Source organism: Adiantum capillus-veneris, chromosome 16, assembly GCF_014529385.1.
Source record: "Adiantum capillus-veneris isolate H3 chromosome 16, ASM1452938v2, whole genome shotgun sequence".
In the NCBI taxonomy this organism is placed as follows: domain Eukaryota; kingdom Viridiplantae; phylum Streptophyta; class Polypodiopsida; order Polypodiales; family Pteridaceae; genus Adiantum; species Adiantum capillus-veneris.
Genome location: NC_140946.1, coordinates 104,823,402 through 104,967,580, shown reverse-complemented (window position 1 = coordinate 104,967,580; position 144,179 = coordinate 104,823,402). Strand labels below are relative to the sequence as shown.

General features: G+C 44.2%; 1 protein-coding gene across 3 annotated transcripts; it reads right to left on the bottom strand.

Annotated features, from left to right (window-relative positions):
• Window positions 1–63,145: 63,145 nt before the first annotated feature.
• LOC147439572 (uncharacterized) lies at window positions 63,146–127,120 on the bottom strand. Of its 3 annotated transcripts, XM_086485382.1 has the most exons (16): window positions 126,709–127,120; window positions 126,388–126,484; window positions 126,254–126,310; window positions 93,700–93,804; window positions 93,214–93,297; window positions 93,019–93,134; window positions 64,825–64,926; window positions 64,618–64,731; window positions 64,477–64,533; window positions 64,338–64,404; window positions 64,198–64,251; window positions 64,035–64,109; window positions 63,908–63,943; window positions 63,744–63,754; window positions 63,644–63,682; window positions 63,146–63,519 (listed from the first exon to the last, which is right to left on the bottom strand). In XM_086485382.1, the coding sequence occupies exons 1-16, from the start codon at window positions 126,735–126,737 to the stop codon at window positions 63,360–63,362; spliced, it is 1,203 nt and encodes a 400-aa protein (XP_086341508.1). In that variant the 5' UTR covers window positions 126,738–127,120; the 3' UTR covers window positions 63,146–63,359. The 3 variants fall into 3 exon arrangements, with proteins under 3 accessions (XP_086341508.1, XP_086341506.1, XP_086341507.1); XM_086485380.1 differs by having other exon boundaries at window positions 63,377–63,558; window positions 63,644–63,754; window positions 126,709–127,112; XM_086485381.1 differs by having other exon boundaries at window positions 63,380–63,519; window positions 63,644–63,754; window positions 126,388–126,481; window positions 126,709–127,112.
• Between the last annotated feature and the right edge of the window lie 17,059 nt (window positions 127,121–144,179).

Genomic DNA, 144,179 nt, shown 5'->3' with positions numbered 1-144,179 from the left:
AAAATTCTAGGAATCTTAAAAAATCACCAATATTCACAACCGAACATTTTCGATACGCAAATGCACACCGAAAATAGCATATTTGATAGAAAACACGATTTACGACAAAAATATCAACCCGGTCCCTGAAAATAGCAAAACGCTCAAAACTCGACCACGGAGGGCATGAATGCGAACAAAATGATGCCGTAAATACGCATACACAAGATAGCTCGTAAAGATTGCAAATCCAAAATTTTATGGAATTATCCAAAAATTAGCAAAAACTTGCCAAAAATTTACAAAAATTATCTGAAAAATACCCAAAAAATTTCTACAAATTCTCCACATTGGAAAATGGTGCAGCCAAATAAAATTGCACAAATCACATCAATTCAATTGCCAATTAATTTCATCAATAAAATCAAGACTAGGCAATTAAACCGGCAAAATTACCGCGACAAAATTACCGCGACAAAATTACCGATAAAAATAGGTCAAAAATTGACGCAATTAGATTGTGTAAATACTTGTTTTGAGCACAAAAACATAGCATTTCATCATTACACATCATTTATGTAATCAAAACATTCAATTAACCATGCAAATTACACACTTTTTAGGTGCACACACACTAAAAAATTGGCAGTTTTTACCAATCTTTAGGTGCGCACACAAAAGGGTGAAATTTGTCGGATTTGCAATGCGACTTCACAAATCAATAGTTAGACATAAGCACAACACACATCAATCATCACAATTCACAAATCATAATGCACACATTGATTTCTAGGTGCTTAAACATGGGCAAAATAGTGCCACACACCTAAAATTAGCATGCACACACTCAATTAGAATGCATACACACTTGATTTTAGTACACACACACACACACACACACACTTAAAATTGACCATCAAAGCATGCAATCTACTCAATTAAGCACCCAATTAGTAACACACATTCATCAATTAGCAATTAAAACTTATCAAATTCATGCGCCGCCAATTCTTAAAAAATTTCGGCATTACAATGGCGTGAAAATAAAAAATCACAAAATTTTCAATCCACAACATCAACATTGCATTGCATCAACATAGCATAGCATTGCATTGCATCAACATAGCATAGCATTACATTGCATCACATTACATTGCATCATGGTGGGCTATCTACATAATTCTACACATCTCTAGATTCTAGGGAGGTCACGAGAATACCACCTTAATTACCTTTCCGTTGAAGCTTAATTGAATGGTCAATTGATCCAATCCTTCATAGCACATTAGTAAATTAGCAAAAATTAGTCAAATTAGCAAGGGGTTAGTGAGAAATTAGAGTGTGTAAACACACAATTGACAAGATATGGTCACACATTAGGGAATTATGAACACAATGCTTCATGCACACACATTCAAAATCCACAAAAACATAAACACACAAGTGAAATTAGTGAGGGAACACATTCGTTTATGCCACAATTATACTAGCGTAGGCCATCGTCCCCGGCAACGGCGCCAAATGTTGGGGGTCCCATCGTTGCAATAGCTCCAATGACCAACAAAATTATCAATCCGGAGGGATGAGCTACTTGGCTAGGGCATGGAAACACTCACATGGTTAGTGAGCTAATAGTGGCAACACAAATGGTTAACTCTATGAGGTGAGCTTCTCGGCCTATGGAGGAGTGAAGCCGCAATGAAGGGCAATCTCCATATCCACTTCTCTTCACCTCTAATCAAACCAATCACACACACTACGATTACAAGACGCACACAACACTAATCCTATCATGCAACACACTAATCGCAAGCACACACACATAGATCTATCGAGCACCACACTCCAATCAAACCTACATGCACACACAAGCAAAAGAGGGCAATCACACAAGATTAGAGAGGGATTAACCACTAATTAGTTAAGATCTAGTTAATCTAAACATCATAGGCAATCATAAGAGGTAACAGAGAGGCATAGTGAGAGAGAATGAATCATTGATTAGTCTTAATCAAGTCTCATGAGCAAGGAGAAGCTCAAGGACTCCATAGCCACCCACCTCAAGATCTCTCACCAAAGAGTGCTCTCAACAAATGACTTGAGAATCCTATTTTCTTTTACACACTGCCTTATATATGTTAGCAACGGCTAACAGCTACACCAATTATGCACCAAGCTGTGGATGTGCCATAGTGCACAATATTTAATTTTCATTGTATAGGGCTTGGGCTCATTTAGGAGTTCCAAAGTTGTATGAGTCTAAGCTAGAGAGCTCACTTTATCCCATAGTTGAAGGGTTTGAGGCCCAAAGCTATAAAAGAGCCCTATGCTTAATGAGAGGTCATTCTTGAGTGGTCCTTTTGAGAACTCTCCCCCTAGAGGAGGTCTTGATGGCCTAGCCTTTGAGCTTAATGCCCATGCTTAGAAGGCTAGTGCTAATCACATGTAATTAGTGTAATCCTCTCTTAATTAATCTAGTCTTCATTATGTTGTCAATCACGTTTCTCTACTTTCCTTCATTGTTTTGAAGTGTTGATCTTCTCTAATCTAACTCTTACTTATGCTAAGCTACTCCGATTAGTGGAGTCCTTATCTAACTCTCTTGACTAAGCGGAGTGGGCTTACTCGTGATTGAGGGATTAGAGTTGTCCTCTAATGGTATGCTTGTGTGTGTGTAGGTTTAAGAAGCCTTGAGCTTAATTTGATTATGTGTGACTTGATTTGGACACCATGATTGGCATGGTTGGGGTGGCCGACTTGAATGCGATCTTGTGTGCTTAATCGTCAATGCATGTAATTAGAGTTGTGCTTGAGAGACTCCAAGATTAGTGTGTTTCACTTAGTTGCTTGATGTGTGTAGATGATTGCTTGAATTGATGCTTGATGTGCGATTAGCATTAGTTGTTTGGGATGATTTCTATTTGCATTGGAGGATGCATGCTCTTGAATCCTCTCAATCTTTGCATCCGATGACGCTCTCGCACATTCTTTGTGTGATGCCTCAAAGAATGTGCGAGAGCGTCATCGGATGCAAAGATTGAGAGGATTCAAGAGCGGGCATCCTCCAATGCATATAGAAATCATTCCAAACAACTAATGCTAATCGCACATCAAGCATCAATTCAAGCAATCATCTACACACATCAAGCAACGGAGTGAAACACACTAATCTTGGAGTCTCTCGAGCACAACTCTAATTACATGCATTGACGATTAAGCACACAAGATCACATTCAAGTCGGCCACCCCAACCATGCCAATCATGGTGTCCAAATCAAGTCACACATAATCAAATTAAGCTCAAGGCTTCTTAAACCTACACACACACAAGCACACCATTAGAGGACAAATCTAATCCCTCAATCATGAGTAAGCCCACTCCGCTTAATCAAGAGAGTTAGATAAGGACTCCACTAATCGGAGTAGCTTAGCATAAGTAAGAGTTAGATTAGAGAAGATCAACACTTCAAAACAATGAAGGAAAGTAGAGAAACTTTATCACTATGGGATAAAGTGAGCTCTCTAGCCTAAACTCATACAACTTTGGAACTCCTAAATGAGCCCAAGCCCTATACAATGAAAAGCAAATATTGTGCACTATGGCACATCCACAGCTTGGTTCATAATTGGTGTAGCCGTTAGCCGCTGCTAACAATATACCTAGATTAAAAATATGCAATGTCCAGCTGCCCAAGGCCTTTAGGTCTCACCACTTATTGAATCTGCAACCTAGGCACAATAAGTGACCTATTCTTTACAACTTGGAACTCCCATTGAGCCCGTAACACATTAAAATATTACAATGGCTTGAAATAAAATGAGAATTTACAATACGTGACCATTTTGGGAAAATGTGGAAAATGTGTAATTCCAATCTTTACTGCTTCTTCATATTCATCCTCGATGTGCATCCGTACGTCTTTGGTCTTTAGTAGCTTCTGTTAACTGACGTTGACTCAGTTAACAATGAATTTTTACATGGTCACTCCCAAGACTCAAAGCACTATGTACACATAGATACATGAGGCTAGTTAGCGAGATTATTGGCATGGTCTACTAGCTTTATGTTCATCCAAAAAATTCTTGACATAGCTTGCCAACCCCCTAGCTTGCTTGATCATTCATGACAAGCTGAGGTTTCTACGGTGAACAACTGTTGTAGCCCATTCCCATAAACCTCATTCACATCTTCAGATATCTTTGCATTTTCTTCTTCCATTGATAGCATCTCATTCGTCACAATTGTCATCAAACATCCTAGATGTTTCTTCAATATATAACCATTAACATAATACTTATGCTTTGCACCACCCAAATCTGCCAACTAATATGTTCCATTGTCAAACTTGTTCACAACAGTAAAAGGACCTTCCCACTTAATTTGAAACAGTTTATAAAAAGTATTGTCCGACTTGCTATTGTATCGTAAAACAAGATCACCTTTTTCAATTTCCTTGTCCTTCACACACTCATTAGCCTTTATCTGAGCTTTCTTTGACACTTCTTCATAGTAGCTCAAAGCCAAAACTCTATCCAATTGCAAAAATTGTAAGTCCAACAACCTTTTCTGCCAAGGATCTCTTTGCTCTTCATCTCCCAATGACAACAATTTAAGTGCAGGAGTCTCCACTTGAATTGGTAATAAAGCTTCCTTGGCATAAACCAAGTGGTAAGGATCAAACCTTGTGCTCATTTTGATAGCAGTTCCATAGGCCCATAATGCACAAGGAAACTCTGAATCATAAGTTTTCCCATGTGTCTGGGTCATCTTTGTCAAGAAGGCTCACCAATTCTCCATTGAACCTTTCATTAAGACCATTGCATTGTGGATAATAAGGAGAACTGTATCTGCGTTGTATATTGAGCTTTTTGCACAGTAAATCAAACATCTCTCCTCTAAACCCCGGTCCCCTATCAGAAAGTAGTTCCAATGGCACACCAAATTTGCAGCATATATGTTCATGTACAAATTTTACCATTTCTTTATTGGTAATTTGTTTGACAGCTTTAGCTTCTGCCCAACGTGACAAATATGGGTTCTGCTACCGAGTGTGCAGGAGAGGGAAGGAGTGTGCAGGAGAGAGAAGCAGAAGGGGGAAGGGGATGAAGGAGAAGTTGCACAACACAATGGGTTAGTGGAGAGGAAAGTGAGAGAGTGAGTCATCTCTCTCACTTTCTCTCCCTATATTGATTAGGGAGAGAAATATGAGTAAGGGTGGTTTCCCACGACCACCTGTCCTACATCCCAACAACCTCCCACTTGAAGGTCATGGTGGCCAATTGTGGCATCAGTATAGTTAGCCTATACAAAATTGATGAAGCATCTCCTAGGATTCATCCTACACCCATAAGTTCTATACAATGAGAAAATTTCTCCGAGGCTAGGCTCTTTGTGAGAGCATATGTGGGGTTGTTGTCAGTGTGAACCTTGACAAGATCAATGTGCTTGCTAGCCAATGCATCTCGTATGACATGGTATCTGACCTCTATGTTGAAGCAGTACAAGCGGAAGTGCGACGCGAGAGAGAGTGCGAGAAGAAGAGCACGACGATATGGTGAACTCGCTCTACTGTAATGTGTAGAGCATAGTGAGTTCTTATTAGGTTTTTACAAAAGAACATGTGTACATACATGGCGGCCCGCCCACTTACCTGGGCGACCACATTGGGCTTTATACCCCAACAACCTCCCACTTAAAGTCCAATGTGGTACTTTAAGTGTGAGAGAAGCTACTATACAAGCTAATATACAAGAGATGTAGAGAAGTGATGTACTACCCTACACCTAACTGCTTGCGAAAATGCGCAAAGCTCTCTGAGGGAAGTCCTTTTGTAAGTAGATCAGCAAGATTTTCTGTGGTGTGAACTTTGACAAGCTGAAGTTGCTTATCCTCGAGCATTTCCCTGATGAAATGATACTTCACATCCACATGCTTTGTCTTTGAGTGATAAACTGGATTCCGAGCCAATTGTATAGCACTTTGACTATCACAATATAACACAGGCATCTCTTCTTTGATTCCCAAATCTGTTACTAGTCGATTAAGCCAAATTGATTCTTTGCATGCCTCTGATGCTGCAACATATTCAGCCTCTGTAGTAGACTGAGTAACACAATCTTGTAATCTAGAACGCCATGATACTGCTCCACCAGCCAATGTAAAGACATACCCTGACGTAGACCTTCAAGCTATCAACGACATATACATATATGTGTGTGTACATATTTATATTTGTATATATAGCCATAGGTACGTACACATCTAATATTCATGGTTTTTTTTGTAATTTATCTTGGTATATTTAAAAGCTATTGTGAATTCACTAAAACAATGGGCTTTCTAATTTCTCATTTTGAACCCTAGAATAATTTGCTCTCTCTCTCTCTCTCTCTCTCTCTCACACACACACACACACACACACACACACACACACACACTCACAAGACTCTTGTGATTGTTCCTACAATGCTAAATAACTCTCTTTGCTTCTCTCATGCAACTTTCATGGGCTAATTTTTGAAGGCTTTAGTGCTCTTGATCAGAGGCTAAACGAAGGGTTAACATTTTCTATGTATTAGGAAATTAAAGAGAGAGATAGAGAGCGGTGTGTGTGTGTGTGTGTAGGAAAGAGAGAGAGAGAAGTGTGTGTGTGTGTGTGTGTGTGTAGGAAAGAAAGAGAAAGAGAGAAGTGTGTGTGCATGTAGGAAATTAAAGAGAGAGAAAAATGTGCGTAGGAAATTAAAACTAGAGAGAGAGAGAGAGTTATGGTTTGGGTAAAAAATTAAAATTAAAGAAAGAAATGAAATGAAATGTTATGTTAACTCTTAAAAAGGCCAAAGTGACCTATGAGACTCAAGTATATGACTTGCCTCACCCATGTCTTTCATGTCAAACGATTTTGCCATCTTTGACTTCAAAGCTGAAATTTCTTCCAAGTGCTTGCCAGCAATCAACATGTCATCCACATACAAAATAAGGATCAACCAACTACCATCCTTAGCCTTCTTTGTATATACACAGTGATTGAACTCACTACGTTTGTAGCCTTGAGAAAGCATAAACTTGTGGAATTTATGGTACCATGCCCTCGGTGATTGTTTTAAGCCATAAAGACTCTTTAACAACTGGCATACCCAATCTTCCTTGCCTTTCTCAACAAACCCTTGTGGCTGCTGCATGTAAATTTCCACATCTAAATCACCATGCAAGAACGTTGTCTTGACATCCATTTGGTGCAACACCAAATCTAATATGGCAACCAATGCAAGAAAGCATCTCAATGTAGTCATCTTGACCACCGGAGAGAAGACTTCATCAAAGTCAATGCCTTGTTCTTGCTTAAAGCCCTTGGCAACAAGCCTTGCTTTCTACTTTGGCTGACTATCATGAGCGGTGATCTTATAACTGTAAACCCATTTACAAGGTAGAGTCTTTTTGCCCTGTGGTAATTTAACTAGCTTCCATGTCTTGTTTTTATGCAGAGCTGTCATCTCTGACTGCATGGCCAATTGCCAATTCCCGGAGTCCTTCATTTGCACCGCTTACTTGTAACATGAACGCTCATTGCAATCAGTCAACATGACATAGTTCATAGATGGAACAAACCTATCAGGAGGTCGCGTGACACGTCCAGATCTACGCACAATAGGTGGCTCAGGCTCAGCCACAACCTGTGGTTCCACTCTATCCTGTCCTTGCCCCTCTTGAGCCCTGACATTTTGTCTTGCACGTGCAGGTCCATCTTCTTGGAAGACAACTCTTCTCAGCTCCTCAACCCCTTTCTAAAAACCTTGCAAGGAGATCTATTTACAAGATGAACAGTGTTGATACAGCTTCAGCCAAAACCCTTTGGCAGCTGTGCATTAGACAACATACTTCTGACCTTCTCTTGTATGGTCCTATTCATCCTCTCAGCAAACACCATTTTGAGGAGGATTGTAAGGAGCAGTAAGTTCACGTTTTATACCTTTTTGACTCACAAAAGTCCTTGAAAGGCCTTTTAAACATACTCTCCACCATTGTCAGTGCGTAAGCATTTAGCTTCTTGCCACTCTGATTCTCCACAAGTGTCACAAACGTTTTGAAAACACTAAACGCTTCATCCTTGTGCTGAGAAAGTAAACCCATACTTTCCTCGAGTAATCATCTATAAATGTCATAAAGTAAGAAGCTCCCCCTAGAGTAGGTTAGGCATAGGTCACACAAATCACTATGAACAAGTGCCAACTGTGTATCTCTTCTACTGCTTCTATGCTTATGTGGCTGCTGTGTTTTGCTTACCATACAGACAATGTTCACAGAATTCAAAATCATTAAATGAAAAGCCAGCAAATAACCAGAACAAGACAAGATTTCCATTCCCTTCTTGACATATGTCCTAACCGGCTATGCCACAAAGAAACGTTCGGCTGCTCGGTTACATTGATTACATTTTTAGAGACATTTGATACATAAATCATGTAAAGTCCTCCAGAATTTACTCCATGTGCTACTGTCATAGAACCCTTGGATATCTTCCACATGTTCTGTCCAAAAGTGTGGTGACGTAGCCAGCATCATCAAGTTAAACCTGTGCTGATCAAGCTCTTTGTAATTGCGGGAACATGTCTCACATTCTTCAGCGTGTGAGCGGGATGAAAAACACACACAGATACATTGATTACATTTTTAGAGACATTTGATACATAAATCATGTAAAGTCCTCCAGAATTTACTCCATGTGCTACTGTCATAGAACCCTTGGATATCTTCCACATGTTCTGTCCAAAAGTGGTGACGTAGCCAGCATCATCAAGTAAACCTGTGCTGATCAAGCTCTTTGTAATTGCGGGAACATGTCTCACATTCTTCAGCGTTGTGAGCGGGATGAAAACACACACAGTGCCTCTATAACGACCCGACACACACTCTTGGAAGGATAGACACACACACTATGGGGCACCACTCGGCTTACACAACACACCTGGCCGAGACAGGGAATACACCTCTGGAGTGAGAGGAGAGAGACTATCCACTTGCCCACTCCACACACACACACACACACCCAAAAAACTCAGCTCAAAAGAGGAGAATTTCTGATGTTTAGATACAATTGAGCTTGGGCCAACACCAATGGGGCAAATAGCTCACACAATATGGGTAAAATAAGCCAGATACAATCAGAAACTGGAGCAAAAGCTTCGCTCATAGGAGAAACTTACACAGCAAAAACAGCAGAAAAAGACTGAGGAATTTGGCAAAATGGACAGCGCCATCGCGTCCGGAACGGACCAAAACCCCAGTCTACAATGTCAAAGTGCTCAAATCCGACCTCGGATGAGCATTTTACGGCCAAAACATGCTCCAAAAACCCCAAAAACACAGTTGCGGCTGTTCCTCCTCTCTTCTCCACGTTTTTTCTGGTCTTTTCTCTGTTTTTTTAGTTCCCACACTTAGCTTTATTAGTTGGGCACCCTTGGCCTTTTAGATGACCTCAAATTGACCCGAACAGGCCAAAAACTGACCTCGCAGTGCATAATTGTCACCCTGCTGCATCCATGCGCACACCTGGCACTCAAATTTTTCCCATAATGCATCCCGCCACAATGTGAAGTGGCCCTAAAAAGTGGTCCTAATGATGACCTTTCTGCATAACTCTCACAAGAAAACACCACTTTGTGTCCGTATTCTTCCACGTGCAAATATTGACCCCGTTCGGCCTCCTGACGCCACTTGATGCCATCTGACGCACCTGCTTACCTCATGTCGTCGGCCCGCGGATAGCTTCCTCGAGAAGTTTTACGCGCTACCAACTCCTCCTTATTGTAGGAAAAACGCACTAGTACTGATAATAGTGAAAATCGATGCACTATGTACACCCTGTCCTACCTGTACACATGTGGGCCCCACGTAACCACCTGGCTCTGAAAAATGGGCAATTCTTTATTTGATGCACCATGCATGTATATGTACATATGCGCAATCCCTTGCTCCAAAAAACTCCTGACATAATTTGCCCATCCCCTAGCTTGCTAGATCATTCATGATCAGCAACAACAAAGAGAGATATGAGACTCGCCGCATCACAGGTCTCCTCATCCCTCACCAACACTGCTTTATCCACAGACAGCTCATCTTGCTCCACCATCATCAATCTAGCATGATACAATTTAAGACGCAATCCATTTACCCTTGACTTATGTAGAACACCATCCAGGTTAGCCAGCTGATATGTGCCATTTGGAAAACACTCCACTACCTTGAAAGGGCCTTCCCACTTAATTTGAAACTTCTTTTGGAAGGTGTTGTCCAGCTTACTGTTGTAGCGCAAAACCAAGTCATTTATCTTTGCCAAAGCCTTATCCTGCATCTGCCCATAATGCTCCAATGCGCTCATCCTATCCAACTGGACCTCTTGTAACTGCAAGAGCCTCTCTTTGAATGCATCACTAGACGGCCCAAGCACCTTCTCTAACATCTTGACCGCAGGCAACTCTACCTCCACAGGCAATAGTGCTTCCTTCCCATACACCAAATGAAATGGAGTAAACCCTGTACCTGTTGATCCGAGCCTATCACAAATTTTTGTTTATCATATTTTGTTGGTTTTCCTTGCTTCTAGAGGTTTACAATAAAAGAAAGAGTGAGAACAACCTCTTGGAAAAATTTTAAAAAAAATGATTTTTTCTTGACTAGTTCACCGGAGGTGAAAGGTAGAGGGAGAACCTAGTGGTAAAGGGAAGGGAAAATATGTAAATGTGAAAAGAAAAGATATGATGTGGTTGTGGAGCCATGCACCCATGATTCAAGGGTCATGAGTGGCTCATATCATCATGGCTTTGGAGCCATATGATGATTCAAACAAATGGGACCCAAGTGGAAGACTTGGTAAAGGAAGAAACCAGGAACATGATTTTGTTGAATTTTTAAAAAATACTTCCACTCCGATCCAAGAAAAGTTGTCTTCATCAAAGTTGTAACTGACGAGCTGAAGATTCTGGCCATATTTTTTTTATAATTTTTGTATCTACGGTCTAGGAGATATGGCCAAAATGGTGGACGCCAGTTTTTTCAACTGTGGTGGAGACCACCCCCCTACCTTTACACACACACACCCTTCCTTTTCCACATTGAGACCTTCTTAAAAATCAGCTATTAGTCTTCTCACCCTCCTCTCCTTCCTCCTCTCTCTCAAGCTCAAAAACCCATCAAAGTTCCTCTTCTAATCACCTCTCAAGTCATGCTTAATCTTGTTGTAATTCATAAGTTCTCATTCAACCCCTTTCTATTATTACTAGATATGTATTGATTTTATGTAGATTCTTTACATTTTAAAATAAGGAAGCTCTTGGACTCAAGCTATGGAGGAAGGAGTGAAGACAACACAAGTGATGATGGAGCTAATTGGTCAACAAATCACTTGGAAGGAGCTTCTTCATTGGTCGAATGTCCCTAATCAAGCTTCATTTGTACAAATTACACTTGTATCTTAACCTCACTCCTAATCACTCTCTTTCCTATATAAAGAGGCCTTCCCCTTTGTAATTTCAAGCCTCCCTCAGCCCATTGAGCCTTTGTATCACTCACCATGAGCCCATAAGCTCATTCATTCACTCTATTCTTGCACATCCTAGAGTGCAAATTGTTTCATGCTAGTAACCTCTCCTCCTCTTACTTATGTTAATTAAGAGAAATGTTTTATATGCGTGTGAGAGTGCTTGATGTGATCTTGGCTAATCCTTGAGTGACTGTTTGGTAATCTATATGCTATTTGTGTTGGGAGTGTTTGAAGTCATCCATTCCTTGTACACACACCACGGTTAATGCTTCATTCATAGTGATCTCTCTCTCCTTCTCTCTCTCTCTCTCTCTCTCTCTCTCTCTCTCTCTCTCTCTCTTTGTGTAGCGGTCCTAGTCCACGCTTCCAAGACTAGGTGGTGCCCTCATCTCATTTCCCTTGTGGCGCAATGGAGTTTGTTTTGGTGTAGAGGCCGCCATTCCAAATTTCCTTCGTCACTGTCTTCACCGAAGTACGGTAAGCCCATAATGCACTAGGCAATTCCAAATCCCAATTCTTTCCTTGGTGCTCTGTCACTTTAGAAAGAATTTGTACCAACTCACCATTGAATCTTTCATTTAAGCCATTACACTGCGGGTGATAAGGAGTGGTATGTTGGTGCCTAATCTTCATCTTTGTGCATAAGAAGTCTAGCAGTTTAGCTCTAAATGCTGGCCCCTTATCTGAAAGTAGCTCTAATGGCACCCCAAACTTTCAACATATTTCATCATACACAAATTTTTTCACATCCTTTGCAGTGATCTGTTTTACTGCTATAGCCTCTGCCCATCTAGAGAGATAGTCCACTGCCGTCAAGATATAGCTTTTTCCCCTGCTTGTGATAGGTAACGGGCCTATTGCATCAATCCCCCACTTTTCAAACACATCAAACGCCATAATGGTTTCTCGTAGCTCTGGCTTCAACACTCTCTTCCCAAATGCTTGACACCTATTGCAAGACCTACACCAATGGTGAACATCCTTGTGCAAAGTAGGCCATACATACCCCTCTTGCAAAATCTTATGCAAGGTGATCTTTAGAGCAAAATGGCCACCACATGCGGCTTCATGATTCTCTTCCAACACTCTGTAAAGCTCCTCCCGCCAAGGTACACGTCTGAACACGAGATCAGCCCCTTTCATGTATAAGACATCACCAATCAATTTGTACCTGTATGCTCTACGCACAAAGCCATACTTCTTAGACTTCTGAATCTCCTTTGGAATGATTCCTGTTAGCAAAAACTCCTCTTCTTGAGCCAAACTTTCCTGGCCATGATAGAGAGGTAAAGTGGTCCTCAACACAAATAGCTCCCCAATCATGCCTTGAGCTGCTTCAATACCCCCTGAAGACGCATCATGGCTCTTTCTGTATGAACCATCAAAGAACAACACATGTGCATTGCTGATCTGTGGCACTTCTTCAACTACCTTTCTCACTACCTCTTCCTTAACAATAAGGAAATTCTCCTTGTAGGTCAACAAATCAGCTAGGGTAGCCCTTGTACTATCTTCCACTAGAAAAGAGAACTCAAATTCTTGCAGCTCAATTACCCATTTCTTGACTACATTTGGCATGTTAGTGCCATTAATTAACTGTGGCAAAAAGGCATAACTCGTCAAGAAAACAAAAGGTCGTGGTAGCAAGTAATGACGAAATCGTCGACAAGCAAATATTACACTGGTCATCACTAGCTCTACTTCCGAGAATTTTCTCTCTGCTACAAGCTTCACTCGGCTTGCACAATACACTGGCCTCATATAATGGCTGCCCTTCCCCTTTTGCAATAGCATGGATCCAATGGCATCATCCGCTACTGATGGATTTACATAAAACACTTTCTCCCAATCAGGAGCCTGCATGGCTGACAACCCCCCTAACACCTCTTTCACCTCTTGAAACACTTCTTCACACTTGTCATCCCATTGCAATGGATCATGCTTTGCCACTTGCTGTAATGGATAAAGAAGCTGCGAAGACAATGGAATAAACCGTGCCATGTACTTCACTTTGTGTATAAAAGTTGCCAATTGCGTCGTACTCGTAGGTGATGGAAGAAGAATAATAGACTTAACCTTTTCTGGATCAGCCTCAATGCCATTTTCTGACACCATATGGCCCAATAACTTCACCCTTGGCTGTGCTAGATGACATTTCTTTGGATTTAGTTGTCCTCCACATTCATCATATCGAGCCAATACCATTTGCAGCTTCTCATGGTGTTCAACCCTACTGCTGTAGACACAGAAGTCATCCATGAAAGCTTTAAGACAACTACCAATGAATGGTTCCAATACCCAATTTGCTCTCTCTTGATAGAAGGAAGGTCCATTTGACAACCCAAATGGCAATACTGTGTAGCAATAGCAGCCCCATAGCGTAATAAAAGTGGTCTTTGTGCGGTCTTTAAGAGAAATCTTCAATTGAAAATAGCCTGAAAAACCATCACACACACTGTACCTCTCATAACCTGCCATTGAATCCAAGATCTGATCGATGAATGGAAGAGGATATGGGTTCTTCTTAGTGGCTGCGTTTAAGGGTTTAAAATCTACACAAATTCTCCACTTCCCATCCTTCTTTGGACTGACTACAACTGGACTCACCCATTCTGTGGTCTCCACAGGGACTATGAACCCTGCCTTCAATAACTTGTCCACCTCTTCTCGCAAGGCTTCCATTTGCTCTTGACCCATCCTTCTTAGCCTTTGCTGCACGGGCTTAGAACCTTCTTTCAGCTATATATGCATCTCTTCACCCTTGAACCCTCTGATCTCTTCATATGAAGTAATGAACAAATCAGGAAAACTAACCAGCATGTATAAATATATATCCTTCTCCATAGCTGAGAGGTCTCCACTGATCATTTGTGTCATCAATTCCTGCTTCTTTGACAACTCAACCTTGGTTTTCATCAGCCCTTCAATCACTTCATAAGGCCCTTCACTTTCATCTTCAACCTCATTCGCAAATGCAACTAAACCAAACTCCTGGATTTCTTTGTCCATAAAAAGAAATGCAACATCAACATCCTCATCACTGCTGGTAGTGCTATCACTGTCCTCGTCTGTCACCGTGGAAGAGTCTTCATCACTAGACCCATCCTCATCTTCATAAAGCTCCTCTAATCGTTTCCTTGTGTCCATATTATAAAGCTTCTTGGTACCTGTCTTTCCATAGAGGCTAATCGTACCATGTCGCCAATCCTGAACAGCTCCCACTGCATGTAACCATGGTCTGCCCAGTATAATAGGATATGCTCCCAACCCTGCTGGCATCACATGAAAATCAACCACTGCCTTTGCATCATATGCCTCCACTTCTAAGCTCTTTACAACACCCAAGCATTTTACTTTTTGATGGTTTGCCAATCTGATCCGAAACCCTGACACCCTAGCCACTGTGAGACCCATCTTCTCAATGCATGAGTGTGTTATGACGCATATTTGGGCTCCTCCATCCACATAACCTTGTCCCAAATTTTTCCTTTTATGCCACACATCTACTATTGGAAAAATGTCTGGTAGCTCATCCATTGCCAACACCTTTACTGAACCTCTCTCTGGATCTTTCTCCATTGGGTTAACCATACTCTTCCACTGTCGCTTTAGCTGAGGCACCATCTCTATAAGCTGCCCAAAAGTAACATCTGCCTTCCTGCTCGTCAGATCATCCTTCAAGTCATAGCTTAATTGCCCATCCCCTAGTGGAAAATCTGAAACATGAAACTTTCGACGAGCTCTCCTTTTCCTCTTGGCCTTGACATCTTCGCCTTCATGGCTCTTTCCTTTCTTCTTACTAGGACCTGGGGCACTTCTTCCTTCCTTATCCTCTGTGGTGCTCTTCCCAATAGGCATCACTAATGTATCCTCTAGCTTTGATGCCTTCTCCAAAGTGACTACACTTAGCACTTTTGTCTTTCCCTTTTCCTCCTGGGTCAGTCCACTGGTTCCTTCCTCTCCCTTAATTTCGATGCCATAATCATTTGACCTAGTTAGCACCTGTCTTGGCAATGGATACATGTCTCCCCCCATCCTTGGTGGCTTATCACATTGCGGGCTAATGTGACCCAACTCTCCACAATTATAACATGTGGGCGTCTGCCTCCAAAACCTACCATTGCTTTGTCCAACACCATTCCTAGGCCTTTCTTCACCTCCTGGCTGATTTGCAAACCTCCCTCGACCTCGATTATTTCCCACTTGACCTAGCATGTTTAGGCTGAGATTCTTCATCAAATCTACCATTTGCCTCATGTCTTGCCTTATCCCATCATCTTACACTGCTGTAGTGACCACTGCTGGCATAACCTGAGTAGTAACAGGAACCACTGGTTCGTGATGAACCCCTGACATGCGACCTTGTAAAGACGCTATAGGCTGAAATTCAGACCTCATGGGCAAAGACTCCACCCCTAACTGGCTCATTTTCTTCAACTTCCACTCTTTGTTCCTTGCTACCTCTAGTGCATCTTCATATGTCCTAGGCTTCTTTAGCTCCACTCTCCAACATATATTCTCCCAAAGACCAGCCAAGAACCTGTCCTTCTTCATTATGTCAGGCGGGGGTACCTGTGGTGCTAAGGCCTTGCACATCCGCTCCCATGCCAATGAGAACTTACGTATGTACGCATCTACTGGCTCACCTTCATTTTGCACCAAACCTTGTACTTCTTGCCACACTTTGTCAGGATCTTCTATCTTCACAAACTCCACTTCCAACCCATGCCTTAGATTGTCCCAACTCAATCTTACAGGTGGATTCGATGCACGCAACTCCTCTTCAAATGTTTTGGACCAGACTCGTGCATCACTCTTCAAACAAATTTGGAGAAGACGTAACATCTGTGCAGGGTCATGAATCTGGTTGCTAATGCAGGCAACCTCCATCTTTTCCAAAAATTCTTCCACATCTTCATCACTTCTTCCATGAAACTCTGGATAAGAGAAAGCCATGGCTACCCAAGTTACAATGTTTTGAGAACCCCTTTGAACACACGTGCAAGAACCCAAAACTTTTGATTACCCAATCCCCAGAAACTTCAATGGAGCTCAACTTTAGATAAGAACAAACACATGCACATCAAATGAGTTTTCATAGTTGATCATCGGAATTACAACAGGCAAAGGACATTCCAAGATCTCTCGTAATCTTCTTGGCCCGAACATAAAGACTATGCGCTGCTGGAAAAAAATCTTCCTGGACACATGAACATTTATCTGGATTCTTTGAGTTAAATGAAATGGAGTGAATTGAGGGCCATTTTGATCATCCATTAAAGCCAACCATGAAGCTCCCAAGAAGGCACACTGACTTAACCTCTGATTTTGCCAAAATTTCAACAACATAACAGCATAAATGGCTCAAAAGACCAAAAAACCAGCTATCATAACTTGGAAAAATTTTGGCAGAGTTTCCCCAGAAATAGAGCAGTAGGAACCCAAAATATAGACTGTATATGTATGCATAAACTGTCAACAATAGAACCCGAGCATCAAGCAGGACTCACTAGTACATAGCCTATGGCGAGGTCACAAAAAGGGTGCTCCAGCTACCTGTATCACCGAAAGGATCTCTACATTTGAGAATCCCCCAGCTCAATAAAAACCTCACGCTATCGACCCTCACACGAAGGCTAATGAAAATCGCGTATAGTCAAGTCTCAGAAATGACTATCTTCCAGACCAAGTCTCAGAAATGGCTGGGACTGCCAAAGACAACCAAGTATGGCTCCACAAATGCGTACAATGGAATTTTCCACAAGTAACGTACAATCCAGCAGACAATGCGCTCAAATAGGCGCCAAGTGATGCATACCCACAACAACTGCAAGTGACATCACTGCTAGTATATCACTGTACTCCAGCTACCTGTACCTGTGTGAATCACTTGTACCTGTACCTGTCCCTGTAACCTGTAACCTGTAACCTGTAATCCCGAATCTCGAAGCTTGAAGCTCGAAGTAGAAGGTACTCGAAGAAGATCCTCAGTGGGGGCGCCAAAAGAATGTGAGCGGGATGAAAACACACACAGTGCCTCTATAACGACCCAACACACACTCTTGGAAGGATAGACACACACACTATGGGGCACCACTCGGCTTACACAACACACCTGGCCGAGACAGGGAACACACCTCTGGAGTGAGAGGAGAGAGACTATCCACTTGCCCACTCCACACAGACACACACACACACACACACACACACACACACACACACCCAAAAAACTCAGCTCAAAAGAGGAGAATTTCTGATGTTTAGATACAATTGAGCTTGGGCCAACACCAATGGGGCAAATAGCTCACACAATATGGGTAAAATAAGCCAGATACAATCACAAACTGGAGCAAAAGCTTCGCTCATAGGAGAAAATTACACAGCAAAAACAACAGAAAAAGAGTGAGGAATTTGGCAAAATGGACAACGCCATCGCGTTCGGAACGGACCAAAACCCTAGTCTACAATGTCAAAGTGCTCAAATCCGACCTCGGATAAGCAGTTTACGGCCAAAACAGGCTCCAAAAACCCCAAAAACACAGTTGCGGCTGTTCCTCCTCTCTTCTCCACATTTTTTCTGGTCTTTTCTCTGTTTTTTCAGTTCCCACACTTAGCTTTATTAGTTGGGCACCCTTGGCCTTTTAGATGACCTCAAACGGACCCCGAACAGGCCAAAAACTGACCTCGCAGTGCATAATTGTCACCCTGCTGCATCCATGCGCACACCTGGCACTCAAATTTTTCCAATAATGCATCCCTCCACAACGTGAAGTGGCCCCCAAAAGTGGTCCTAATGATGACCTTTCTGCATAACTCTCACAAGAAAACACCACTTTGTGTCCGTATTCTTCCATGTGCAAATATTGACCCCGTTCGGCCTCCTGACGCCACTTGATGCCATCTGACGCACCTGCTTACCTCATGTCGTCGGCCCGCGGCTAGCTTTCTCGAGAAGTTTTACGCGCTACCAAATCCTCCTTATTGTAGGAAAAACACACTAGTACTGATAATAGTGAAAATCGATGCACTATGTACACCCTGTCCTACCTGTACACATGTGGGCCCCACGTAACCACCTGGCTCTGAAAAATGGCCAATTCTTTATTTGATGCACCATGCATGTATATGTACATATGCGCAATCCCTTGCTCCAAAAAACTCCTGACAGCGTGAAAGAAGAGCCATTCTGAAACTTCAATTGAACATCTCCAACACCTAAGATCTCACATGTCTGCCCATTGCCTAGCCGAACATGATCTTTAGTGGTCACATAAGAGGTAAACCACTCCTTGTTTGGAGACACATGAAGTGATGCCCCTGAGTCTATAATCCAGTCACTCAATGCATTTCCATCAGATGATGTAAGAAGAGCTGAGTCCATTGTATTCTTCAAGAAGTAGATGTCTCCTGACACTAGACTGTCATCCTCTGCAACAGTGTTTGTCACATTTATTTCTTGAATCTTCACGGAGGACTTGTTCTTCTCACCATGGTCTTCAACTTTCTCTTTCCCTTTTTCTGCTTTCCATTCTCTGCAGTCTCTTTTCATGTGACCCTTCTTGCCACAATGGTAGCATTCTATGTCACTCTTGCCTTTAGCACTGCGGGACTTGCTACGAGACTGATTCCTCTTTCCACCTTTGTACTTTTCTTTGGTCCCTCCCCTGACAACTAAGGCTGTTCCTTTGCCTTTGTCCATTGTCTTTCTATTGGTTTCTTCAGTAAGCAGACTTCCTTCTACACCTGCTATGTTCAAACCATCTGGAGGTGCAGAATTACTCAAAGCTGTGCGAAAAGTGTCCCAACTTTCCGGCAATGTGATCAACAGGAACATAGCTCTAACAGGTTCATCAAACTTGACACCTTGAGCTGACAACTGACTATAGATTGTGTTGAATTCATTCAGATGATTGGACATAGGTGTCCCTTCTTTCATCTTCAAGTCAACAAGCTTCTTAAGCCAATATACCTGTGAAGCTGCACTCTGCTTCTCATAAAGATCACTCAGCTTTAACCATGCTTGATAAGCCGACATCTCGTGTGCTACATTGAAGTAAACGCTTTTTGCCAAAGTCAGCATAATGGTAGAAAGTGCCAATTCATCCATTTCGCTCCATTCATCTTCGTCCATATCTTCTGGTTTTATCCCCTTGAGCTTTATAGGTTTTATCTGCTTCTTTTGTACCAACACGTGCCAAATCTGCTGCTTCCACAATGGGAAATTGGTTCCATCCAGCTTCTTGATATTGTAAAGAGCAGTGTCCTGTGATCCAGCCATAGCTACGCTTCACAGTAGTTTACTTTCCTGGGAAAAATTTGGCATAGTTTCCCCTATAAACTGACCTCTAAACCAATATCAACCTGTCAAATGAACCAAGAAAGCTTCAGATTCTGCATAAATTTCGGCAGAGTCTCCTTTGTAAAATGGCTCTGGTGTACTCAAAAACAGACTAAAAAACAGCTCAAAAAACACTGTCTCTCTGACACTATAAGCTGTGGGTAAACTTGTCCTGCACATGTACTGTCTCTGACTGTCCTATCACTGTCCTGTAAGCATAGACTGCGACAATGCCTCAACAGCAGTAAAGCAAAGATGCAATCCCAACTGTCTAACTCACAGTCAATACATCCTAGCTGCCTATCTAAGGGTGCTCGAGGGATCGCTCCAAGACCTGTATCACCGAAAGGATCTCAACATTCAAGAATCCCCCAGCTTAATAAAACCTCACTCGACCCTCAACAAAGGCTGCAGTAAATCTGACAGTACATAGAGTTCCCACAAAGTCATACATCCACAAATTTCCCACTGTATGCTGTAACCGATGCGGCGGTTGTTTGTTGCGTGACTCACAGCCAGCAAACCCTCAACAAACATACATCATCTCTGACAATATATCCCATGTGGAAGTACCTGCAATGTTAGGATGAAATCTAGAATATCAAGCAGCAAACACAAGCTACCTGATGAACTAGTGGATGTCACCTACAGTCTGTGTGTAGATGCACCCGTATCGTATGTGACACGCCTCCAAGAACTGTGAGCCGTCCTTCGATGTGTAGACAGCCACAAATCAACACTCTGGGAGTGTCGATATCCTTAGCACCTGCAGTCGTAGGCCGAAAACCCCAAATTTGCAAAGTCGGATCTGCACCCGCTGAGACCACGTAGTCGAAAATGGCCTGCACAGAACTTTGTCGAAGCCGAACGGTAACCGAGATGACCTCAGAATGAAATTCTGAGCGCACCGAGCGCTACGGGATCACCCACAAGATTTGGGGTCGTGTCTTTGCCTGTCGAATTTCACTCCAATCTGAGCTGGTGACTCTAGCCTCCTGCAGTGCTGCCCCGAGCCTCGATCTGAGCTCTGATACCAGTTGAAGGAGTACGAGCGGAAGTGCGACGCGAGAGAGAGTGCGAGAAGAAGAGCACGACGATATGGTGAACTCGCTCTACTGTAATGTGTAGAGCATAGTGAGTTCTTATTAGGTTTTTACAAAAGAATATGTGTCCATACCTGGCGGCCCGCCCACTTACCTGGGCGACCACATTGGGCTTTATAACCCAACATATGTGTTTTGACTTTGAGTGAAACACCAGATTCTTTTCCAAAACAATGGCACTCTGACAATCACAATGCAGTACTGGAACCTCGTGAATGCCCAAATCTCCCACTAGATGAGCTAACCATATGGCTTCCTTGCTTGCGTCAAACACAGCAACATATTCTACCTCAATGGTAGATGAAGATGTGTAGTCTTGGAGACACAATCTCCAAAAACTAGATGCTCCAACAAACATGAACATATAGCCAGGTGTGGATCTTCTACGATCCACACAACCCGCATAATCCGCATCTGTGTAACCTACAATAGATGCATCACTATTTTCAAAGCGTAAACACATGCTAGCTGTACCCTTTAAGTATCTGAGGATTTTCTTCATTGCTTCCCAATGCTTCTTGCGAGGGTTTTCCATGTACCTACTAACCACTCCCATCGCAAGTGCAATGTCTGGTATTGTGGCTACCACAGCGTACATCAAACTGGCAACTGTTGAAGAATATGGCACTTTTTCCATTTCCTCTTTCTTAGCAATTGTCTTGTGAGAATCTTCCTTGCTAAGTTTGGAGTATGCTTGCATTGGGGTACTCGGTGACTTCCCCCCCTGCATACTAAAACGTTGCAAAATTTTGTGGATGTACTTTTCTTGAGATAATTCAAGAATTTCATGTTGCCTGTCCCTCTTGATATACATACCAAGAAAGTGATTGGCATTTCCCAAATCTTTCATGGAAAATTGAGTGCTTGGCATCTTTTTAAATTGATTGATCTCATCAATTAATTTGCTTGTGATAAGCATGTCATCGACATACAAGATTAGGATGATTAAAGAACCATCGAAAAACCTTTTTTTGTATAAGCAGTGATCCTCTTGACTTCTTATGTAACCCTAAGACTGCATGAATTTGTCAAATTTTTTGATACCACTATCTTGAACCTTGCTTGAGGCCATAGAGTGTCTTTTTAAGTCTACAAACCAATTCTACCCTTGTTGGCTTTTGAGTGTCACATATAAAACCCTCTAGTTGTTTCATGTAGACATATTCATCTAGATCCCCGTGAAGAATTGTTGTGTTCACGTCCATTTGGACAAGTTCCATGTCCTAGATAGAAACCAAGCCAAGCACAATGCGAAGTATAATCATCTTGACTTTTCGAGAGAAAATCTCATCAAAATCCACACCTTTTTGCTCCTTGAAACCCTTCGCAACTAGACGAGCCTTGTACTAGGCTTGGGATCTTTTGTTGTATACTTCTTCTTGTATACCCACTTGTAAGGTAAAGCATTTTTGCCTTTTGCTAATTCAACCAAATCCCATGTCTCATTAGCCACAATCGACTTGTATTTTGATTGCATAGCTTGCTCTCACTTAACGCTATCGTCTATTTGTATAGATTCTTTGTAGCATGTTTGCTCTCCATTATCAGTGATTAAAATGTGGTGTATACTCGGCTCAAATTGCTTGGGCACATATGATACTCTTACAGAGCGTCTCAATGCCTGACTGTTGGACTCTATCCTCTCCGGAACAATAGTTGTATCTTGCACTTGAGGATTAGGTGCAACACTATTGAACTGAGTTGGTTTGGAGGCTACATCCTCAAAAGGAATGTGTCTGTACTCAACTTCTTTAATGGGCTTCTTGTGACTTTTTGATTCATTAAAATCACATGTGAGCTATTAATGACTTTGCAAGATTCTAGGTGCCAGAGACGATAGCCCATCCCTCTTTTTGCACCATAGCCGATAAAAATTCATTTGTGTGATGTGGGATCTAACTTGCGACGAAGTTCTCTCGGCACATGTGCATATGCCTCACATCCAAATTCACGTAAATGCTCATAGCTTGGCATTTTCCGAGTCCATAATTCCTGTAGAATTTTGAAACTCAAAGGAGAACTTGGTGACCTGTCGCTGATGTGCATTGCTGTCAGAATAGCTTCCCCCCAAAATTCTGGAGTAAGCCTTGCCATAGACATCATAGAAATAACTCACTCTTGAATCATGCGATTCAGTCTTTCAGCTATCCCATTTTGTGCAGGTGTGTATGGAGCAGTAAACTGCCGACAAATGCCTCTTTGATTGCAAAAATCCTTGAACTCCGTGGAGACATATTCTCCACCATTGTCCACGCAAAAAGCTTTGAACTTTTTCTGGCAAGAAATTTTTGGAACGTAGAAAAGACCTCCTCCTTATGCTTAATGAGATACATCCACATCTTTTTGGTAGAATCATCTATGAAGGTGAGAAAGTAGTTTGCCCCCCCTAGAGTTTCATGTGGCATTGAACCATACAAATCACTGTGCACTAAGTCTAGGGGTTCACCTAGTTTCTTTTTCAATGGCGAAGATGTCAACTTAGTCTATTTGCCATATAGACAATGTTCACACAATGGAAAGTTCGTGTAATCTAATACAGGTAAGTAGCCAAAACACTGAAGTGTTTTCATTCCCTTTTGGCTAATATGTCCTAGCCGGCTATGCCACAACTCAGTAGACGACAACTCGGCAACATAGATAGAGTGTCCGTCGACACTTGAAACAAACATAGAGTAGAAGGATCTATTTTTGTGACCTTTCAAATATGACAAGGTTGTTCTTGCAGATCAACCAAGAACAATTACAAAAAATTGTAGTGTAGCCAAGATCATCCAATTTCCCTATAGAAAGCAAGCTCTTTGTAAGCTTGGGCACATGTGTGACATTTTGAAACACAAAAGTAGTGCCATTATGCATCTGAAGTATCACATCACCAGTTCCAATTATGTCAAGCTCATAGGAATCACCAAGCTTGAATATGCCATGCATGGATGCATAAGAGGAAAACCACTCTCTATGCGGTGGGACATGAAAACTTGCACCAGAATCAAGAATGAAATATTGTGCATAACCCTCATCCTGTGCAACCAAAGCATCTGGAGTGAGATCTAAAGTGAAAATGAGAACATATGAGGGATCTTCTCTCACCTCTGCATGAATCTCTAATGGCATAATATTCATCATTGGAGGAAGAGCATCCTCTACTGCACTGGTACTTATGGGAGACTCAACCACATCGAGCTCCTCAATCTTTACTGTACTTTTGCCTTTGCTAGAATTATCCTTTTGCATGTTTTTTTAATCTCTTAGGAAACTGTGACAATCCTTTTTGTAATGGCCCTTCTTGTGGAAATAGTAACACTCGACATTTCTGGCACTATGGTCTCTACTTGAGTTCCTGTGTCTGCTAGGACTACAAGGATTTTTCTCTTTACGTTTGCTTTTGTATTTGTTCCTATCGCGGGCTCTTGCCTTTGTTGAACTGCCAGCCATATATGCATCTCCATGACTAGCACTGTTGAAAGATTTACATTGAATTTATTCAATGACAACTGCATCTGTGACAGCATTGAACACTAACTTGCCATTCGTAGCCGAATTGCTAATTGGCTATGCAAAAAATTTCCAATGAACTAGGTAGAGAGCATAAAAAGAATATATACTTGAGTTTGTCATCAAACTCCTTAAAGCCCTGAGATGTCAACTAACTAAACAAGGAGTTGAACTCATTTAAGTGACCTAAAACTATTCTACCTTCTTTCATGTTGAGCTTCATAAGCTTTTTCATGAGAAAAACTTTGTTGGATGCACTTTTGCTCTCCCATGCTGACCATAAGCTATCCCAAAGTTCCTTGGTTGTTGTCTTCCCTGTGATAGTGAAGAACACTGAGTCGGCTAGATGTAGACGTATCGTAGCCATGGCTCTCACATCCAAAAGCTCCCACTGAGCTTGCGTATAATCATCATTCTCTGCACGCTCTTTCAACGGTTTTGATAGGTCTTTGTTTGTCAAAACATCTTTCATGTGCTCTTTCCACATGGTAAGTTGTTTCCATTGAACTTGCAAATGAAATACTCCTTCTTTTTTGAAGAAGAAGCCATTGCTGACGAGAGGGTTTGAGAAGTGCCAAACTATGGCAAGAAGCTACAAAATTTTGGTAGAGTAACCTTTGTATCAGGAGTAAAATCTCAACCAAAATAGGGTCAAAAGGTGCCAACAATAAAAGTCACGACTCACGGGAAGGAAATCCGGCAGAGTCTCCTTTGTATGAGGAATCAAAACTCAACTTAAAATATGCATAAATGTGCAAACTGCACTAACTGGGCATTTACTGCACAAAATCACAATTGTGTGTCCACCAACTTGGCATCAAAAGCATATGAAACCGTTTCCTATGACGAGGGTACAAAAAATGGGGAACTGTAGCTATCTGTATCACCGAAGGTGTCTCAACATTCAAGCACAACCCATCTCAAAGAAAACCTCATTCTATCGACCCTACAAAGGCTAATGTAGACACAAATGGACTAGCCACAATATCAAAAAGGGCTTGAGTCTCAAAATGGATGGGAAAAATTACCAAAATAGCCAAAAATGACTCCACACGTAGTACAGTGGGCAGTGTCCGTAACTCAACGTACATGAGTGAACCACGCACAAACATGCACCAAGAACTATTGCATGCAATAAAAATGATCCTTGTGGGGATATCTGCTCTCAAGGGAGCTCACTAGCACTAGATGTGCTCACACAAAAAATGCATCTGTCAACACATCTGTCCATAGAGAAATTGTTATAAAAAAGACGGCTAAATTTCCTGTGAAAGAGTTGTGTCTAGAAACCTAGAGAATGTGTGTGTAAATCGGCTAAAAAGCCCCTTGTAATGTGTATCATGCGTGTCGGTGTCGCTATGTGCCAATTTTTGCCGCCGGGTAGAAATATGCTAGTCGAATAGCCGCCAAAGGTGGCATAGCCAAAAATCATGCCGTACAACGCGATCGGTGCCAATGTTGGGTGTCACTCCTCTATGGTAGAGGCACGTTCCTTGTGTGTGTGGCAAGTACAACTGTCAATCATGGAAAAATGTCATCCGCATGAAATGGTCTCGGATCAGATGTTCAAAAATTTGCCTGTAATGGTAGTAATGAGAGACGATGCCAAAACGTGAGAGTCAATGTTGAAATGGCTCTAATCATTAATGTTGATGCCGTCTCTTGCCACCAGACGGGAGTGGCTAGCTGAATAGCCGTAGATTGGTGTCAAAAACCAATGCACCTGTGCTCAAAGCCGGTGCAGGACTTTCTCCTTGCTTAATTCATTCACAAGGGGTTCCATGCAATGGTAGTACAAGGTGACTATCCCCTCCCCGTGCTTGTAAATCCCAATATTTTTATGAATTGTCGCCACTCTCACTACTCTCTTTTCATGAATGTAGAATGCTCCAGGAAGAGTGAGTTTAGAAGGCAATTTTCGGTCTCCATAATCATCTTCCCTTTTGCTACGTTGTCTCCATACCGATTGTAATTTTTTGGGTCTTTGACAATGAGGAAGTGGTTTCCCTTTTCACGGAACCTATCACCATCTTCATTTACTATGATTATTGCCAATCCTCTTGCTAGCCGTTCTTCAATGTAGATGCATTGGCGTCCTTGAACATCCACATACACAGGGGACCATGGACGTTTGTTCCCTTTAGGAAGATTGCCGTATATTTTGGTATGTTTAAGGGTTTTTGGGAGGTGCTACCCCACATAGTCCCTTGCTATTGGAAACCTCAGTTGTTGGTTAGCCATCCATTGATATGATTCATCGAAAGAGGTGTCAGTATCATTGCCCTCTTCTATGATTGGTGCTAGTGGATCTATCCTTGCTTGGTTTACACGCTCTTCTGTTGACATTAAGCTAACTTGATCTCCTCCCACTCTTCGGTCTCTCTGAAGACACCTACCGGATCTCAAATTCATCAAATCTTTCACACACACAACTATCAACCCAAACCTCTTACCTTACAAGTCTGCTTAAAGCTGCTCTTTAATCGGATCTACTTTCAAACCCGCTTTCCCAATTTGTAAAGTAATTTGCACTCCAAAATGATCACCAACTTGCAGAATCCTTGGTTTTGGCTATCTATACAAAACTTTTAACTCTATAATTCGTTGTCAAAATAGTGATTCTCAATTAAGTACTTTACGATGTTAATTGGTATAACTAGAGGATTATTCCCAATCAAAAAATTGTATATAAGGACTTGATTCCCTATGCGAGTCCCATGCATTGATCTAAGGAGACAGATCGGATCCTAGGGTCACAAGGAAGGCTCTTGGACAGTCAAAATCACTTCTTGAGCCCTAAACTGAGCCTCGAGACTTCATACGCGTATGGTCTAAGTGCTCAAAATTAGCCCAAATTTGAAATTTATACTCTCCTTGATGTGTTATGTCCAAATCCAGTCCTACTTTGTGATTCTAACACTTGTAGGCATGTCAATCTCCCCCTAATTCTGTCTTAGTTGTTGTCATTTCTTTGGGAGGTCTTCTAAGTCAAAGATGATATAAATTGGATGAAACTCGATCTCTAAGCTTGTTTTGTGGGGCTAAACACTCTGATCAGCTCATGTCAGCTTTGGTCTCTAAAACTTTCCTTCAGACTTTCATACGTGTATGGTGTTCAGCTGGTCAAAATGAGGTGAGACTCACTCCAGAGGTCTCCCTCCACACAACCAACTCACAACAGCTTTCAAAGCTCAATTTCAATACTTTTTGTGCTAGATATGATCAATTCAAGCATTCACTTTACCTAGATCCGTCTCTTGGCCTTTACAAGACAAAAAATGCTTCAAATTCAATAGAATTTCTTCCTAACTGATCTAGATCACAAGGGTGTAGTCAAAGGTGTCTGATGCATGGTTTTTAGGACCCCTTCTGAAGATGCAATAAAGGCACAGTCAGTTGTTGGGGAGATGAGGATACTCTAGTCCAAGGGATCTCGAAAAAGAAGAAAAATCTCCTTCACAAGCACCAAAGAGTAAAAAGTGCCATGGACAGAAGATACGTGGGAACGAGCTCTTATGCATGCCTACAACCTATATCTTACAGAATAGCCCATTCTAGGTGTGAATTTCTAGTGAAATTTACACGAGGATGTTCGTGTGGACTCACAGCACAGCATACTCCGTTTTTACTTTTTTACCGACAGTAAATATTTTTTACCTACAGTAAATATTTTTCACCTACATGGTAAATACAAATCACTTTTTACCTACAGTAACTTTTTTTACCCATGGTAAATATTTTTTACTGCACCATAAGTATTTGATAGGTAACAGTTCACTGTTACTAGAAGCAGTGATTGGGCATCAACAATGCAGTTACAGGAGGAGAAAAGGGGAAAATCTTATGGTAAAGGTGAGTCAACAGGGATAAAGACTTTTGAGTTGAAAAGAGACATGCTGATTTTTTCAAATAACACATGTCAAAAGAAGCCATGGTTGAGGATTTTTTGAGAATTTGATATTCAGGAGGACCCAGCAGGTCCCCCCCCTGACATGTGCAGAACCTCCAGTTTCAACAGCCACCTACCTGCTCTTAAATGCTGGTCAAGGCCTTATCCCCATGTGTCACAATCAGAAAAATCAGCATTTACCCTCCCCTCTCACATCACTCTAGAGAATATCTTGATGGTGACATATCAGGTGACCTCAATCTGTTGACCACCCTAAGCAAAAAGTAACCCCAATCAGCGGATTTAAGCATGTTTATCCCTAATCCTAAACCCTCTCAGAAACCTATATAAGGAGGCCTTCTCTCACTCAAAACCACAACACTTCACCCCCTTCACCAAGCAATGAAGCTATGACGACATTGCTCACAACGAGGAGCTATGGAGGGATCTCTACTCTCTCTCCCTCTCGCTCTCTCCCTCTAGTATGCTACATTACTAGCCCTAAAACCTAAATAAGGAGTCTTCTCTCATGCTCCATGGCCACCATCCTCGCCATCATTCTCTAAGGTATTGATGTGTTTCTAGTAGGATCACACCTACTTGCTGGGTTGATTGTTTTTGACAAGGGGTTATGCCATCCTTGGCTTGCTTCTCTATATCCTTGTTATGTATGATCAGATGCCGTTGTATTGTTAAGCTGATGTCTTGTGTATATATATGCTACATAAGTCCCTAAGCTTCGTTTCTATGTGTTTTGCCATATGTTTTGATGCCATCATAATGCCAGAAGTCTCACTTGCCTATGTGCACTATGTGTGAGGTCCCTAAACCTCTTAATTTAGGGTGGTGCCCCCTTTGTTTTGTTCTTTGCTTGTTTGCATGAGGCGTGGTTTGTGGAGTGTGCACGAGTACAGAGGCCACCCGATTGCACTGCTCTTTTTCCCGCTATCATTTTGGTGCACCCACGGAGAAGGGCTACACAGACCTTCAGTCCACAAGCAATGAAGATGTGCAATCTACAACATGGACGAATGGCGTGAGGAGTTTGCAAATTGGAGAACAGAAGAGGAGGAGGCTTTAGAGGCCTTAAAAGATTTCATCAAGGTCTTGTTACCAGGTTGCAGTGTCATTGAAATTCAAGAAGTAAGTTCTTCTACATGCCTTGTTCGTGATCGTCGCCAACGAAGGAGAGTAAGAAGAAGAGATTGATATACCTCTCCTCTCAACCTATGAGTGCTCCAGAAACCTCCAACGCACACGAGCTTGAAATATTCTACATCAACATACACGAAGGTACTGTGACACACATTAAGGGAAGAGAAAGCATCACCAGACCTCTCTTTCCTGAGGAGCCGACTAAGAGGAGGAAGATCACCTCTACACCTAAGTGGCCCAAGGCCGCAGCGCGTGCTCAAGCGTAAGGTAACATTTGGCTTAATTTCATTAATAAGGGATTACATCACCACTACAGGCAAGAAAAAGGCTAGTGAGCAACCAACTTCAACCTCCAACTTGCAACCACGACTCTCACCCCTAAATCCTCCTGAAGCAAAGAGGCGAAGGCTTGCCTACAAGATTGCCGCCCGTCTGCGAGTGCTCCCAGTGCACTTTGTGAATCCAGACACCACCAATCCCAAGCCAACCTCCTGTCCGCGTGAAGATCACTTTGGATATTGTCCAAAGTGCTTTGGAGACCGGGTGAAAAGCCTCCCTGCCCTACCTTTGCTGCTAATTTTCAAGAAGTTATCTCAATCTAAGGAAACTATCTTAGTTGATGATGTGCTGCACATTAATGGTGTCACTTTCATTCGTCATGCTGATTATGGTAATAGCATCCAATTGTTGCTTGCTAAAAGGCTCAGCATTGTACAAAGTGTTGCCATCACGCCTTACGTCTTCACAGATGCATCAGGAAGAGTCGAAGTGATCCGAGGTGCTGACCTTCTGTGGCTGATCAGGCTCATTGGTCCCAAGGTGGTGCAACTAAGCTAGGCTCTTGTGTGTAAGTATGGATGCCAATAATGAGAATGATGATCCCCGCATGTTTCCTTTCCATTTTGTGCGTCATATCCGTGTGAATATTTGTATTGATAGAAAAATCTTTTATCAGCAAAGAATAGCCCTGTTGTTTGGAGCCGAGAGACTTGGGGAAATCTTGCGCTCTCCTCATCCTGTCATTCTACCCTTACTAGACTATTACCATTCCTTTGATGTGTCGATCTTCATCCTATTTTGAGCTAAGTTGTGCTAAAGCTCCAAATTGTAATTACCATACTCTATTTTAAAATAAATTGGAGCTGTTTGTGTAATTGTTTACCCTCTCACTTATGGCCTTCCCTAATTTTTATGGTAAGCCTGAGGAGGTTGCTCCAGACTTTTTGGATAATTTGGAAATGGCCTTTCTGGTATCGGGAAGGGATGACGAAGCTACTAAGTTAAGGGCCTTTCCTTTGGTCTTGAGGGAAGGTGCAAAATTATGGTATCAAACTTTGGCACCTGAAGAATGAAGAGACTGGGAGTCCTTAAAGATGGCCTTCATCGAAGAATTTCGCCGCCATGAGCCTCCAGAGGAGATATGGAGACAGCTCTTAGAGCTACGCCAAACATCACCCAATGACTATAGAAGCTATGAAGGAAAGTTTTTCAACCTGTGGGAGAAATGGTGTGCATCACTAGGTGAAGTAGAAAGGGCGCCAGAATGCTTAAAGAAGGACTGTTTCCTGGCAGGGCTTTACCCCATCCTTCGAGAAAAGGTAAAAGGTAAATTCCCAGATACCTTTGATAAAGCTATGACTTATGCAAGGGAGAAGGATAGGAAGTTAAAATTCCAAGCTCAACTACAAGGGGGAATGGATCCTCCACCGCTAGCTCAACCTACGGCAAGGGTAGTAGCAGGGACAGGAGCAACAGACCAAGAGTCCTCTCAACAAGAATTACTTCAACAAATCACCAATCAACTAGAGAGCCTGTCCATCAATCTGGTTCAAGGTGTAAGGGCTCCCCAGCTAGGAAATGAACGAAATAGACAAGAAGGACAAAGGCAAGCACGTGAGTACATTTGCTACAACTGTGGAGAGGTAGGTCACGGCATGTATTATTGCCCCCATCCACGACGCTATCAAGGAAATGGTAATCAGAGACGGCCTCCTCGCCAGCAAGTCACTCCTCCTCGAGCTAGGCCACTAAATGGACAAAATGCACACGTGGCTCCACCAATCCAAATATTGAGACCCCCTCCTCCACCACCACAAGCACCAGCAGAGATCCCTCCACTACCATCAGGAGGGGAGGACAGGGCTGTCTCAATCATAAGTCTTGACAATGGTAAGGATAAAGGGAAAGAAAAAATGGAGGAAGCTGTTGCCATGCCAATATAGAGAGTTAGGAGACAAAGAACTGATGAAATGGAAGCTTCAGAGCCGGATAAATGGAATGAGGGTTCCTCCCAAGTGATAGGAGACAAGAAAAGGAAGAGTAGGTCAAGGAGGCACATAGGAGTAGAAGACTTTCCACTTGGGGTAGGATCCATACCTTACGACCTGGTAGCAGATGTGAGTAAGCAAGGACCAAAGATTTCATGGCAGCAACTCCTCCACCTTTCCCCAACGATGCGTAGACCTGGTCTAAGATGGTCAGCACCAGAAGGGCTAAGGCAAAGTTAGTTGGGTCTATTAGTGCAAGAGGCATGAAGGATATCGTGCCAGTCATTGATGCACAGATTAAGAGTCAGCGAGTCTCCAATGTGTACGTAGATGGTGGAGCCGAGATTTGTGTTATGACAGAGAAATTAATGCACAGGTTGGGTTTGGAAGTAAACGAGCAAACTTCCTTACAAGCTAAGATGGCAAATAATGTAAGGGTGGCTTGTGTGGGAAAGGTTAATGGAGTGAAGGTTTCAGCTTTTGGTGTGTCAATCTCAATTGATGCTTATGTGATCCCAACTAAGGGGGAGGGCTATCCGCTAATCCTTGGAAGACCTTGGCTTATGGCTATGAAAGCTAGGCAAGATTGGGAGACAGGTTCCCTTGAGTTGCGACCAAATCATAAGGTAGGTGGCAAGCAACAAAAAATTGTGTATGACATGAAGCAGGGTAGACAACAAGACCTAGAGATGGAGACTTCTATGGATGAATGGAGCACAAGCAGCTGCTCTTCATCTGAGGATGAGTCATCTGAGGAGGATGCTAGCTCTTTGGAAGTCATGGGTATAATGCTGCGAAACCCAGAAGGAGAAGGTGGTCAGGACTCTCTAAACAAGGAAGAAGCCACAGGCTTAGAGGAGATGCTAGCTAAGGACCTACTAGAAGAAGAGAGAGAACCCTATTTGCAGGTACTAAAGAAGCATGCTGGCCTCTTTATAACTAATTACGAGCACATTAAAGGAGTGACGGTAACCCAACACCATATCCAATTAAAGGAAGGTGCCAAACCAGTGGTGCAAAGGCTAAGGAGATTAGGGCTAGTGCAACAAGATGCACTCTTAAAAGAAGTAAAAAGATTACTCAAGGCAGGATTTATCTACCCAGTGGAAGATTCTGAGTGGGTGTCTCCAGTTGTGGTAGCACCAAAGAAAAATGGGAAGTGGAGGGTATGTGTGGATTACAAGCCTCTAAACGCAGCCACAAAAAGGGACCATTTTCCTTTGCCTTTTCAAGATGAAATACTAAATGAAGTGGCTGGTCATGAAAGGTACACAGTGTGTGATGGGTACTCAGGCTACTTCCAAATCAGAATTGCAGATGAAGACCAAAGAAAGACTACCTTCATAACACCTTGGGGGTGTTTTGCTTATAGAGTTATGCCTTTTGGTTTAACTAATGCCCCAGCTACTTTCCAGAGGTTTATGAACTTGGTGTTTCAACCTTACTTTGGTAAGTCCATACGAGTCTTCATTGATGATTTTTGCATTTACAGCTCTAGGGAAGTACATCTATCCAAGGTTGATGAAGGTTTCACCCGTCTGGCCCAATTGGGTGGGCAATTGAATAAAGACAAGTGCCACATAGGTGAGAGCAAGGTCACTCTACTAGGCCATGTTGTGTCTCAAGATGGTATTGAGGCTGACCCTGAAAAGGTAAAGACATTGTTAGCTTTACCTACTCCTTCAAACGTGAAGCAACTAGTCTCCTTCATTCAAAAGGTTCGCTACATGGGACGATTCATACATCTCCTTTCTCAGGCAATCTATCCTTTGCAGCAGCTCACTAAACACACTACATTGACATGGAGTGAGGAGGGCGAAAGGTGCTTTCAAGAAGTTAAAACCATTTTGAGCTCATTGCCTGTCGTCCTACAACCCACATGGGGTGAATTATTCTATGTAAATCCTAGTGTAGGTCCAGAAGCTCTAGGAGCTGTCTTGATGCAAAAAGACCCAAAGACATCTCTCATGAGACCAGTCTACTTCTCTAGTAGAGTGATGACAGCTGCTGAAAAGGGTTTCAGTGCAACTGAGCAATTGGTGCTAGCTCTTAAGTTTGCAGTGGAGAAGTTTCGGGCTTACTTACTTCCGAGACAATTTGTGGTGATCACAACTGAGGAGGTTTTTCCATATGCCCTACAACACATGGAATTGTCTCAAAGAATAGCAAAGTGGGTGGTGCAGCTTCAAGAGTTTGACTACACACTACAAGTAGAGGATTCCACCCGTGCTTGTTTGGCAGATGTCCTCACACAAAGGTGTTATGAGAAGGCCAAGAAAGAGGCCCCTAGTAAGGTACCGCCCATCCCGGAGCCTCAAGTTCTACTGGGAGCACACAGTCTGTATTTTGATGGGGCTTACAAGAGGACCAAAGACAAGGCATCAGCAGGCATAGTAATATTAGGTCCAGAGAAGGAGAAGATCTTTGCAAAAGGGTTTCATCTAAAAGAGGTTCATTCCAACAATGAGGCTGAGTACCATGCCCTTGTTTTAGGGTTGCAATGTTGTCTTTCTCAGGGCATCACAAAGCTAAATGTTTTTGGTGACTCCATGTTGATTGTAAAGCAAATGGTTGGTGTATGGGCCTGTAAAAATGACAAATTGTCTGTTAAGATGAGGGAAGCAAAGGCCTTGTTGAAGGGTTTTAAAGAAGTTCGAGTGCACTTTGTACCTAGAGATCAAAATCGAGAAGCAGATGCCTTAGCAGGTGAAGAACTACAAACTCTCATAGTAGGTGCTATCCTTGTGAAAAGTCATTTATACCAGGGAAAGGAGGAGCTGCATGATTTACTTTACTTTCTTGAGCATTGTGAAGCACCCTTTGGTATGAGTAAAAGTGAACGTAGGTGGTTGGCAAAAAAGGCTACCAGCTATAGCTTAGTGAATGAGGACTTGTATTGTAGAGGGAAAGATGCTGTCTTAAGGAGAGTTTCTGCATCCCAAGAGATAAAGGATATTTTGTTTAGTTGTCATGAAGGTGTGTGTGGTGGCCACTTTGCACAAGAGATTACTAGCAGAAAGATTTTACAAGCAGGGTTCACGTGGCCAAGCCTCCATCGAGATGTACAACATTGGTGCCGCACATGTGAGGTTTGCCAAAAAGCTGGACCAAGGCGTCTTACCCATGAAAATCAGCATCCAATCAAAACCTATGGGCCATTTGAAAAATGGGGGATAGATGCAATAGGGCCACTACCTTGCACTCAATCAGGGAAGGAATACATCATTATGGGGGTGGAGTACATGACCAGATGGGCAGAAGCTCGTCCCACAAAGCGCATCATAGCCAAGGACGTGAGTGATTTCATTTTTGAATGCATTTGTTGCCATTTTGGCACACCTTTGGAGATTCTCTCGGATAGGGGATCGGGATTTCGAGCTGATTTAGTCGGGCAATTGATGAGCAAGTTAAAAATCAAGCGCAGGCACTCTACACCATACTACCCTCAGTGCAATGGTCTTGTGGAAAAGGTAAATGGTCTTATATGTAAAATCATCACTAAGCAAGTGCATTTACATCCTAAGGCATGGGACAAACACCTAGATGCAGCACTTTGGGCCTACAGAACATCCTTTAAAACATCCTTGGGGTATACACCTTTTCACTTGGTTTACGGGCAAGAGGCACTATTGCCTATAGAAGTGGAGCTAGCGAGCCTCCGAGTTCTAAAAGCACATCAAGAGGATAGTCAAGAGAAGCAGGTGGAAGGAAGAATCATCGATTTGGAGAGGTTAGGGCTAGATCGAGAGTCAGCAGTGAAGTACTATGCAGCCCAGGCAGAGAAGAAACGAAAGAAGTTCAATCGCAACCTTGTCAAGAAAGGTATCAAGGAAGGTTCTTTAGTGCTCAGATACGACAATCGCTTTGATCGCAGGAAGGATGGTAAGTTCTTGCTTAAGTGGGAAGGCCCTTTTGTAGTGATACAGAGGTTCTCAAATGGTAGTTACCAACTAGGTGACCTAGATGGTAAGGTACATCAGACCCCGGTAAATGGTTGGCGATTGAAGGCCTACCAATTTCGTCTTTCACAGCCATATGCTGGTGAAATCAATGCTAAGGATGGTTCAGAGGAGAGCTCATCATATTCGAGCTCCAACTAAGGTAACAATCATGTACATAGTCGTTTCAAAAAAAAAAAAAAAAGGAAAAAAAGAGAAGAAAAAAAGAAAAAAAGAGAATGCTACCAGTGAAAGCGGATATTGACAATGGATGGGGTATGGCTTTCAAGGGTCTAGGAGACCAGTTGTTAGTCATGGATGGATACCATTATTCATCAGAAAGGACTAAACAGGGTGCATCAGCCAAGAAAGCAGTAACATGGCAAATTCAATTGGTACCAGGTGGGTAAGTATTCAAGAGAACCCTATTGTAGCACAACCTACAGCTAGAGGCATCAAATACCTCTAGCTTAAGGGGGAGGGCTATATGATGCATGGTTTTTAGGACCCCTTCTGAAGATGCAATAAAGGCACAGTCAGTTGTTGGGGAGATGAGGATACTCTAGTCCAAGGGATCTCGAAAAAGAAGAAAAATCTCCTTCACAAGCACCAAAGAGTAAAAAGTGCCATGGACAGAAGATACGTGGGAACGAGCTCTTATGCATGCCTACAACCTATATCTTACAGAATAGCCCATTCTAGGTGTGAATTTCTAGTGAAATTTACACGAGGATGTTCGTGTGGACTCACAGCACAGCATACTCCGTTTTTACTTTTTTACCGACAGTAAATATTTTTTACCTACAGTAAATATTTTTCACCTACATGGTAAATACAAATCACTTTTTACCTACAGTAACTTTTTTTACCCATGGTAAATATTTTTTACTGCACCATAAGTATTTGATAGGTAACAGTTCACTGTTACTAGAAGCAGTGATTGGGCATCAACAATGCAGTTACAGGAGGAGAAAAGGGGAAAATCTTATGGTAAAGGTGAGTCAACAGGGATAAAGACTTTTGAGTTGAAAAGAGACATGCTGATTTTTTCAAAGAACACATGTCAAAAGAAGCCATGGTTGAGGATTGTTTGAGAATTTGATATTCAGGAGGACCCAGCAGGTCCCCCCCCTGACATGTGCAGAACCTCCAGTTTCAACAACCACCTACCTGCTCTTAAATGCTGGTCAAGGCCATATCCCCATGTGTCACAATCAGAAAAATCAGCATTTACCCTCCCCTCTCACATCACTCTAGAGAATATCTTGATGGTGACATATCAGGTGACCTCAATCTGTTGACCACCCTAAGCAAAAAGTAACCCCAATCAGCGGATTTAAGCATGTTTATCCCTAATCCTAAACCCTCTCAAAAACCTATATAAGGAGGCCTCTCACTCAAAACCACAACACTTCACCCCCTTCACCAAGCAATGAAGCTATGACGACATTTCTTACAACGAGGAGCTATGGAGGGAGCTCTACTCTCTCTCCCTCTCGCTCTCTCCCTCTAGTATGCTACATTACTAGCCCTAAAACCTAAATAAGGAGTCTTCTCTCATGCTCCATGGCCACCATCCTCGCCATCATTCTCTAAGGTATTGATGTGTTGCTAGTAGGATCACACCTACTTGCTGGGTTGATTGTTTTTGACAAGGGGTTATGCCATCCTTGGCTTGCTTCTCTATATCCTTGTTATGTATGATCAGATGCCGTTGTATTGTTAAGCTGATGTCTTGTGTATATATATGCTACATAAGTCCCTAAGCTTCGTTTCTATGTGTTTTGCCATATGTTTTGATGCCATCATAATGCCAGAAGTCTCACTTGCCTATGTGCACTATGTGTGAGGTCCCTAAACCTCTTAATTTAGGGTGGTGCCCCCTTTGTTTTGTTCTTTGCTTGTTTGCATGAGGCGTGGTTTGTGGAGTGTGCACGAGTACAGAGGCCACCCGATTGCACTGCTCTTTTTCCCGCTATCAGTGTCCTTTGACCCCAAATCTAGCCTCCAAACTTCATACGCGTATGAAGTCGATCTAGTCAGAATGAAGTTCTATTGCTACCCTAGGTGCTCCTTGATGTGTATAACATGCACATGTGCTCACAACAAATTTTGAAAGTCAAACTTGCACAAAATCACCACTTTTTGACAAGGAATTTCCCGAAGGAGTGAAATCCTCTCAATAGTCAATCTATATGTCCAAATGAAATGAAACTTAGTGTATGTGCTCAACAAAACATGGAAAATATGGGTGTAAAGTCAAAAAGTCAAATTGGATGCCATAATCACCCTTCAGAGATTATACACATATGATGTCTACTAATGGATTTTTGTCTAGAACTTATCGACAGGTCTATACCTGCCACCATCCAACAAAAAAACATCCAATTAGAACTTGGACAACCTTGATGGGAAGAGGTATCCAAACAATCCATTCTGCTTGTTATCGCTGTCCCACTGCCCTAGACCCACCCTCACTCTCCTTGTATATGTTAGGAGGTAGGTTCTTTGCTTTTTTCTTTGGCATAATCCTTTTCATAATGGTTTTCTTTCCTGCAATGGTATGGTCTAGTGTTTTGGAAACTTCAGATTTGCTAACAAACCTAGTCTACATCCTTTTGGGAAATCCCTTATGGCAGACGGTCGAAGTTTTCCATTGGTAAGTACTTAAACTTATGCATGTTCGGATTAGCATCCTCCAAGGAAAGCCTATGCTCTAGGAGCGGAATACATGTATCACCCTTCATATAATAAGTACAATCAGTTTCATGATAAAAGGAAGGGGGTTTTCTGTGTAAAAAGATCATTAAGGAGGAGGGTGAGGTAGCTGAAGATCATATCAACTTCCCAACTAGGACAACATACGTGAAAAGCACATTGCATATGTTTTTTTATTTTTATGTGAAGTAGCAACTTAAGAACAAACTTTTATGTATGTAAGAACTTTAAAAATTACAAGGTTTCCTAGATTTTTGAAAATTTTGGCAGAGTTTCCTTTGTTTTTTGATGGTTTTGTAAAAAATAAATCCATTTGTCGAATCATACCTGGTTACCTCACCTCCAGGATTTTTCATATCTTCATGCTTTTATTTATGTATGAATTTTATCCCTATTGTCATTCTCTTGATAATGCCATACTGTGTCAACATTGTGATATTTTTAACATAATTGAGACTGTCCACCAATCCTGACCAAACCTTTATATCTATATTTATTTATTTTTACATATAATTTTGTGATTATTCCAAACTTGGCACTTGAATGTGCTCAAGCTATGTACAAAAGTCTCATTTTTCATCCGAAATTTTTGATATAAAACACCATGTATTTTGATACAAGGCAACTAGCAGTAAAAGCAAGAAATACACTACAACATAACCCAAAGTTATCTACGCCCTATATATCGACGCCCGTACCTTTCCACGCGGATATCGACGTTCTTACACTTCGTCGATATGTGCATCGATATGGGCATGGAAATACGAGTGGAAAGGCAAAATTTTCCATGTGTATATCGATGCACTTATCAACGCGCATATCGACGCTAAAAAATTGGGGGAAAAAAAGGGGAACCGGTGCGCAGGGGCCATTTTCGCCCTCAACGCGCGCGCTCAGATCTTGGCCGAAACCTGCGCAGCAGGTATTATGGCACTCTTCCCCCCCCCCCCCCCCCCCCCCCCCCCCCCCCCAACCTCTCTCTCTCTCTCTCTCTCTCTCTCTCCTCATCGTGTGTGTGTGTGTGTGTGTGTAGGAAAGAGATAGAGAGAGAGAGAGAGAGAGAGAGAGAGAGAGAGAGAGAGAGAGAGAGAGAGAGAGAGAGCGGCGTGTGTGTGTGTGTGTAGGAAAGAGAGAGAGAGAGAGAGAGAGAGAGAGAGAGAGAGAGAACTATGGTTTGCGTAAAAAATTAAAATTAAAGAAAGAAATGAAATGAAATGTTATATTAACTCTTCAAAAGGCCAAAGTGACCTATGAGACTAGAAAGTTACAATGTGGTGGATCTGATACAAAGTCAGAATAACAAGATGACAAAATGACAAAATAAAATATTATGGAATCCTCAACTGCTGGGTGTGGACTAAGCAGCTAAAACAACTAGCTGGGATAGGTAGATAATAGGAGATCCAACATCTGTCGTCGCTGGCGGACCTCATCAATCTCCTCCATGGTCAGTAGTCTGACCGGGCATTGTGCATGTCGAGCCAAAGTGACCTGGATCGTCTGATGCAGCCTCTGTCGATGTTGTGTAGTGGAGACCATCCTGAGAGAGTACCAGCTTGCTCTAGGTTCAAAGGTTGTTCCGAGGAGGTGGATCAAGGGTGTTGCACGGGACACCGTGAAACATTGACGAGATGCAGCTCGGAAGACTTTCAGGACCGGCTCGCCGAAGTCTTCGGGCATCCCACACGAGACGTGGCTGCAGATCAGGGAGGATGAGCGGACAACGGACACGCGGTTCAGACAGCAGCATCAGGCCGCGCAGATACGACAGATGACCAAGGGGACATCTCATCTTGGCAGCGGAGGCTTCGACACCTTTCGCTATGAGTTTGTGAGTTTCTAATCCAATCTTAACTATGGCGTTTTTTAAAACGCGATGAATCATGTATTCTTATTACTTTGATTTTCGTATAAACGCAGAATCTTGCGATGCATCGAGCCCCGACACGCCAGGAGGAGTCAGATGGATATCGCAGAGGTATCTATGAAGTATTGAATGATCTTGATGCTTCAGGAGAGCCTATAGACTGGGAGGCCATAGAGTCTCGCTGATCGCTTGAGGTGAGACGTTAATATGTGTGAGTTGGTTTAATTAAGCAAGTATATGTGAAGTAATATCAATACTAATTTTGTGAGTTGTCCTATGTGCAGGTTGTGACGCCTAGTCATCAATGGACCGGATTTCATATATATGCTTTGTGAGACACAGACACGCTTCTGTGTCTCTTTTTTGTATAGACATATATGGTTATGGTTATTGTTCAGACAGTTATTGTTTTCCTTATGGTTATGGTTATTGTCATTGTCATTGTATAGACATGGTTATTTCTCCTATTTTTGTATAGACATGGTTATGGTTCAAGTTTTGTTTATGATTATGTTTAACTTTCTGGTTATGCTTATGGTTATTGTTAATTTTGTTTATGGTTATGGTTATCTGCATTATGGTTTTGATCAAAGTGGTTATGGCCGGTTATGGTTTTAATTTGGTTATGGTTTTGCACAAATTAAGTTCGTTATGGTTATGCTTTTAAGTTGGTACGGTTATGGTTTTGCAAAAAGTTCATTTCATTTCTTTCATTGGCCTTATATCTCATGTGAGATCCTACATGGATAGCATATAGGAGGCGTATACATGATATGGTTTTTTTTGAAAATTTTATGTAAAAACGAAGGGAACTCTGCCGAAATTTCTGCGGGAGCACGGTTGATTTTGGTGCTGCTCGCTTTCTTGGGCAAAGGACAGGTAGTCTGGCTGTGGCTGTGTCCATCTTTTCATTAGGCACAGGCCAAGCTGCCTGTCCTCTGCCCAAGATTTTTTTTTTTGTTATGGTCGTCGCTATGCGTGTCGCTAAGCTCGTCAAAATACGCATCGATTAAATTACCTTTCGACGCGCATATCGACGCATATAGCGACGATTTCGTAGGGACGCGTATATCGACATGCATAGCGACGGAATGTATCAAAATCTGCATCGAAGGTCCCCTTTTTGTTGTAGTGATACGAACATAGTATTCTTTTTTTATTAAAAAAATGATGAAGCAACCCCTTATAACGGTATGTTAAAACCAGTTCCAATTTTCCTTGTACGATATCGATACTTTAAAAGATCACAGTCTAGCCTTTATTTTGTACAAAAGATTATGTTCGTCATGCTTTTAATTAAAAACCTTATTTAAAACGTAAGAAAAACCATCTCAGTAGACTAGAAGTCTACTTGGTTTGAAGTTCTCGCCATGACTCAGGTGTCGAGGGTTGTTTTTGGAGGAGAGTATTGTTTTGTCGGTTGTCGTCGCGATTGTTGTGTGGTTAGAGAGATACCTTCAAGCCATTTATTGCAGGTTCACGTAGTGTTAACTGCTATTGGAGTAATAATGTGTGCGTGTACGAGTGTCACTACTCGTAGTATGCAGCTTTAGGTTACATTTTCTGAGAACAGCTCAGAAAATAAGGATTGTCTGTGTGTGTGTGTGTGTGTGTGTGTGTGTGTGTGTGTGTGTGTGTGTGTGTGTGTGTGTGTGTGTGTGTGTGTGTGTGTGTAATTTGGTGTGTGTGCTCACAAAGGTGTATGTGGTAGGTTACATTCTCTGAGAATCAACTCGAACCGTAGGGATTGTGTGTGTGTGTGTGTGTGTAAGCTTGCTGTGTGTGTTTACAGAGGCATATGTAGGAGGTTACATATCCTGCGAATACCTCAAACAATAGAGAAAGCTGGTGTATGTGTTGTAGTAGGTATATTATGCCTGAAGGTGTATCAACATACCAGTTATCGCAGGCTAGAAGGAAGCACAGAGCAAAAACGTTGTAACACTATACCTTTGGGTATGTTTATAGAGAACGCAGAGGTTTTTTTATAGTTTTAGGCAATTTCTATTAACGGATATGGTTAGTGAATGTGTTAGCTGCCTAAGGTTAGAAGCAATTAATTGATATCGTGTTTTTTGGTGGGAGGATAAGAGAGCGAGATAGGGAGAGAAAACGTAGCCTTTGAAAATTCCAAGTCACTACTTGATATATATATATATATATATATATATATATATATATATATATATATATATATATATATATATATATAGAGAGAGAGAGAGAGAGAGAGAGAGAGAGAGAGAGAGAGGGAGGCCATGCCTCATGTTGAGATCGAGAGAGTCCTTTCCCCCTTCCATGGCTGCTCTCCCCTAGGCTTTGCTACTAATGAGAGATCGAGGGGACTGGATCATGCTCATCACCACCCAGCTGTTGGAATTAGGGTTGCAAAGAGACACACACAGCTTGGAGAAGACGAAGGAAGCTCAAGGCACAAAACTAAGAGTGTATTACTTAGTGTGCAATGGAAAGATTGATAGCCCTAGAGTGATGGGCGTATATACAATGCACGGGGGAAAAAACCTCCTAAAGAGGGAAAAAATGCCCCGACGGTCCTAGTGTGTTCACACACATCACTACCACATGTATATGGTAACAAATCCCCCCTGGAGTGATGCGGTGAACGAGAGCTGGCACATGAGTAAAGGGAAGTGCCATGCCCTAAGGACATGATCAGTCCACAAAGGGGAGTAAGCCCAAAGATTTGCGGAAATCTTCAAGCTTCTCACGAGACTATGCCTTTGTGAAAAGATCTGCAAGGTTGTCATGTGTTGGCACATAAGCAAAGCTGATCTCTCCTACTGAGAGACTCTCCCCGACATAGTGGTAATGCACCTCAATCTGCTTTGTGCGAGCATGAAAACTGGGTTCCTCGCAACTACCAATGCGCTCTGACTGTCAGTGTAGATAGTGTTGGCAGTGTCCTGTCCAACACCCAAATCAGCCATAAGGCGTATGAGCCATACACACTCAACTGTAGCTGTGAAGACTGCCGTGTACTCAGCCTCACAACTCGAAGTGGCCACAGTAGGTTGCTTCTTGATCAGCCATGATATACATGAACTGCCAAGCATGAAACAAAAACCACTTGTGGACACTCGCGTGTCAAAACAACCAGCCCAATCTGAGTCCGAAAAAGCATGTAAGTCTGGTGGCAATGATCCCCCCTTGGGATAAAACAAGCCAAGATGTAAAGTGCCACTAAGGTAGCAAAAAATCCTCTTGACAGCCTGCCAATGCTTAGACCCTGGGCTATGCATAAATCTGCTGACCTGTGAGACTGCAAACTGAATATCTGGCCTCGTGTTGCATACATAAATGAGGCAGCCAACAGCAGTTTGGTAAAGAGTGACATCAGCAGGATCGCCAGAATCACGTAGACTCAACTTCAAACCTGTTTCCATGGGAGTGGCAATAGGTTTGCAATCCTCAAGTCCAAACTTACATAGCAATGTCTCTATGTAACTTTTCTGACACAAGGCAATACCACCATCACACTGCTTAAACTGTATACCCAAGTAATGATGCAATAGCCCCAAATCTTTCGTCTTGAAAGTAACATTCCAATCAGCCTTAAATTCAGCAATATGTCTCTCATTTGGTCCAGTGATCAGCAAATCATCAACATAAAGAACCACAATGAGAAGTACATCACCCTCACACTTTACATACAATGTGCTTTCTGTTGGACTGTTACGAAAGCCTTGTTTAACCAAATGAGTGTCAGCTTTCTCATACCAAGCACGAGGAGATTGCTTCAACCCATACAAAGCCTTCTTACATCTGCACACTTTGTCCTCTTGTCCTTTTATGACAAAACCGCGAGACTGCGTTACATAAACTTCCTCAAATATGTCACCATTCAAGAAAGCAGTAACAATGTTTGATTGATGTACATCCCAACCAAAATAAGCTGCCAATGCACATAGAAAATGCACAGTAGTCATACGACAAGTGGGAGCAAAAGTCTCTTCATAATCAATGCCTTTTTGCTGTGCATAACCCTTTGCAACAAGTCGAGCCTTATGGCGATCGATCTCACCATCCGGCTTGCATTTCAACTTGTAAACCCACTTCGTACCAATGGCCTTTTTGCCAGGAGGCAAATCACATAAAGTCCATGTGTCATTTTCTATAAGTGCTTCATATTCTGATTGCATGGCAGCCATCCAATTTTTTGAATTCTGTGCTTCATCAAAAGACAGAGGCTCCTCAATATCATGTAAGCTAGACACAACCAAAGCATAACAATCTGATGCATAAGAGGCATGGCGAGAGCCTGAACGAGTACGACTAGACAAAGGTGCATCCAATTTACTGTCACACAAAGTGTGCACCAGCCCTTTTGGCATACCTCTAGCTTGCTCATTTTCAGCCCTTTCCTCATCAAGTACATCATGTACATCTACATCAGTAATAGGCTGATCTAAAACATTTTCAGAAACCCCCATAGGCTGTACATTTGCCTCATTGGAACTTACATTCGTATTTCCACCACTGAAAAGAGGCAACAAAGTGTGATAAATATCATGTGAGCTTACATTACTGTCTCTAGTACATGACAGCAAGGGCTGAACAGAATCTTCCACAAACACTACATCCCGAGAAACCAGAATACGTTTTGTTTGCGGATGATATAACCTGTAACCTTTGCTTTCAGCACTATAACCAACAAAAATACATTTGACAGCCTTATCATCCAATTTTCTGCGTTGCACTTGTGGCACCAAAGCATATGCCAAACAGCCAAAAACACGCATGTGCTCAATAGAAGGCTTTATAACATGCCATGCTTCATATGGAGTAATAGACTGCAAAGCTTTCGTAGGACACCTGTTAAGTACATAAGTGGCACACATGATGGCCTCAAGCCAAAAAGAATGCGGCAAAGCTTGACTTTTGACCATACATCGTGCCATTTCCGTCAATGACCTGTTTTTCCTCTCAGCAACACCATTTTGCTGAGGTGTATAAGGCACTGTACATTGGTGTTTTATCCCACGACTAGCCAGAAATGCATTAAATTCATGAGACATATACTCCCTCCCTCGATCAGAACAAAGGGTGCCCATAGTACATTTCGAGACATTTTTAGCCGTAGCCAGAAATTGTTTGAAGCACATAAAAACTTCGGACTTCGCTTTAAGCGGAAATACCCATGCATGCCTGGAGTAATCATCAATGAAAGTCACGAAGTACAGGTAATTGCCTAAGGACGGAGTTTGCATGGGCCCACAAACATCACTATGCACAAGTTGCAACCTGCATGTGGCCCGAACTGAACCATCCTTTGGAAACTTAGAACACTGCATCTTACCCAAAATACAGCCTTCACAAACATGTTTGACAAGTGCTTCAAGAGGCGGCAAAGAAGCAACCATATCAGATTTCTGCAAACGCAGCAAACTGGCAAAATTCAGATGACCAAAATGTGCATGCCAAAGTTTTGCATCTGAAATACCCCTTGAATCTGCAACAGCATTTGCAAAATTTTGTCCACACTTGTCATACAAAATGAGATTATACAGCCCGCGACACAAAAGGCCAGATGCAACAATTTCATCACCAAAACTGAGATCATGAATTGTACATCTGTCATCCACAAATTTGGCCTTCAGCTTAGGACACGACTTGATCAAGTGATCATTAGCTTTACAATAATGGCAACGCATCTTCTTTTTGCCCTTTATCACCAGAATTTCCAGACGAAGTGCTACGAGTAGAAGCATTAGGAACAGAAGTTTTGCCACTCGCAGCAGAACCATAAGAAGTGGCTACATTGCTATTACCACCCTTTCTTTGAGAAGCAATAAAAGAATGTTCAATTGCATGCTGCCTAGTCCTGTTTTTTCTGGAAAGTGACTCTTGCAACAGCAATGTGCATAATGCATCAAACTTGACAACTTCTGGATTTCCTTGGGTCATAAGTCTCCAAGTACTAGCAAAAGTCTGGTAAGAATCTGGTAAGGCATCAAGAACAGTCTGCACAAGGGAACTGTCTGAAATGACTTCACCTGCAGAAATAAGCTGCTCATTGATATCCTTGACACTAGCAAGGAAAGTGTCCATATCATCTTCCTCATGCATAATCTTTGACTCCAACTCTTTACGTAGCAAAGCAATTTTAGCCTCATTGCGACTTGCATAAAGACCTGCTAGAATATCCCAAGCCTGTTTTGCAGTTTTCGTTGAACAGATGTGAGGAACAATGGTGCGCTTCACAGACAACGCAATCAATGCATGAGCCTGCGCATCCTTAACATCCCAACGAGCTTGTTCTGTCGTAGGCAAAAGAACTCTAACAGCAGCAATCCTTGCAGCAAGACCTGCAACATCGTCAACATCACCTACATCCTCAGAACCAGGACGTACATCAATGCCCTGCACAATGTTCCAAATGTCCTTTGACACAAGAACATGTTGCATCATATAAGCCCACATAGGGTAATTTTTCCCATCCAACCTATCCTCAGTAGCAAACATCTTGAACACATTTGTGTTGTTGTTGTCAGCCATGGTAAATGCTGCACCTGATGTGAAAACTGCCCGAAAATAGGAAAAACGGAACGGGAACAACACGTGCTATATAGCACAAACAGTAGAAGACTGTAAAGCACCTGTTGTGCAGAAAACGGCACTAACAAAAATTCTGCACAAAATGACGAAATTGCCTGTGCGGACCTGCCTATAGTGGAAACAGAGGCCGAAATGAGCCCAAATCGAAAATCTGAGCAAACCAAACTCTACGAGCTCACCCAAAGTATTTTTCGACCTACGATCGCTTGCCAAAGCTCATTGAAATCGGAGAAAGTGAGCAGGCGTGTGTTGGAGCAGCTGGCGACTAAGCCCGGGAGGACGTGACCTGCTCTGATACCAATTGTTGGAATTAGGGTTGCAAAGAGACACACACAGCTTGGAGAAGATGAAGGAAGTTCAAGGCACACAACTGAGAGTGTATTACTTCGTGTGCAATGGAAAGATTGATAGCCCTAGAGTGATGGGCGTATATACAATGCACGGGGGGGAAAAACTCCTAAAGAGGGAAAAAATGCCCCGGCGATCCTAGTGTGTTCACACACATCACTACCACATGTATATGGTAACACCAGCCATGCCCTATATAGGCCCTTGGCCTGCTTAACATAGGGACCCCCTTGACTACATGTCCGTCCTGACCCTTGGCCCTGCCCGATCCTACCTTTGGCATGACATTATTGTCTCTAGTTGGCACTACCTACCCAGTTTGCTTTGCCAAGAATGGCCATAGAGGATGCCTTGCTAGCCTAATTACTATTGATAATTCCACCACTTGCCAAGTTGTTGCTAGATTGCAAGCTTTGATATGATGAACGGATTGAGTTGCCAACTTCTTTATGCCACCTTCAAAGTTAAGATGCGCTTATATACACTCTTGAATGTACTATAGATTGTGTTTATATAAGATGTGTACGTTATTAAGCAGTTTGGAAAAACTAGGATTTGAAACTTGTTGAAATTTATCTTTGCCCAAGCTGAGAATAGGCCCAATAGAAAGGTCAATCTCACTCAAAACATTAAAGCCAAAAAAATTAAATTAAATCAAGCTTTAAGAGCCATCTTTAGTGACCCAATAGGTGTAAATTGGCAAAATGTGAATGCCTTCAAAAGATCCTGGGCTCATTTGGAAAATAATTGATGCGATAAGAAATAAATTGAATAAATGAAAAATGTAAGATTAGATGCTAATATGCATGCTCCATTATAAGCTTATTAGGATATGTGTACACACTAATTAAAAGATTGATAAGTGAGCTTATTAGAGAGTTCTTAATGCAATTGCCCGATACTAGTTGAGCCCAGGAGGGTGGCTTAAGAGATAAACTCAAGAACATGGCCACACGGTGTCGTGCAGCTCCGCTGCCATGAAGAGAAAAAGAGCAGAGAAATGCAAGATAAGCTTCTTTAAAGCCTACACCTTTATTGAGCAGTGATCAGGGTTTGTTAACAGATCAAGTTTAATGATTAATGTATGCCAGATGCGGCTTAAAAGGGCTAACAGATACCTCAATGATGCCAAAACTAGGTATGCTTGCAGTGACCATAGATGAGAGATTATGATCTAGAACTGTAGTGCTTGAAGTGCTCTACCCGTCTGTCTTTACGGATCGTCGATTGGAGCTACGGTGAAGAAGTTATGGCAGTTTGAAGTTTGAGTTAATGCAGATCCGTACCGGGGACAAAAATGAAAAAAATGCATGGGCCTAAAGTATCCGCTTTGTGGAGCGCGTCGGTCTTTTCAGATCGGTGATCGTATTTAAGGTTGCCAAGTTATTGGCCGTTAAAGATTTATCGGGGGCCGATTTTGTACCAATCCAGTCCGCTCGACCGGAATGCCATTTGGGAGTTTTTGGCTCTCGACCGGGTTTTGGAATGCAATGATTGTGGGGAAATGCCAACACAGTTGCAGCTTGCTGGAGAAAAATGATCTGCTAGGCAGTGCTTGGACGATGTGTATACTAAATGTGGTGCCGTTATGAAAGCACGAAAGGTTCCTGATGAGCTCTTTGTCCGAATGTCGTCACCTAAAGCGTGTTGATTGCGGAATTTGTTCAAATACTACTGAGAAAATCTTGTGCTTGGAAATGCTTTGCCGACATGCATACCAAATGTGGCCACCCAAGGGCTAAGGCCGCCCAAAGGCAACCAAAGGGAGGCCGGCCGCCCAACCTTCACCCTAAAGGATGGCCGTCCCATAAAATTAAACCATTTAATGGCCACCCTAAGTAAAAGAGGGTGTGAACAAAAGAAAAAAGGAAGGCAAGGCGAGCAGATGACGGGCAGGGGCACAGCCTGAGAGGGAGGACTCACGCCGAGTGCCATGAGCATCAGTTGAGCATGGCAAAGAAGGGAAGAAGGCCCAGCATCTCAGGGCGCCGCCATTCAGCCCCAGTCTCGCCAAAGTTCATGATGATCAGTTCCGAACTTGCCACATCATCACGGCCGCTCCCACGCCACGTCAGTCACGGTGCCGTGTGACTGCGTGGTGGGGCAATTTGTTTTAGAGACTTTTTTTAGGGCTATCAACGAAGGGCATAAAGGGAGGAGATAACGGGGAGAAGAAAAGCGAAGGAAGGAAGGGAGCTTGGAGGAAGACGAAAGGAAAAGCTCTCTATCCTCTCTCTCGTCCTCGGCTAATGGAGGCAAATCTCTCTCTCCTCTCTCTCGTCCTCAGCTAACATAAGGCGGGGATTACGAACTTCTTTCGCTTGTGGAGGCAAGGAAGCTAGATTGAGAAGGATTTTGGTCAAGGTGAGAGGAAGCTTGAGAATTTACAAGCAAGGAGGGAAAGCTTGGTCAAGGCGAGAGGAAGCTTGGGACGAAGTAAGAAGAGAAGCTCGATTCGTTGCTAAGGGAGGCAAGGAAGCTAGCTTGAGAAGGAGGGTGTCAAGGCAGTCAAGCAAGGTCGAGAAGAAGGATCTTGAAGCTTGGGAACCAAGGAGCCGAAACAAACAAGAAGGCTCAGGGGAGACCAGTAAGAAGGGTTGTGAGGATTACGGGAAGCAAGAACGAAGTCTCTCGTCCTCGACCTCGACTTAGCTTAATAACGGAAAGGAAATTCAACATGAGCAGATGTCGGAGCTCAGCAAGCATTCAGGGAGTCTAGGGTTAAGTAGCAAGATAAGGGAGCAGTAAGGCAAGAAGGAGAGAGGGTAACCTCTCTCTATCATAATTGGGAATTGTAAGGGCATCAAGCAGGAAATTTCACCATATATGTACGTCCTGATCAGCTTCAAATGGCTCTAATGGCAGGCATAAGTGAGAAATTTACAGTCGTGATCTAATTTGAGAGCATTAAACTCTCCTAACACCATCAGTGTCGTTAACGGCAAACATTTGTAATCGAATTTCACTTCGGCTAATCATTAGCAGCTTAGAACATTTCGGTTGTCAATTTTTAAGCATTTAAGGTGTTTTCAGAGTCTTTTGCTTTGTGTCTTGGACCTCCTCTCTCGCACCTCCCACAACCAGAGGCCTGGTGCCTGCCTGGCTCACATTTCGAACACATATCCTTGGTGAACCCGAAGTGAAACGAGCCGGGGTGGGAGGTAAAGATGGAGATACCAGACCAATTGAAGCAATTTATTGACGATTTCAGTTTGAATGGATTTGATAAAAATCTGGCAGTTGCAGATTTGCCAAAAATGATGGAATTAGTTCAGGGATGTCTACAGGAAGCGAAAGCCGTATAGTTAAAAAAGCAGATTGATGATGCTATAGATCTAGCACTTGATGCTGTTCGGGAGCAATATTATATTTTTCAGGGATATGATCCAGAAGGTTTTATTGCATGTTACGAAGCTGAGATGAAGAGCCGAAATGTTCCAAAAGATCGGATGATTGCAGCTTTTGAGGAGGTTGTAAACTCGAATTTTAAAAAGGAGGTTCGAGAACTGGCAGAAGTATATCCCACACGGTGGGAGTATTTTGCAGAGGAATTTATTTACGAAAGCTCAAGGATGCTAGATCGGGAAATAAAGGAGATTACTGAACGAAGTAAGGTTGTCTTCAGTAAAGGTGAAGGGGATCAGATGCAGATCCTCAACTATGATGAATTCTGGGAGCATATTTCTGCAAGAATTAAAGCCAAAGAAAATATTGAGCTAGAATTAGCAGATTCAGTTCGAGAGGAGCATATTTTGAGCAACAAAGAAAAGGTAAACGATGAATTTAATGCTGAAACAGGCTTATATGAATTCTTTTCAAAGATTGCTTGCATGGACGCTACCTCCAATAATGGTTCCAGTGAAGACATGGATTGTACAACAAGTGGTTCACAAGTTGTTGACCTTGACATGGGTTATTCTGAAGGATTTCATCAAGCAGATGAGCCTCTACAGGACATTACTAAAACTATCAGCACTATAGCCGAGCAGGATAACATGTTTGTTGTAGATGAGTGCATAAACAAAGCTATTATATACACAACAGCTGATGAAGTGCCAAGAGTGTGGACCCAGTACAGGATGAACCTGAGGATGTCAATGAACCTATGATTGCTACTAACAATATGCTTGCAGATGTTGCTATCATAGAAGAGGATGCTATAATCGGTGAATTTTTTTCTAGATCTGAAGGACATGTTTATGGCAGTATAGAAGAGCTTTCTGATGTGTATACCTCTTCAGAGGGGATGCCAGATGAGCCTTTACTGTTCTATAATGTATTGCTAAGTGCAGATGAGGAAGCAGAGGATGATATGGATGAGTATGAAGATTGCTCGGATCATGCTGATTGTGAACAGATTGTAGACATGGATTTTACATCTATGCTTGTACATGGGCTGCATGAGGAGATAACTCCTACAATTTTGATTAATGTTGAGACTTCCAAGGGTGATTTTCCCGAGGATGCTATGGATAAAGATCTACATGATAAAGCTGTTTTTCATGATCAAGCTGAAATCCCAATAGATGAAAATTCATCTAATGATACAGTTCGAGAGACTCCCAAGGTTTTTCGTGATGGCTATGAAGCTAGAGGGGGTGATGATGCTAAATCATCCTTGATACTGCATAAAATGTGCAGGGTTTTTCATTTGCTTGGACAATGTGCCAGATTTGGCTGGATTTGGATGCTATTCCTATTGATGCTTATGTCAGTGATGTCTTGGCTGCCAGTAAAAGGGAGTTAGATTTCTTTAATGCTTTCTGGTACCGAGCTTAAGTTGCCAACAGTTTACGGGATGTGGGTGATGCACTATGCTTCAGGTGAAGCTCTAGTATATTCAGGAGCCCATCAATGCTATGTGATCTCGATGGTGTTTGATCCAGGAGATTCTAAGGATATTCATAAGCAGATTCAATATGGATGGATATTGATCAGTATGCATAGTAATTGCGTGCTATTTGAACCAGGGGTAGCATATCTGCACCAGAAATGCTTGATGTTGATTGATACAGGAAATGTATGCTCATGTGGATATTATGATGCCCCAATGTGTGGGCAATTCCTTATTACCCCATTTGATCCTGGGGTTACTAAAGTGCAAGTTGCATATGCAGAGGATACCAAATGCCTGATGTAGCAGGCTGCATGATGCAAGGTTTTGTTTTCTAGATTATGTTAAGTCAGAAGAGTGTTTGGTTATGCGTTCAATAAGATTACATGGTTGGCTTCCAACTGACTTCTTTGGACAATTGATGAAGTATCTTCACATCTTTTGAGTTGGTTCTGCTACCAGAACTTGAGGTAAAGGACTTGACGGCCATTCCTTGTGCAGACAGAGTAAGGCATACTTGAGCTTGACAGGGTTCCTTAAAGAGAGCTTAATGGTCAAGCCGTGTGCATCATTAACTAGAGCACTTGAGTCTAGCGGGGTTCACTAAACAGGTTTTTCATAATTGAATGCTTTGAAGATACAACAGATACAGTTCAGAGATTTTTGATGGCCAGCTACCTAATGATTAAGCTAGAAAATTGATGATAGGGTATAAGCCTTATTTCGCTTTTCATAATGTGAGTCTGATGATGGAAAGAGCTTAAGGTACCTAAAGCAGATGTAGATTAAAGTGCAGTTGGCACAGATCGGAGGCTGTGCAGGTTCAGAGGGGGTGGATGTCGTGCAGCTCCGCTGCCATGAAGGAAAAAAGAGCAGAGAAATGAAAGATAAGCTTCTTTAAAGCCTACACCTTTAGTGAGCAATGATCAAGGCTTGTTAACAGACCAAGTTTAATGATTAATGTATGCCAGATGCAGCTTAAAAGGGCCAACAGATACCTCAATGATGCCAAAAATGAGTATGCTTGCAGTGACCATAGATGAGAGATTATGATCTAGAACTGTAGCGCTTGAAGTGCTCTACCGGCCTGTCTTTACGGCTCGTTGATTGGAGCTACGGTGAAGAAGTGATGGCAGTTTGAAGTTTGAGTTAATACAGATCCGTACCCGATTGGGCAACTGCAGTTGAGGGGACAGAAATGAAATAAATACATGGGCCTAAAGTGCTCGCTTTGTGGAGCACATTGGTCTTTTCAGATCGGTGATCGGATTTATGGTTGCCAAGTTATTGGCCGTTAAAGATTTATCGGGGGCCGATTTTGTACCAATCTAGTCCGCTCGACCGGAATGCCATCTAGGAGTTTTTGGCTCTCGACCGGGTTTTGGAATGCAATGATTGCGGGGAAATACCAACATGGTTGCAGCTTGCTGGAGAAAAATGAGCTGCTAGGCAGTGCTTGGCCGATGTGTATACTAAATGTGGTGCCGTTATGAAAGCACAAAAGGTTCCTGATGAGCTCTTTGTCTGAATGTCGTCACCTAGAGCGTGTTGATTGCGGAATTTGTTCAAGTACTGCTGAGAAAATCTTGTGCTTGGAAATGCTTTGCCGACATGCACACCAAGTGTGGCCACCCAAGGGCTAAGGGCTAAGGCCGCCCAAAGGCCACCAAAGGGAGGCCGACCGCCCAACCTTCACCCTAAAGGATGGCTACCCCATAAAATTAAACCTTTTAATGGCCACCCTAAGTAAAAGAGGGTGTGAACAAAAGAAAAGAGGAAGTCATGGCGAGCAGATGACGGGCAGGGGCGCAGCCTGAGAGGGAGGACTCGCACCGAGTGCCATGAGCATCGGTTGAGCGTGGCAAAGAAGGGAAGAAGGCCCAACATCTCAGGGCGCCGCCATTCGGCCCCAGTCTTGCCAAAGTTCATGCTGGTCAGTTTCGGACCTGCCACATCATCAAGACTGCTCCCACGCCACGTCAGTCACGGTGCCGTGACTACGTAGTGGGGCAATTTTTTTTAGAGACTTTTTTTAGGGCTATCAACGAAGGGCATAAGGGGAGGAGATAACGGGGAGAAGAAAAGCGAAGGAAGGAAGGGAGCTTGGAGGAAGACGAAAGGAAAAGCTCGCTTTCCTCTCTCTCGTCCTCGGCTAATGGAGGCAAATCTCTCTCTCCTCTCTCTCGTCCTCGGCTAACGGAAGGTGGGGATTACGAGCTTCTTTCGCTTGTGGAGGCAAGGAAGCTAGATTGAGAAGGAGTTTGGTCAAGGCGAGAGGAAGCTTGAGAGTTTACAAACAAGGAGGGAAAGCTTGGTAGAGAGAGGTTACCCTCTCTCCTTCTTGCCTTACTGCTCCCTTATCTTGCTACTTAACCCTAGACTCCCTGAATGCTTGCCGAGCTCCGACATCTGCTCTTGTCGAATTTCCTTTCCGTTATTAAGCTAAGTTGAGGTCGAGGACGAGAGACTTCGTTCTTGCTTCCCGTAATCCTCACAACCCTTCTTACTGGTCTCCCCTGAGCCTTCTTGTTTGTTCCGGCTCCTTGGTTCCCATGCTTCAAGATCCTTCTTCTCGACCTTGCTTGACTACCTTGACACCCTCCTTCTCAAGCTAGCTTCCTCGCCTCCCTTAGCAACGACTCGAGCTTCTCTTCTTACTTCGTCCCTCTCACCATCGCCCTTGCCGTAACTCCTTGCTCTACGTTGGGTAGGTGCATTATAGGAAATTGAGAGTAGTGAGCTTAATGGTGGTAAGTCTGATTTACTGGGTGACACTAATGTTTTTTTTAATTTGTTCATTTTTTGCTTTTCTTAGAGAGAGCACACATACGTGATCGAGTTCTCATTGCTCTGTGTCAATGGCCTCATTGAAGAATAGTGTGAGAGGCGCGGCCAATAGCGCGAGTGAAGAAGTCCCCTCCGTTAAGAAGAGGGGGCGTCCCCGAATGACCGCAGAGGAGAGGTCCGCAAAGGAGTCGAAGACGCCAAAAAAGCTAACGGAGGCGAGTGTCACAATCTCCATGCGAGGGGAGGACATAGATACACGGCTCCTTCCACTCGTGGACGAATTCCTACAGAAGGAAACATTAGCGAGGATGTGCGTCATGGAAAGAGGAGGCAATGTGTTCCATCTACATTTTCAGATGGTGGTTCGTATGTTGTCATCGTCTCTTATTGCCATCAACAAGAAGTTGAAGTCATACTTGGGTTGGGACAAGGAAGGGCCACTAGGTGCAAACATCCTGTGCAAAGCTCTTAAGCAGAAGAATATGCATACCTTCCAGGGGATGGTAGGGTATTGCATGAAGGACGAAGGGGAGGCACACTTTCAAAAGCTAACTCACAATGTCATTGTTGACGACATCAACAAGGGTGTAGAGTTGTACACCCTCTACGGTGTAGACGACCTCAAGACAGTGTATGTCACCGAACAATATTTTTGACCATGCCGCAATGTACTGGAAGTTCAAAATGCGGCACCCTCTAGGGAACAATTTCATGTCCACCTTGCACATCATGGTGCGGACCTGAAAATACTACCCTTCATTGTCATGGATCATTCCTTACCAAGGTCGAGGAATGTACCTGAAGAAGATCAGAGCAATGTGGCACTGCATGGCTTTTCCTTTTGACCGTGACTTACTAGGACATAGTGAGCATTTTTGTGATCGATGACTTGTATGCCAATGCACAACCAAGAATCGATTGGTTTAGGTCCCGATGGGATGCTATAGAAAGATTAGCATCAAATTATTTTATTACGTTTCCCATGCATTCATTGCTTTAGGTACTTGTCACTGTGTGTGAATAGCAAGGAGCTTACCGATATGACCGTGTTTCAAGCGACCAACATAGATGCTCCAAAAGCCAATGCTATCATCATTGATGACAGTGACGATGATGACGAGGGCCCACAGATAGGCGATGACTTCATGGCTCTCGTGCATCGTACACAGGCAATGCTTGTTGCATCTTGAAGGTTTTCAATTCATGACTATTGCTTTTTCTTGAAGCTTAGATTTTTGGCATTGAAATCTAACTTGTTGGGTTCTTTCTTGTTTATGTAGATCATAATGGAGGAGCCCCCGTTTGAATGATGTGGAGGCCACTGACATGCAGGACACATTGGAGGGAGTGGAGGAAGGCCTGGTTGAAAGATTACAGGGAATCCTGCTGCAGATTTGGACTGAGGTCCATGGCCATGATAATGGCACCCTTAAGTCCTTCATGAAAGAGTCTGTAGAGTCAATAAAAAATGTAGTTCAAAACTGTCAAATAAATGTAGCGGATATCTAGGTAGCTCAACTAGAGGAGAAAATTTTGTCATCACGCAAAGAGGTTTCATCTTTAAAAGTGCAACTGTATAAACTAAATGCACTTGTGATAAGACTCAGCAATGTAATCTGATGTTTTTGTTCTTGAATTTATAAGGTGAGCTTGGGTGGCAGCGCCATTGACTGAAGCTCGTAGAGAGAGATATTGTGGGTGAGGGTGGGTAGCTGACATGCACAGAGCGAGGGCTGCAAGTCACTGCCAGAAAGAAGGAGAGTAGCATGAGGCATATCCAGATTTTGTTGGAAATACGATGGGGTCGCCTGCAATATGGGAATGGACAGGCTTCTTCTGTGAACATTAGATGAGATGGCCCATGTTGTGCAAGGGAGCAAGGCACCCTTGGGAGCGGTGCAAAAGTAGTAATAAAAAATAATGAAATAAATGAATCAAAAAAATATACCTTTGGTTTATCTTCACTTGGAATTGGTTTCCTACATAGACTCATCTCCACACAGTCAGAGACCTCTTGAGCTTGCTGCTAAAAACTATTCTTTCTCCTTCTATCTCACAGGCAACAAGGGATAAATAGCTCTAGTCATTTTCATCCTTCTTCTTCTCATATCCATGACGATCTCTGTAGTTGTAGCGATTCCAAGAGCAATCACCAAGCTCTGATACCGCTACAACGCAAGCAAAAGTTATAGCAGCCTTCATGATACTTAATAATAATATACTCTATGAATTAATAACAGATGATAAGTGTGACTAACTCTAAACTCAATGAGATGCAAACACGACACAATGATACACACACAAAGAGATAGAGAGAGAGAGAGAGAGAGAGAAGAGAGGGAGAGGGATACGGAGAATCAACACGATCATTGGGTGCAATCTCCTTCCATGCAAGAGAGCATTTTCCTTTTGCACATATTCTATTTGTAGGTAGAGTCAATGCTCAAAATTAATTACATCAATTCACACTTGAGCATAAAGTTAATCATTGCTCATAAAAGTTCACTCTAATAATGAGCTATCTACATATCAACTTATGAATTTAATAAACCATAAAACACTAGGGGTTGCTACAAAGTCCAGCAGTGGTAGCTTTATTCATACACATACCAATTACGGGATTTTTTAACACAACACATGACAAGCGATTATATTTCCACAATTCAACTTAACATTACATTGCTCATAAAATATACCAAGATCCATAAACTTTTTAAATTGATTACAATAACGCCCTTTTTGGTCTTGCTCCCCTGCTTGTAGTGCTCACAGCCCTTGGCATTCATTCCTCCTCCCGTCACCCATCCCACCAATTTTTTTATGTAGGCTTCTTGCAAGCGGCCCATACGACCGATCCTTCTTTTTTTGTGCGCCCCCAATCCTCTTCCCAACCCCTTTTCCACCACGACTTGGCAAAAACTCAATGTAATGACTTGGGTCTTGTGGCATGCTCATATCCATCTAACCATCCTCTATATAGGCCATAGCCCTAGAGATTGCTAGATTGCATGCATGCCTGACACATGGCAAAACCCTTATCTTGGGGACACTTCCACTTTGATTGTTACCATATACATGTGGTAGTGATGTGTGTGAACACACTTAGGACCACCGAGGCACTTTTTCCCTCACTAAGAGGTTTTTCCCCCCGTGCATTGTATATACATCCATCACTCTGGGGCTATCTTATCTTTTCCATTGCACACTAAGTAACATACTCTCTGTTGTGTGCCTTAAGCTTCCTTCATCTTTTCCAAGATATGTGTGTTTTCCTGCAACCCTAATTTCAACAATTAGTATCAGCGCAGGTTGCATCCTCCCAGGCTTAGTCGCTAGCAGCTCCAGCATACGCCTGCCCACTTTCTTCAATTTATGTGAGCTTTGGTGAGAGTCAAGCAGGTAAAAAAATACTTTGGGGAGAGCTCGTAGAGACTGGTCAGCTCAAAATTTTCATTTCGATTCATTTCGGCCTCCGTTTCCACTACAAGCAGTACTACACATGCTATTTTGTTATTTTGTGTAGAATTTCTGGCAATGTTGTTTTATGCATAGCAGGTCCTTTTACAGTCTTCTAAGGTTTGTGACGTGTTGTTCTTGCTTTGTTTCTCCTCTTTTCAGGCAGCTTTCACATTAGGTGCAGGCATTCACCATGGCTAACAACAACACAAATGTGTTCAAGATATTTGTTGATGAGGACAGAGTCAATGGAGACAATTACCCTATGTGGGCTTACATGATGCAACATGTCCTTGTGTCAAAGGGCATTTGGAACATTGTGCACGGCATTGATGTACGTCCTGGTTCTATGGATATAGGCGATGTTGAGGATGTTGCAAGTTTTGCTGCAAAGATTGTTGCTATTAGAATTGTTTTGCCTACGGCTGAGTAAGCTCATTGGGATGTAAGAGATGCATAGGCTCATGCATTGATCACATTGTCTGTGAAGAACACTATTACTCCTCACATTCATTCCACAAAATCTGCAAAATAGACTTGTGATATTCTAGTTGGTCTTTATGCAAGTCGCAATGAGGCAAAATTTGCATTGCTGCGTAAAGAGCTAGAGTCGAAGATTATGCATGAGGAAGATGAAATGGACACTTTCCTTGCTGGTGTCAAGGATATAAATGAGCAACTTATTTTTGCAGGCAAAATCATTTTTGATAGTTCCCTTGTCAAAATTGTTCTTGATGCTTTTCCAAATTCTTACGAGACTTTTGCTAGTACTTGGAGACTTATGACTCAAGGAAATCCTGAAGTTGTCAAGTTTGATGCATTATGCACATTGCTATTGCAAGAGTCACCTTCCAGAAAAAACAGGGCTAAACAGTGTGCAGCAGAACATGCCTTTATTGTTGCTCAAAGAAAAAGTGGTAATAGTAATGCAGCCACTTCTCATGGTTCTCTACAAGTGGAAAATCTTCTGCTCCTAATGCTTCTGTTGGTAGAACTTTGTCTACGAATTCACGTGATAAGGGCAAAAAGAAGATGCGTTGCCATCATTGTAAAGCTAATGATCACTTGATCAAGCAGTGCCCAAAATTGAAGGCAAAAGAGGCTAAGAAGAACAAGGTTGGATCAACTACATGGTCCAATACAAGTGCAGCTATTGTAGAGTCTTCTGTGAAAGGAGATTTTGATGCTAATGTAGATGCAAACTAGGATTTTAGTGCAAAGTCTACTTATGAGATTCACATGCGTGGTTATTTGACAGTGGTGCTACAAAGCACATTACCTCACATCATGATTTGTTTACCTCTCTTAAGTCTATCCCTCATGGGAATAATGTCACTTGTGCTTACTACTGCAAATGGCAGTTCTTTCACACTTCTTGATGCATTGTATGTACCTGGGATCAAGAAGGATCTTTTGTCTGTATCTGCACTTGCTAGACTTGGACATGTAGTCAAATTTGTGGATGATAGATGTACAGTACACAATCTTAGTTTCGATGATGAAATTGTTGCATCTGACATTTTATGTCATGGGCTGTATAAGCTCACTTTGTATGAGAAGTGTGGGCAAAAATTTGCAAATGCAACTGTGACTCTAGGGCTATTTCAGATGCAAAACTTTGGCATGCATGTTTTGGACATCTGAATTTTGCCTGTTTGATGCATTTGCAAAAATCTGATATGGTTGCTTCTTTGCCACCTCTTGAAGCACCTATCGAACGTGTTTGTGAAGGTTGTATTTTGGGTAAGATGCAACGTTCAAAGTTTCCGAAGATGGTTCAGTTAGGGCTACACGCAGGTTGTAGCTTGTGCATAGCGATATTTATGGACCCATGCAAACTCCATCCTTGGGCAATTACCTTTACTTCGTGACTTTCAATGATGATTTCTCTAGTCATGCATGCGTATATCCGCTCAAAGCTAAGTCCGAAGTGTTTATGTGCTTCAAACAATTTACGGCTATGGCTGAAAATGTCTCGAAATGTATTATGGGCACCCTCCGTTCAGTTTGGCTACCCTCACAACCCTTGTCTCAACCATCGCCCACAGTGCCTAGGCCCGCATTCGCATGCTCAAGTCTCCCTGCCCGCCCGTAGCTTTACCTTGGTCCTATGTACTAGCCATCATCCCCTCCTCAGAAGCCATAGCCATAGCTCTCTCTCTCTCTCTCTCTCTCTCTCTCCACCCAATAGATTCTACCCTAGTTTGCTTGCTCACTCTGTGAAAGAAAATTGTAATGTCCACCTGAGTTATCTTGCGTAATTCCACCGACTATCAATTCAAGGGCCCTAGAGGGAAAAGGAGGGGTGGTAGAGGGCTGGCTGGGCAGAGAGAGAGAGAGAGAGAGAGAGAGAGAGAGAGAGAGAGAGAGAGACGCCATGCGGTTAATTGAGGGAAAGAAAGAGAGAGACAGAGAGACGCCATGCTCCTTTTCTGTTTTCCAAAAGGTGAAATAGAGATAGAGAGAGAATCTTGATAGATTCTTCTCTCAATTTCTTTTTCAAGATGGGTATCACCTACCTGGCCCGAATCCACCTAAGAAAAGGTTGCTTGCCCCCTCCCGACTCCTCACTGCTCGCGGCCACCCCGCCATTCATCACCTGCTCCCACACTGCATCCATCGCTCTCTCCCACATTGCCCATCAATACCTGCTCATGCGCTTTGGGGGACGGAGAAATGAAATGAAATGATATATTAGCGTCTTCAAAAGGCCAAAATGACCTATGAGACCATCAGATACAAAGTGGTGAATCTAAGACATTGGATACAAAGTGGTGAATCTAATACAATGTCTGAACTACAAGTACAAAAAGTACTGAAAGTAAAAATGGAAACTGAAAATGAAGTGTGAAATGTGAAATCTGAAAATGTAGAATAGGCCCTCAATGACAATTTGGGTGTCGTGCTAGAATGCCTCTGATCCTGTGCTGGAGAGAGAGAGAGAGAGAGAGAGAGAAGCATCTCCACAGGCATCTGCGCTTTTCTCTCTTTTTTTTGCCGTACCCCTTAAGGATTCCTTAACGCCCATGAATGAATAAAGAGAGAAGGGTGCAGGAGAGGCAACGAGAGAATGACTTTATGCTGATTGGAGTAAGGCATCTAGAAACTTTGGCTCATAAACTATGACATTAAAGCATTATTTATTCACATGCCACGACTATCACTGGCATGATGAGAAGAAACCTGCTGGTGAAGAGTAGACATTAAGCGTAAACCGTACCCAATATTATGAAATCCTACTAGATCCAAGGAGAAGCCTTGACACTAAGTTACAGCGTACATTTATTAAGGGGAGGGGGGGGGGGGGGGGGATCGACGGCGAGATGTGAAGGGCGGAATCTCGAGGCGAACTAAACCTGGCCAACACAAAAATCGAGACAGCATGGAAACTCCACCACCCCCCTCGTGACCCGGATTTGAACCTTCGTGCATCGGCTTTTATGCCACACAGGTTGACCACCTCACCTACTGCACGTTGTGTAACCCCCCACAGTTTTATGAGGCTATATTGTGAGTTAACATAGGCTGTCCAAGTTTTTGAGGTTAAATTCATGTCCGGGTTTAGTTTTTGAATAGCTTGTGCGGTTGCAATCACCTTGACTTTCGTGCGTGGACTTCCCCATCATGGATCCCTTTACCCCCCTTTAATAAATGCGGGTGTTACTTACTGTTGTGCGTGTGTGTGTGTGTGTGTGTGTGTGTGTGTGTGTGTGTGAGAGAGAGAGAGAGAGAGAGGGTGTTACTTAGTGATGTGTGTGTGTGTGTGTGTGTGTGTGTGTGTGTGACAGAGAGAGAGAACGATAACATATTGACCATCTCTAAGCTAAAAATTGGAGTCCTTGAACTGCGGCAACCAAGATGTGAGTAGAAGGACTATGTTTCAGCACTAGAGAAGATAAGCAAGTAGTGCTTCAAGAGACGAGAGCTCTCTTATGGCATCAACAAGACATTGCTAAGTATCCACATTAGTCTTTAATTAACTTTATGTATAGATTTGTATCCATGGCCTATACATGCTTAATACTAGAGGAATAACCTCATGTACTTGTGGTTCCATTCATCCCCTTTACAAAAGTCCGTCTCAAATGATTAATTTCATTGGCCATTAAGGTGATTTTCCCCAAGAAAAAAAGACCTTTCTGCACTTTGGTGTAAAACAATATCAATATTACTTAGAACTCTACCCTAACCTAGGTTACAAAAGAATTGTTATATCTCAATGCAATCTTAGATGAATGATGACAAATGATCAACATTGTTTACTTCAGCTAGATCTCATGCATATTGTGCATGGATAAAACACTCATGTAGAGGGCTAAATGTATCATTTGGCATCAATCCGAAATGATTTTGAGATATGAATCAGATATGTCTATATGCTAATCAAAAATCCCCTTCAACAAGTACATATCTCAATACGATGATCGCGCGACGTTGTTAAGCCTTTTCCTTTTGCTAATGGGTTTAAGAATAGCATTTTCAACTCTTGCAGTTTTTGAGAAGTGATTAGCGTTTGTGAAAGCATTGTTCGTAGAAAATGATGACCCCAAATGTTCTATAGCTTGAAGTACTGAGCCTACAACTTTTCTATGATCTGGTCTATATTATGTATTACTGAGTTTTGAGCTTCACTGAAATCCAGTCCCGAGATCCACCATCATTGAGTACCAATCGAGCAACTCCATAAGAATCCTGCCCTAGGCTCATCATACCGGAAGTCCTTGTGCTGAAGCACATTGAATAACCGAGGAGGGATGTGGCTCTACGCAAGATGCTGATATGGGCACAATTATATTGTTAGTGAGAGATTGTTGAAAACAGATGTGCTTGTCATTCAAAGTTGCGATTGTGCAAACAAGGATGAACATAGTTGTAACTTCTTTTCATGTAAGTTCATAAATGTCATCAATGTCTATAAATACACGTGCATCTGGCACTGTGAAGCAGCATTTTTGTAAGCTGCATTAGTAATACTCACTGTCCAATCGAATGAATAAATGAATGAAAAATGCGACATATGTAGCAGTGAATATCACCACAAAAATTGGCCCACCACCCCCCCAAAGGCACCCTTTCTACATAGCAGTCTTGCAGTCTTGAGATAGCTCGATTCGATCTGTTCTAGCTAGACTTGAGTGTGGGTGTGAATCTAAAGGGGGACTGATCTGGTCATCTTTGATCTCTTCTTCAGCACTCAAATGTGAAGAACTTGAGATCATTTCATCATCTTTTGCACTGCGACACATGACAGAGATAAGAAAACAGCTCATGCTCCTGGCAAGTGACAAGTATTTGAGATCAGCTTAAAGTAAAATGCACGACTTTTCCAAAACAGGCCAGTAGTTTGATATTCGCATACCATCCTAGGCGTTGTTCAATTGTCTGGTTTCTTGCTTGACTGCCTTTCTTTTTCAGCTTTCTTCATACGCTCTCGAAACACTTGCCATTCATAGTTGCACCGCTGCCTCACCTATAACAAAGAAAATTTTCAGAAAGAAACTCGAGCTTCAAGCAAAGAGCTTTCATGATAAAAGCGATATGAGGTGCCACATTGGCAAAAGCATGAGATGAAAGTTCTTTGCACGTCCTTCTAGTATCAAATGTCATGGAGTCATAATCTTACCCCTTCCCATGGAGCCCTGCCATTTAATGACTCTCCCTATGCCAAAAGCAAGACAGAAATGAAGAACAATAAGAAATGCATTCACTATGTATAGAGATTCAAAGTGAAACCAGTTCGGTAGAATTACCTGGTTGCCAAGGGAGGGAACAACTTTATGCACAATCCACTGTGCATCAACAACTCCTATTTTTTCATGAGGTGGCTGTAGGAACACAGGAGAAATTCTAATTTCAAAGGAGTAATAATTTCAAAAAGAAAATCTGTTATTTTGGTTATACAACAACACTGACCTGAACGCATCTGCCTAGTGCCAAGTCCAGACCCCAGCCGTGCACAAGGTCATTCTGTGCAACAATCCGCCATATTTTAATATCAAGATGCTTAATTAAAGCACAAAAAATCATTATGCAAAGGGCACCGTTTGACATGCCTGGATCATGTGCCAAACACACCTCCAAGCTGATTTTGAAAACACTGGTGCCATTATCTCCACAAATCTGCCATAAAGAAAGATAACTTACAACCAACCACAAACCTCCAGATTGTGACAGAAGAATAACAATGCTAACCCAGCACAAGGTGGTTCAAGTGGATCATGACACCATCCTGGTCTCTCCTCTGTAAACCTGAACAAATGTTTGATTACATGGTTTTTCCTGTTTTCCAATCGTGATCATGAGCATATGACTGGGAATGTATCAAATGCATACTTATGGATTTCTGAGTTCCCCCTTCGCTTTGTCATTTCCCAAGTAAGACCATTATTGGGCTCTAGGCCTGGCTGAGATATCTCGAGCCCATGCTTCTTTACTAAGCGTATATACCTGGACACAAGGTCATAACAGCAAGTAAATTCGTATTCAAGATATGTGACGTTATAAAGTTTAAAGAAAAGATACTGTCAAGCGAAAACTTACTCCTCAGCATTAAAATGTTCGACACCCAAGTCTTCATCCCAGATAAAAATGTACTCAAAAGGTGCAACGATGTCTGGGTGCAAAAATCTCTTTGCAAACCACCTTTCAGAAAATATAGCAGAGTGTCATTTTTGGCATCACAAAAGAAGGAAACAACAGTCTCCTCATTATCAGGAAATGTTACTCGACTTTAGACAGGAGGGTGAATAAAAATTCATATTCAGTACGCCCTGGTTATACAAGACATGTATACTACTAATGGCCAAGCAACATTCATTGTCAAGATTCATGTGTGTAATTGTGAAGCATGTCTGTCTAGGGTCAATGAAGGAAAAGAGTATCATTTTCAGCATCACAAAAAAAGGAATATTCAAGAAAGCCTCCTTAATTTCAGAAAAATGCTACCACAACTAACCAGCAAATGTTGTATGTGGCTACATTGAGTTACTCGACTATAAAAGCCAATACCCCCAAGGACTAGTAGTTTCAATAGTATCTAGTTTCATCAAGTATTCCCACTACAACTATGTAAAAAGAGATTCCTAAAACACTTTTGTTAAAATTAGGTGAAAGTTACACATGACAAGGACATGTACCCCTTTTAGACAAAAGGGACGCTTGAAACTCAAATTGTCATTATGCTCAAGAAGCTCTTAATACTGAGAGAAAAGAAGGATAATAGCGAGTTTACAAAGTTTAAGAGTCTTGTCTCCTACAAACCATTAAATCAACAAGAATGATATCACCGTCCTGACAATGACGTGATATTTTCTTAATGTCACTAATATTGTTAGAGCATAGGGAGACCCAGCTCAAAGGCAAACGAGAAATATTTGTAGTATGAATTGCATGAACACAACTACTAGTCATAGTAGCATAAGAGAATAGAGGCTTGCTTGCAGCCTTGCTCACAGGCAGGTATTGGTTGTAGAGGGAAGAGGGCCGAGATATGCATTGACGCGACTTGTTAGACAGGGCTGCCCACTTGCCCCTTGTTCTTGCGGAGGCTTTGAGCAGTTATCTCATGGCTCAGGACATTGGGCTCAAAGGGTTATACATGCCTCTGCACGAGGAGTTCTTGAATGCAAAGTTTGTTGATGACAGTGCATTGTATTTGGATGGCCAAGAGGCTAATCTGCAGAGAGGCCAGCAGGAGCCTTTTGTATGGCTTCAGGTGCACTAATCAATTGGAGCAAGACAATTGCATTCTGAATTGGCAAAACACACACCCCCTCTGTCACAAACTACTGACATGTCAACCACTGAAGACCAAGAGAGTTACGCCTCCCTCAGCCTAACCTTGGCCAGCCTCCAGATTCTGGCCAAGGGGCCTAAACCCTAGCAGAAGCAGAAGAAGAAGAAGAAGAAGGATTTACAGAAACCTCTCTTGAAACCTGCCTGTCCTGCTGCACGTACGCCCTTTCTCTCTGCCCATCTACTCAACTGCCGATCGACGATGGATGCGTACAACCGTGCCAATGTGTGTCCAATCATGATAGTGCGGTAGTTCCCAGGTTCCATAGGGTCCCCTGACTTGAAGATAGGTACGATAGTGAACAAACTCCAACTATCCGGTAGGCCCTCGCACATGGCACAGTTCAACATCACTGCTAGAAGATCTGCAAGTAGATCTCTGGCATGTATAAAATGCTCCGCTACGGGCCATCGTGATCATATGCTCTCTTGGTCATCATGATGTCAATGGAATTTTTTACCATCTCAGCAGTAAAGAAAGCACGTGTGTGGGCATGACTTTGGTGGATCTGGAAGAGGTGGCTGCCCCAAGACTATGTAGAGGGATGACGCATACTGACCCCATACCTCCGTAGAAGTGATGACTGGTGGGGGAGAGTGCTCATGGAGGAGTCGCCATGCCTCGCCTAAATCTTGTCTCAAAAACAACCGATATAAATCCTGCTCTATTCGAGCTAGAAACACCCTCTTCTTCCGTCGTAACAAATGCCGAGAAGCAATCTTTGATTGCCTGTGAGTGATGACTCCTAGAAGTACCTCCCTCTGAAGTCGAGTTCTGGTTTCTCTACACTCATCATCATACCAGCTATTCTGGGGTATGCTCCCAGAACGTTGTCGTGGCCTAGATTCACAGTGTGGGTATGCCTCTGCTGCGGGAGTTGGTTTTCTCCCTCCTTTGCTGCCATTCTACCACCACTACTCTCCCTCCCCTCTAGAAGCAATTTTCCCTCTTCTCCCTCACTGCCTTGATCTCTGGCATCAGCTCTTGTATGTGTGCTACTTGTGTTAGAGTGAGGTCATCACCCAAAAATATCTTAGTTTGCTGGAGTGTTGGTCTCTTCTTCAGAAATTCCTTTCTAGTTTCCAGCGTAGGGGAAATGAGTGTTCTTTCCTTGGGTCTTGCTTTCTCATTACTTCCGTTCTTGCCAACTCTCCAAGCCCCTGTGTGTGTGGGTTCAGAAATACCCATGCGCTTGAAGAGCTCTTGCACCTCTTCTACTTTTCTAGTGAGATCTTTGAGACTTGTAGCACGCACATAAAGGGCTCTAGTCTTTCTCTTTTACTCCTCCTCAATTGTCATATTGATGGTAGTGGACGTCGGTGTGGCTTCAGGCATCATATCTTTTGCTTTCTTTGCATCCTCGATCCACTTTTCAGCTTTATCAACCTTCTCTTGTGTTTTGAATAGGTGCTCTGTCCATGAAGAGTTTGTTCGTGCCTTCTCCTCTTCTTCTTCTAGTAGAGTTTTCACCTGCTCCTTAATGCTTTCTAGCTCCTTTATCATTGAGGGTTGGTTTTCTCCCTCCTTAGCGAGGGTATTTTTGCAAGCTGTGAGGTCTCCCTTAAGTGCTTCGATTAGTGCATCCTTCATGCATTCTTCCATTTTTTATTTCCACGATTCAAACGCAGCACGTGCATCTGTAACAAACTTGGACACTCCAAGTCAAGAATCTACCGCGACACGACAGGAATTCACTTCAAAACACTTCACAATTTGATTCGACACCGACCCGGCGGAGTTCCATGCCAAGAGGTATTGGCCCCAAAGACTGGCGCCCCTTTCGGTATGTCTTTTTGTATTAAAATCTGTGCTCAAAGTACAAGGGAGTGACTGGGTCTCACTCTCAGACTCTGCGTCCAGATGCTCTGAGAAGTGGGAGCCCAAACCACTCTTTTAAAGGTTTACAAGGGATGCCAAAAACAAAGACCCAAAAGCTGTCCCAAAAGCATTAAAAAATAAAGCCCCTTTGACTCTCAAGTCTTGCTTGATAAAAATAAAGCAAGCCAATTAAAGCTCTCTCTCTTGCTAAATTGCATAGATAAAAAGTAGGCCCAAAAATTTGCCGTACACAGCTGCCTCCGTGAAACGGGCCGTAAAATGTGGAATTCTGTACAACGTGTTCGTACACTACTGCCACGTTAGCACTACGAGCACGTTCTGCGGCGGAATTTCCAGAGCCACGTCAGCACTGCAGCCAACATTTCCGAGAGGGAGTGTGTGTGTGTGTGTGTGTATTGGCTGCCATGTCACAGGTTTGTGACATACCCTCCTCTTGAAAGCATTTAATCGCCCTCGATTACGACTGCAAAACAGGCAGAGGCCATAAACTGTCTTGGCATACACTGACTGTTAGTACCGACGCACTAGGAGCACACATCTAGCACGTGTACCAATCAACAGTCACATCACACGACATGATAGGACATCACATGACAAATCACATTCAAAATTCATTCGGATCTCAGACCATGATTTATCGGCAACATATTTAGCAATCGCATCTAGATCCACTCAGGACCTCATAGATGCCCAATCGACTAATCCTTATTGCAATCACGTCTATCGAGATCTTTCAGACCGAAATACTGCAGTCATTTCGTCTATTAGTTCCTGCACTTAAACAAGTCAAGAACAAATTAGTATCATATTATCAGGAATTCCAGTTCATAAAGTCATACAGCAGAATACTGTCAGCTCACAGTATCCCTGAAACTCAAAGAGACATCAGTGACTTTAGTATCAAAAATCGAGGCAATCTGTTGACAAAGGAGTAGAGTGATTCCCCTCTTGTGCATACCCGTTGCACCAGATTCCGCCCAAGCTGAGTTCGAGGTTCCATTTAGATTAAACTAATCCAAATGCTTCAAGGTAAAGATTCACAATCTGAGGAGTATCTGCTAGGTTCTCCTCCTCCATCCACTTCACATCCAATGTAGGGTAGTTCTTGGATTTAACCAAGAACCGCCTTATCGTTTTACTCTTAATCTTTCTATCTTTATGTGCCAATATCTGTTCTGGAACAAGGATCTCCTCGTTTTCTTCCACTTCGGGTTGCTCATCAGGCTCTCCATCTTCGGGCACATCACCTTTAAAAGGTTTCAAGAGACTCACATGAAAAGCATTGTGAATTCTCCAAGTATGGGAAAGCTTCAGTCTCAAAGAGATCATTTATCTTTTCAGAAATCGGGAAAGGTATGTAGTATCGCATACTAAGCCTTGGAAAAAGCCTCTCCTTTCCCTTTTTCCTTCTCAGGCGTGCCTTCTCAAAACGTAAGAGCACACCCAATCGTTCTCCTTCAATTTCAAATCGGGATGATAGCGATCTGCTGCCTTTTTCTGTCTTTCTTGAGATTTCTGCAAAGCCTCGCGGACCTTGGCAAAAGGCGTGTCCAAGTCACGCGTGTACTCATCGGCTTCAATAATGTTATCTTTCGTGCTTAGGAAGGGTGGAACCTTCGTAGCACCTTCAATAATCTCAAATGCCGCCTTCCCCGTCGAAGAGTGTATCGTGTTATTGTAGACAAATTCCACCAAAGGTAAATACTTTTCCCATTGAGTCTTCTGATCCATGATGTAAGACTTCAATAAATCTAGTACCACTGAATTAGCAATCTCAGATTGCCCGTCAGTCTGCGGGTGGAACGATGACGAGAACTGCAACCGTGTGCCAATGTTCTCCCAAATAGACTTCCAAAACAAGCTCGTGAATCTGGGGTCTCTGTCGGAGACAATCATCTCAGGCATGCCATGTAACCTGAAGATCTGGGCCACAAACAGTCTCACTAAGTGATCTGGCTTGACTGTTTTCTTCACTGGAATGAAATGAGCTTGCTTGCTAAATCTGTCAATAACAATCCAGATACCATCGTGACCACTCTGTGTTCTCGAGAGATCAAAAATGAAATCCATTGCAATACTTTCCCAGGGGTGCGTGGGTATGGGTAAAGGCTGTAACAAACCCTGTGCTTTATGCCTGTCAAACTTGACCTTCTAACATACCAAGAAACTACATACAAAATCGTCCACGTCCTTCTTGAGTATCGGCCAAAAGAAGTATCTCTCCACACCTTTCAAGGTGGTAGCAATGCCGCGGTGACCCGTTAAAGGTGGACAGTGGCATTCGGTCATAACCTTTTCCCTCAACGGCTGTGTAACACACAACACGGTTTTCCTCATCAAGTAGTCATCCCGAATGGAATATCCCGCTACTATCTCCCCATTCCGTATACGAGTGAAATTATCTGCAAAATTTGTATCTGTGACATACTGATCGATCATATCCTCGAAGCTCCTATTATGTATCACGAAAATAGCCAGAAGCAACGACTTCCGGGACAAAGCATCGGCCACCAAATTCTCCTGTCCCTGCACATGGACAATCTTGAAGTGAAACTGTGACAAGATGTTCGCCCACCGCATCTACTTTTCCGATAGCTGCTTCTGTGACAAGAAGTAGCGTAAACTCTGATGGTCTGTGAAGACAATAAAATCCGCTTCGAGTAGGTAATGTCGCAACTGAGTAAGAGCATGGATATCCGCCAAAAGCTCTTTCTCATAAATTTGTGCTGTCAATTCCGGCCTTGAAAACAATCGGCTTTCGTAGGCAATGACATGGCCTTCTTGCATTAAGACCGCACCCAGACTACGACCACAAGCATCACAATATACTTCGAATGACTTCTGCAAATCCGATAAAGATTGGTCCTGTAGTCAATTTCTCTTTCAATGTTTGAAAGGCAATCACCTCTATTGGTCCCCACGAGAAAAGGACTCCTTTCTGTGTCAAGATATGCAAAGGGAAAGCAACCTCTCCAAACTTTCTAATGAACCGCCTGTAGTACGAACACAAGCTTCATGAACATTCTTCAAATCGGGCCAATCACGGATAGTCTCTATCTTGGCCGGGTCCATCTGCACTCCTGCTACTGAGACAATGTGTCCCAAAAAGTGTATCTCGGGTAGGAAAAAATTCACTTTCTTTGCATTAATCACCAACTTGTGATCTCGTAATGCCTGAAAGACGTGCAGCAAATGTTCTCTATGTTTTGCCTCATCCTTGGAGAAAACAATGATGTTGTCAAAGAAAGTGCTGCTCTTCAAATCGATCCTGCTAAAACACGAGGATCCCTGAAGTCGGTCAAGAATATCATCGATCCTAGGAATCGGAAACCTGTTCTTGATGGTGATTTTGTTGAGAGCTCTATACTAGATGCACACACATTCTCCAAGACGTCTTTCTTCAAAACCAACAACAGTGGAGAGCAGTTGTAGCAGGCTACAGTGTCACTTTCACAGAACACACAATTAGTACAGTTGGTCTGGTCTGGTTCACACTGGACGAACACTCTGGGCTGGTGGGCAGTGGCCGAGGCAAGGATACGGATGGTGGTCTAGTGGACATCATGGCCAAGTCACCACCACCACTCAATTTGGGGATAGACTTAGATGGCGGTGGCTCTTTATGGTGGTACACATGAGTAGTAGTTGTTGGGTCATCGGGATCATCTTCTTCAGATATAGTCGAGGTCGTCTAGAGGAGCGAGTCTATACACACAGCACGTCTTCACCATCCTTGCACATCTAATCCTCGACACCCGCATTGTACCTGTGAGTCCTGGGCTGGAGCTGAGTGTGCTACCACGCCAGAGTCTGTATCGGTTCTTTGAGATAGTCGAGTCATATGTTCTGGTCTACTGTTGTGTTTCTCTGAGCTCAGTTGTTATCTATTGTTCCTTTGTTTTCAGTCTGTTTCGAGTGAGATTGTCACGCACATTACACTGAGGAGCACCCACTATAGAGATCACGACACACTATCCGCGCTACAGGTGCTCATTTTGGCGATCACGATGGGACCTCAGCTGAAGTCTCACTCTCTGTTGAGGTACAAATCATGAAGCTAGTTGGATTCGCCTACTTTGCCTTGCACTGTATAGTATGCTGGTCTAGTCCTCTCTCACCCTGGTCCAACTGGTCTGGTCCTCTCTCGCCCTAGTCCAACTCGTCTAATCCTTCCTCGTCCCCGGTCCAATCCTCCTCATCCCTGGTCCAGCCTGGGTCTAGTCACTTGCTTGGTCTAGTAGAGTCTAGACTTGTCTTCAGCTAGTTAAAGCAGTGAAAGGTCTTCTTGCCCAAAGCTTGGTTGGATTTGCGGTAGCTGCATGACACATACAAGGCAGTCATTAGAGAGTCAAAGCGCACTACTGAGTCCTCTGAAGTACTACAACAGAAGACGACCCTTGGTACCTAGTAGAAGTCCATTAACCTCATTACCCATACCTCCACATACGACATCACCCATTCCTCCATCCGGTTCCACATCTTCCAGGTCACCTTCCCCAGTAAAGCTCTCTCCTATTTTGTTACAGCAGGCTATTGAGCAACGGGCTCCTGAGCAAGAGGCCATGGAGGCGTTGGCCAGTGTTTTGGCCAAGGTAAACATAAAGTTTCCTACGTTCAAGGGACTCTTCAGAAGATACAAACAACCATGCAAGGAGGTTCGTATCTCTCTGTAGGGGTCGTGGTCTTAATAGAGAAGATGCTTATTTGGTACTCTTTCCATCTACCTTGGATGGCTTAGCAGACAAATGGTACAGTCAGTTTGCAAAGAACCATTTTGCAACTTGGGCAGCTTTAAGGCAACAGTTCTGTGCAGCATTCAGGCCAGGTGACTACCAGGAAAAGGTTTTGGATGAGTTGGCCAACATGGTGCTCCAACCAGAGGAGACTTTTGCAGAACTTATGACTAAAACCAAGTCTCTGGTTGCCAAGCTTCCTCAGCAACCCGATGAATTTATGGTTAAGAAGTGGGTGGAGAAGGCTCTTCCCAAAACTTCTCAGCAAAAACTCCGAGAGAGTCTCTGACCCAACGCCACTCTGGAGGAGTTCGTCGCAGCTGCTACTAGGATAGAGGGGGCTAGGAAGTTGTTCACCAACTCCCCTCACATAGAGACCCCCTCTGTGTTTTCGAAAAGTCCTGCTGATCCATTGACTTCTTTACGTAGGGAACTTGAAGCCCTAAAACTACAACGCGCTCTTCAAGAGGAGAAATCAATCTCTCTTAGACAGGAGAAACCACCACATCTTGAGGCTTTGGATCAAATCAAGAGAGAGCTAGAAGAGCTTCGGTCTCAACAGAAGACTAAAGCTATGGTATGGTGCAGCTCGTGTCGCTCTCCAAGACATCCTCCATAGGACTGTCCCCTTCGGGCTTATTGCCACTTCTGCGAAAAGTCTGGGTATGAAGACAAGGATTGCTACTATATCAAGGGATTGCAACAAATACAACAAAGTCTAGGTCCTTCTCTCCAACAAGGGATAGCACCTGCATCCAACATGGTTTCATCCTATGGCCATCAAAACCCGATGCCACCTCTGCTGACAACACCTCCTATGCAAGGTATGCACAACAACTTTGCATCCCCCAGCTTTTATCATGCTAGTACTCCTTCAGCTCCCCAAAGCTTCTACACGTCAGCATCCGGCCCCATGAAGCAAGGGTCGAGACCACCTCGCCCCTCCAATAGACCAATTTTGTGCTACAGGTGCGAGGAATATGGACGTTATCAGAGCAAGTGTCCGTTGCCAGAAGGGTCCCCTCCTTGCCGATACAGCCCTGAAGCTAAGGATCACTATAGTAAGGACTGCCCAAAACAACGTGCATCCACATCTACAAGCACAAGCAAGAACCAGCAAGAGTTTACATTCCCCAAGGTTAACCTCATCACAGTAAGCCCCATTCCACAGGCCCTGCCTTCCACTCTTGTAGTTGCCTCTCAAGATGGGTTGAAGCAGGTGGAAGAGCCGGCTGGTGTGCTCACACGGGCACAGAGAGTTGCTCTTAGTCTTAGCCTCCCTGGCAATCTAATTTTTTCGCTCAAGTCAAACAAATGAATCAAACTCCCTTAGTAGTTGACAAACCAGCAGGTAGTGCCAAGAGACAACCTACCTCTCTTCTATCAGATGTTGATGGCAGAGTTACCCGGAACGCGGAACGAGAACGGCGACGGGGACCCTCGCGGAACGGGGGAACGGCCAGGGGTCTGGAACAGGAACGGCGCAGAACGGGAGGCATAAAAAACACCCAAATAATACTTGAGAAGGGAATGGGTGTGAGGGGGTGCATTTTAATTTTTGAGTCCTTGCACACTAAAAAAACACCTAATGTTCACTGCAAATTTGCAAAAAACTGCCTATTTCTTCCCATTTTTGAGAGTTGGCCGTTCCGGACCGTTCCGGGCCGTTCCGAAGCCGTTCTGGCCGGCCGTTCCGGTATCACGTGGTCACCCGGAACGGCAAAACGTTTCGGGGCGTTCCAGCTTGGCAGAGGGGGAGGGAACGGCGTTCCGGCCTTCTAGGGCCTACAGAACGCGTTCCCCGGTAACTATGGTTGATGGTGATTTCATGGAAGCGGTAGAGGACTTGCAGAAGCTTAAGATACCAAAGCAAGATCACATCAAAAGAGAGAAGCCTACAACACAGTCTATCTTGAAAAACACCTTTCAGCAAGTGTCACTGTACGACATGCTTCGACTTGATGCAATTTTTCAAAGTGACACCCTTTTCATCATCCAGTCTCTGTATCCTGGTGCAGGGCCTAGTGGCGGGCACCTACCTGTGCAGCCCTTGGAGTCCTACATGATTTCTTATCCAGCTGCTCCCCTCACCGACTACAAAAGTCCTCGTCTCACTGTCTATTCTTGGGCATCATTTCTCAGGCGTCATAGTGGATGGTGGATCTGGAATCAATCTGATGCCAGTATTTACTACGTTGGCTTTAGGTTTGCAACCTACCCGCCCTGCTCCATTCACTGTTACATTGGCGGACCAGAGGACAGTCTATCCAGTGGGCATAGTAGATAAGGTGCCTCTGAAGGTACAAGACTTCACATTTAGCTTGGATTTTGTGGTGGTCAGTCTTCCCCAGGTGGAGGGAGGATTTCCTTTGCTTATTGGTAAACCTTGGTTGCGACATACTAAGGCACTTTATGATTGGGGAAACGATGCCATGTGGATACATACTTCTGGCTCCCGAATACAACCCATTCTCTTAGAAGGAGGTATGGATCCCATGGTGCAGCAAGTTTCTTTGTCAATGGAAACCAACCCTGAACAAGAACAACCTACTACATCAGAAGGGTCAAACGAAGGTCTGCTAGAGTGGTTGGAAGCTACCAACTCTACGCCTTGTTATGGACTATCTATTCAACCTTGCCTGAGGTCACACCCTTTTGTTGTGTTCCTACCGTAGTGAGCCCAATGAACCACTTAAACCAACAACTAGCGTAGAAGTCACAGAAGTTGATTTGCTCAGTTGACCCTTTACTAAAAGCATTCACACTGGGTAAGCTCGCAACGGAGCATAGTAGGAGAACCGCTTGTATAACTCAGGTGGTATCTGCTAGGTTAGCATTGTGTCTGTATCTGCTTTTGATCTGTTGTTTCCTACCCATCCCTTATCCACCTCCCCACACCCCCACCCTATAAAATTCTCTCTTGCCCTCGCCCTACCCACTCCCTCGGCCCTACCCACCATTTTTCCCTTTCTCCCCCTCGTCCCCTTACTCATCCTTGCCCTCCCCCCTCTCCCCAAACTCGCCCCCCCCCCTCCCTTCCAACTAGTCCTTTTCCCCAACTCGTCCCCACTCCCAACTAGTCCTCTTCCCCAACTCTTCCCCCCTCCCAACTAGTCCCCCATCCCAACTAGTCCCCTTCCCCAACTGGTCCCCATCCCAACTGAAACCGGCCTGTTCAATCCAAAAAGGGCGGTAGACTTTACTTCAAACCTTGATTTAGCTTTCACCCATTATTAGTCGTCTATTTTACCTGTACTTTCAAGACACAACAAAGGGGAGAGGGATACAGGCTGCTAGATTGCACCTGTATGAGTAGACCGACACCAGATTGGCCCCTAACTTAGGCGCCCCTTTCGGTATTTCTTTATTGTTCAAAAGAGGGAATAAATGCTGTGGATCCCTACAAGCTGCCCCGCACAAACTTGGCTGAATTTCAACTGTTCCGGCCTGATTTCGGCAACATAACTGTACCAGAACCCTTCACGGTCAGTATTCCCACGCATTAAATGACTTTCCCGACGCATACAGGCACTTTGCAAAGCCTGGCGAGAATCTGCAGCACGCTGAATTCTCTGTTTTCAGCCCTGAAAATGCGCCAGATCACCTGTACAGCGGTCCCCTTGCGTCCCCAAACTTCCTGGGGGTATTAGGGTCCGTTTAGGGCCAAAACCCTAAACCTGCAAAAATACACAGCAGGCTGTAATTCACTGTTTCGGGCTCCGTTTCGCGTACCGGTCGCATCCGTAGCAAGTCCTCGAGCTCCCGCACCTATAGGGCTACTTGCCCTTTGAATCGGACGAGATTTCTGGCGTGAAACCTCTCCGAATTCACCTGTACCTACGGGGGGGATTAGCCGCTAGCTAATCCAGTACCTGTGCAAGAGGCTCTTGCCTCGGCAATCGCGCATGAACCCACACAACTGTACATTGGTCAAATGAAGAGCCCACTAGAGGGGCATAACATACTGCCAAAGGGGAGAGAGAGGGCAGTGCGTAGCGTGCAGGGCATCACTCCTGGCACCGCACTGTGCATAAGAGGGAAAGCAAGCACTCCATAGCTCTTAACCTCTGACAAAAGCTGCAAATGAGCCTCTCCCAGCTTAAAATTCAGCGCCAACTCTCTCTTGCATTAGAAACTGCACCAGAATGTGCCACTTGGCACATTTACAAGCATTTTCCCGTTTCGGGGTTGCCGTCTAAAAATATCCCAACCGGTTGCCCAGTTGACTTCACGGCAGAGTAAGAAAATGTTCCCTTTGTCATTCCGGAGGTAATGACGTCAACACATTTTCAGGTCCCAAAATAGCAGTTTCCTAAATTTTAGGAGATGCTACCATTGTATCTGTCTAGGTCATCCGACCCTCTTTGTACACTGCGGCCACATCCAGAACTGAAATGTAGCCTCTGTAGCAAAGGATTCCACTTTGGCTAGTCAATGACCCCACTTGGCTAACCATAGTCCTTGTCCAATCTTAGTGCTCTCTTGCCCTCAGGCCTGGACTCCCTCTGGACAGTTCCACACTAGCCATGCAATGCAGGGCAGTTAGATTTCCCGAGGGGTGTTTCCAAAAAGTGAAAGTAAATAGATAATAAGAAAGAAATCAACAAAAAGGATAGATAGTAGTCACACGCTGGTGACATTACCCCCCTCTTGAAATCTCAAACGTCCTCGTTTGCATCTATGTCGTACATGCTTACTGTCAACACTGATGTATTCAACACCTGTCGACACATATACGACACATACATGCTCATTGTCAACCCTGGTGTATTCAACACCTTGTTGACTCATGTATTGCCTACGTGTGAACCCTGTCCCAATGACATAGTTATAGCTTCGCACTCAGCCATTGCTTTGAGTCACTAACTTTCCAATGACAAAATGGTAGCTGCACATTTTGCCACTGTCTTATAGTACACGTTGGATCCCGTAACACTTTCGAGCATACCCAAACCGACAGCTTAAGAATCCAGTTACACATGTTCTCTTGAATAGAAGCAATCACTGTATCCTTGACAAACTGACAAGAAATACTCACTTCTATAGCACTAACCAAACTTTTGGACATTCCATAAGAGCAATTGCCAAACTGACAATCTGTACAGCTCTAACATTCATGTAACAGGTATTTCATTTGAGCTCACTTTAAATACCATGTACATCATTTGTTTCAGAAGCCATTGTCACACTGACAATCCATGTAGCTTTGAAACTCAAGGGGTCAAGGTAGGTTGCAAATCGAAGGCTTCAAGGTAAAGTGATAACACAGTTGGTGACTCTGCAAGTTCACCTTCTTCCACCCACTTAGCATCCATTGGTGGATAGTTTCTGAACTTTACTAAGTAACGCCTAGCAACCTTGCCTTTCACTTTCCTTTCTTTGTGTGCCAAAATCTATTCAGGGACCAAGATCTCGTCAAGTTCCTCGACTTCCGGCTGATCTTCAGCTGGCATATCTTCTAGCACATCACCCACATAGGGTCTAAGAAGACTCACATGAAACGCATTGTGAATCTTCCAACTGTCAGGCAATTTCAGCCTATATGCAACATCACTGATTATGCCGCACACTTGAAAAGGCCCATAGTAACGCATGCTGAGCTTTGGAAACAGTCTTTCCTTGCCCTTCATCTTCTTTAACCTTGCCTTTTCAAAGCATAAAAGCACCCAATCACCAAGTGAATATACCACTTCACGACGGTGACGATCAGCTGCTTTCTTTTGCTTTGCCTTAGTCTTTTCTAAGGCCACTTTGACCTTCTTGTACATTTCATCCATGTCCTGAACATACTTATCTGCTTCAAATATCTTGTCCTTTGTATGCAGTATGGGAGGAACTTTCTTGCCACCTTCAACTATCTCAAAGGGTGCCTTGCCAGTCGATGAATGCACTGTATTATTGTATGCATACTCCACCAATGGCAAATACTGCTCCCACTTTCCTTTATGCTCTGACACATAGCACTTCAGCAGATCTAGGACAGTAGAATTTGCCTCTTCTGACTGCCCATCTGTTTGAGGATGAAATGACGAAGAGAATTTGAGCGTGGTGCCCATATTCTCAAACGAGCCTCTCCAGAACAAACTTGTCATGCGTGGATCACGGTCACTAACAATCGACTGTGGCATGCCATGATACTTGAAAATATTGCTCATAAACAAGCGTGCCATCTGATCTAGCTTTATCATCTTCCTGACAGAAATAAAATGAGCCTGTTTGCTGAATCTACAAATAATGGTCCAAATACCATCGATTCCTGTCTGCGTTCTCGGAAGATCAAAGATAAAATCCATAGCAATACTTTCCCATGGTTTATCTGGAATAGGTAGTGGTTGCAATAACCCTGGTGCCTTTTGCCTGTCAAACTTGACCTTTTGGCATATTAGGCATTCTCGCACAAAGGCATCCACATCTCTTCTTAATGTAGGCCAGTAGAAGAATGTCTCAACCGCTTTAACTGTAGCATCGATACCACGATGCCCTGCATACGGTGGGACATGACTCTCTTCCATAACTTTGCGTTGCAATGGCTTTGTGACACACAATCTGCCATGCATCATCATGAACCCGTCTTTAAGAAGATAGTGTTCATGACGTTGTCCATCCATTAGTTGCTCGAAGACCCTTGCAAAATCTTCATCATTTTCATACTGTTCTCTCATATCATCAAGTTCATGATGATAAGGAATTGACACAGCTGAAATTTGTGGCTTCCTTGACAAGGCATCAGCCACAACATTCTTCTTGCCTTCCACATGCACAATCTGAAAATGAAACATGGACAAGATATTTGCCCATCGCATATGCTTCTCAGATAACTTTGTCTGTGTCAAGAAGTACCGCAAGGTCTGATGGTCCGTTTGGACAACAAAGTCTGCACCTAGCAAGTAGTGTTTCCAACTTAAGAGCGCATGAATCACAGCCAGTAACTCTTTCTCATAGACCTGCATGGTCATCTCTGGCCCTTGCAAAATTCTGCTCTCATAGGCTACTACCCTGCCATCTTGCATTAGCACTGCACCAATGCTACCACCACAGGCGTCACACTGGACCACAAATGACTTCCTAAGATCTGGCAACACAATGACTGGATCCGAAGTCATCTTTTCCTTTAAGAGATTAAAAGCTGAAATCTCTTTCTGTGTCCATCTAAAGGTGATTGCCTTCTTTTGAAGAGCATGTAAAGGTGAAGCAATCTCAGCGAAATTTCGGATAAACCTTCTGTAATAGGAGCATAGTCCCAAAAAGCTTCGGACATCATGCAGCGTCTTCAAATTTGGCCATGACTTGATCGCTTCAACTTTTGCAAGATCCATTCTGACACCATCCTTTGAGACAATGTGTCCCAGAAAGTGAATCTCTTCCAGAAAAAACTCACTTTTCTTTGCATTGATGAGCAACCTATGACTGCGTAGCTCTTTGAACACAATGGCCAAGTGATGCCTATGCTCCTCTTCATTCTTTGAGTAGACTATCATGTCATCAAAGAATGTACCAACAAACTGCTGGTGTGGACGGAAAATTCTGTCCATCATCCTATTGAACGTAGCAGGAGCATTTGTGAGACCAAAGGGCATCACTAAAAATTCGTAAAGGCCAAACGTCGTTCTAAAAGCAGTCTTGTGCACATCCTCTGATCTAATGCGGATCTGATGGTACCCACTCTTTAGATCTATCCTGCTAAACATAGCTGCTCCTTCTAATTTGTCCATAATATCATCAATTCTAGGTATAGGGAACCTATTCTTGATGGTATTCTTGTTCAGTGCACGGTACTCGATGCACATACGCCATGAGCCATCCTTTTTCTGCACCAACAACACTGGAGAGCAGAATGGAGATGAACTGGGCTGAATCAGCCCTTTTTCTAACAACTCCTGTACTTGGCCCATTATCTCTTTCTGCTGAGCCGCACTAACCCTGTACGGAGGCTTATTTGGTGGGCTACTGCCTGGCACCAAATCTATCGCATGGTCCTCGGGTCTCTCTGGCGGTAATTGAGACGGTAATGAATCGGAAAAGCAGTCACTATACTGTTGTAAAAACATTGACCTTTCTTTATCTAGCACAGATAAATTTGATTCATCACAATCTGACACTTCACGTGCAAAAACCAAGTACGCAGAAAGATGCTTTTTCATTACAGAAGTAATAGCAGAAGCTGATACAGTAGGAATAGACTCCCCTTTAAGCTTTACATCCAGAATGTGAGTCTTTCCCCTGCTCTGTACAGTGATCTTTTTGTTGTAGGCATCCATGATTCCCTGTACACGAAACAACCAAGGAATACCTAACAACACATCACATCCGTCCAGTGGCATGATGTAAAATTCTTCAACATCTACATAGGACTGGATATGTAGACGCAACTTTCCAATGATGGGTGTCACAGCCTCTGTATGGCCAGGACATGCAAAACCTGCCTCCATAGTTGACATGTACGGTCACGTACGACGGGTACACGTACGAAGACGTGCGGTACTAATCGAACTAAAAAAAATTAGACGTACGGTGACGTAACGTACGATGCAAAAAAAAATCATGCGTCTTACACATGATAGATCATATGAGTCATGACATCGACCTTAGTACTTAGTACCAGGGCTAGAAACAAACATTTTTCCTAACCGATCAAAATAAGGAAAAACTTGAGTTTTCAGGTCAAAATTTGAAGCTTTTGCCGGTAATTACACTAAAACTTGTGTAAATTTGCCGGTTTTCTTAGAGGCAAGCTCAAAATCTAACTGGGATTTTATAATTTCAACCAGTTAAAATACACTAGACCCCGGCTTTTTCCTAACACTGCTTAGTACTAAATACTTGTAACTTAAGTTTTACAAGTTAGAACATGAAAGATCTGTCCATGGACATTGGAAACGGAAATGTCCGAAGAAAGAAGAATCATGATCTCCAAAGTGGTGGCGGCCATAGTAGATCCGCTACCCAAGCCTCGTCGCACATAGGTCATGGTGGTTTGAGCCAATGCAGCCATTGGGCTCTTGTTCAAATGCAGTCGAGATGCAAAACATTCCCACACCAAAAATCGCCCCGCAAAAAAAAAAAAAAAGACGACTCATGTACGGAACGTACGAGTCGTACAGTACGGAACGTCCCGTACGTCGAACGTGGACAACCCTGCTGTATACCCCATCTCATAAGGTCTGATTCCCAACTTTGAAGCCAATTCTGGGGAAATAAAGTTGGCTTTGGCACCTGGATCAAAGAAGATAAGCATTGTTTGATCCCTGACCTTTCCCCATGCTCTGCAAAGCTCACTTGCATATGAATTTGGCTTGTCGCCCACCATATCTGGCACTAGACCAGCCATGGGCTTCTTTCCTTTCCTGTCCTCCTTGTCTTCAGAATCAACTGGCCTTTTCTTTGTAGGACAGTTGTAAGCAATGTGGCCAGGCTGCTCACATATAAAGCATTTGTTTTCTGTCCTCGGGACCTTCTTTTGCTCTTCTGACTTGCGAGGAAAACGTCTTTTCCATTTCTTTGCTGGTCCTTTTTCTGATTCAGCCGTAGCTTTATCTTTCCCTGCGTTGGCCGACTCCTGAGTCCCTTTAGGAGCCTCATTGGGAACATGCTTTTTGGCTGAATTTTTCTTGCCTGATCCTGCCTTGAGGCCAGTGTTAAATTCACAATCTTCTCCCTTGAGCAAACCATTCCCAGTGTTTGCTACCTCGATGAGCTGCGTCAAAGTAGTGACTTTTGTCTTCGTGCAATATTTTCTCAATCCTTTGGGTAGGCCACAACAGTATTTTTCAATCTGTTCTGTCAATGGCACAAACCTATAGGAAGTTAGTGGAAGTAGAGCTTTCCAAAACTTCCGATTGTAATCATCCAGATTTCTGCAAGTGGCAGCATTTAGCTGGTGCCATTCTGTCATGGCATCTGCTTCAAAGTCATCAGATAACCATGCTGCTGCAAAAATCTGCTTGAAGTAAATCCATGTGGACGGAGCTTGCCCTTGAAGCAATAAAGTTGTCCACCATTGTCCCGCATTCCCTGTCAAGAAAGTGGCTGCCTTGAGGACCTTTGAAGCCTCTGTAAAGTTTCCCCCTGCATAGGCCTTGTCAAACTGCTGGAGGAATGAGAGCGCCTTCTTCCTGTCATCAAACCCTGTAAAGGTCGTGAATGACACACCTTTGCCACCTTCTTTGTACGGAGTTGGCCTCTCCAGCGGCGTTAAATTGTCATATGGAAGTGACTGAAACATGGGAACACTATTAGGGTTCATCTGTGTTCCTTGGCCGCTATTAACTTGACTTGGAAATGCCATATTTGGCTGCTGATTTGTAATTCCAGCCATACCAAAATTTGCCTGTGGCATCCCAAATTGACCTTGAGTGCTCTGAAACCCTGGTTGCATACCCATGACACTACATGGGGTTAGGCATCATCGTTTGAGCACCCCCGAACACTGTTCCTGGTGTGTAAAACTGATTTCCAGGTGCATGACCAGCCATGCTCTGGAATACCGATCCACCTCCAAAATAGCCAAGGTGTACTGAAGGTGGTGGGAAGACTTGTTGCATAGCCTGTAGGTTGCTTCCCTGCCCATTAGAACCAGCTATAGGCTGCTGAAAGGTGGCAGGCTGAACTGGTACAGCTTGAAAGACTGGCATCTCAGCCACCTGTTCTTGCACCTTAGGCATAGGTTGTGGAGACAGCATGTTCTCCGTCAAGTGTACAGGTGTTTGCATTGACTGTGCGGTATGAATCACCTGTGCTCGAGCCTTAACAGGCTTTTGAATATGATCCAGTGACCCAACTTGCTGAGACGGAACAGGAGGTTGCAGAAAGGCTCAAAACCTCGGGTTCTACATTACTTGTGTGAACATAGCCACAGCAGTAGCCAACTGGGTCCTGAATATATCATCATCTGTCTGTGGTGGTCTTGAGGACTCACCCACTTCATGTGTCTGTTGACCCTGTGAAGAGGAAACCTCTTCAATCACATCATATGGTCTGTCAGCCATAATTACAATTCCCTGTGTCTGGTCTATGATCCCCTGTGTCTTCAAGCCCAAAACTTACCAAGGCTCACTTCTATGGGAAAAAGTGATTTAATCCCGTCGATGGAACCATGAAACCGGCCTGTTCAATCCAAAAAGGGCGGTAGACTTTACTTCAAACCTTGATTTAGCTTTCACCCATTATTAGTCGTCTATTTTACCTGTACTTTCAAGACACAACAAAGGGGAGAGGGATACAGGCTGCTAGATTGCACCTGTATGAGTAGACCGACACCAGATTGGCCCCTAACTTAGGCGCCCCTTTCGGTATTTCTTTATTGTTCAAAAGAGGGAATAAATGCTGTGGATCCCTACAAGCTGCCCCGCACAAACTTGGCTGAATTTCAACTGTTCCGGCCTGATTTCGGCAGCATAACTGTACTAGAACCCTTCACGGTCAGTATTCCCACACATTAAATGACTTTCCCGACGCATACGGGCACTTTGCAAAACCTGGCGAGAATCTGCAGCACGCTGAATTCTCTGTTTTCAGCCCTGAAAATGCGCCAGATCACCTGTACAGCGGTCCCCTTGCGTCCCCGAACTTCCTAGGGGTATTAGGGTTCGTTTAGGGCCAAAACCCTAAACCTGCAAAAATACACAGCAGGCTGTAATTCACTGTTTCGGGCTCCGTTTCGTGTACCGGTCGCATCCGTAGCAAGTCCTCAAGCTCCCGCACCTGTAGGGCTACTTGCCCTTTGAATCGGACGAGATTTCTGGCGTGAAACCTCTCCGAATTCACCTGTACCTACGGGGGGGATTAGCCGCTAGCTAATCCAGTACCTGTGCAAGAGGCTCTTGCCTCGGCAATCGCGCATGAACCCACACAACTGTACATTGGTCAAATGAAGAGCCCACTAGAGGGGCATAACATACTGCCAAAGGGGAGAGAGAGGGCACTGCGTAGCGTGCAGGGCATCACTCCTAGCACCGCACTGTGCATAAGAGGGAAAGCAAGCACTCCATAGCTCTTAACCTCTGACAAAAGCTGCAAATGAGCCTCTCCCAGCTTAAAATTCAGCGCCAACTCTCTCTTGCATCAGAAACTGCACCAGAATGTGCCACTTGGCACATTTACAAGCATTTTCCCGTTTCGGGGTTGCCATCTAAAAATATCCCAACCGGTTGCCCAGTTGACTTCACGGCAGAGTAAGAAAATGTTCCCTTTGTCATTCCGGAGGTAATGACGTCAACACATTTTCAAGTCCCAAAATAGCAGTTCCCTAAATTTTAGGAGATGCTACCATTGTATCTGTCTAGGTCATCCGACCCTCTTTGTACACTGCGGCCACATCCAAAACTGAAATGTAGCCTCTGTAGCAAAGGATTCCACTTTGGCTAGTCAATGACCCCACTTGGCTAACCATAGTCCTTGTCCAACCTTAGTGCTCTCTTGCCCTCAGGCCTGGACTCCCTCTGGACAGTTCCACACTAGCCATGCAATGCAGGGCAGTTAGATTTCCCGAGGGGTGTTTCCAAAAAGTGAAAGTAAATAGATAATAAGAAAGAAATCAACAAAAAGGATAGATAGTAGTCACACAATGGTGACACCAACTAGTCCCCTTTCCCAACTAGTCCTCTTCCTCAACTCGTCCCCCCTCCCAACTAGTCCTCTTCCCCAACTAGGCCCCCTCACCAACTCGTCCCCACCTCCTCCCCCCTCACCCCTCCCCTACCTACTCCTTCCCCTCTAGCCAACTGCAACTAGCTACAGATTCCTCACTTCGGGTGCCTTGTTAATCTTGGCAGTCTTCTGGTCATTTTACCTCATTGCGCCGAGGCCATTACTCCTTCAGCATATTTTGCCAATATCAACATTGTTTCATTGGTACTTCTTTTTGGGAACTCAAGATCTTCTCCAAACATCACCCTCTTCAGTCAGAGTGTACTGCATTTTTTCTAGTGTTTCACTGCTCTTTCTAGTTTCATTGATCCTCCCACCGAGACGGTGAGCGGTCTTGTGGCGGGCAACCTGTAGAAGGCTACAGTGTCACTTTCACAAGAGGACACACAATTAGTACAGTTGGTCTGGTTTGGTTCACACTAGACGGACACTCTGGGCTGGCAGTGATACGTGGCAGGGATACGGACGGTGGTCTAGTGGACATTGTGGCCAAGTCACCACCACCACTCAGTTTGGGGATAGACTTAGATGGCGGTGGCTCTTTATGGTGGTACACATGAGTAGAAGTTGTTGGGTCATCAGGATCATCTTCTTCATATATGGTCGAGGTCGTCGTCTAGAGGAGCGAGTCTATACACACAGCACGTCTTCACCCCTTCCTCGACCTCCACGGCTTGTTCTTATGGTACCAGGAAATTCCCAGGAGGACATCACAACTTTCCAAGGGCATTATGTAGAAGTCCTTGTGCCCCAAATACCCCTGACAATGCAACCGAAGTTTGACAATGACAAGTGTAATGGCTACGTCCTTGTCGGGTGCCGCTAGAACTGCCTCTGCTAGTGGTCCCATTTGATCGGGTGTGATCTCGAGCCGCGGCGCCAATTCAGGTGAAATGAAGTTGGCCTTGGCTCCTCCAGTATAAAAAATCAGGGCTTCTTGGTCTTTCACTTTGCCCCAAGCTCGGCAAAGTTCTGTACTCTCGTCAATCGTGCTTGGGTCAATACCCATGCAATCTGGAGCCAGTCATGCTTTCATCTTGCCTTTTTGTCCACATTCCTCAGCTGCTTTTGAACCCTCACGCCTGTCTTCAACTTTGTCGTTTTGTTCTTTCAGTGAATTTTTAGGGCACTTCACGAAGATGTGCCCCGTTTCCCCGCATCCAAAACACTTCCCCTCTTTGATGTAGAGGGCTCTCTCTCGAAGAGTGAGCTTGGGTCGTGCATCCTTTTCTTTCTTTACTGGGTTGCTCTTCTTCTTTCTACTTTCTTTGTTTGAAGTCTGTCGGTCCTTTGTGTCATGATTTCATTTGTGGGGTAGGTCAAACTACCTGAATGAATGTCAAATCCCCGTTTCGCATGACTAATCAAATTCTGCATGGAATCTAACTTTTGCTCTAAGCAGTGATCTCGGATCTCTGTAGAAAGTCCCAAGATAAACCGCTCAATCTGTTCTTTGAACGAGATCTTCTTAAATGAAGAGGCTGGTAGAAAAGAGCTCCAAAATCTCTCGCAATATGCATCCAATGAATCTTTCTTGGTCATCCGAAGATGGTTCCAAGCAGTTCGTATGTCACGTTCGTACTCTAGAGTCAACCAAGAAGAAATAAAAAGCCTCTTAAATTTCAGCCATTTAATGGTTCCAAGCAGTTCGTATGTCACATTCGTACTCTAGAGTCAACCAAGAAGAAATAAAAAGCCTCTTAAATTTCAGCCATTTAACTCGCCCTTCTTGTTCAATAGAAGCGTGGACCACTAAGTTCGAGCATTTCCCTTGAAGTAAGAGGTAGCCCTCCGAATCTTGGAGTGCTCTGAGTAATATCCTCCAAAGAAAGCTATATCAAACTGCTGTATGAAGGCCAAAGCCTTCGAAGCATCTTGAAATCTAGAAAACGTGTCAAATTTAATTGACTGTCCACCTTCCTTTAAACTCTCGGACTTTCTTGCTTTTATCTTCTAGAAAGTCATACTGGTTGGCTTTATAAAAAATCTTCTTCCTTGCATAAAATTTGTTGTCATCGAAGTCCAAACTATCCGAAGACGAGTCCTCTGTAGAACTATCCGAAACTGGGCAAGATTTAGACTTCTTTGCCTTTTTCTTGCCCTTTCCGAAGCTTTTCTTTTTGCTTCGTTTTTTCCCTTTTCTGTCTTCTTTGCTCGAGTCAAAGGAGCTAGAAGAAGTATCTGAAGAAGAAGAAAAAGAAGAACTGGGTACTCCTTCAAATCGCACATGCTTCTTCTGCTTTCTTGCCGAGGCAAATGTAGATTGATGACCCAAATAACCCGGGAAGTCAGTGCCTTTCATCTGCTTTTTGTCGTGCTTTTCGGCTTTGTTCTGTGCATCAAAAAGCTGGCTAATCCGTGCATCAACCACCTCTTTTAATTCTTGCTCTGTAGACATCCTTGGAATAGGAGGTTTCTTGAGTGCCGGTTTAAGGGGTGGCTCCGTGGTTTGCCGCCACTTTGAGTGCACCTCGTCGAAGGAGGTCAGGGTAAAAAGTTTTGCAAGTTTAAGGTCCTTCCAAAATTCATCATCAGCTTTGTCACATCATCGACCAATCTCCGATGTTCCATCTCTTCAAGCTCCGCCTAAGTAGGCCGAAGCAGGCCGTACTCCTTGCGCGAATCTTCTTCGTGATCTCTTCCCACATCTCCAAATGCAGAGGAAGTCGACTGTCCTTTGCTTGAATCCATAAGTGCCGCGCAAAAAGGATCAATTTCTTGGTAGAAGAGAAATCAGCCGTGCTCTGATACCACTGTAACAGAGTTGGACACTCCAAGTCAAGAATCTATCGCGACACGACAGGAATTCACTTCAAAACAGTTCACAATTTGATTCGACACTGGCCCGCCAGCGGAGTTCTGTGCCAAGAGGTATTGACCCCAAAGACTGGCGCCCCTTTCGGTATTTCTTTTTGTATTAAAATCTATGCTCAAAGTACAAGGGAGTGATTGGGTCTCACTCTCACACTTTGCGTCCAGATGCTCTGAGAAGTGGGAGCCCAAACCACTCTTTTAAAGGTTTACAAGGAATGCCAAAAGCAGAGCGCCAAAAGCTGTCCCAAAAGCATTCAAAAATAAAGCCCCTTTGACTCTCAAGTCTTATTTGATAAAAATAAAGCAAGCCAATTAAAGCTCTCTCTCTTGCTAAATTGTGTAGATAAAAAGCAGGCCCAAAAACTGCCGTACGTTGTTGCCTCCGTGAAAGGCGCCGTAAAATGCGGAATTCCGTACAGCGTGTTCGTACATTGCTGCCACGTCAGCACTGCCAGCGCGTTTTGCAACAGAATCTCCGGAGCCACGTCAACACTGCAGCCAGCATTTCCGAGACTGTCCTTGCCAAGGGAGGGTGTGTGTGTGTGTGTGTGTGTGTGTGTGTGTGTGTGTGTGTACTGGCTGCCACGTCACAGGTTTGTGACAGCATCCTGTAATCTTTTTTGCATCATACATTCCATTATATTCACTTCTACCCTCACAATCGTTTGCATCTCAGCCTTCAATGATGTGTACATCTCGTCATGCTTACTAAGGATCTCTTTGTCCAATTCTTTCCTCATATCTGCATACATAGCGTTTTTGTTGGATGTCTCCCTAGAATAGTCTCGATCCTCTCACGAAGCCTTTGTCGATGCCGTGGTCGTCCTTGTAAACGTGGACGTCTAGCTCTCCCAAGCTCAATGGTTCTGTCAACTAATATACCTTTGGCATAGTGGGCTCTGAAGTCTGTTGTGAAGCTTGCTCATGTGCCTCCCGAGTCTCTACTCTAAAGAAGTCAGTGATCTCCCTCTATGAATGTCTAAAGCTATCCTCAAAAACGCCTAAATCTAGCTTCATTGATCCACTACAATTCCATGATGCCATTTTAAGGTTGGTCCCATAGGTCTCCCATTGTCATGCTGTGCGTTTTTCCAACACCACTACTCTCCCTCCCCTATAGAAAGCAATTTTTCCTTTTTCCCTCGTCGCCTTGATCTCGGGCATCAGCTCTTGCATGTGTGCTACCTGTGTTTAAGAGTGAGGTCATCACCCAAAAATATCCTAGTTTGCTTGAGTGTTAGTCTCTTCTTCACGAATTCCTTTCTAGTTGCTAGTGTAGGGAAACGTATAATGAGTGCTCTTTCCTTGGGTCTTGCTTTCTCATTATTTCCCTTCTTGCCAACTCTCCAAGCCCTGTGTGTGTGGATTCAAAAATACCCATGCGCTTGAAGAGCTCTTGCACCTCTTCTACTTTTCCAATGTCTTTGAGACCTGTAACACGCACATGAAGGGCTCTAGTCTTTCTCTTTTGCTCCTCCTCAATTGTCATATTGATAATAGTGGATGTCGGTGTGGCTTCGGGCATCTTATCTTTTTCTTTCTTTGCATCCTCGATCCACTTTTCAGCTCTATCAACCTTCTCTTGTGTTTTGAATAGGTGCTCTGCCCATGAAGAGGTTGTTCGTGCCCTCTCCTGTTCCTCTCCCAGTAGAGTTTTCACCTGCTCCTTAATGCTTTCTAGCTCCATTATCATTGAGGGTTGGTTTTCTCCCTCCTTTGCGGGGGTATTTTTGCAAGCTGCGAGGGCTCTATTGAGTGCTTCGATCAATGCATCCTTTTCATTCATGCATTCTTCCATTTTTTATTTCCAAGATTCAAACATAGCAAGTGCATCTTGTAATCTTTTTTGCATCATACATTCCATTACATTCACTTCTGCCCTCACAATCGTCTGCATCTCATCCTTCAATGATGTGTACATCTCGTCACGCTTACAAGCATCTCTTTGTCCAATTCTTTCCTCATATCTGCATATATAGCCTTTTTGTAAGTCTCCGCTTTTGCATACATCTCTTTCTCAATGTCACCTCTCAAAAGGCTCAGCTCCACCTTAATCATCACCTAAACCTTCTCAAACATTAAGTCAACTTTGACTCTAGAAAGCTTCTCTGCTCTCACAGATCCTGGTGATAGTATGCATCTCGTCACGCTTACTAAGCATCTCTTTGTCCAATTCTTTCCTCATATCTGCATACATAGCCTTTTGGTAAGTCTCCGCATTTGCATACATCTCTTTCTGCTAGTACACTGGAGCTCAGCTTGCCTTTCCTTGGCAGGACGCATTGTGGAGGCCAACCAGGTGGTTTGGCAATGATGTTGTATATTACATATTACTGGATCTTTTCCACTTCTTGCATAGACCAGATTCAGTGGCTTATTTGGAGTCTGGCACAGATGGACAGCCCTCACATGCCAAAGTTGCATGGTCGGTCACCTAACTACCCATGGCACAAGGTGGTCTTGAGCTCAATAACCCAGCCTCACAGAGTAGGGCCCCGCTAGGGATGTTCATTGTTCGTGGATTCCTCCCAAGTGCTGAGCCTTGGAAGGAGCTTCTTCTTGCCATGATTCTAGCTCGAGTTCTCGTAGCAGGTGGCCCACGTGCCTAGAGACTCGCTGGATCTTCACCGTAAAGTCCACAGATGGATTGAGTCGACAATGAGAAGATAAACTTGCCATGAGTTTGCTCAGTGCCTGGGAGATGTTGAGCACAAGTCAAAGCCAACCAGCTCACATGGAGGAGCGTCTTTGACAGCCTTTGATTTTGAGCCCCTTGCTTTGCCAGGAGCATAGAACATATGTTGGGACTCGTCCTCATGTAGCTTGGGGTTGGATCAGCCCAGAGTTGTGGAAAGTGGATGCAATTTTGTAGCCTGCCTGAGGATGCGCAAACAAACAAATTGAGCCCCATATGGGGGTCTTGACTGTGTGTCACGATATGCACTTGGCGCTCTTAACTGACTGGCATGCGCCTTTTGAGTTAGAGGCTCCATTGTGGATGGGTGCTTTACGCGACTGGAGATTCTGATTGCAGTCAAAGCTTGCACAGATGAGGGGCAGTGTTTCTTCTTCAAGGTCCAAACGGAGGGTCAACTCTCTTGCGTTCAGCGCAAGATGGCTGTGATGTCAGAATGCACATTACAGAGGATTAGAGTGTTTTCCGCCTCTAGACAACAGCAGTTGCTTTACCCGGACTCAAAGGAGGTAGTTAGAGGGACTGGCAGTTATGGGCTTTTGGGACTCGACCTCTAGCTCAGCTGCAGAGGGACCTTCGCAATTGATTTTGGCAAGGTCCATTCGCCTCTCCTACCGACCCTGGGAGAGGCAAAACATATCTCGAGTTCCAAGCGGCATACCATTCCAGCAGCCTTACAACATTGGCACCAACAGCGGATCACAGATGAGTTCTTGACGGATTTACTGGCCACCAAGCTCCACGGATTACTGTTTTTTAGTGGTTGGTCACACACAGAGGGACTGCAGTAGGTGAATAGTTTGCACATGGTGGACACCCCTCGGTTTGTCCTGGATGTGGGAATCCTTTAGAGACTCAGGGACACTGCCTATGGGATTGATCACAAGCCCAGCAAATTTCACTCAGGATTCTTCCAGTGATGGCGTCCCTTCTGCCAGAGATGACCTTCACTTGAGGGGCAGTGGCACATCAACATGAGCACTTAAATATGAGACATAGCATAACAGTTTTGAGATTAGGCTGTTGGTGGATCGTCCTCGGCAATGCCGGATACCTAAATTTCTCGACAGTAGCTTGGACGCAGGAGAGAGCCTGCAGATGGGAGCTGATCAGTAGCCTGGGTCAGTGGTTTGTATGGTGGGTCCTCTGCTATAAAGTTTTGGAGGGCATGCCTGAGCCTAGAGCAATGATAGTACATGCATTCTGGTTGGAGCTGATACACACCCTCCGACCACTATGACAGGTTACAGGGTACCTCCAACAGAGCAGAGAGAGAATTACACAAGGCTTTCATACAACTGTGGCGGCCAGGGCCGGCCTTCATGGTGAGCCAGGACATCCAGTAGTACTATGGATCACCTGCATGTCTTTTCTCCCCTCCCATTTGGTGATTTCGCTGTTATATATTTATTTGTGCAGCATGGGAGAATCTCCCCCTTTTGTCTCTAAGACGGCCATGTACTTTAGCCCATTGGACAGTTTCAAAAAACTAATGGAAGGATTTTTTTATGCCCAAAAAAAAAAAGAAGAATAAAGGAGACAAATTCCTTAAAACTTGCAAATACACATTATTTCGTCTCGCTAAGAGCCTTCAGAAGAAACTAACTCAACCATGAAGCCAGTAGCACCTACAAGGTGAGCAACACTATTGCCGGTCAACAATAGCAGACCACAAAGAACGTGGCCGTGCAATTGAGAACCAGGCTAGCAGCTCACCCTGTGCTTTTCAACCACCAGTGCTTAGGAAGCTCTTGATCTGCTCACAACTTCTGGTTGGGAACATGCAGGTTCAAGTCTCCTAGCAGCACAACTGACCTCAATTTTGCCCAAAGGAGTACATTTAGATGAGCTGAGTCAGATGCAGAATGGCTTGCATTTACGTTACATCTCTAACCCAATCAGTCGTATGCATTAAAAAGAGCACCCTGTGCTGAAGCAAAGTGAGTATCATGTATTGCCCAACCACTAAATACCAATGGGAACGTGCCTCAATCAAAGGCCCTAATCCTTATGTTCTGTAAGACACATTTTGCATCAGCCAATGTACATCCTTGCTCTTGGTATACGTCACAGAATGATTCCTTCTTGATACAATTACTAGAGTATGGTGCATTTAAGCCTACTTGCAATTATCCCAACAACCATATTTCTATACCTACTGGATTTCTGAGATTGTAAAAGAGATGCACCGATCAAACGAGAGAAAAACATACCATTTCGTTTGTTTTCTTGCACTGATGTGAATAACTTTCTGAGCCCACTCAAACTGGTCCCACTCATTTATTCGCCCATCATAATGGAAGAGCACAATTGTCCAATTCTTAGAAAACTGGCATTTCAATAAAAAGAAGTTAGAATGCACACCGGAAAATTATAGCATGTAGAGCAGGAAGCTGATAAGCCCAAACCTTGGATATAGTTGCATTGACGATATCCCTTTGATCAAAGCCAACTGTGAGTGTAACAAGATACTTTGGTTGGTACGATATATCCTGTTCGCAAATAGCACCAGCAGAAAGAAATTGGATGGAGAGGAGAACCAAAACAAGATTAAATTGATCTTTGAATCAGCTCAAAAATAAAAACTGACAATTTAATGAAGTACGGTACTCTCTTTTTGACAAGACTACACCATGATTCACATCAAGAAACACAAGAAACAATTGTAATGAATGCATTAGATTCCGAACCTATTGTAAATCTAATATTACATTGCACACTGGAAGAATTAATTTGACATTTCTCGCTTCCTTTTTAAAGGAATAAAACAGTCTTCCCGATCGAAGACCCCTAAAGTACATAAGAGTTGCAGTAGTAATGTAGTTACATATTGGATGCATTAATGAACTCCGTAGTAAAGTGATTGCACATAATGATGGTAAAATGTCACGTACTTCATCAGGGTTGCCCCAAAGTCTGCGTGTAAAAAGATCTGTCGTAGGTACCACTATACCGGGAGGCAAAAGTTCTGCACCAGAATGAGGAGCCTCATGTCTAGCCTGCAAGATTAAAACAAGCAGGTATAAGTACAACAGGAAACAACATGACAGAAACAAGCATTGCCATTTAAAAACTATGATAATGTCGATAAAACGATTCATGTCTTACACAAGGAAATAAGAAAGGATTTATAAAAGAATTTTAAAAAAGATACTGCTTTCCAGCTCCCTTTGCCAAGGAGTTGCCATGCATACATACATGCCGATGAACGTACTTTAAAGTGAATTGAGAACATTTCTTCGGGTGCCAGTCTGCTTGCAAATGACCCAGGGAAAAAGTACATCACTCTGAAGCTCAGTTCAAAGTACCTTTTTATTGCTCCAGCTCCCTTGCTAATGATCAGGCAATTCTGTTTCCAATTTGCTTGCAAATAAGCCAGCAACCAAGCGCCTTGCTATGAAGCTAAGTCGAAGCTTTTTTACTTTTAGTGATTCCAGTTCTCCCTTCAATGAGCAGGAGCAGGCAAACTGGTCATGGCAAATAAAGAAATTTTTCCAAATTTGCTTTCCAATGAGCCGGTGGATGCATGGTGCAAACAAAAAAACACTTCCAACTTGCTTCCTGACCAGTCCGTGCTTTTTCTATCTTATTTGAAGAATCTTTTTCTGTCAAATGTGATAATTGCCAGAATAATCTTAGCTGCTACTTTTCAACGGAATGGCCATGTCATTGCATAAAAAAGACACCCTTTGTATCCGGAGGCATGATATCAATGAGAGTAACTAACAGTAGTATATGCCTTGGATTTCTGAAGGCAGCATCTTTATAAAGACAAATTTTCCATACAAACATCAGAAGTTATTCTATCTTCTATGACAAATTAAAAATCTTAGGAGATGGGTAAACTTGTGTCCAGAAAAGTTGTCCACTAATATCTACCAGGAGTTACTAAAAGTACTATATAGTTTGGTTCTTGGAAGCAACACCTTTGTAGAGTCAAATTTTTCAAACATACTAACATCAAAGCTTATTCTATCTGCTATGATAATCAAAGATCTCAGAAGAGCAGATGGAATGGGCAAATTTTTCTATCTTAATTTCATATTCAGACAAAGCATATCAAAGAAAAACTATCTAATGACCTGAAGCTGCCTCTATGACTAACATCTACAAGTGCCGGTTTGAAGCTACCTCTACCAACACCTACACGTGCCCTTTTGAACGACCTTCACAGTTCCAAGGACAGGTTCTCTGTAATCTATGGCAAGTTTACTTTTGAGACTACTACTCCACAATATCGATGGATTTTTACCTTGACATGGCAAATTATGTATTCCCATGTCACATGCTACTTGTCATAAAGCAGGAGCGCACAACAATATCAACATACTTAGTGATTGAATATCACTTATTTTAAGCTAGACAATCATGGGAATGAGAGAAAATCCAGTCATCGACACGGTGTCGCAAAGTGATAACGTGAAATAACCTTACCATACCGCAAGACCAGACGAGAGGACCCAAATCAGAGCTCGGCAACGCGTAAAGTTCAGCAGGATTCGTGGTGGTTTCGTGGGATGCTCGCGTGGTAGGCCATACGGAGGTTGCTGATGTGGCAGCGTGGATGCTTTTTGGTCCACTTATGAAAGCAGTTGACTTCTGGGTGCTACTGCCTTCGGGGGGGCCCACTTTTTGATAGCAATTTCTTTTGGGCCATGTGCCTTTGAATATGGGCCTTGGGGGAGCTCCTGGTAATCAGCTGCAGACCACAGCTCGGCTCTGTCTAAATATCGGACTCTCATGGATGTGGCACCCTTGAGAGTCGTCCAAGTGGTGATGGTATTGACCTGTTGGGCCAGTGCACCACGTCACATTCTGCACTTAGCTTTTTCAGAGTTACCGAGGAACGGCTCTTTTCATGCCTGGAACGCGTTCCGGGCAGCTCGGAGTGGATGGAACGCCCCAGAATGGGCTGCAGTTCCGACAGGCTGCCTTAAACCGAAATGGACGGGGGAACGCCACCGGAACGGCCAGAACCGGCCAACGGTCATAAACGGCCATAAACGGGCAGAATTTAAAAAAAACGGCTCACAAAGTTTCCCTATATATTGTGCATGTCACGAGGACGTGGCAACGTCTAACCTTACTTGTTGGTTTCTTTCCAATGATTTTTGTTTAATTTTTGAGACCTCTTTTTTGAAGTTGCAAATGGTCGGACATTGTATGGCCAATGTGAACGGTAGTTTCACCCGCAGACGGGAAGTTGGTCAGCATTGGAACTTGTAAAGTAAAAGGATGTCTAGGCTCAGTTCAAGATCATGTAGGTCCCCTCGTCGCACTTAGCAAGTTGGTGGATACTAGGAAGTGAACTCAACAAAGGCATAAAGTCAAGGTGGCAACCCAACAGAAAGTATCCTACAATTGGGCCACATTGCAGTTTTGGATGCGGTCCCGATGAGGATAGATGGTCAGATGACCAGTGGGAGCCCAACGAAAGCATCTCCTAAAATTTAGGAAATTTCTATTTTGGGCCACAAAATGTGTTCGCGTCATTACCTTCGGTATGACAAGGGGGAACATTTTATTACTCTGCTGCAAAGTCAATTGGTGCACCACTTGAGAGACTTTTAAGCAGAAAGCCCAATGCGGGGAAATTGCATGCATGAGTGCCAAGTGGCACTTTTTGGTCAATTTACCAAGTTTGGGAGAACAAAACTCGTAACTGACACTTTGGAGCAGTTTTGGAGGCTGTTAACTCTGATTTTCAGCCATTTCTCTCCATTTTTGAGCTTCCTATGACTTTACCTAGGTCCAAAGAGCTCATTTTCAGCATTGGAAGCCATCAGATGCATGTTTACAGGGCTGTTTTGCTGCGTTTTCAGCGATACGCAGGTTTTGGCCGCCATGGAAATCTTCCATCTATTTGTTCACAGATGCATTACAGGTCAAGGACAAAAGAGGGGGTGTAACAAACTGCTAACGTGTCGAAACCCTAATTCTGCTAAAACCCTGACCCTAAAATCGGAAACCCTAATTCTACCCAAAACCCTAATTCTGTTGAAAGCCTAACCCTAAAATCAAAAACCCTAATTCTACCCGAAACCCTGATTCTGCTGAAACCCTAAGCCTAAATAATTCTGTTGAAACCCTAACCCTAAAATCAAAAACCCTAATTCTGTCCGAAACCCTAACCTGAAAATCAAAAACCCTAACCCTAACCAAGATTTGCTGACGTGGCGGACTGACACGTGGCCTGCTGTACGAACACCAACGCGATTTACGAAAAGCTGGCAGCTTTTGGCATTGCTTTTTGGACCAGGAGCTTTTGAGTTTTGAAGGTTTTTCACTGTAATTGCTTTTAGGCCAAGGGCCTTTAAATATGAGGTTAGGGCTCATTCTCTGGCATGCTTCCTGGAGAAGGTGCAGAGTCTGGAGTACCGGCTTGTACTGTGTTGATGCAATATAAACTTTAAAGAAATACCGAAAGGGGCGCCAAGGTTTGGGGCCAATACACTCTAGCGTGGAATTCCGCCACTCCGTGTCGCGTGTCGTCTCTCTCTATTTCAGTTCAATTGTTATTTGAAGTGCTTAAAGTTGTTCAGTCTCTTCTTTTCTATTGGCATGTGGTGCCCGCCTTGTGACAATGGTATCAGAGCATCAGGCGTGTGCTTTTCTGAAAGCATACCGGTCCTACAAAAGAGCAGACAGAGCTATTGATGGAATTTTATTTGAGAGATCCAACTCGGGCCTATTAGCCACTCCCACCCCTACTCCATCGCGCATCGGGCACGCTCCCGTCTTCACCGCTCATGTCTTACAAGGCATAAGCCATTAAGATCACTTGCAAAGAAGGATCCGATTTTTGTTTTGAGTCACTTTTTTTTTCTCAGAAGCAGTGCAATGCAGATGTTGATGTCTACAGCTACCAAGCAGCATATTCCAAGTACTTGGCAAGCTTTCAAGAAAAATTTTGCCCGAAGTTATATGGTTTCTGACATCTTCCTTCGGAGTGCAACTTCTGGCAGAGTGGGGTATCCTGAAATGCTTGCCATGGAAACCCTGGCAGATTATAACTTGAAGTTTCTCGACATCTCCCAGTAGATGTCTCTTCACGATCACATGACCTTGGAGGTCCAGTGTGATCGCTATCTCTTGGGACTACCATCGCCGCCAAAGAAACACTGGTTGTCCAAGAGCTGATGGACCATGCTGTGCTCGGCTACGACCTCATGGAAGGAACCTAACCCTAAGCAGGTTTCAAGATGGAAAGTCAGTCGACTTTTCGAGCTTGATCGATGTCGAGATTGCTTTTTAAGTTTGAGTTTTGTTTAATCTTGTTTGGTGATCCTGTTTGGAATTTGTTTGAAATGGATTGTATCTGTTTTGAACCTGTTTTGGTGCCTATTCGAATTGTTTGACTCTGGTTTGATACTGGTTTCAATGATTGGTGATTTTACTCCCGGGTGGAGAAGTGAGAAATATTGTTTTGGTATTGTTTGAACCTCGGAACGACGTAGGCCGATGCCTAGGGAGCGTTTCGTTGTATGTTTGAAAACCTCTGAACGACGCAGGCCGATGCCTGGGGAGCGTTTGGTTGTATGCTTGTAAAATAATTGTTGTTGTAACTCCCGGCCCAGACCTGGATGGTTATGCGGGAGGAGTATTAAGAAGTCTGAGCAGTGGTTACTCTCAGCACCTCCAAACGACGCAGGCTGCGGTCTGGGGGCGTTTGGTTGTAAGAGGCATCTATATCTCCCGGCCCGGACCTTTTTAGGTTATGCGAGAGGAGTGATGAGGGAGTCCTTGAATATCTCCCGGCCCGGACCTTGTTAGGTTATGCGGGAGGAGTGTTCATCGGCGGCTTTTTTTTTTTTTCGAGAAAAAGATCCTTCTATTAGTTACTGAAACTGCCCATAGGGCTACAACCACCTCTTCAAGAGAGGGCTACAACAACCATGATGGGAGACTCTCCCAATGAAAAAACCAACATATGTACAATGGGGCTAAATCAAGAAATGGGGGGAGGGAAAAGCCACACAGGTGGTCGGTAGTGCCATCGGAGTACACCCTGGACCATGGTGTAAAAAGGCCCAGGACGCCAGAGTCAAGGAAAGCCTCTCTGCGCTCCCGTATGCGGTCGGAGCTGCCCTGTAGTCCCTCAAGCTTTTCTCTGAGAGTATGGATCAGCTCTATCCAAAAATCGCGAACAGTCTCTGCTGGTGGCACAAGGCGAGCCTCAAAGATGCGGAAGCAACAGGCCCGCTAGATGAACCAGAGTGTCAGGCCACTGATGAGCTCCCAACACTCCCCTCTCTCACTGCACCACTCTTGTGGAGTAAGCTCTGTAGCAGGCTGGAGTGTAGGTCGCCCCTCCTGCATCACTATCATCCTGCTGGTGGAAGATAGCTCAAACTGAAGTGCCGGGCCCGTGAGGGTGGACCAAGCCGCTGCTCCCCAAGTGTACTGTCGAGCCGTGGAGAGAGCAGGCATCAGCCGAAGAACTCGTAGCCACACCTGCTGGGCAGAGGGACAGTCCCAAAGACAGTGACGCTGACTCTCCACCAAATGGTCACAAGCTGCACATGCGGCCGAGAGACCACTATGCACAAGCCAGCTGCCTACTGCTGTAGCTCTGTGTGCGACCAACCATTGAAACAAGGTGATTCGCCTCGGCTGTCTGGAGTCCCACAATCTCTCCCAGAAGGCTGCCAAGAACTCAGCTGTGAGACCCTCCTCCTGCCAATGAGGTGCTGCAGTAGGTCGGGCCTCTCTCTGTGCTGCTAGTATATGATGTCCCAGTCGAACAGTGTACTGAAAGAACGGGACACCTGGGTGGTCTGCACAAGAGAAAGGGTCCTCCAGAGCCACTCACCAGGATCACATTGTACTCATGCTAATGGACAGCACTCCCAAGCCCACAACCTCCAGTGTCCATTCACAAGAGCTGTTGGGTCAAGATCTATGACACAAGTCCTCCCACAGATGCCCACTAGTCGGATCCTCTGAAAACAGCACTCTGCCACCTGCGGGGCCTCTACTGCAACTCGCTGTAGCCAACCCCCACCCTAAAGCTCGAAGAAAAGGGATGGAACAGTCTCTGAGCAGGCCCTGACTAAGATGAGAACCTCTAGTCGTGTGAAGGCTCCCATCCACTTGGGTGCTACTGGCTCGAGAGGCGTGAGCCACTCAGCTGGAACTACCTCTGAGATGTCCTGGCACATGCTTTGCACCCCTCTCATGCCCTGTAGCTAGAAACCTTGCACCTCCTCTGACAAGCCTGTGAACTCTAGCCAATCACCTAAAGAGCGCGCTGGACCCGCGACCATGGGACCCCAAGAAACATGAGGCCGACTACCAACCAAGTGGCCTCTCTGAGTGCTAACCATGGGGTTCCAGACAAGGGACTGCCATAGGCGCTCCTCTGTGCAAGTAGGCTCTCTCTGCTCCAGGCCTCGCAGCAAGAGCTCCCAAGAACGAAGCAAACTCACAGCAAAGCGGTCCTCCAGTCTCCTGCTCAAACCAACTCTGCGCATCTCTGTGAAGATCCATCTGGTCGAAGGTTGCCAGGGGCCTCCTGCCTAAGGCACCCTAGCACGAAGCCGCTGTAGCAAGAACTCCTTCCAGGGCTCCTCACCTGGAAGAAGTCCTCTTACGATGAACTTCCCAAGAAGGACTCTGCTCTGCTGTGCTAGGTCAATGATCCCAAGCCCTCCCTGTGAACAAGGAAGAGTGATGACCTGCCAAGCCACTTTGGCTCGGGCTATCTAAGTGTCACTCCTGACCAAAGGAAGTTCCTGATCAGCCTCTCTACCTGGCTGATACAAGAACTCGAGAAGATCCAACAAGAAGTGATGTACCACATAATCGCCAACAACACCTGGTTGGCCACTACTACTCTGCCAGCCAAAGAAAGTCGAGCTGAGCTCCAATGTAACAACTTCCTCCTGATAGACAGGAGAAGGGGAGCAATCTGCTGCTCGGGAGACGAGTCCAAACCAACCTGACAGCCCGAGTACCGAACTGCAGTCCCTGGGGGAATCCACTTAAAACCCTCTCCTAGCATCCAATCGGGCACAGGAGCACTACCTATCGAGAAAGCCACTGTCTTTCTCCAGTTGATCAGTGTGCCCGATGCACAACAGAAGGTCTCCAGAGCCTGCTCACACCTGTGAAGGTTGGCCTCCTGGCCATCTAAGTACAAGGCTGAGTCGTCGGCAAACTCAGCGTCCAGTAGCTCATCTCCCCGGATAGGGAGTGCTAAGCCCCGTAGACCAACCTGCTGCGACACCAAAAACCTGCTCATCACCTCCGCATAGAACAGAAACAGGAAGGGGGCAAGAGGACAGCCCTGTCTGATCGAACGTGTGAGCATGAAGCGATCACCTCTACCTCCTGCCAAAAGTACCTGACTGTGAGCCTGTCTGTACAAAGCTGACACCCCTCTGATCCAAGCATCTGAGAAGCCCATCCTGCGTAGAGTGCCCTCTAGAAAGTCCCAGTCAACTCTATCGTATGCCTTCTCAAAATCGAGAAGAAGAATCACTAAGTCCTCACCACAGAGCCGTGCTAGGACAGAAGCCTCCCAAAAAGTAAAGATCTTGTCAAGGATACTGTGTTCCTTGACAAAACTTGTCTCGGTCCCATGAATAAGGCTCTATAGAAGTGGTTGAATCCTCAAACTCAGAGCCTTGGCAAGAATTTTGTAGGCTGAGTTGAGGATGGTGATGGGGGGCCACTGTCGAATCTCATCCAAGGAGCCACCCTCCTTGGGAATGAGGTAGATCATGCCCTCACTCATGCTGTCAAGCATCACGAGAACAAGACTTCCACAAATACCTCGCAGACTTCTCAGAACCCTCAGAACGGTAAGAGCGGTAAGAATGGTAAGAATGGTAACTCTTCTAACCAATCTTCCAACAGTCTCTCAGAAAAGAATTCTTCCAATGAATCTAAGGGTAAGGCTAACACAATTGCTAAACCTAAGCTTACTCCATATGAAAAGGTAGCACAAGGAATTGTAGAAGGATACATCACGTCGGAAGAGCAAAGCACTTATTCTAAGAAAGGTCGTTGTTTTCATTGTCACATTAAGGGTCACATAAAAAGAACATGTCCTAAGCTTGAATTGAATGAATCTAAAGAATCCACAGAACCCACTTTCTCTGTCAATGCAATGAATGATAACACGAGTGTGCCCCAAGTTTCTCATGACCCTCCCATTGATGATTCTCTCATTAAATGTTATGGTCGTACGTCAGGGCAGCGTTTTGTCATATTGTTCGACCCCGGTAGTATGCACGATGTGATCAATCCCTCTCTTGTTGAGAGAGCCCGTCTCGAAGTTAGTCCGAGATCTCCTATGGAGGTCTCTGGCTTTCTTCTCGGTATGGACGCTCTCATCACGGAGGAATGCCTTGATGTGTTGTTTGCAATTCAAAAAGCTGCCTTCACTAGAAGATTTGTTGTTTCTCCTCTCTCAGTAAGTGATATGATTTTGGGCATTTGATGGTTTCGTGATCATTGATTGGGAGGCTAATACTTTCACTCTCAATGCCAAAAGTGATTCTCCCATTGTCATTCATGGAGAGGACATTGTTCATTCTCCATCTCTCATTGCTAATATGCAGGACAAGATTGAAAGGATTCAAGAGAAGGAGACTCTCTCAGTCTCTTTTTCTCCAAAGCATGACACACAGGATTTGAATGATGATGATAAGCATGATGATTTGAATGACAAGCATGATGATTTGCATGATCAAGATGTAATTTCTCACGAGCATGATGAGTTGCATGAAGATGATGTGATTGTTCACAAGGATGATGTGTTAGTGGATGCTTTTTCTAGCGAAGCTAACCTCGTTGTAGATTCGATCAATCACGAAGGATCGATCTTGGCTCTCGAGCCTAGGTCCAAAGAACCCTCACAGGAAGTATTATGTGTTCGCATGATTGATACGCACGCATTGTTCGAGTGTTTCATTCGTGACCATTTTCTATATTTTAGTCAGCATCGTTATGTGATCCCTTTTCCTAGGCATGACATATTGTATGTTGAGCACGTTTCTCTCATGGATGAGCACGAATGTATACGGATTTTTCATGAAAAGCCGAAAAGTATGTCTGTCAGAAAGTCACATTCCATGTCTCTTCCTTGGCATGACACAATTTCCGAACGAGCACATGAAAGTATGAGCACCAAGCATGGGCATTTCCGTTGTGAATTGCCACAGTTGATTGCTCTAGATCAAAAGAGAAAGATTCGATTTCATTGTTTGCATGTGTTTGATGAACGGGTTGTCACTCCGTCTCTATGTTCATCTACATTGCATACACAGTCTTTAGCGCAGACAAGATTTTTTCCACTCACTTTACATGGAATGGGTATGTTCATGGTTTTGTGTTGGAAGTGGTTTCAGGAATTTTCAGCCATGGAGATTCTTAAAGAAGAAAGAAGCATGACTCTCGACAAAGTTGAAGCATCGAAGGAGCCACAGAAGACTTTGAGTCGCTTTCGGCACGGCCCAAAGAAGCAAGCGTTGCAGACCTTTATGAAGTTCAAGTACCGCACGACCCACACATCAGAGTGGGCCAGCGAAGAGTCCCTTCCAAGATTCCGGACGCTATTGGCGATCTCCCTCGACGCCATACAGTTCGGTACCAATACCTCACTTTGAAAAGGAGGGGATGTCACGTGACACATCCAACCCTATGTGTCCGTGGACAAGCTACAGCATGATCAAGGTTCAGTCAATCCAGTCAAGTCTAGATTAGAAGTGATATGGCACTTTTGTGAGTCTATTCGTAGACCGTGCATGCCCAGTCACTTAGTATAGATGCATATCCTCTGGTTGCACACAGCATGATCATCAGTATTCCCATCAGAATCCATTAGAATCAATTAGGGGATTTTTCCAATACATTTAGCCTATTTTCCCTATTTTTGACATTTTTCACTTATTAATTTAAGTGACTTCCCAACAAAAGTAGGTAGGGCAATTTTGCTAAGAAAATATATAAGCAAACCAAAGCTAGCATTCTTTGGCAAATGAGCAAGGAGCACAACAGGCCCTCAGGCACCAGGTACCCCTTCTCTCTCAGCAAGACCTCTCCAAGCTTCCCTTGGCGAGCCCAGAATTCCCTAAGCCTAGCGTTTTTGGTCTTCATCAGCACCTCCCCCTAACCTTGGCGATTTCAGCCCTGCTATCATCGCCACAGTCCCAACCAGCCAGCGTTTTTACTAACGCTACCAGATCTGCCAGCGTTTTCATTTTCAGCCATAAATGAAGCATTTGCAGCAGCGTTTTCAGCAGTCCATACAGCAGCAGATTCAGCCCTAGATGTTTGCAGAGTATCTCCATTTTCAGCCTTCAAAAACGCAGCCAAAACAGAGTTTTCAGCCACTCCGAATCAGTCCCAGATTTTCAGCCATAGCGTTTTTATGGACAGCAGATAGAAGACCGCAAATTCCAGCCCTTAAGTCGTCGTCGTCGTTGTCGCCGTCGTCACCACCGACATAGTCCCTAGACTTGCATCAGTCCATGCATACCATTTGTACCAGATTGTGCAATCATAAGTAGACCACTCTCGCCGACGAGAGTGGGGCCTTCAGAGGAGGGTTTTACAACGTCTCTGGTGTCGTATCTCTCTTCTCTCGCTATCTCTCAATCTCATACACTTGCACGCACAGTGTCCATTCACTTTGTTGTGATCATAGCACTTTCCATTAAGAACGGAAGGCTCTCCCTTCCATAAGAACTAAAAGGAACCTTGAGCACAGTTCGGAGCACTCATCTTGAGCAAAGCGCAAACATTCATTCCGCTGCACCTAACATGCATGCATCCTGACGCTCTGATTGGGACTCTGCGAACAGTAACTCACGGTAAAAGTCAGTAGCAACTGCACGCATATCCTCGCGCTCAGAAGCAACTGACCCGTCGGGCCTCCTCAACTAACTGACCTTGGCATGCGAATGCGAGGTCCCACTGCCTCAAAGAAAGCACCAGTCACTCTGTCGCCCACCTGGGTCCACTGAGATGCCTGTCAGTGGAAAGCAAACTCATGCCGCCTCTCCTCTGTGCTAACAAGCTCCTGTCGAGCCTGTCGTAGCTGCTCCTCCAACCAAGGACTGTCTGGATGTTGTTCTTGCATCCTCTGTAACGAAGCAATGCCCCGTCTGAGACGCTGCTCCTCCTCTCTCGCTGCAGCCCGACGAGCCAGAGACTCCTGGAGAAAGAAACGGCTAATCTGAGCTAGGCCTGAGGCCACTCTGTCAATAAGAGAATCCTACCTGTCTAAGCTCTCTGTCCAAAGGGCCTCTACCCGCTCTCTGAGTGCTGAGTCCAACAAGACCCTCTCTGGGATGCGAAGCATCGTGCTCCCACTCCTCTGCCTGTCTACCACTGTGAGGATCACTGGTGCATGGTCCGAGAAGGAAGTCCCTGCCAGAATGCCCACTATCCCTCCCAAGTCACTGAAATGGTCACTAGTGTAGAAGCGATCTATCCGCAAAAGATTCACTCCTCCCACTCTGCGGTCCGAACGAGAGAAGGCAAGGCTGTCTGGGGGCCTCACAAAACCAGAGTGCTGCCAAACATCCGAGACCCTCAGAGTCATACAAAACCTCTCCCAAGCTGCCAGCTCAACTCCATGCACAGTAGCATGGCTACCACCAATCCTGTCACAAGGGTCCTCCAACATGTTGAAGTCCCCTCCTATGCACCAGTGTTCTGCCTGTGGCAGAGACTCAACTATCTGTGACCAAAACTTTGCTCGAGCACTCGCCACATTGGGCGCATAGATGTTCAGGAAGCCCACTAGACAACCCTGAACCTGCATAGTAATCCACTGAGGCCTGCCTGGCACAATAATCCCTCTGCCCACAATTGTCTACTGCAAAGAGTCCGCAATAGTCATACATACCCCACCCTGGATGCCTCTAGGTCCAAAAGCAGCTGACCAAAAAGTATATACCTAGATGAATCCAGGATAAGCCCAGATTCACCCTTGAAGGAAAGTGCAAGGTATAAACCCATGGTAGTCACCCACAAAACAATATAACCATCAGTTCCATCATGCATAGTATTGACTAAATACCACGACATCCCCACTAACGTCATCAGTGCCCAATAGTGGGTGTAGAACTAGGTACTAACATATGCTCCCCAACACAACACACACCACGCGCACACACACACATGAGCATACATCAACACAAAGTTCAGCATACTAAGTTTTTGTCATGACTCCAGAGATCAAGGGCAGACTCAGCCATAATGAAGCCTAGCATATCGTCCACGCAAGAGCTGACCACAACGTCTAATGCGGCTCTCACACAGATGGTGCTCCTGAAGCTGGATGGGGAGTAATCCGCATCCGAGCGTCCTCTAGATAGGCGTGACTGCAACAAGTGCCTGGCCCAAGCCCAAGCAGAGCGAGCCGTATGTAAAGCAACCTCCTCTGTCCAGGAGTCCTCATGACTGTATACATAGCATGGCACGCATTGTGTATCGGCAAAGAGGTAAACCACAATGTGTCTACATCCTGCTAAATCTGGAGGTGTCACCGCAAACTTGGCCAATGGCCACAAAGTCTGAAGCATGTCTATAACTCCTAGTTCTCCCATGTGATGAGAGAACTCTAGGACCTGTGTGTGCAACCATCCCAACACTGAGTCGAGAGTCCACTTAGTCTGGTCCTTGCCGCAAAGGAGAAAGGAGAAGCCAACTACTGAGTCCAAGGCCTCTGTCCCCCTAGCTGCAAGGAACAGAACATGGACCCTGAAGCAGGCTGCCTCATGGTCTGCTGAGGGGTCGCAGAGAAAACGAGTGAAGTCGTAGTCGAAGAAGTCCCATCGGCGCCGGATGTCAATGCTCGTCAAACCACGAGGGATAGCTGCAAGGGGAGACGTCTGTACCTGTAGAGGGGGCCGCAAGAAAGGATGTCCCTCTCTCGCCAAGCGACTCGTGGCAAAGGCGCTGCCAAGAGATCTCCTAGTAGCCGAAGAAGGCCCTGTCCCTTGGGTCGACTGCGGAACTGAAGAGGGAGGGGGGGGAGAAGGAGTAGGGGGGAGCGGTGGAGAAGAGGGGCGGGGGGGAGCGACAGAGGTAGAGGGGCGGGGGGAAGAGGCGGGGAGAGCAGGAGGCGAGGGGGGGGGGGGATGATGAGGAGGGGGGGAACTCTGGGGGGGGGAGGGGCTGTCGAGGGTGAAGCTTGGGGGGGGGGGGGGGGGCGGGAGCAGGGACCTCATCCTACTCAAGAGGACCAAACGGGTTCCCCGTGGGAACCCACTGCTACTGAGTAGGCGCCTGAGCCCTGAGGACCACTCTGAGTGCCAGGCTGTCGTTGTGGCCCCTGTCGTCGTCGACCACGGACCTGCTGCCACCCCTCCTCCGCTGGAGCCCCAGCCTCAGAGGGTGGCTCTGCATGTGTGCGCTATGTCTCTATCTGTGTCTGCTGGCCAGCCCTTGCAGGCTGGGGTTGAGGCTGTGGTGTAGGTCGAGGCCTCCTCCGTGGACAGGCCTTCGCTAGATGGCCCATCTGTCGACAAATGAAGCAATGGCTCGGGAGGCCCGAATACTCCACACTCTGTCTAAACCAACCCCCACTCACCCGAGGCAGAAGAATAACCTTCGGGAGCGTGTGAGTCTCTAACCAAAACGCGAACTGAGGGAATGCCAGCCGCCTTAGCAACTACTGAGGCTGCCGTGCGAGGTGTCTCCAAGACCGTCCCAATGGCTGAGCCAATCCTGGACAAAAGTGGTAAGTACTCCCTCCGCAAACCCGGAAAGCAAATGGAGATGGGGATGTCTGCCTCCTCTACTAGAACATCCGAAGTAGGGTCGAAACCATGTCTCCATTATCGAAAGTGGGCTCGTACTGCTCGGATGGTCAATGGACTCATGGCGATGACCTTGGACTCCATCTCGGAGGTCTCAAACTCGATCTGATAGTAACCTCGTCCGAGTATCTGTACGTCCAAGATCTTGCCCACCTTTGCGATAAGGCGGGCCTGGAGAAGGTCACGCAGCTCTCCTCTGCTACGTCGGGTGCCGAGAATCTTGCAGATGACAGAAGTCGCCTGCAAGCGCTCTACCTCTGCGGCTAGGCTCGCTTGCTCTGTCGGTGAAAGAGCAAGTCGAATGGTGGGCTCAGCGGGGTCGAACGAGGGGGCTTCGGGCGAGTCCCTCTGTGGTAGAGCCGGAGCCTCCATCTGTGTCTACTGTTGTGTCAGAGAAGTGGATAGAGTGATTTCACTGCAACAGACCTTGGCGAGCACTAAAGAGTAGCACTGCCAACGCCAGCTGAAGGAAACCTTCGGGAAGGAAGGCAAAAAGCGAAGGAAGCAGCAAGGGGGGGGGGGGGGGGGGGGGGGGGGGGGGGGCAATGTGGGTTGGCAGGGAAGCGGGTTGGCTGGGAAGCGGGCGGTGGGCGGCGAAAGGGCAGCGGAGTGGAGGGGCTGCGGGCTGGGAAGCGGGTGCAGCAGCAGGTGGGGTGGGTGGACAGCGCACGGGGCGGGCAAGGGGGTTGGCTGTGCAGGGGGGGCAGGCAGGGCGGGCTGCGCAGGGGGTGGGCAGGGAGGCCTGCGCGAGGATGCGAGGGCGGGGGTGCTATGTAGGGCAAGGGGGTAGGCAACGATGGCGATGAAGGGGGAGGGAGCGTGCGGGCAGCAACAGCGAGCTCGTCTTTTTCGTCTTTTGTTCATCGGCGGCTTTATGTTTCTATGTCTTGTAACATGCATATGTAAGCATTTGTGTTGCATTGTGATGTGCCAACCATTGAATATTCCTAATTGGATGAGATTGCCTGGGTATGTAATTTTAGTGCATCAAGACACCCGTGGAAGATCAGTACGGTCTGGGTGTGATGGCTAATTTTACTACGCCGGAATATCAAGAGTTCCAATCTGGACAAAAGGAGAAGCTAACTCCTTGATCAAAACAGCCAAAAGGAGAAGCTGACTCCTTGATCAAAAGAGCAAAAAGGAGAAGCTAACTCCTTAATAAAAAGAGCAAACTGATTGTCCCTCGGAATGTCCTACAGACGTGCCGCAAATCGTGCTGACATGCTGACGTGGTAGTGTACAGACGCCTAGAATTTACACTAGCTACTGACGTGGCAGTTGTATTTGCACTAGCAACTTTTTAGCGCTACCTTTTGGACCAAATGCTTTTGTACTTGATACTTTTCATGAACACTGCTTTTAGATGGCGCCTGGGGCCTTTAAATATTGTGTGGGCCCTCTCCCTGGCATTCTACCGCGTACAGATGTAGAGCAAAGCCACAGGGTGTTGTACCGAGTTGAAGCAATATAAAGAGATACTGAAAGGGGTGCCAAGGTTTGGGGACAGTGCTCTCTTGGGGTGAAACTCCGTCACTCCGAGTCTCGTGTGCAGTGTTTCTCTCTCAATTCTGTTGTTTTGAAGCATCTAAAGTCTATTTAGTTTGTTCTTTTCGATTGGCACGTGGTGCCCTCCCGTTACAGTGGTATTTGTTTTTAACATGTCTTGGTGCCGATTTAAGGACTGCTAAACTCTAGTTTTGATACTAGTTTCAATGATATGTGATTTACTCTCAAGAGGGGGCCTGAAGAGAATTGATGTTGGATATCTACACATACTCATGGCCCGGACCCTTGAGGTTATTTGCAGGGGGAGTATTAAATGTTTGAAAAGTGTTGTGTTTACTCATGGCCCGGTCTTGGATAGTTATTTACAAGGGGAGTATTGCAAAAGAAATTGTCTAATCAATGGTTACTCTCAACACCTACAAGCAACCCACGTTGCAGTCCGGGAGCGTTAAGTTGTAAAAGGCCTCTATATCTCATGGCCCGGACCTCTTTAGGTTATTTACGAGAGGAGTGATGAGAGAGTCTGTAACGGGAGGGCACCAGATGCCAATGGAAAAGAATAGACGAGACAGAATTTTAAGCATTTCAAACAACTGAAATGAAAAAGATGTACGACACACGAGACGTGGAGTGGCGGAGTTCCTCCCCAAGAGAGCATTGGCCCCAAAACCTGGTGCCCCTTTCAGTATTTCTTTATTTTGCTTCACCAAAGTACAACGTCGGGGATGGATCTGCTTTGCTCTTGCTCCCGCAAAGATGCTAGAGAAGAGAGCCCACCCTCGTATATAAGGGCCCTAGGCCCAAAAAACAGTTTACATGAAAAGGATGCGAACTAAAAGTGTTGCTAAATTAGGATACTTAAATGTGTAAAGGTTAGGAACTGTAGATCTACTAGAATTAACACAAGCCATCAAGAATGGACAACTTTGATGTGTCATATGATGGGTGACATTAAGCATCGCGAAGGAGTTGTGTCGTTCGTTCGGTGGGAGAGATCGGGAAGTGGGTATTCTTGATGCGTCATATGATGGGTGACACGAGCATCAAAAAGGGAATATTCCATTGGTCTGATAGGAAATGCGAATTGGAAAAAGGAATACGTGTAAAGAAAGACGCGAATAAAGATGGGTTTTGAGAAGTTTTTTCTAAAAAGTGGAATATTTTTAAGTGCTTTCCAGGAAAAACCGACAATTTTCCGCAAGGAATCTATGTTGCATTGCATCTATGCCTAAGAACTGCATCCAAGGACGCCTGGGAAGTGTTGTGTAGCATCGTTTTTCAGCTCACTGTGTTTTATTGAGTTTTTGAACAAGTTTACATCATTTTAAAAAATTTGACCAGCCTCCCACTCAATAAGTGGGCGGCCAATAATTAAAATAAAGCAAGGCTTCGTCTAAAAAAGACCAATGCTATCCATGGGGCTGAAAATAACGTGCGATTTCTTTCTCTTGCTCACGCCAAAACTGCCTCCAGCCCTCCCCCTTCTCTAGCAGTCCCTCTCTGCAGCTATTGTTGCCGGCACCACACCCGCTATTCCTGCCAATCCCAAGTGTCTATAAAGTTGCAAAATATGGAGGTGGCCCTACGTTCGGCAGAGATGGAGCTGGATACCCTCAAAACGCAAGTGATGCTGAGCAAGAAGGAGGAGAAACAGTTGAAGGAGGAAGTGACGACGCAGAAGCATAGCGTCAAGAAGTACATAACTCTTTTCGACATGGCAAGGCTTGAGGTGGAAGGAGGCTCCTGAGGAGCATCCTACGTAAAGGGTCAAAACGATTCCCTCTAGGAACCCAATGTTGTTGGCCTGTCGCAGATCGACCAACGAGGGGAGGGGCAATGTAGCAAGCCCGTTCCTCGCGGCGGCGGCCATGTACCTGCTGCCATTCATCATTTGGTTGGCTACCCCTCTTTGAATAAGTGCCAATCTGTGCACCCTGGGTCTCTGTCTGCTGTGCTAGTCCAATCCTGGGAGGCTCAGTATATGTCGTGCCGCTTTGCGGGCACGAGATGAAAAACAAAGTTTTTCTTGTATTTTTGAACTTTGACAAATCTATGATCTATGTTAGAACTGCTTATGACATCAGATTGACAGAAATGTATGTACTTCAGAGTGGGGTAAGTGGATGGCAGGTTGAAGATGTCTGAAGTGATGGTATTTTGCTCGGGATTGTAGAGTTTGAAGTGCTAAGAGAGCTGGTCCAGACAGCTCATCAAACGGAGTTGTAGAGTGTAAGATATTGAAGTTTGAAGCTAGAGTGCTTTGCAAATCCGAGACGGATAGGGCAAATGATGGCAGGTGGTCGAAGCCAATTTGCAGTGACAAATGTGCAGAGCTTATGATATGGAGCCTGTCAGTCTTTTCAGATTGGCAATTGGAGTCCTAGATGCCAAGTTATTTTGAAGTTTTGTTGGGGGTCAGTTCTGAGCCAATTTGACTGCATTGGGAAGTGTGTCATCATGGTGTTTTTGAAGCCCGACAAGGTTTGCAGAGGTAGTATGCGTTGTACAGAACTAGCCGGAACTTATAGTGCATCAATCGGAGCCCGGATTAGGAAGATATAGCAAGTTGAAGTGTGTGCCAGTTGTCGGCAGTGTGGTAGCATATAATTTTTTTGCCAATTTGAGGCGCATTGTTTGAAGCCTTCGCAAAGTCAGGATTTGGCGGGGATGGTACAGATCAAAGGCAGGAACCAGTTGTTGTGGTGGCACTTTGCGGTTCGGAGATTGGGCCTATGAGCATCCCACGGTAGGACCTTGAAGTGGTGGGGAGAAAAAAGTTTTTCTTGGGGAATGTTTTGAGTTCTTGGAACCCTTGAGGGCCAGGCTGTTGAGAGGGTGCCACATGGCAAGGGAGATTATCCCACATGCCTGGTCAAGAGCACACGGGTGAGAGTATATGTTGTGGGCCGTGAGCCTTGGGTTGAATGTAACGAGGAGAGAGACCTCCCTTGGCTTGTGGTGGCTATGGCGTGGCTCTATTGAGCACTGCGCAGAGACGCTAGTGGGCAGCGTTGACGGATCTTGCTGGTGCGGCGACGTGATAGCAATCATTGATGGCGCTGGTGTTGTCGACGTTGGACGGCGACAGTCGTTGCCGTTCGGCAGTGCTGACGTGGCAACCAGCAGGCCGTAAGGCCCGTTCACACGGTCAGTGGCCCGAACCCTTCTGGAAGCCAACTCCCCCCCCCCCCCCCCCCAACCCCCCACTAGCGACCTCGCTAGTGGTAAGGTAAGGGAGGAGTCGTATGAGAGAGGGAGATGAGCATTGAGAGAGGGAAAGGGAAATCAAGGCAAGTCAAAGTGGGGTCAAAGGCCATCCACGGGCCAGCTAGACTCCGGACAGAGGGCTCCAAAGTGGCAAGTGAGGGCCAGTTCATGTGTAAAAACCCCGAACGGTGCCGAGAGGCAGGTCAAGGAGCAAGGTGGAGATGAAAAAAAAGGAATAATATCAAATATTGAAAAATGCAACATCGCTAGTGCACCCTTCTCTCAAATCAAGCTAGAAGAGAGCAGATGGAGCTAGGGCATGCAAACGGGTCCAAAGTTTCCAAAATTGAAGTGCTAGTTGAGCCAATGAAAGTGAAGTTTCCGAAAATGAACAAGGCCTCCCTATAAAGGCCATTTTTGTATAATTTTTAATGCTTTTTGGCATTGTTGAAACGAGAGAAGCCCATTGAGTTGTTGTGGGTTCTTTCTTTTAGTTTTGTTCTTCAGAGCAGTAGGTGAGTATCAAGGGTCTGAAGGAGCGTCAGGAGCACGAAAGGACTCGACGGTGGTTCAATTTTCAGGAGCTTTCTGAACAAAGGGTTGCAATTCAAAGGACATACCGAAGCAGGCGTATGCAACAGAATTATAAAAGAGAAATCAAAAATCTAAAGTTGTATCACCTCTTGGTTGACAGCATCTCTCGTGACTCAATTCTATGTTTCTTACTACTTTAACAGTTAATAGCGTTCTTATTTACGGTCGTCTCTCTTAAACTCTCTCTAATCACCAGTATTACTTGTATTAAACCTTAATTAAGTCTATCTGCACTCATTTATCCTAGTTTGAGTGTCTACTAAGCTCTTGTCTACAGCCAGAAGCCCGGTGCTTTCCCGGTCGACCCTGGAGAACCGCACTCTTCGACAAATTTGGTGAACCCGACACGAAACAGAATTAGCCATTTCGTCAGGCCAAGATAATGGGATGCAACAATTTGTTGCGCTTATGCATCAACAACATCTGCACCATTAGCAGATGATGACTCAAAGCTGGGAAAGAGAAATGGAAGCTCGGATTCGTAAAGCTAGACAAACAATGACAAATAAATTGGGGCGGTTTGAAGGCCGTGATGTTTCCAAATTTTGTCAAATATACGAACACGCTATGGAAGACAAAAGAGCAAATGAGCAAGCTGCAGTGGAAAACTTTGTATTGGTAGTCGTGCCTGAACTGCAGACACAGGTTGAGGAGCTTCAGACTGCGCATGGGGGTACATGGGAACGTTCAAGCAAGCTCTCAAAGATGAATATTTTTTAGAAAATAAGGAGCGTGTTACGAAAAAAAGCTTTCTGAAGTGGGTGCAGCAACATAATAAGGGACTTTCTGCACCTGAATGATAAGAGAATTTGAAAAGAGATTTGGCCAGTTATCTGCAACCGAACGTACTGATCTGAACTCTGAAAAGGCAGAACTTTTTGTGCAGTCTGCAGACCTAAAACTGCAGAAGAGCTTAGTGGATCTCCTTGAGGATCCAGCAAGGGAGTTAGGGTTGAAATCAGATTGGAAAGAAGTGATTGATGCAGCCAATATGGTGGTGAAACAACAAAAAAGACTCCTGTGCTATTAAAGAAGAAGACCCCAAAGCTAGAGGAGTCATTCATGGATGAGCTTGTGAAGGGAATCCAAGAGTTAAACATCAATTTGAAAGCTGTAAAGCTTGAAGAAAAGGTTCAACAAGGCGGTCTACAGAGGGGAAATGGAAATCAAAATTGCATGTGGTGTGACAGTCTTGATCATGTCAAGAGTGAGTGCAATGAATTTACAGAAGCCAAGAGTAAAGAAAGGTGGTATGAAGAAGAGCATGGAAGAGATATTGCAGGAACATCATGCAAGTGTAGCTGAAGCATTGACTTATGGTGTGAAAATTGAAAGTAAATTACAGGGAAAACCTATTGAAGTTTCTTTTTTTTTTTTTAAACTTTCTGGCCATATGCTATGACAACGGCAAAAAAGGGAAAGGTCGGATATCAACAGCTATGCCAAGTGGGAAATTGCTTTAGAAAGACTAATGGGTGGGAAGATCTTGTAGACTCCCTCTCAGTATATGCATATATAGCAAGGTCTCAAAACAATGAGGCTTTTGTAGAAGAAAAGCGAAAAAGGGAAAAGGATCTGGCAAGAACTTCAAAGAAGACAACTAGGTCAGTAGTACAAAAGGAAAAAGAATCTAGCTCAAGTGTGTCTCCTACCCCATCTAATGTTCCAATGAATAAAGCAGAGAAAGAGAAAAAGGAAGGAAAACCTCGGGGTCCATCATACAAATGAAGATCTGTTATTGAACAGGCAATTGATGTGAAGAGGGTACTTGAGGAGCGGATTCTGAACAGTCGGATTGAGTTCATAATTGGTGAAATCCTAGGTATTGCAAAGCGGAAATTTCATGACAGCATCATTGATCTTATGAAGAAGAAGCGCCAGATATATAAGCAAACCTAGGCTAGCACTATTTGGCAGAAGAGCAAGGAGAACACAGGCCAAAGCGCAATAGGTTCCCCCTCTCTCTCTCAGCAAGACTCCCCCCCCTTTGCTAGCGTTTTTCAACAAGCTTCATCAGCCTTGCCTTGGCGAATCACATCAGCAAATTCAGCCTTGCCTGGAGATTCCCATCAGCATTTTCAGCCAGGAACTGTAGCAACAAAAGGCGCCCTCATTAGCGTTTTGGTAACCCTGCTGTGTAGCGTTTTTCAGCCAGCACTTTCAGCGTTTTATAGCAGCCAGCCAGCATTTTCAGCAGCCATCAAGTGCACTGTATAGCCGCATCTTCAAGCAGCTTGTTCCACGTTTTTGAAGCAGCAGATTGCAGCCCCTTATAGCGTCTTTGGACAGCAGTACCACAGGGATTTTTCAGTAGTATTTAGAGGATCAGACAGTAGCGTTTTTGAGTCCACAGAAGTCAGCTAGATCAGTGTTTTTTTTTCAGCATCATTTGCAGCGGAACGCATAGGCAAGTCGTCGCTGTCGACATCATCCTAGTTGCCCATTGCATCATAGTCTTCAAGGCATCAGAGTTTGTACGAGTTTGTGCAATCAATAGTAGACCACTCTCGCCATCGAGAGTGAGGCCTTCGGAGGAGGGTTTTACAACGTCCCGGTGTCGTATTCTCTTCTCTCTCTATCTCTCAGTCTCATGCACCTTCACGCACAGTGTCCATTCACTTTGTTTGTGTCCATTGCACTCTCTCATTAAAGAACGGAAGGCTCTCCCTTCCCTAAGTAAAAGGAACCTTAAGCACAATTCGGAGCACTCATCTTGTGCAAAGTTCATCTTTCATTCCGCTGCACCTTACATGGTATCAGAGCTTTGGCAGTGTTCTGTATCACTCAAGGAAAGAACCACAAGAACCACCGAAATTTTTTTTGCTTGTTGAGGTCGCACGAACCCAAGTTCACTTGGGCGTGTCGATTCCTAATCGTGTTTTTAAAGAGTGACAGGAAACCCAAGAAAGAAGGGCTTGTCCAGCCTCCCCTTGTGCCTCTTTTCACTCATTGAGAACGGACCGTGCACTTAGCGACCAGCCAATCGACATGAGGTGGGAAAAAGCAACCTTGGTGTGAGCGCAAGGCCGCCAAGGGGTGCACCCGCGGAAAAGAGCAGAACTCGGGTAAAGAGAAGATCCTTCTCTAACACAGATTACAAGCGAACGAAGAACCCCAAGAACTCAAGACCCACAACAACCCAAGTTCCTCGTAAACTTAAGAACCAAAGAACATAGTGTATGGTCATCACCCGAAGCGGAATGGATACTTTGCATGGAGGTGATGGGCATGAAAGTAGTGAAGAAGAATTTCCTCACCATGGAGGTTCTCCTGAACTTCCCCCTTCGCCATCTACGCGCGGGATTGCACCAAATCCTATGGAGGCCTTGGTAAAATCAATGATGGACATGATGGCACGACAAGAAGTGACTCTCATTGCCTTGGAACGCGAGCGCGATGAACGCAAAAAAAGAAAAACAAACAAAACGACGGCTATTTGAGCGTGAGCGTGAGCAAACGCGCTTGGAAGCCAAAGCAAGATGAGCGGCCTTGGAGGCCGATCGTGAGGTTCAGAGGGACCTCCGCACTCAAGAATTGGTTCGACAGGTTCTTGCCTCAAAATCCGAACCAGCCAAAGATGTTGGTAGTTCCTCAAGTGGCGCAAGCCGAGATTTGGACTCCAACAACCCAACCACAGAGAAGTTGACTTTCAGAAAGTATGATGATAAGATGGATGCTATGGTTACTCATTCTTGGTTGCATCAGTTTAATGCTTATTTTGCGACAACTAAGAAGATAGGCAATAGCAAGGTTTTGACGGAAGCTATGTACCTTGCCGGTGATGCCATCAATTGGTACCACGCATGGCAAGAGGCACAGCTAGCCGCGTACCTAGAGGAAGCCGACGAATTCACGCCCCTTTCCTTCAATTGGGCTTATTTCCAAGACAAGCTCAAGGCGCGGTTTATGCCACCTCAGTACCTCGCATGATCGAAGGACGATCGGCGCACTCTCAAGCAAAATGGTATGCGAGTTATGTCTTTCTCTAATCGTGTTTTGCAGCTCGGCACTCAATTACGCAAATCGGATGCGGAGCGCAAGGAGGCATTCCTTTATGGATTGGACGAGTATATCAAGTTTGATGTGGAGGTGCTTGATCCAATCGATCTCAACAAGGCGGTAGCGATTGCACTCGCACAGGAAATGAAGCACAATAAGGGAAAGTCTAAGGAGAACAAGACTTCTCAAGGAACCTCTCAGAATTCTTAGAACACGCAGAATGGTAAGAATGGTAACTCTTCTAGCCCATCTTCCTCTAATGCTTCGGAAAAGAACTCTAACAATGAATCTAAGGGTAAAGCTAAAGCACCTACAAAACCTAAGCTAACCCCGGATGAAAAAGCTACACAAGGAATTCTGGCACTTTTGTAGGTCTGTTCGCAGTTCGTGCATGCCCAGGCACTTAGAGTAGATGCATATCCTCTAGTTACACACAGCATGATCATCAGCATTACCATCAGAATCCAACAGAATCCATCAGGAGCTTTTTTCAGTGCATTAAACCTATTTTCCCTATTTTGGCATTTTTCACTTATTATTTTAAGTACTTTTGTTGGGAACTGAGGAGGGCAAATTGGGTAAGATAATATATAAGCACACCTAGGCTAGCACTATTTTGCAGAAGAGCAAGGAGAACACAGGCCAAAGCGCAACAGGTTCCCCCTCTCTCTCTCAGCAAGACTCCCCCCCCTTTGCTTGCGTTTTTCAACAACCTTCATCAGCCTTGCCTTGGCGATTCACATCAGCAAATTCAGCCTTGCCTTGCGATTCCCATCAGTGTTTTCAGCCAGGAACTGCAACAACAAAAGGCGCCCTCATTAGCGTTTTGGTAACTCTACTGTGTAGCGTTTTTCAGCCAGCACTTTCAGCGTTTTATAGCAGCCAGCCAGCGTTTTCAGCAAGGGCGATTTCAGCCATCAAGCGCACCGTATAGCCGCATCTTCAAGCAGCTTGTTCAGCGTTTTTGAAGCAGCAGATTGCAGCCCCTTATAGGGTCTTTGGACAGCAGTACCACAGGGATTTTTCAGTAGCATTTAGAGGATCAGACGACAACGTTTTTGAGTCCACATAAGTCACCTAGATCAGCATTTTTTGTCAGCATCATTTGCAGCAGAACACATAGGCAAGTCGTCGCCGTCAACATCATCCTAGTTGCCCATTGCATCATAGTCTTCAAGGCATCAGAGTTTGTACGAGTTTGTGCAATCAATAGTAGACCACTCTCGCCATCGAGAGTGGGGCCTTCAGAGGAGGGTTTTACAACGTCCCGGTGTCGTATTCTCTTCTCTCTCTATCTCTCAGTCTCATGCACCTTCACGCACAGTGTCCATTCACTTTGTTTGTATCCATTTCACTCTCTCATTAAAGAACGGAAGGCTCTCCCTTCCCTAAGTAAAAGGGACCTTGAGCACAGTTCGGAGCACTCATCTTGTGCAAAGTTCATCTTTCATTCCGCTGCACTTTACAGGAAGCATAGTGGACAACGGCGAGCTTCCAAGACGGGTAAAGCATGTCAGATTCATGAGGATGAGTACGATGGAGATGTACCTTGCAGCCATTTTACACGGATCATTGGGCTAGGGCTACAACTGAAACTTTGGTGAAGGTAGGTGATTCGGAGGAGCCGGTTGTCGCATTGGTAGATCATGGGTCAGAAGTAAACCTTATGTTGAAGAGCTTATATTTGAAAGGGAAGTGGCATGTTGATGTAGAACATGGGTGGCGTATCTGAGCCGCCAATGCACAATCAGGTGATTTGTATAATGCATGTCCTAATGTTAAAATAACTATAGGAGATGTAAATGATGAACAAAATTTCTTTGTGCAAAAGCACTCAACTTATCCAATTATATTAGGACAACCTTACATTACTGCAGTGCGAATGGAAACAAAAGTTTTGGATGATAGATCTACATATGCCAAGATCCGAAGTCTTGGTTGTAAGAAAGCAATACAATTTCTAACTGTTTGTGTAGACTATGCCAAGAACAGAAACACTTTAAGGGATCATCCATTGCCGAAGTTGACGAAAGAATTTAAAGAGAACAGGGGTTTCCAAGATTTTTTCCAAAAGATATTATAAAGCGAGACTTTGATGGTGCTTTGAAGGAGAAGTTCTCGCTAACAGCAAACATTTACACAGAGGTTTTTTCTTCAAGATTTCTGGGTTTGTCTTCAGAGGGTTCGGTATCTTACAGGAAATTCAATGACTTATGCAAATGGGAGAAGCAACATATTTGCAATGTCCAAGGTATGTTTCAGGAATGTGAGATATTGGATCTAAACAAAGCATTTGCAGGGATTTTCGAAGAATATGCATTTGTGGACAAAATGGGGGAATTGGATGCAACCATACAATCCAATGACTGGGATTGATATTGTTAATGTCACGTGACACATCCAACCCCCTGTGTCCGTGGACAAGCTACAGCACGACAAGGGTTCAATCAGCCTAGTCAGTCTAGATTTAGAAGTGATTTGGCATTTTTGTGAGTCTATTCGTAGACCGTGCATGCCCAGACACTTAGTGTAGATGCATATCCTCTAGTTGCACACAGCATGATCATAAGTATTCCCATCAGAATCCATTAGAATGAGTTAGGGGAATTTTCCAGTGCATTTAGCCTATTTTACCTATTTTTGACATTTTTCACTTATTATTTTTAAGGGACTTTTGTTGGAAAGTAGGTAGGGCAAATTGAGTAAGTTTGTATATAAGCAAACCTAGACTAGCACGAATTGGCAAAAGAGGCAACAGCAGCCAAGCTCAGAAGGCAACTTCTCAGTAAGACCCCTTGGTGGACTTCCCTCCAAGCAAGACTCAACCTAGCGTTTTCTTCATCTGCATCAGCCTTGCGTTTTCAGCATTTGGATCATGGCCAGCAAGTCCCTTGCCTTAGCATTTTTGCATCAGCAGATCTTCACCGCAAGCAAGCCCAAGCCTAACGTTTTTTGCAAAGTTCCATTGCCGGCAAAACAGCAAACATCAGTGTTTTCAGCCCTTGTCGTCGGCAACAAAAAACCTCAGGCCTAGCGTTTTTCGTCATAGCGAACTTCAGCCCTAAAGAGTAGCAGATTCAGCCCGGAAAGACCAGCAGTTTTCAGCCCTTAAGATCCTCAGTTTTCAGCCCTAACACCTGCAGATTTTCAGCGACAAAGACCTACAGAAACAGCCCCAGAATCAGCATTTTGGACTAGCCGCAGATTTCAGCCCATAGCGTTTTGGACAATAGATAAAAGATTGCAGATTTCAGCCCTTAGGTCGGTGTCGTCATCGACATAGCCTAGACTTGCATCAGCCCGTGCATCTCATTTGTACCAGTTTGTGCAATCAATAGTAGACCATTCTCGCCGACGAGAGTGGGGCCTTCGGAGGAGGGTTTTACAATAGTCTATGGTGTCGTATTCTCTTCTCTCTCTATCTCTCAGTCCCATACACTTCACGCACAGTATCCACTCACCTTGTTCGTGATCATAGCACTTTCCATTAAGAACGGAAGGCTCTCCCTTCCATAAGAACTAAAAGGAACCTTGAGCAAAATATGGATTACTCATCTTGAGAAAGAACAACATTCATTCCGCTACACCTTACAGTTAAGGTAAACTCTCTTGATATGTATGAGTTCCTTTTGCAATTCAAAGAAGAATTGGATGCAGAGGAGGTACAAGCGAATACAAAATACAAAACAATGGCAAAGGTCAGACCTGTGGCTATTCCATTGCCAAAAGACAGTTATGGAGAAAGCATCTCAACAGCCTATTCTCCGAACTACAGGTAAAATTGGGCATTCATTTACAGAAGAAACTCTCCAGGAATTGAAGATTGGTGATGCAGATTTTCTAAGTAAAGAAGAGTTTTTGAGAAATGTTAAAGAAGCATGGGAAGGCTTTTTGCTTTCCAACCAGGTGAGATCGATTGTGTGGATCATAGTGTTGTAGCTCCCATGGTGATATTCATTGTTCCACACCTGCTTTGGAATCTGCGATTTATTCCTGTTCCAAAAGCTCATCTTCCTAAGTTGGTTGAACTATTAAATGAAAAGATTAAGATGGGCATTTTGGAGCCCTCTTGTGCCCCTTACTCTAACACATGGTTTACATTTCCCAAGAAGAATGGTACATTGAGCTTTATATGAACATGCAACCATTGAACAAAGTAACTATCATAAATGTAGGGACGGGTCCGGTGGTTAATGATTTTACAGAAGCTTTTGCAGGTAGAGCCATCTATTCCATGGGAGACTTGTATTCAAGCTATAATCAATTTCAACTGGCTAAAAAGCAGGAATCTGACAACCATGTGTACTCCTTTGGGATTAGTAAGGATGTGCACATTGCCACAGGGTGCAACTAATTCAATTGCTCACATGATGAATGGGATGAACAAAGTGTTGCGAGATTTCATTCCTCAAATCACCATGCCTTTTATTGACGACGTGCCGATAAAAGGATGTGAAGAGGGTGAAAAAGATGAAATCAAAGATAAGAGGGGTGCAGATAGTTTGTGGCTAACCATATTGTTGATTGTGACAGGATATTATCAAGGCTTACACTCTCAAGCCAAAAGTCTATGTTTGGGATCAGAGAAGTTTTGATTGTGGGACACTTATGTGGACCATCTGGTAGAAGACCAAGCCCTGCCAATGTGGATGCTATTCAAAAGATGAAGGAGACATGCAATTCGATTACAGAAGTGTGAAACTCAGGAAGGGACAAAAGTTTGTTTAGAAAGAAGAACACTCGAAGGCTATTCGTTAACTGAAGAAGATGTTCCAAGAGGCTCCCACATTAAGGAAAGCAAACTACAAAAGCAAAAAGCCAATCATTGACGGTTGACACGAGTCCCACACATATTGGGTGGGCTATTGGATAGGATGACGAGCAAGGGAAAAGGCCTTGTGGTGGATATGGCGTGGCTCTGCTGAGCACTGTGCAAAGGCGCCAATGGGGTGTTGGCAGATCTTGTTGGTGCAGCAGCAGGCATTGATGGCGCTTGGTGTTGTCGGCGTTGGACGGCGACAGCCGTTGCCGTTCGACAGTGCTGACGTGGCAACCAGGCCGTAAGGCCCGTTCACATGATCGATCGGCCCAAACCCTTTTGGAAGCAAAGCAAGTCCCCTCCCCCCCACACTAGCGACCTCGCTAGTGGTAAGATAAGGGGAGGAGTCGTATGAGAGAGACATGAGTATTGAGAGAGGAAAAGGGACATCAAGGCAAGTCAAAGTGGGGTCAGGGCCATCCACGGTCAGCTAGAGTCCAGACAGAGGGCTCCAAAGTGGCAAGTGAGGGCCAATTCATGTGTAAAAACCCCGAAGGGTGCCGAGACGCAGTTCAAGGTGCAAGGTGGAGAGGAAAAAAGAGAAATAAAAATAAAAATAATCAGATATTGAAAAATACCAAGGGGCACTAGCGACATCGCTAGTGCACCCTTCTCTCAAGTCAAGCTAGAAGAGAGTAGATGGAGCTAGGGCATGCAAAGGGGTCCAAAGTTTCCAAAATTGAAGTGCTAGTTGAGCCAATGAAAGTGAAGTTTCCGAAATTGAACAAGGCCTCCCTATAAAGGCCATTTTTGTATCATTTTTAATGCTTTTTGGCACTGTTGAAACGGGAGAAGCCCATTGAGTTGTTATGGGTTCTTTCTTTCGGTTTTGTTCTTCAGAGCAGTTGGTGAGTATCAAGGGTTTGAAGGAGCGTCAAGAGGACGTAAGGACTCGACGGTGGTTCAATTTTCAGGAGCTTTTTGAACAGAGGGTTGCAATCCAAAGGGCATACCGAAGTAGGCATATGCAACAGAATTGTAAAAGAGAAATCAAAGATCTAAAGTTGTATCACCTGTCGGTTGACACCATCTCTTGTGACTTGATTCTATGTTTCTATTTGCTTTAACAGTTAATAGAGTTCTTATTTGCGGTCTTTTCTCTTCAACTCTCTCTAATCACCAGTATTACTTGTATTAAACCTTAATTAAGTCTATCTGCACTCATTTATCCTAGTTTGAGCGTCTGCTAAGCTCCTATCTACAACCAGAAGCCCGATGCTTCCCGGTCAACCCTGGAGGACCGCACTCTCCGACAGCGGGTCATGGTCTTCTGCAAGGAGAGGCCTTCGCAAGATGGCCCATCTGTCGGCATATGAAGCATTGGTTTGCAAGATCGGAATACTCCACACTCTGGCAAATCTAGCTGTTGCTCATGCTAGGCAAAAGAACTACATTCATGAGAATGTGGGTGTCTCGAATCAAAACGCGTACAGTAGGTATACTTGTTGCCTTGGCAAGGCCTGAAGCTGCCGTGCACAGGGTCTCCAAGATAGTCCAAATCTCGGAACCAATCCTCGATAGAAGCTAGCGGTACTCTCTCCTCAGGCCACGAAAACAAACAGAAATGGGCAAGTCTACTTTCTCGACAAGAACATTGGAAGCTGGGTCAAAATAACGGCGCCACTGCCGAAAGTGAGCCTTGACTGCATAGTTACAAGGAATAACCATTTTCAAGTCTCCATTCCTCGTTCCGTGTTTTAGACTTGAGTGTCCGTAATAGGGAATGGCGTTTCACACCCATAGTCGTTCCCTGTTCCGCTTTCCATTTTCCAGTTCCAGGTAAATATGCTTGACTGTTCTGATGGCCAAGGGTGCTCATTGAAATGATCGTGGAAGCCTTCTCGAGAGTCTTGAACTTCATCTGATAGTAACCACGCCCAAGGAGTTGTATGTCGATGATCTTTCCCGCCTCTAAAAGAAGGTAGGCTTAAAGGAGGTCGCGCACCTCACCTCAACTGGGTCAGGTGTAATCTTGCAGATGACAAAGGTGGCCTGAAGGCGCTCCACCCCTCCTACAAGGCTCGCTTATTCGATCGGCAATAGAGCAAGTCGGATAGTAGGCCCTGCACGGTCGGGCAAGAAGGCTTCATCAGAGTCCCTTTGGTGCAGAGCATGAGCCTCCATCTGTGTCTGTTGTTGTGAAGAGTCAACGTAAATGAAAGCAAGTTGAGAAGATGGCTAGTCGGTGCCGAAGGAAACGAGAACAACCGAAGAAAAAACGATGAGGCAACATCAACAATGGCGAGCAATGGCACGGGAAACAACATCGTGAGAGGGGGGAGGGGATTTGTGTGGGGGGTGTGTTGGGCTACAGTGAAAAAGCAGGGGAAAAGGAGAAGGCACACGATGGGGGGAATCACAGCGAGCAACGAGCTTATGTCTAGAAAATGTTGTTAGTGCATCAAGAGTTCCGAAAGGATGAGATGACTACACAAGTGATCCATGTGTGTCGCGAGCGTATCGCATTCGAGCCACATGGACAAGCTACTCCTACAAGTCAACATCCGCCTTAGTTAGTATAGCTTAGGATCTAGCCTAGTACTTTGTGAGCCTCTAGAAGGACATGCATGATCAAGAAGGTCGATAGTTGCATGTGGACAAGCTATACCTACCTCTAGGGTTTAGCACAACCTAGGAGGTGTTATGGCACCCTTGTGAGCCTCTACGCCATGTCCAGGCACTTAGAGTAGTTGGATACCCTCTAATTGAACAACCCAAGTCATTAGCATCGGCACCTAGTACCCAGCATGAGCATTTTCCACTTCATGAACCCAATTTTCCAACTGCATATGAAGCACCTCTTACCTAGCACCTATTTATTAAGAAGTGACTTTTTGTCTATCAAATCGTGGGGAATTTATAGGGCTGCTTGACCTCAGCTTGTTGCAGCTATATAAGGAGGCCAGGGGGCGCCATCTAGAGGCAGAAGACAGAGTCAGAAGCCAAGGATCACACGCAAGCAATGCACCGCAGGACCAGCACCTAAGCATCAGCCCTAGCGTCTTTGCAAGGATCGGCCCAACGTTTTTAGCCTTGTGCAAGACGCCAGATCCCCAAGAGTTCTCAGCCTTTAGCCTCGCAAATCCACCCATTTCTCGCACCAGTTCCTCGCGGGGAATCAACCCATTGCCATCAAACTAGCCAGTGTTTTCAGATTCAGCCACCAACGTTTTTGCATAGCCTCGTCGTCATCGTTACCACCACCGGCAGTTGCAGATTCAACCCTAGACAAGCGATCAGTTTTCATCCAGCTTTAGCCTTAGCGGTTTTCATTTTCAACCCTTAGCCGTCGTCGACATCATCTTCGTCGTCGTCATCAAGTACCACAACATCTAGAAGAATTGTACCAAACCTTGTGCAATCTAAAGCAAATACCTCTCTAGCAGTAGAGAGGGGGGCCATCTGGTGTCGTCTCTTCTCTCTCTTTCTCTCACAGTTTTCTACTCTTGTTTTGGTCATTGCACATTCTCTCTCTCTCTAAGGAAGGCTATCCCTTTCGCCAAGTAAAAGGAACCTTGAGCACTCACTCATCACTCATCCTAAGCTTACACCATCATTCACTTCCGTTGCACATTACATTGGTATCAGAGCTCTTTGGCAGTGTTCAGGATCATCACTCAAGGAAAGAAGCACAAAGACCCACAAAAAAAAATTTGCTTCTTGTGGTCACATGTAACCCAAGACCACTTGGGCGTGTCAATCCCTAATCTATGTTTTTGAAGAGTGGCAAGTAACCCAAGAAAGAAGGGCTTGTCCAGCCTCCCCTTGTTCCTCTTTTCCACTCATTGAGAGCTGACCTTGCACTTAGCGGCAAGCCAATCGACGTGAGGTGGGAAAAGCAACTTTGGTGAGAGCGCAAGGCCACCAAGGGGCGCAGGAAGGAGTTGAGCATGGGTAAGAGAAAAGCCTTCTTAAATGCAGATTGCAAGCCAAGAACCTCAAGAACACAAGAACCTCAAGAACTCACGAACCTCACGACCCTCAAGAACTCAAGAACCCAAAGTTACTTGTAACAAGCATGAAAGTGCTCTCTGCATAGTCACAAATTAATATTGCCAGGGGCACCCACAATCAATTCTCTCTAAGAGGAACTCAGACTCTCGCGTGCAAGTGATTGAGTCTTTTCAAATTCAAATTTTGTTGTTTCAAGTTCTCTATGATTCAAGCCTTCTACAGTACTTTCACCATGTATTAAACAAATACTGCCACCTTAAGTCATTAGTCTTCTGAGATCATTACTTCAGTTTTGTTGTTTCAGGTTCTCTATGATTCAAATCTTTGATGTTCATTCAGCACATGTGAAGTGTTGCCAGCCAGTTAGAACCCGCCTGTGTGTGCACACATATACGCAATTTTTGGTATTGCCATAAACCCAAAGGGTTCTATTGGGCATCTTGCACAAAATACACTTTCTTCTGCTTGTTTTCCCAGTAGCAAAAGCCAATTGAGCACATAGAGGCCCAACACGTTTATTTAAGAGGACATTGTTGCTCCACAATACTAAGTGCAAAGCAAAGATAGCTGAAGGAAAAGTCTACTTACCTTCACATGATAATTTGCAGCTATTTCGATTAGAGGAACCCTCACTACCAAGCCAAACTGCAAAATAACCAAGCATAACCAGTTTGTTGAATACATCAAGCTCCAAAACCAAGTTGTTGTCAACTGCAACAGACCTTTGTAGAGGTGATTCCAATGACTATTCCAAGCATGACCCCCAAAATAGCAGTTGCTACCAATCTCCTCATCTCACTAGGCTTCTTGGGGGTGCTACTGCACAAAGTAAGAACATAAAGTTCAATTGGCACGCCCACCCATGTTTGGATGGATGAAAATGCGTGTGTGTGTGTGTGTGTGTGTGTGCGTGTGTGTGTTTAAGAGTGCCGTCTCTCTCTGCAAACGAGTGAAGCACTTTCACGTTTTTAGATACCCACACAGCAGCTGCTTAGACATGAAAGAACGAGAAGGATCTTCAAGAAAATCAGTAGATTGGGAACCTGCGTGTAGCGGGGAGCATCATGAGCATAAGGCGCAGCGGCACATGCTCATGTGGAAGAACGCAAACTGCAGAGTAGAAAGATTGACACTATGTCCTGCAGGAATGAGTGGGTTTGCAACGTGGTGTATGTACAGCTTCAGCTCTCATCTGCAACAAATAAAGGTGACAAATAGATCTGTGCCGACGCGAGCATGCTATGTATTCTGCGTTCTTATGGTATCGTCGTGAGCAGGCTGCGCGTGTTTGCGCGTGTGCGCGTAGCTGTGTGTGTGTGTGTGTGTGTGCATGTAGAATTCAATTCGTCTGTTTGAATGTTCTTATGCGCTTTAGACGGGCAAATGTCAGCGCCCTGCCCTGCCGTTCAGTCGGGTACTCTCCAACTCTTTCAAGGGGATGTCTGAACTCTTAGGCAGTTTGGACCGTCAGATTAGGCGTCTTGACCAGTGACCACATGGAAAATGGCAAACACTTGGTGAGGTAGGTTTCGCACGAGGGTATGGGTAGACTTTTCCTATTGTCATGTTGTTCAAACGTTGCCTTTGTGAAGCTAACTTTACCAAACTAGCAAAATTGCCTCTCACAGGCAGCGTTTTGAGAGGAAGAGACAGGTGTGCAAGCTTCTTAGTTTAGAACTAGACAGAATTGTTGAGTGTAGAATAACTTTATCGTGCCCTCCATGTGAAAGCTCTCTTAGCTTGGTTTTCGTCAACTTAGTTAGGCCACTTTTACTTTTTCACCTTTTTTTCTAATAGAAATTACTGACTCACAGATTCCTCAATGTTATTTTTAAATATTCAAATCACTTGTAACGAGTAGTCAAGGGGACAACAATTTCAGTAAGGTTGCTCTTCAAAATGTACTGAAAGAATCTTTGATGAAACCTAACATACTTTCATATATCAAAATGCTTTATGCTTTTATTTACTTCTTTTCTTTTTTTGCAATACACGCAATTGTAAGTAGCTGAGTTATATCAACCCAGAAAGAAATGAACAAATATTCTCAAGCACATTAGGTGCCTTGAGGGATCATAATACACAAACAGGGCTACACCGTCCTTGAAAGTCAAGAGCTACTTCGATAGTTACATTTTGGTGTCTGGTAGATTCCAGACCCAAGAGGGCTCTGACTGTTACATTGTAGTCTTCATGTTTTCCAATAGAGATGATCACTTCCCTGCTTTCATGAATAATCTCATTGAAGCTTGCCGCCGTCGAGTGGTCTTTTTCAAAGATACGCCGGTTCCTATCCTTCCAACCTTGTATGAAGTAGTAGAAGCAGACGGTTTATGTGCATATTATAATATCTTGTAGGCTCTTCCAAATCTTGCCTGCCAAGAGTAAGTTATTCTTGTAAAACAAGATCTTCCAACTATTATATTTCCATTTACATAATTTGCCCACTAGGCCCCTCATAGATGGATAGTTTTGAAACAAGTGAAGGGGATCCTCACTAGATGCTTTGCACCTTGAGCATCTATTAGAGCTAATCCCTTTGGTTAATATCTCAATCTTGGTTGGAATGGCCCCCTTAATACCTTACATAGAAGATCTTCATAGCTGGGTTCCATTGGGGTCCCAGATGTTCCTTGATGTTGACGTCCATGTGGATTATGGCCAATGCTTCTGCCACTATTTATGTCATGCCAAACTCTGGAGGTCAAGGACCGGGGCCAACAGTGAATCCTCTGCCCAATCTTCCTTTATATAGCCACCTGGCCTACTCGACCTACAAAAAATGCAGAGAGGATGGGCTTGACATAAGCGCGAGGCTGAGGGGAGCAATTTTTGTCACATGCTCGACGATCAGGGAGCAACAGGCAACGCGGTCTCTCTCTCTCTCTTCTTCTCCACGAGGCTTTGCCCACCATAGTCGACTACAGGTTGGCTTTTGCTTTCATTCTCAAACGTCCAAGGTCATAAGGCCTCAGGGCAATTTAGTTTGCATAAGAGAGGGTACCCACGCACACGATCCCCCCTCATTCAATCGTTCCTTGAGTCAGCCTTAAAGCTCGACAAGCCGTCGTGTTGGAGGAAGCAGAGGAAGCGACCGACGACGCAGTAGAGAAATTGCAAAAATTTCAAAATACAAAGAAATAATACGCATCTTTTTGTTGGAAGACAAGGCCAGTTGACTGAGGAATGGTCATACGACTACAAGGAGTTTCTAAGGAACATGTTATCCAACCAAGATACGCATTTGTCTTGGGGATTGATTTGAAGACTGTGTAGGACACAATTGGGTGGAATTCTTTCCACATGCATGCACGACTATCCAAGGGATATAGTACTCGGAGATTCCTGAAGGAATTTTGTATCGATCGAAGAACCTTTGGCGTGTTGCAAGGCATATTGGTACATCCACCAACAAGCGTCCATGTACTCATGTTTTCTGCTTCAATTTTGCATTGATTATCCAATCATCTGCATGTTCTTAAGGGTTGTGAATTTCGACTTGTGCAATGATTGCCACCCAAGGGGTATGTTGGCCTTCATCACGCATGGCTTGATTGTTGTTACAACACGGTTGTTATTGAACCTAGCCAATTCCATTTCTTTGCATGGAATATGTAGTAAGCGGTTGTGGATTTCAAGGAAATTCAACCTTCTCTCAAGCAGAGGGAGCACATAGAGTCCCGACAAGCATCGATATGTAGCAAGGCTAAGATCGACGTGGGATTCCATGATGCTCCTCAAATTTAAACAAGGTTGCTTAGCAGTAAATGCAAGTACACACAAGAAGGCATGTGGCTTGAACGATAAACCTATGACTAATATGATCCAGGTACTCAGCAAGGCCAACCATTAACTACAATTCCACGAAGCTCTCAAGCAAGTTGCTAGGGTGAAAGGGCGGTGGTAATGCGTGTGCTAGTCTCCACCCAACCGTGCTATCTTATAGCCTCCCCCTAGCGTACACACTGTCCGGCCATGCCGGTGGCCTTGCCCATAGGACGCATGTCCTTACATTACCCCCCCCTTGGAGAATTGTTTTCATCCTCGAAAACGAACGTAGGAAAACGTTTCTTAAGTGCGGAGACATTCTCCCATGTAGAACCTTCTTCAGGTCTATCTAGCCATTTTACCAACACTTGTCGTCTGACATGATGTCTAGTGCGAAGCTCATTAGAATCCAAAATCTTTTCGGGCTCATCAGGGATGCTTGGCGGTTTGATAAGGTCAACTAATTAACACACCTGTGTCAATGACATTATCATTCTTTCCTAGTTGTTTTCGTAAATGGCTAGCTTGACCTATACGTTTGAGAATGGTAAACGGTCTACAATAGCGTGTTGAAAGTTTAGCAACTTTTCCCGTCTTCAGACTTTCTGAATGCTCCGAAACTTTGAGGAAGACCTTGTCTCCTTCTTCAAAAGTAGCAAGACAACGATGCTCATCTGCGTACTTCTTATATCAGTCTTGAGCTTTCTTAACATTCTATCGAGCAACTCGAAGCATGTCAAAATGGTCTCAGAGAAAATCCTTCACTTGTTGTATCTTCTCCTTAGCCAACCCCACCGTAACGGGTGATCTAGGTTGAAATCCATATAAAAGCATAAATGGACTAAACCTTGTAGTCACATGCTTTGAACTATGATAAGCAAATTCCAATATAGGTAAGTAGTCTTCCCAATTGGTTTGCTTCTTGCTAACGTACGCTCGTAGCATATCCTGTAGCACTTGATTAACTCTTTCTGTTTGACCATCCGTTTCAGGATGATCAGCCGTATTTAGATTAAGTTTAGTTTCCAACTTTTGGAACACAGCTCTCCAGAAGTGATTATCGAACTTTCGATCTCTGTCACTAATGATACTAGCTAGAAGACCGTAGAGTTTATATATATGCTCTACAAATAGCTATGCTAATTCCGGTGTCTTAACCGTAGTCTTAGTGGGAATGAATCGACCCATCTTTGTGAGACGGTCTACAATTACCCAAATGACACCATGGCCACGATTTGTAGTAGGTAGTCCTACTACAAAATCCATAGAGATACTCTCCCACTTACCTTGTGGAATCTCTAAAGGATGTAAAAGGCCACCTACCTTGAAGCGCTCTGCCTTATTAACTTGGAACTGTTGGCAGTTTAGTACGTACTCTTGAACATCATGATGTAAGCCCGGCCAATAAAATTGCCGTTGAACTAAGGCATACGTCTTACGAATACCTGGATGACCAGCACTTGGACTATCGTGATGACACTCAAATAAGATTTGGTGCCTAGTGTCTGAGTCCTTTGGCACACATACTCTACCTTCGTGGAGTAAGTAGCCATCATCAATGGAAAAATTCTTCCATCGCTTGAGCTCTTCCTGAGTAGGGGTGGAGCTCTGTGTGTTGGAGTTTTTATCTGCGCATGCAGAGACATGTTGATCTGGCTGTTCAGAGACATGTGAGTGTGAGGGATCCCTTTTTAAAATTTCACTCCACACTTTACCATATGATTGATCTTGTGCACACTTGCCACGTGATGACACCAAAAATCCACTCTTTAGTTTCGTGAAAGCAAGTGAATTAATCTGAGGCATCCGACTTAGTGCATCTGCTACTACATTATATCACCCCTTGCGATATCGTAGCTTACAATCATAATCTTGAAGGATTTCTGCTCATCTAGCTTTACGGCCCTCAAGTCTATTTGAGTAGTAAACCATTTGATACTCTCCTCGTCAAAAATTACTTCAAACTCGGCACCATATAAATAGTGTTCCCACTTTTGTAAAGCGTGAATTATGGCATAGAGATCTCTCTCATAAACATAATAATTTTGTTGAGCTCTATCTAAGTTTTTACTTTCAAAGGCTATAGGTCTTCCCTCCTGGAGAAGTACCGCACCAATGGCTTTATCACTAGCATCAGTCTCTACCACAAACGGCTTAAGTGGGTCGATGATTGCTGGGATGGGAGGAGTGGCTATAGCTACCTTGAGCTGTTCGAAACTGCGTTTTTGGGCTTCTTCCCAAGAAAAGGTCTTACCTTTTGCTTTAAGTTGATCCGTTATAGGAACAGTGATTTTGGCATACTCATGGATATACTATCGATAAAATCCAGCCATGCCTAAAAATGTTTGAAGCTCCTCAACCGTGTTGGGATGTGGCCATCGAAGAATGGTAGCAACCTTGTCAGTGTCCATCTTGATGCCAGAATAAGAGATCACATGACCGAGATAATGTATCTCTGTTTTAAAGAAATTGCACTTGCTTTGCTTAGCATACAGCACGTGAGCTCGTAGCCGTTCGAACACTAATCGTAAGTGTTCTATGTGTTCATCTTTAGTCTTACTGTAAATGAGAATGTCATCAAGGAAAACCACAACAAATTTTCCAAGATATGGACGTAAGACACTATCCATGAGTGTCATAAATGTAGCTGGAGCATTGGTTAGACCAAAAGGCATAACCAAAAATTCAAAATTCCCGAAGCGTGTTCTAAAGGCAGTTTTGGAGATATCTTGTAAAAGGATACGCATCTGGTGGTGTCTTGAACGAAGATCTATCTTTGTATAGTATCTTGCTCCATGGAGTTGATCAAACAACTCATCTACTCTTGGTAGAGGATACTTGTTCTTGATGATTATGGCGTTTAATCCACGATAATCTACACACATGCGCATAGTACCATCTTTCTTTTTTACCAATAGAATTGGTGATGCCCAAGGCGAAGTGCTAGGTCTTATGAAACCACGGGTGAGGTAGTCAGCCAACTGACTCTCAACCTCCTTGGCTTGTTCAACACTCATAAGATAAGGTGGTTTACTCACCGGTTTAGTGCTTGGCAAGACATCTATGCCATGTTGCATATCACGTGTAGGGGGTAAACCCAGTGGTAAATCACTTGAGAACACATCACTATACTCCGTGAGTAAGTGAGTTAGCTTTTGTCGTGCAAAAGGAGAAAGTAAACTAGAGTTATGATGGGATGGAGAATCTTGTAATTCCTGTAATGTTTGTTTTACAACAACTGCACATTGCTCTATAGAATTAAAATTGAGAGCACTTTGCTCGTTAGATTTGTTAACACTTTGTTTATTAGTAGAATTCATTGCACTTTGCATACCATTAGAATTCATTGCACTTTGCATGTCATTACTAGAATTCACCGCACTTTGCTCTTGAGAATTCACAAGACTTGGAGACAAGCATTAACACAAAAAGACTTCATCTATTAAATCTGCTTTCTGCAAAATAGAAAGCTCGACAGATGGTATATTTTTCTCACCAAGCAAAATCACATGTTTACCATTGGCCATAAAGGATAAGGAGTTGTGTTCATAACTAGTGTGCAATGTGTTTCCTAAACCATGCAGCCACTCCTGTCCTAAAACTACATCCACACGGTCGTATGATCTTGAACAATAAGCTCAACCCCTCATTCCCAGACATCTTCTCCACCACATACTTGTGAGAGCAGGGAGTCTGTGTAAGCTTCAATTCTTGACTAGCTTATAGTTCAAGAAGTTATGAGTTGCACCATCATCCACTAAAATACGAACACGTTGTTCATTAATAGTGCCATGCATGTGAATCAAATCATGGGGGCCAAAGGTGGGTTGCCACATTGAAGCAGTGAAAGGGCGGTGGTAATGCGTGTGCTAGTCTCCACCCAACCGTGCTATCTTATAGCCTCCCCCTAGCGTACACACTGTCCGACCGTGCCGATGGCCTTGCCCATAAGACCCATGTCCTTACATAAGGCCTGACTCCTAAGCAAGTTGTTTGCTTGTGATGCACTCAGACACGGATATGATCCACCCATTGTCGGCAACCATGATCCGATGAGTTTCATAGGTACATACGATACAATATTGGGCAAGTAGGCTTTGTTTATGCACTTACTATCCATATTTTTATGCTTCCATTGCGGTATACTATTCGACAAGGTCGATAATTGATGGCATAGGATCCCTTCCCACTAGCAGTCAGCCCTTGGCATGGGCAAACCTAGGGGGGTCACAAACCCAGGCCAAGGGACAACTTCTAGGTGTGGATAAGGGTTTCTAAATACAAATGGCCAAGGGCCTAAATAAAGGGCGATAGGGCGGCTGAAACCTCACGAAAGTTCCCTCAGTTTTACACTGGTATCAGAGCCTTACAGTGTAAGTCCAAGTGAACTGCCGTGAGGATTTAGCCACCCTACCACCCTTTATATAGGCCCTTGGCCATCCGTATTTAGAAACCCTTGTCCACACCTAGCAATCAGGTCCATTGGCCTGGGTTCGTGACCCCCCTAGGTTTGCCCTTGGCCTTATAACATGGCCCGATCCTTGACCTTCAGGGTTGCCCTTGGCATGACATTACTCCCCCCTTGGAAAAGTGTTTTCGTCCTCGAAAATAAAAGTGTCAAACTTCTTCTTAAGGACACTAATGGTTTAGTCAAGTGGAAAGATTGACCTGAAGAAGGTGCCACTTGGGAAAACATTAGTGTTCTTAAGAAGAAGTTTCCCACTTTTGTTTTCCAGGGCGAAATTTTTTTTCCAAGGGGGGAGTAATGCCATGCCAAGGGCAACCCTGGAGGTCAAGGATTGGGCTAAGGGCCAACTGCCAGTGGGAAGGGATCCTAGGCCATGTGGCTATATAAAGGGAGGTTGGGCGGAGGATTAACTTACGACAGTCCCAGGGCCTTTCACTTTATTCCGTGGGGAGAACCAGTGATCACCTCGACCTCATGTGGAATAGGAGGAGCACATATTCCCACCTTTGCATCTTGCTCGAAAATTTGTCCATGTTCCACTGGAAACTTTTTTTTGTGAGAAGTCCCCCCCGCCCCCCCCCCCCCCCCCCCCAAAAAGGGGCTCCAAGATGGCAGGACACCTTTCCTCTTGAGACAATCTCACCTTTGCTCTTGAGACAATCTCCACATTGCACTTAGATTTAGAGGTTGTGGCAAAAGCATCAAAAGTGTCATTTTTGATAGAGAAATCAGTCTTGATTTCTCCTCATTGCACTTAGATTTAGAGGTTGTGGCAAATGTCTGAACAGTCTCCGGAGCCTTCCTCAGCACCTCAGGGCTAGAATTCAAGAACAATAGAGAGGCATTAGCATTTAGCATTGTCAAGAGTTGCTTGTTACCATGCAAATCCATCCTTGATTTTCCCCTCTTGTCTCCAGCATGGTGACCAAGGGACAATAACTAATTGCGAAGTTCAATAGGGCTAGTGGGAATCTTATCTTTTAACTTCAAAGGTAGTCACAATTTTGTTATTAAACAGTAGCTCTAAATGAGTGCCGACTCCTAGGGTGTGATTAGCTGACAGAGCTGGGGACCAAAGCCCAGCACTTTCATGATAACTATGACCAAACAATCCAGTCGTGTGCTTTGTCTAGGACAAACTATAAGAGGATACATTCTTGATCAATGAAGTTTGCATACTCGATGTCGACCATTCCTGCCATAATGTTATCATAAATTGACCTTCCTTTGATAAAGCATGTTGGTGGGGCTGATAGCTTTATCTAAGAGAAGAGACAAGCTAAGGGTGACTATTTTGGCAATGATTTGGTATGCTACCATCATTATTTTGATGGGTCACCAATGTTTCACAAGAGAGCAACAAACAAGCTTTGGGATAGGTTTGAAGAGACCACTTTTCATGCTTTTAGATCTAGCACCCATTTACAAGAGCTTTAATTGTCAATCCTGTAATGGGGGTCTTCATATCCTCCGCGAACTCCTTGAATAACTCGATTGTCATGCTGTCCCATCTTGGAGACTTCTCCTTACCAAGTTAATGCAATGCAAGTGAGCATTTGTCACTAATAAAATCCTTCTCCAGTAGGTTAGCTTCTGAGGGTGTTACAATTTTGTTAACAATGTTGAGAAGTGTGGCTCTCATGCCATCCACTTCTTTGGACTGCGCTTCTAATTGTTGTCTAATTTGGCTTAGATAATTGAGCATTAGCTTAGCCATACAATCGAGATCATGTAGTTGGGCAATTCAATATGGATATGATTGTTCAAGATGCTACAAACATGCATGCATCACACTAGAATTAACACTTGAAATGAAGGGAAGGCTATTGTACTTACGGAGCAAGAGAGATGTGAGGAACATGTTGGAACAAGACTAAAAAAAGTTACTTCAGCTAACATGTTAGAAAGGTGGCTCCACACGAATTAATGGGAACATTCAAAAATTAGAAAATTTTTCACGTCTTTTATGCTTGATGGGATTTTGGGCACTAATTTTTTTGAAGAGTAACTCTTGAATAGCCTTGAGTTGAGAGGGTAATAGTGCTAGCAAAAGTGCCTTCCTAATGCTATCAACTCTTACAATAATAAGAAAATTAAAAAAATGGATTGACATCAAGGGAGAATAAAGAATAGATATATCTTTAAAATGATAAAAAATGTATAGAAGCACGTAAATCTTTCTAGTATTCCTCAAGGAATTGGAAACTTGCATGATAGGGAAATTGAATTTTCCCAACCAATAAGAAGAAGACAAAAGCATGAAGATGGGAGTTTGTTCTCCTCCCCTTACAAAGCCGGATTAGAGTGATTAATGCTTTTATGATCCCGTATATTGCTTTCCTCAGGCCCGTGCTCAAGATGGCTAAGAATTCTTAAAACCAATGAAAAGGTTTCTTTGGAAGAACAACACAAAAACCTCCCGGCCATGGCAATGGGCTAGATGGGAGGTAGTTGCTTGCCCGGTAGACCAAGGAGGGCTCGGCATTCTTAACCCTGTATCCCATGTTGAGGCCCTTTGTGCCAAATTTATGGTCTCATTGGCTAAACAAGACCAAGCTTGGGCTATCATGAACAAGGAAATGCTTGATGTGGTAAAACTGGGATCGAAGGGGGGAAAGTGGAAGGGGGTTGTGATGCACGACAAACTTCTCACCCCGAAGTGGTCTTACCTTAGATCTAGAGGAATTTCAGGGGAGCTAATGAGGAAGTGCAAAAGAGCAGTTGAGGTTTTGGAATGGGGGGAAGCAACCAAATACTTTAAGAACTCCATTTTGCACTGGTCCCCTTGGCTCTCTAAAATATTGGGGCCGCCGCAAAGCCCCTGTTGGGATGGCAACAGGAAGTGCTAGACAACTGCTGACTCTTTAGCCATCCAATTTCATCTGAATGATTTTGAGATCTTACTGTAAGACAAGGGAAGCTAGAGCCTGAGAGTCCACCACCCAACCACCCATTATATAGCAAAGCCCCTGGCCCTTTGCCCTAGTTGGACTCCCCATTCCACACCGCCTAGCCCGCCGGCCCTGCCCTTGTCTAGTCCGGCCTTGCCGGTGTCCTGACATTACTCCCCCCTTAAGAAGAGTTTTCATCCTCGAAAACAAAAGTGGGGAACTTCTTCTTAAGAACACTAAGTTTTCCCAAGTGGCACCTTATTTAGGTCGGTCTTTCCACTTGATTAAGTCTTGTTGACGTACGTGCTCACGTGTACGCAACTCATGATAATCAAGAACACGTTCAGGTTCATGCGGTAGGGTAGGAGGTTCAATGAAATCAACCAAAACCTATTGGTCAATGACATTGTTGTCCCCATGTAACCGCTTACGTAAACGTCTTACATGAAACACCGGATGATTGCAAAAATGTGAAGGTAGTAATAATTTGTAGGCACGATCACCTACTCGCTTGAGTATTTTGAAAGGCCCACAATATCGGGGAGATAATTTAGGTGTCGACCCAATTTTCAGACTTTTTGAATGTTCTAGCACACGTAAAAATACTTCCTCCCCTTCTTCGAAGGTAACTTGCCGACGTTTCTCATCAGCGTACTTCTTATACCAATCCTGTGCTTGCCGGACATTCTGACGAGCAAGTTTCAGCATATCCATGTGGTCTTGGAGAATATCCTTAACTTGTTGGAACCACTTGTGGACACTCGCGTGTCAAAACAACCAGCCCAATCTGAGTCCAAAAAAGCATGTAAGTCTGGCGGCAATGATCCCCCCTTGGGATAAAACAAGCCAAGATATAAAGTGCCACTAAGGTAGCAAAAAATCCTCTTGACAGCCTGCCAATGCTTAGACCCTGGGCTATGCATAAATCTGCTGACCTGTGAGACTGCAAACTGAATATCCGGCCTCGTGTTGCATACATAAATGAGGCAGCCAACAACAGTTTGGTAAAGAGTGACATCAGCAGAATCGCCAACATCATGTAGACTCAACTTCAAACCTGTTTCCATGGGAGTGGCAATAGGTTTGCAATCCTCAAGTCCAAACTTACATAGCAATGTCTCTAAATAAATTTTCTGACACAAGGCAATACCACCATCACACTCCTTCTATATAACTTTTCTGATGCAAGGCAATACCACCATCACATTGCTTAAACTGTATGCCCAAATAATAATGCAACAACCCCAAATCTTTCATCTTGAAAGTAGCATTCGAATTAGCCTTAAATTCAGCAATATGTCTCTCATTTGGTCCAGTGATCAGCAAATCATCGACATAAAGAACCACAATGAGAAGTACATCACCCTCACGCTTTACATACAATGTGCTGTCTGTTGGACTGTTACAAAAGCCTTGTTTAACCAAATGAGTGTCAGCTTTCTCATACCAATCACGAGGAGATTGCTTCAACCCATACAAATCCTTCTTACATATGCACACTTTGTCCTCTTGTCCTTTTATGACAAAACCGCGAGGCTGCGTTACATAAACTTCCTCAAATATGTCACCATTCAAGAAAGCAGTAACAATGTCTGATTGATGTACATCCCAACCAAAATGAGCTGCCAATGCACATAGAAAATGCACAGTAGTCATACGACAAGTGGGAGCAAAGGTCTCTTCATAATCTATGCTTTTTTGCTGTGCATAACCCTTTGCAACAAGTCGAGCCTTATGGCGATCGATCTCACCATCCGGCTTGCGTTTCAATTTGTAAACCCACTTCGTACCAATGGCCTTTTTTCCAGGAGGCAAATCACATAAAGTCCATGTGTCATTTTCTATAAGAGCGTCATATTCTGATTGCATGGCAGCCATCCAGTTTTCTGAATTCTGTGCTTCATCAAAAGATAGAGGCTCCTCAACATCATGTAAGCTAGACACAGCCAAAGCATAACAATCTGATGCATAAGATGCATGGCGAGAGCCTGAAGCCTGAACGAGTATGACTAGACAGAGGTGCATCCAATTTATTGTCACACAAAGTGTGCAATAGCCATTTTGGCATACCTCTAGCCTGAAAGGACAGGGGAACTGACATGCTTATCTCCACCCAGCCATGCCCTATATAGGCCCTTGGCCTTCTAAATATAGAGAACCCCTTGACTGCATGTCCGTCCTGGCCCTTGGCCCGGACTGGTCCTACCCTTGTCCTGACATTACTCCCCCCTTGGAGAAGCGTTTTCGTCCTCGAAAACAAGTAGTAATATCTTCTTAAGAATACTGATGTTCTCTTTATTGACGTCCCATAAGTGAGCTAGTTGTCTGTATGACCGATAATTGGTGCCGTGAGGAGGTTCAATGAAACCAAGGGAAATATCTTGATTTTCAACATTGTTGTCCGTTTGCAACCACTTGGGTCTGAATGGTAACTCCATTTATAACTCACTTGAGGACTGTAAAGGAGTAACCGCAACTAAGAGTTGTCCAAAGGCATAACCAGTTTTTAGATCTTCTGAAGGTACTGGAATAATGCAAGGAAACCTTGGCGTAACTTTCCATGCAGTTGTGAGCCAGATTTCCTACTCGCCTTTAGTATCTTAAAAAGGTCTTAGGGAGTGTCCTCTTGTTAGAATTTTGAATAGTTTGGAACACAAAGAACTACATGTTCATCCTGAATGAAGGTTACTTGCCAACATACTTTGTCAGCACACCTGGTAAGTCCTTGACGTATGAAACTATTGAAACAATCTCCAACCCCACCACCACAGGTGTTCAAAGTCGAAAACCGTACTTAAGCAAATTCTAGAGTAGGGAGAAAATCATCTACTCAGAAATGCGTTGTGCTAACATATGCTCTTAGCAGATCCTTTAGCACAAGATTACTCTTTGGAATATGCCTATCCCCTTGGATGTCTGACAATACTGAGGTGTGTTTTCCTCACGGTTTACAGACAGTCATCCCAGATGACTGGTAAACGTGGAATCACAGTAGTGTATAACCATCGTGGTTAACGTGAAAAAATCTACAAACGCCCAAACCGAGCCATGAACTCTATTGGTGATTAGTAGACCCAAAAGTTATCTCATAGAGATAGTGCACAATGCTCCATAAGCAACAACCTGAGGAATATGCATGCCATTCCAAATCAGCCTTTGCTAAACACTAGGGCCCATAACACCTAGTGTGCATGCATTTAGCAAAAACTAACTCGAACCTGTATATCCATAATGATCCGTGCCAATACTTATTGACAGATGTGATGCGCCGAGCACGCATTAAAAGGAATGTAAATAGTTCTGAAAAGAAACTAAATACTTTTAGTTGCAATCTTTTGCAAACCTTGCTTAGATGTCTGAATCACAATAGAAGGTGAAACATTGATCACTTCTAGGTGCAGACAATGAAACTTTTTCATTAACAATTTATAGCCTTGCTATATGTATAAACAACCATCTGTAATGTTGTTTAGCAATACTTGTACCTTAACAAGTCATTCTAAGTATTCGACAATTTTTGGCCACGAAATTGCTCCTGATATGTCGTGCTGAAAATGGTATAGAAAACAGATGTGGCTAGCACCTACGGACTTTGTCGTGACACATAATTGAAATAATGGTGCCAATGTCAGTCCAGAGACTCAGATTCTCCACATGTGGAATATGTCTCGAATAAGGATGGCCGAAAAAGCGACATCCATCAAGTACAAGATGTACTTGTGTGTGGAGGAACTGCAAAACACTCCGCGACTAGAGTGAGAGGGACCCTCATTATCTTGCTCCACACTGGCTAAACCGAACTCCTTGAGTTCCTAGACCATGTTGTATCCCATGTGACAACATGTGCCAAATCGAACCCTACAACTAGGTTCGTAACAACATAATGTATAGTGGACACTACGGTCCAAAAAACTCTGTTCCAACATGCCCTTGGCCTGGCTTTGAAACATGCAAGCTGTACGACTTGAAAAGACCAAGCAACATTGCATAGGAAACCATGGGTGTTTTCTGCGCAATCCAACCCCTTTGGTTAACATCTACATAGTCAAACCCCTTGGTAAGACCCTTTGTAGAAACTGCTCAACTAGCAAGTAACAGTAACTAATATAGTTAACCGTGTACATAATGATTGGAATCAACTTGAAAAGTTGAGTTTGTCTGCTAACGCGTGGTAGATGGAAAATTTCTTTCCTTGAAAGGCTAACTGGGAAAGATCAAACTGTGATCCTCAATGCCTATGGGGTGATGTAGCAGTCACCCGCCGAGTCATACCCAAAAACAATATGTCCGTAGACACTCCGTAGTGCTATAGATAGAGCAGGACATCCACACAAGTGAACTGCCTAGCTCTTGTGGACAGCCATGCTGTCTCAACTGATTGCTGCATCTATACTTCCTTGTAGAGATCAGCTACTGTGAGTTGAAGATTTACAAAAACTCAACTTGAGTGTCGCACTGAAAACATGTAGTGCAAAAATGACACTGTAAACATCCGTAATGACAAGACTCTTGCTTGTCCCTTAACATCGATGTATACTTCCCTCGATAGATCTGTTCAATCTTGAAAACAATCACCCAAAGAATGCCAATAGTTGGGTCTTACCCTTGGCCGGACAATGGCTCTTAGCCTGTGTGGCTCATAGCCCTTATGCAAAGTAGTGTTCAATGGACGAACCGATGAAGACTAATTTGAGTAGCATCTTAGCCACGTGTTAGCTGAGAGTTAGAGCACCTTGGCTCAGGCTGACTCACGAGCAAAACATGTATCAAAAGCTTCTTAGAAGATTTTCATTTTTCCCTTAAAGAGAGAGGGAGAGAGAGAAGAAGAGCATGCTGGGCTGAGGAACTTTCCTTAAGTTTTAGAGTGTGCACCCAAGCTGTGTGCTCTTACGCATCTTATGCCTGACTTGCAGCTTATCGTATAAGCATTCCACAAGTGTCCGGTATGACTCGCTCATAGAGAGAGGTATCACATCTTGATCTACCTTCCTTGTAGGGGTCGTGATTGTATGAAAATGACTTAGCATTGGCACATTGCCTGTGAAATAAGTGTTGTTGTATGTTGACAGCAACCCCAAAAACAATCCAGAACGTATCTTATCCTTGACAAAGTGTTTGGTGTGAGAGCGAAAGCATTTTTCCGGCGGCGGTAGAATGGAATCCACCTGGCTAGCATGCCGTGCATACATAATTTTAAGCTCTTGGAAAAAGTGATGGCCTCAAATGTGAGAGCCACAACCATAAGGGCCTTGCACAGTTTAAACTGGTAGGGATTGTGTGAGCGAATATTCCCTAATTTGCTAGTTTCCCAAACTTGTGTGCCAATGCCCTTGACTCCAAGTCATTGGGCAGTACCTTGGCACAAGAGAGAAGCCTTGCTTCATGTAAAATTGCCAAAGCACTTTGCTCTACACAATGACAGTCATTGCCAAGCAAAGTGTAAACATGGAAAAAATAAGAAGAACTTAAACTTGGCTAACCTGGTAGTTGTTGCTGCAACCCGTTGTCATGAGATTTGAAAGGAAAAACTCATTCCGAAACGGCTCATAGTTATCTCTGCACAGACGTCCTCGTATATCCGATACACCCGTCCTGTACATAATAAAATAACCTGCAATATGAAATAACCTGCAAACATATAGCCTATTCCTTCCCAATTTTGTATGCTCATAGCATATGCCATACGAGGCCAGCCTCAATGCAAGAGGTATAAATTGAAGCTGTGCTCCATAGAACTATGTCTAGCCGTATTGCCAACAAATGCTATTGTGACATATGTCATAGCAAAGAGAGTCGACCGAGTCGATTATGCAGAAAAAATTGACCTTGTCTACTTGTAGATCTGTTGGAAAAAACAGAATTATACGTGCAATAAACAAATACCAACCATGTACCTCATGAAGTACACCTGCCTATGAAATGGCCATTGTAAAAACCGAATGACTTGCAAGCAAAAAAGAAAACCGAAAAATGATTCTCCAAACAATGTTGCTTGGTGCAATGGATGATCTACTTCCTGATGTCGCGGGCCTTGCCCGATTTGCAACTGAATTGAGAGCTTGTGAAAACGTCAATGCTCTAGTTGGGCTACACAAACTGTGACCATGAGCGTCTTTGCATACAACCTTGCTCCTTTGTCCCAATTAGAAACAATTTTCAGAGACGTAGGCAAGATAGTTGTACTATCTTCTTCAATTGCATAAAAGCATTCTGCAAAATAAACTCAAAGGCAAGCTAGATCTAAATAAATGTGCGTATCGGCGACGTTGTCAACCCACTGAGGATACCGTTCGATTGGCAACAGCTTGTTGCATGCCTTGCATGCTATACCAAGATTCTTGATGAAAGGCGTATCAGTCATCAACAAATAATCTAGCTACATGTATCGACATTCATTGTCACCGCTGTATTGTTGCTCAGCATGAATCATGGTGCTCTTCTTCAAACCCCTTTCATGATTGGTGTTTTCGAGCCTCCATGGTTCTTGAACCAGCTATCCTGGTTAGACTCTATCTATGTTATTAAAAGGAACCGAGGCGGTTACATCAGTTGGTCAAGAGTGCTCCTTGCACAGGGCGTGTGATCAAACCTTGCAAGGCTGCATCTCAAAAAAACCTGCACCTTGTAGCCTTCTGTATTCATAGCAGTCGCTTGCGACTGCTGAGTGTGTGCCTGGGGTCGGCATGCACCCTTAAAACCCTAATAGAGTGGCCAAAATTTGACCATGGGCGGCCCCCCAAGTGGAAACAGGTGAAAAATAAAAAAGATGGCGGCGGCCTGCTTTGCACCGTAGCGCGAGGAAGAAGGTGCCATCGCCATGCACTGTGTTGCTCCTCTTGATGCGTTGCAGGGTCGAGATCTTCTCCCCTTGGAGTGGCAAACCTGCTGAACCCACCTGTGCACGATTTCGACATGGTTGAGAATTGAGTCTCTCCCGCTCCAAGAGTGCCTACACACGGCTGCTACACCCGAAACCTTCGTCACAGCTTTCCCTTCAAGGGGTCATGCGTGCGGCAGTCGAGATCTCCTCCATCCCCTGCTTAGGGAGGCTGCACACGGCAACCTGCACCTCTCTTGGCAGAGGGTTTGTCCACGACCTCCTCCGAGAGAGAGAAAGAGAGAGCGAGAGAGACCATGCAACCTCATGCAAGAGCAAGCACTAGTCCTCTCCTTCCTCCATGGCTACTCCTCCATGACCTTCTCCCCTAAGCTCTGATACCAGTGAAAGGACAGGGGAACTGACATGCTAATCTCCACCCAGCCATGCCCTATATAGGCCCTTGGCCTTCTAAATATAGGGACCCGCTTGACTGCATGTCCGTCCTGGCCCTTGGCCCGGACTAGTCCTACCCTTGTCTTGACATAGCCTGCTCATTTTCAGCCCTTT

Excerpts from the sequence above, each read along its gene's own strand:
- LOC147439572 (XM_086485382.1), bottom strand. The coding sequence starts at position 126,737 with ATGCTCATGATGCTCCCCGCTACACGCAG. Across the intron at positions 63,944-64,034 it reads TTCCCTCCCTTGGCAACCAG|GGAGAGTCATTAAATGGCAG; the intron begins GTAATTCTACCG and ends CTTTTGGCATAG. Across the intron at positions 63,520-63,643 it reads ATTGAACAACGCCTAGGATG|TGCAAAAGATGATGAAATGA; the intron begins GTATGCGAATAT and ends CATGTGTCGCAG.